The 113,819-nt window shown below is 39.6% G+C and overlaps 2 protein-coding genes across 12 annotated transcripts; both read right to left on the bottom strand.

Moving 5' to 3' along the window:
- Positions 1–207: 207 nt before the first annotated feature.
- Positions 208–39,940, bottom strand: DAPK2 (death associated protein kinase 2). 2 transcript variants are annotated; one of them, XM_082321941.1, is made up of 9 exons: positions 39,857–39,934; positions 20,804–21,025; positions 13,130–13,268; positions 9,839–9,968; positions 8,634–8,682; positions 7,919–7,945; positions 4,219–4,371; positions 2,776–2,821; positions 208–1,878 (listed from the first exon to the last, which is right to left on the bottom strand). In XM_082321941.1, the coding sequence occupies exons 1-9, from the start codon at positions 39,931–39,933 to the stop codon at positions 1,243–1,245; spliced, it is 1,479 nt and encodes a 492-aa protein (XP_082178067.1). In that variant the 5' UTR covers position 39,934; the 3' UTR covers positions 208–1,242. The 2 variants fall into 2 exon arrangements, with proteins under 2 accessions (XP_082178067.1, XP_082178068.1); XM_082321942.1 differs by lacking the exon at positions 20,804–21,025 and having other exon boundaries at positions 39,857–39,940.
- Positions 39,867–89,665, bottom strand: TBC1D2B (TBC1 domain family member 2B). Of its 10 annotated transcripts, none has more exons than XM_082321932.1 (14): positions 87,887–88,263; positions 80,691–80,844; positions 75,406–75,571; positions 70,226–70,383; positions 68,993–69,219; positions 67,490–67,882; positions 65,960–66,070; positions 64,598–64,791; positions 63,591–64,085; positions 61,595–61,712; positions 60,668–60,853; positions 59,136–59,257; positions 55,921–56,156; positions 39,867–39,954 (listed from the first exon to the last, which is right to left on the bottom strand). In XM_082321932.1, exons 1-13 carry the CDS (start codon positions 88,229–88,231, stop codon positions 55,961–55,963), a joined length of 2,865 nt encoding a protein of 954 aa, XP_082178058.1. In that variant the 5' UTR covers positions 88,232–88,263; the 3' UTR covers positions 39,867–39,954; positions 55,921–55,960. The 10 variants fall into 10 exon arrangements, 9 of the variants coding, with proteins under 9 accessions (XP_082178058.1, XP_082178059.1, XP_082178064.1 ...); XM_082321933.1 differs by lacking the exon at positions 39,867–39,954 and adding an exon at positions 52,161–55,544; XM_082321938.1 differs by lacking the exons at positions 39,867–39,954; positions 87,887–88,263 and adding an exon at positions 89,577–89,665 and having other exon boundaries at positions 52,161–56,156.
- Between the last annotated feature and the right edge of the window lie 24,154 nt (positions 89,666–113,819).

The raw sequence follows: 113,819 nt of genomic DNA, 5'->3' as shown, positions 1-113,819 counted from the left end.
GGCTACTATCTCACTGATTCTTGTGGCTGCGTAACAGTCACCTTGCAGCAAATTCATACAGCTAAGCAAAGAGGCCGTAAACTAGCTGCAGAACCTAGGCTGCCAACTCTCTTCAGTACACAGAAGCCTGACATCTCTTTTTCAGTCACTAACTACACCATCAAGGAACAATTGCCTTCTGCATAAATAACTATTTATTGTGTTCAAAACCGAGATGGGTAAATCTGTGCATATTAATACAGTATAATCAAATGACTTCTTTGAAATACAAGACAGCAGGGCATGATTCAAGTTTGGGCCAACTTTTCTTTTACTTTCTAAAACTTAAGAAAAAAAAAATCTTCACAGCAAGAACACTAGTCTCAAATCCCACACCACAGATTAAATTAGTTGTAGCTTTGTCATCTTCTTTACTGTAGAAAGCAAACCAGAGGTCTATGTTATCACTTATCACTCACAAATTAATATTTGCACTGTAAAATTACATACACAGTTACTTGATCAGTTCATTACAAGCTCCCAATTGTGTCTTTTGAATAGGATTTCTTTGGTATAGGATAGGAAACCTAGCTGAATTTTAAACTAAAGGATTAATCAACAGCTAACACCTTTGATGGTAAAAGATTTCACCCTGCATAACTGGCCTAAAAAATAATCTTGACTTTTCTTCATCAGCAGTCATTTCACAGAGAATTTCCACAGTATTAGCTAAATGTTAAATTACTACACCATTTACTTTGTTTTACAGGACAGTTTTAACCTTCGCAAATATTTCTCTCGTATGGTCTATAGAACTGCCTGCATGCAGCAGGTCTACACAACTGTTTCCTTCATCCAACCAAAGATGCTATCATAAGACTTTTATTAGTTTCCAGGCACCCAGCTTCTAGAAAGTACAGACTGACCTACTCTTTATTCCAAGTTAATTACTTAGTAATCTTCAGGAACGGTAATACATGATGAAGTATGATATAGGCAACGCAAAAGGCTATAGGGTTAGATGTGTCCGTACCACTGTGATAATCTAGTTCCTGTAAGTTCAGACACTGAACATGGGAAAAAAACTTGAACACTACAAACCACTGGGAGTTTATGGTTTTGGTCAGGATCTCATGGAACACAACAGAATTTCTATTTTAGTTCTAGGTGATGTTTTTCTGTAGAATCTATGCACCGAAAAATTTTTAAACTGCTGTACATTGAAACAGGCAGCAAACCCTGCACCTGACCTGATTTAAAACATTACTGATTTGATTCTGCTACATCAAGATTCAACCCTGCAAGGAATTCTTCACAGCGAGATCTATTTAACAGATCCATTAGTGATTCATTAATATCTTTGTTGAAAACAGAGTCAAAGTTTCCATTCACACAGGCTTCATTTTCCAGTTGAAAGCTACTCATTAAATCCTGTATCCACTTGAGTTCCTCAGAAAGTTCTTGACTGAGAGATTCATACTGACTCTGCAGATCAGCGTATTTCCCGGTTATGCCTGTAATACTAGTGCCTACAGTCTTGATATCATCTTGTAGATGTCTTTTCAGGGATTCAATTTTACGGCATTCATACTTCAGCTGAGACAGCTTGTGCCTCACACTTTCATTCTCTTCTTTATACCAAGCTTCTTTCTCATTATAAATGGAAACCAGAGCATCAATGTCCTCCTGCAAGGAATCGTGGGATGCAGCCAAAGTGCTGAAACCCCGTTCCATGAGTGAAATGTCTTCTACCACTCGGGCAAAGCGCTCAAAGTTGATGTAGGTATTATTGGGAGGCATACTTGAATGGCACTTTATGGTGTACTCTCTCAGGCGTTTTGTCTTCAGCTGTGTGTTCTCAACCTTCTTGTTTTCTTGGACTTTTGTTTCTTCTTTCAGCTGGTGAGTCGTCAGACAGAGGAACCAATATTACTGAGCGTTTACAAGACAGTGCAGTAATTCAAAAACTCTACACAAAGGATGCAGCCCGAACTTCCACAAAGCTGGGAGACTCTTTGCTCCCACAGATTTTCCTTCATGCATTTGATTAAAAGAAAAAAAAAAAAACCAAAACAAACCACACAAACGCAAAAATGAATGTGACAAGTGATGTGCATTCATTCCAGTGTGAAAAGTGTAAATAACAGGACTGCTATTTATTTTCATGTTAATTTTTAGCAGTTAACAGTCTCAAAGCTATCAATATTTGTAAGAGGAAAAACAACAATCCTGAAAACACTCCAGTTAATGTTTTGTGCAATGCAGAGCAAAAACTGAATTTCAAACATCCTCATTACTCATGCTGAGATTAGCTAAATGTATTTTCAATAAGAGGCTTATCCACAAAAGCAAGCAATGTTTATGATGAAAAAAAATATATATAGACAGACAAATCAACACACTTGGTACAGCAGTTATATCTTCAGAGAAATTATATTTTCCACATTGGCTGTAGTCAACTCTCAACTCAAGAAAGCACTAAACCCAAGGTGTAGTATATTTGCATGCAAACAGGGAAAAATGCAAAGCACAGTCTAATGTAGGATACTGTAAGTGCAAATATCAAAGCTTTGTCCCCCTCTTTTTGAAAGTTATGATAATAAAAGAAGTCATTTGCAGAAATCCAAGGATTTAGTCAGACCCAACCAATTTCTTTCCAGTGCATTTCTTCGAGACACTTAGGGTCTCTAAGTACTTAGAGGACAGTTTTCCATTTAACACATCAATAAGAGTGAGAATATTATCTCTGCTTTGCTCATAGTAAAAAGCAAGATCTGTCTCTTTATTCAGTCTTACCGTTATCCATGGATGAGACAGAGCTTCCTGAATTGTAAGCCGTTTCCTAAAAAACAACACAAAAAACCCCCACAGACTTGAATAAGAAATACCTTGTACACAAGTCCATTGACCCACACTTCTCCCAGGCTTCATATGAAGCATGTATCAAGATAATGCCATGACTAACTTGCAAATTTCAGGGTTTTGTTTCTCCATGAGGCATACTGCTTATGTGTAGTTTAGTAACTGTTCTGCTTCAGTAAGGAGCTGACCTCCCTCCACACAATTTGAGTTCTTACTTGATCAAAATCTACCTGTATTTTTGTGTACCCTTCCATAAGAAGCGATAAAACATTACCTTGTTTTGTTCATCCTACATGCTTAAAAAAAAAATCCTTTTTATACACCTTTAATACGACTGTGTCTGAATCAAGGTATACAACATGAATTATATCAAAACTGTCCTTTGGAACACAATATTACATCACTGCAGGAGCTGCCACTTCCTGAAAGCAACATTTCTGAGAGGAATACTTCAAACCTAATCAAACCTGATCAATCCTAGCTTCTTTCTGCATTGTGGCATCTTGGTGAACAGCACATTAAGAGCACTGAGAATCAAAGGTAGAAACACAGCATTGCACAGGGACTACCTCTGTATGTGGGACAAATATCAGTATCACTGACTTGTCCTTTCTTAAGAAGAGGTTGCTAGACCTGTGCAAACCTCTTGTCAAACCCCAGCTACTCTAACCTATTCTAAGGCCTGGGGATTTGCAGAAATCTTGACCGAACACCTTGCCTCTTGCTCTCTAATACCTATTTTCTCCCCTAATGAAGCCATTAGAAAGAACTGCAATGGCCTGACTTTCCTTCAGGACAAACAGTGTTACGGGGAAGGGGATGCTCCTTCTGTGTGCATGCTACTAAAAGCAAGAAAAGGGAAAAAAAAGTCTGTGGTTCCAATGCACTGGGAATAAAGATCTGCATAGCTGTCATGCAAATTCTAGGTGATTGTCACAGATGCAGAGAGACTTAAGGGACAATTCCACTAGGAGCACATGTGAAGATTTTTCTGCCCTTGCTCCACTGGGAGCATATTCTGGGATCACGTCACCTCCTTGAAAGTAGTTCATAATAGACAGAAATATTGGCGTGGTAGTTACCCAGAACTAGAGATTTTGCACACCATTTTCAGCCCTTCACCTACACCTTGCTGTACCATCTTCACTTAAGTGAGAATTCAGTCTTGAAAGTGAAATTTAACTGAGGAGATTTTGGTTCCTTTTGTTAGGGCTTCTGGGTGCAGTGATTAACTAGGAGCACAGCAGCAGAACTTTGCCTCCTGTCTGGCTCTTGAATGCCAATACACACTGCAGGAAAAGCTTTGCAGATTACTCGTCAGGCTGCATTTCACCAGGTTTATCTGAGACAAATGGATCTTCCTGAATTTTTACTTACCGTGTATCTTTCACCAGGAGTTTCTGAATAAAATCTTTTGCCAGGTCACTGGTATTGCTGAAAAATTCTTCATCAAATTCATAATTCACAGCTGTGATGTTGGCAAGGGTTTCTTGTTTAGTTTCTCCAAGGAAAGGTGATGCACCACTAAGCCTAGATAAGCCAGAAAGAAGAATCAATTGGAAAAATAAACAGCAGAGGTCCCCTAATGAAATTACAGTAACTGTGTAATATACTCTTAGGACATTTGTGGATCTCATGTTGTAGCAGCCATGCCACATGGGAAATAACAGGTCCAGCTTTGGCTCACTACACCTGTGGTTATGAGTCAGACTCATCTTGAAAGTCTCTAGTGCAGCACTAATACGTGCACACAGATAGAAATGCACAGATTCTCCTTTCCTAAGTGTCTCATTGAAGTCATTGCTAATCAAATTAGAAAAATCTTCAGCTGAAGAGAGTCTCTATCTCTGTGAACCCACAAACACTACCAGGCAGAAGCTTCTATCGCCATCAAGCAGATAGTGTTTCTATAGATATTCTTCGGGTAGGAAAAAACCTGCCCCTACTGTTTTTCTTTCTGCAAAGCTACTGACAAGTTCCTTGCACAGTGGGTTCAGCCAAGAGACCTTTCTCAGCTGGAACCAAAACACAACACGTGATTGGCAGTCAGGTGCCTGGCCTTGCCTAGGGGCCAACTGTGCCAGAGAGGTAGGGCCACGCTGCTCATTAAAATGAATCCACAAACAAAAGGACTTCAGCTGCAATAAAATTCAACTGCTTCTGAACAATGCAAAATTTCATTCTGTTGGCACTCTGCTCCAACTGCAAGGATATAATGGAGACATCATCATAATAAAATGCTATTCAACAATCTCTACTTAGACAGAAAAAGCTTTCATCCTGCTTTGCCTCTCAACTGTGACTGATGACCTTCATCTTTGATGACCATTTACCTCTGCTCCATAAAACTCAGGTGTCAGAACAGATTCAATGCAGACTCCTCCCGCCCTGCCTTCCTTCCCCTCCCCTTCCTCCCTCTCCAATCCACACGGATGCTGACTTGCAAAAGTCTGGTTTACGGGAAATGTTATTTATACCAAGGAAATTGATCTCATCCCTTTTTTTAAATCTTCTGGGCTATTACTATGCTTATCTATTATGTCTAGCTTTGATAGCATAGTTTCAGGATGCAGCAGGCTCAGAACAGGACTGCAGCAAGCTCCTGGGATCTAAATGGAGGTTTTGAATACTAAATTCCTTGCTTATATGATCCCGCTCAATAAACCTTTTACCCTGTCTGTCTTGCTACTACCATGTTGACTGGGAATTCAGGGGTAAGCAAAAAGTTAGATGGGACCACCTGGGCCATTCATCCCAGTCCCCAGCTACCACATGTGGTTTTATCCACAGAATACACATTTGAGGGCATAAAGTGTTTCCTCTCCCTCTACAATAATACAATGACACCAAAGCAGCTGACACAGCAAGGCAGCATGAGTGAGGTCCTCCAGTTGTCTTTGATGCAGTAAATTTCACCCCATAAGCCACAGTCAATCTCACTTCTTAACAGGTTTTACATACTCCCTCTTAAGCTTTTGTTCCACTTCTGTTAGCCACAAAGGCGGCTAACAGAAGCAGGCACCTCACCACGGACCACGGGCATTGTTCCAAAACTAAAGCTTGGAAACCTGCCCTAAAGCCTGGGTTTCTTTTCCTTTTCCCAAAACTGTGCCATGAAGCAGCTGTAATTCTACCTTCTGGCCCTTCACCGGATGCCAAAGCCAACAGTGCTCTATTCTCCTCTGCATTTTTTTTTCTCTTTGGGACTCAGTTTTGAGGTCTGTGAAATGGGAGAATTCTCAAATCCTAACACCTAATGCAAATGACTTTTGTCATATCCTGACTCAGTGCCTGTAAACATGTAACAGCAGACCTTTGCTTCGCCCTTACAACCCAGTGAATCACTCCAGTGGTTACTGAATTAAGGACTTGTAGGCATTTTGATCTCTACATCTGAAGATGGCATCCATTTGATTGCTGCCATGTTTGCTTAAGTAGGTGGTATCATTAAACACACCCCACTTATTCAGAATTCTTCAGAACAAAAAGGCTTTAAAATTAACAGGCAATACTAGTTAAAGGCATACAAATTTCTAGTACATAGAATATCACGCCAGCTGCCCCTAGGACAGAACTCAATGCAACAGAAAAACCTCGAGAGCACCTTGCTGTCTGTGCATCACTGTAATCACATGGTAAGTATTCCCACCTGTTTATCTTCAACTCCTAAGTTTTCCTCTCATCATTTATGAACACACATAAACGGCAATTTACAAAGTTTAATGTCCTGTCAAGTACACATGTCACTGAAGACCAGAGTGCTGAAAAAAAGCAAGGGTCTGGACAACATTTTAAACTCCTTTACCTGAGCTTGGGCTCAACCAGTATCGCTACCTTTTTCTGCACCACAGGACAGAAGGGAATTTGTTGCACTGAATCTGATTTCTCAGACCATAGCTCTTTTACAGCTTTTGGGGTCTAAGCCTTGGGTATAGCCCAAGAGTGGATTTAATTCCACTACATTTGTTTTCCACACTGAAAAGACAAACCCTCCCCTTCAATTTGTGTTGTGCAAATCCCTCTAACACTACAGTGCACCTTCTTTAAGTTTGGCAGCAAGTTAATCCTCTAAAGTGTCATAAGGAACAGCAGAAGCCCAGGGTAGGAATGTTAGGGTGAGACATTTCCAAGCATACAGTATCCACCATGCACTGCGCCCCAGCAGTCACAGGAGCTTGATTTCAATGGAAGCAGTTAGGTCCAAGGATCTCTGACCACTTCTGTAATTCTCATATCAAACCAGAGGAAAGAATTCTTGAAGCAACGAGTGCTGTCCCTCCATTGCATGCATCCATTGTCACACAAGCAGTTTCACAAATTGTCAAGCTCCATCTTAAAACTCTCTCGACTGCTTGTCCCCAGTATGCCCACGGAACCTCAATTCTTTGAGAGTCTGAGCTTTTCATAATTTCCTACTTTTGTTTATTCATCACCAGTTGACACACTTTTCTAAAAAGTGTCTTTTTTCCCCTTGTGCTTACTGACTGCAATTATATTACCAACCAGCCTTTGCTTTACTAGCTTTAACAAGCCCTTTTTTCTCCTGTAAGAAGAATTCTCAGTTCCCAGGGTCAACTTCTCTGCTCTGATCCCAGCTTAAATTAATCTTTTTGAATATGGTTGATCATATTTATGCACAGTAATCTAGACTGCTGCCTTTACAAGCAAATTAAATCTTCTCTGTTTTCACCTGAAATAACTCACCTTGTAAATGGTACTATTACACTTTCTGTTTCTATTCTCTCCACACACTGGTAGCTCATAGTCATTCTATGAGCAACCAATACACTTGAGCTTTTCCATCCTTTACCATTTGGAGCTGATGAGGTCCCATAAGAAGCAGAAATGCCCAGCGATGCTAGAGACATTTGCTCTTCATCTGCTCAGAATGCCCCTCTTCTTTTACCCCTTATTTCAAACTTAAAAAGGCTGCAGGATAATATTTGCCCGTTAGACAAACCACTGCCCACCCCATGTGTGCAGCTCCTTTCTTAAATGACTAAAGGGAAGAGCTGTTTTGTACTAGTGCAATAGAGCTTTAGGAACACTTCTACAGGAGCGAATCTATTGTACTCACAGTATGTAGGTGATGACTCCTATGCTCCTAAAAAACAAAGGAGATTAATTGCAGGGGTTGTACATGACCTGTATTCTTCTTAATGTACACAATATGAAAAAGTCAATAGTAGCTGCTATACAGGCAGGAGAGCCATCATGGCTTTAGATAACTGCTAATATCTCTTTTAAAGAACGGTGTTCCAGGAAAAATGTGAATTTAACATATAACTTCAAGTAATGTGGATATTTGAAGTCTCTTTATGTATTTCTACTTTAGCAGATATTTACTACAGTACACATCAGACATACAAAGAAATAGAAGCAAGGATGTTTTATCTGGGGTGACCTCTTTTGCCTGCCTTCTCAGCAGATCAGATTAGTACACAGGTCTCCTCTGCATGCAGTGCTCCTATAAATAAAGGTGTCACAAACGCTGCAGGGACGTGTTTTCTTTTAAGAGTGCTCCTCTGCAGTGGATAGTGGCAAACTGTTAACTCTGTAACTGACATCATTAAAGTTTTTCATGGTAATTTTGCAGAAATTAAATGCTTATCTTTTAATTAAAAAGAATGCATAAAAATGGAAAGACAGAACACAGAGTTATTAACTGCACTTAAGTTTTTTGGTTCGTTTTGGTTTTAATTTGTTCCAGTAGCATGGATTCTATTCAGAGCAAATTGGGAAAAAGTAATAGTAGAGCAACCTGAAAAAAAAAAAAAATGTTAAAAACTTACCACATATCTGCAGCAAGTCCAAGCGGTTCATAGTTTACTATTTCTGGAGCTGTAAGAAAAATTTAATCAAACATCAGCAACTGAGGTAACAAATTTTTACCAGGCTGAACTGAGTAGCAGGTCAAGAATTACCAAGAAGGAGAAAGGGGGGGGGTGGGAAAAGGAAAGGTAGTTACAGGATGCACTGTTTATAGTTTTACAGCCCTGATAGGAATTCAAGTTCACAGGTGTCCAGAAGAGATTATGTAGACTAACTTGGAGCATAATGCAACTCGCGAATAAGGGTGAAGCAAATATTATGTACTAATTACAGTGCAAATCATAACAAATAACAAATTATTTCACCTTCCAAGGATACTGTTGCCCTTAAGAATCTGAGCTTTTGTTTTGTTTTTAACTGGTGCCATTAAAGCTAGTTTCTAACAGGCAGTCAGAAAAAGCCCTCGGGCAAGAGACTGAAATTACATGCCAGACTACATTGGTATCCATGTCAAACCCTATTATCTTTATAAGAAACATCTTCTTGTTGGAAAACATCCCCATATAAGACTGCATGCAATAGAAAAGACCAAGGTGAGGTAATGAGACGAAAAAAGGTGTCTGTAACAGTTGTGTTTAACTGGAATACGAATTACAATTCTCTCCCCACCCCCCAACCCCCAAAACCAATGCCAAAACCTTTAATTGAAACTAGTGGAAAGGAGTAGGATTAACCTAAAATCCAAGCAAGACAGATTAGAATTATCATCAGTGAGCAACAAAAAGAGGATCAGGTGGAAAAGTGTAAGGGGAGGTGAAGGTTTTGTACTCAACAGGTGTACAGCGTGAGGCGGTTTTATCTAGAAAGCAATGATAGAGATACCCATGTAATTGTGTACCCTTGTACAACGCAGAGAGCTTACCTGCCCCAGGCAACAAGTAAAAATATTATGATTTGTGTTTCCAAGGTTTCACAATCTCAATCCTGAATTTACATCTCTAAATACTTATTTGGCAGCAACCTACTCTCACAGGAGAAGCACATCTGGTTTATAGAAAGCACCTTTCGGCTATTCCAGAAAAACAAAGTAAACCTCTAGATTTAGGTCACCTTGATACAAATGAGATTGAAAATACCTCTGTCCCTCACTTCTTAACTTTGAAAAGACGTCTCAACTTTCTCATGGAATTTACAACACAAGTCAAAGAACGGGTCACTTGCTCACCTACAAATTCTGGAGTTCCAAAAATATTTTTAAATTCAACTCCATCTTCTATTTTGTGAGCCAGGCCGAAGTCAATGAGTTTGATGTGTGGAATAGGGATATTCTTGTCTAGAAGCATAATGTTTTCAGGCTAAAAATAACAAAAGATAGATCTTTGTTATTAGAATATTAATATCTTGGGCAAGTAACAGTTCTCAAGTGCTTTTTTTTTTCTTCACATATACAACGCTATAGAACAAAAAACACATACCTGTGCCTGAACATTTACAATTCATTCTTTTGAGAAAGGGATGACAACTGAAATTTGACATCATTGAATGGACCAGAACTTCATAAAAGCAAATCAAATCTAATAAGAGTAATGCTTTCATTCCTTTAATTTTCTTTCATGCAAAATCTGCCTTTCCCTATCTTCCTGTCAGTACTCCTAAGCTTATTTCCTTAATGATAGCTATTGCCAGGATCAAAACAAGATACCCTTGTTTTCACAATGAGACAGAAGTTTTTCACATAACTGTATGTAGTTCCCTAATCTGACAAGATATGTCACTAGGTTATCGGCCCAGCAGCATTGTGATATAACACGAAGTGGAAGCTCAGTTTATCTTGCCCCTCTTAAAACAGAAAGTATATCCCTGGCCCACAGGGCCTCCTGGGAAGATGTCACACCCTGACCCCATGGATCTGCCTCAGTTACAACAACTGGTGCACACGTAACAGCAGCTAGCAGGTAGCTGAAGCAGTGCAGATACCTGGTGCAGAGACAGAGTGCCATTGCTTGATCCTGAGGAGAACTGCACCACTGAATATTTCAACTGACAACAATTTTACTGATCTGTTCTTGGAATTTACACTGGGAAACCTCACTATTTCTGCTCAGCTGTCCCTATACTGTATTGTAACCCACTGGAAGATGTCTTATTAAAGGCTTCTTGAGGAATTCTAGTCACATCTGAACCTACTTAGGGAAGGCAAATGCTCTTCTCTATAAGACTAAATTCACAGCTGCAACAACAAGGTCAGGAAAGATCTAGGATTTACTATCTGAACAGTCCAGAAAATTGAAAGAGTTGGGATCAGAGGTCCTAGCTCATATATGACAGCAAGCTATTAAAAGAACACATAGCATTTCTCACAGCATTGTAGGGAAAAGCCAAAGCTAGAACTGTGAAATTAAAGCTAATTTTTTCAACTACAGACTGTGACTTTCTTTACCAGATGTAACGGATATTTCATAAATTTATTTCTTCAACTAGATTTCTCAGCCTTAGCTACTCCCTACCATGGCCCTATTTCACAGGTTTCAGTGTAAACTATGGGTTCGATTTATCTCCCATGAAGACCTTTAATGTGTTAATTTGTCATAACTTAATCATAAGCTCAAGAGCAACAGTGAGGCAGTTTGATTCCCTGCTGGCAGCTGCCTGGCCTTTTCACAGCAGATCCTAACGTGGAAGCAGCTCCTGCTAACACACACTCTCAGTCAGAGCTACACTGGGAAAGACAGCATATGAATAATTTATTGTCATAGTCATTGGACCAAGAATATTTTAGCCTCAGGCTAACAAGTCTGGTTTTCTTCGATGGATCTAGGGCATATGTGTTCACCCCAGATACATGATGTAAGCTTGTTTAGAGCAGATAGACTGAAATGGCAAAAAGTCACAGTCACTACCTCTTGAACTGTTTTATTCCTTAGGTGGTGTAAGTCACTGTAGCTCCACTGCAGTCAATGGAGCCCTGTCAAGTGACGAGATAATTATGAATCATCCTCTATCTAATCAGATCACTGCTTAAAAATACATGTCTAATTTAACACTAGCAAAACTCCAAACCCAGTCCTATAAAACCCAGGAGAGTTATTCTGTGAATATGTTTTAGGTCATTTGATATTCACTATCAGTGAAATGATTCTTTACTTATCCTTTCTGATTTCTATCTTGCATTTGTTGTAACATCTTCACTGACCACCTGACATTACTGGTATTAAATATCAAGATTAGTAGCTAGAGATCAGTATAGAAAAAGTTGCACCTATATTCTCACAATAATTTCACGCCACTGGATATTACACTTTTCTAATCACAGTGAAAACTTTCAGTCTTTGGCTTCTGGATTTCTGTAGCAATTTAAAAATCAAGTGCACATCCTTTATATGTTCACACATCTCCTACGCTTTTTCACATGCACCCCATGAAGATTTGGACAGTAGTTTCCTAGCCAGTTTGTTAGGTTAGATGTGATTTGCAACATTTGCAACAACTACATATATGCCATTAAGTCTGACTCAAGACCAAGCAATTTAAGTCAGAGACAGCACACATTTAGCACAAGGAATCATCATATATATCCTGAGAATCTGGGAGGAGTCTATCTATAGCACACACATAATTAGTAATTAGTAATAAACTAACCTGGATTTAAAGTTAAGAAAAGGAACATGTAATCTAGCAGTAGAGTTTCTCCCTTTTTCCTTCATTTTAAAATAGTTCCCTTCTCTGTTTTATTCTACTTTCTCCTAGGGAATAAGTGCACTTTGAATGTATTTCTGGAAGCAGCAATGTTTGAGGCAGCCAGTTCTGTAGCTGTAAGTCTGCTACTGAGAAAGCACTTTCTTCTAGTCTCAAGAGTTTCATTCCCAAGGACAACAGACTCCTAGCTTCAGAGAAGCATGTTCACCTAGCTAGGCCACAATCAAAAGGAGAGAGAGAGACAGACAGCCTCTTCTGTATTGTCTAGGCCAGTTGTACTGATACCAAAGTCAAGGACCAAAGCTATAGATGTCACCTGATGCGGTAGGAAGAGAGCTCTGTGTGATGTGCTTTCAAGGCCCTAAACAGCTAAGAAAGCAAGAAGTCTTTCTGTTAACCAAACTGCACTGGATGACACATACCTCTCATGTAATTCTAAACACAGTGGGGAATGGAAGCAGCAACAGTTGTTTGCAGCTGGACCTGGCCCTCCTCTTCCCAAAAATGCATTTCTTCTAATTTTTTTTTTTTATTTTTTAAACAGCATGCTTTGGATGATAACACAAATGCAAACAGCTGAAGGATGAAGACTTACAATTTCTTTTTCTCAGTCAGTAAATACATAAGCCCATCCAAAAGTTACCACAGACCTGATAAAGGAGATTGTCTTCCTTGGAGCACTCAGCTGTGAAGTGCATTTAAAATGGTCTTACCTATTAGTTTAGGCATGTTATCAAATACAGATATCTAACAAATTGTAGAAGGTACAGTCCATCATTATAAAACATCAATAACAGTAAGTCTAAATCAGCATCTTTACCTTTAAATCAAAGTGAGCAATTTTCCTAGAGTGAAGGTAATTCACACCATCCAAAATCTGCTTGATGAATCTAGTTGCTTCCTCTTCACTCAAAGACTCCTTCTGTGCCAGGAAGTCAAAAAGTTCTCCTCCAGAAACTCTGCAAAACACACCAGAAAACATCCTGTTATCTACTGCATTGTAAGATATAAAATAAACGTAAGCACAGAAAACGAAACTAGCAAAAAAATCTCCATACACTTAGAAAAAGGGCACTCTTGCAGACAATCTAGAGTTTTGTGTTCTGGTTCCAGGTGTGCCAAAACTTCCTTCTGGCTTCAGCTGTCTTCCCTGTAAATTAAGGACTAGCTTTCCCTAATTCATTGATGCTGCAAGGTTTGATTCATCAAGGATTATAAAGGACCAAAACCAGGCACGTTGTTTGATGAATCTACAGACATGTACATATTTCAATAGGTAGACGTTGATGTTAACCCCTTCAACTGCTATTTTGCAACATTTTCATTTTGGATGAGAGAGAGGAAATAGAAGAAGTTGTAATAGTCAAGAACTGCTAAAGAATTACTTCTCTTATCGGTTGCCATCAGAAACATGAGGCAATAAGATCTGCCAGCGGAATCTCTTTTCTTTCCAGAACAGCCATTACATTGTTCTAATACGGATTCTTGCCTGACATAACTGACAGGAAAGCATTTATTTTGTGCTGAATTTTTAAGAAGAAAGCAGATTGTAGCAGCTTGGAAGGTACCTAAAATTGTTTTCCCAAATCAAGGAAGTGCTATTAGTTACTAGGAGTTTTCACATCAAAATTGAAATATGTTCCATGCATATTTAGTACATAAAACTTCTATTTTCATTTTTGTGCCTTGTATTGAAAGCTCCAGTGCTATTTTTCTACATATTATGAAACAGGATGATCTAGATATTGAATTGGGCATTGTTTACAGTTGTTATTCATAATGATGCTTACATTTATTGTTTCCAGTTCACACTGTCATTGATATTACTGATTTATTCTCATTCAAATTTACTGTTGGGGGCACCCACAAAGCAGTTGCTGCTCTTGGGCTCAGGTATACCACCCATCCATGCTCACCATTCAGAGTGCAAGCACAAGACTTGAAAGATCCAACAGTCATTTTGGAAAACAAGCTTTTGGCCCTGTTGTCTGATGAAATACCTGTAAAAGAACTGGCAGGTTCAAATGCTTTGAGTTTACTAAGTGCTGTGACTCACAGACAAGTTAGATCACACTGTGCACTGCAGAGGCCTTTTGGGCAATCATTCCTCTGAGCCCAGGCTCCTACACAACACTGGTGGTGACAAGATGGTGATTCCCTACTCTGCCTCTTTCAGACTAAACTATTGTGAACAGCTACAAAAACTGCAAAGAGAAGTCAACTACAAACAAGAACAATGTGTCAAAAGCCACAAAGACACTGGGCTTACTTCTTAGCTTCTACTGTTGCTGTGGGTGACAGCACACCTTGCTGTTCCAAAGGCAGATTTACACAGGGCCTATTGACTTGAGCACTGATTACGGGATATTTTTTTGCCGCTCCCACATAGTCAGGAACTTTCTAAGCAACATGAGGCAGGACACTTCACCTGAGCAGAAGTCACTTGATACTTTAATTGTTATAACTAAATGGTTGGCAAACAAAAATAAACTTATATGACTCAGGAATATGGTCCAACTGCTGTCTCTGGCTGCCGTCTTCTTCTTCCTATTAATCTCAGTTACTCAGCCTGTGAGACTCTTATGTGTCATCTAAAAAGAAAATCAGAGACCAAATACCAAAGGTGTCAGCACTACCATCAGCCTTGCTGGACAGGTTTTGTTTTACCCTATTTCAGTGCATTTCAGGAGCCTGGGAACATTGTCTCCTTTCCTTATTGTAGTAGGCATAGAGACCTTGGTTCATTAGTTTAAAAAATTATTACAGCTGACTGTGACAAGACAGTAAAGAAATCTCTAAGTAAAACCTGGTAGTCTCTTGGTGAAATCTGTGTACAGAGAGCAAGCAAGTCCCATCTCCTTAATGATTTCTATTCAAACTACACTTAAGTAATCACCTCTGGCAGGCACTATGGCCTGGTCATCAGGAAGCCAGCTGTACCAGGATACTTTTCTTGTACTTTTCTGGAATTTAGCCATGTAGGCACGCTACTCTCTCTTCCTCTTTTACCCTATAAAATCTCCTTGGCGATTGTTCCTTAAGGTGGACTCTTTAATCAGGACTAAGAATAAAAAAGTTCTCTCTCGGGCCAGACAAACAGCCCATGTAGCCCAGCCTCTGGTTCTCCAACACCAGCAAAAGAAGATACCACTTAAGGAGAGCACACAAGCTGAGCCACTTTGTGAAAGCCGTTCCCCTCACCTTCCCCTGGCACAGAGGACTGTGCTAAGGATGCTAGAGGATACCTTCCTGCCTGGAGGAGGCTGGCAACTTTCTTTTGAGGAATCTCCTTTGCTACACAAAGGAATGTCAGAAAATTGTTTAGCTGCTCAGACTAGTGGTACTTAATTCCCTTTCTCTCTTGCTGCCCCCAAGAGTGGTTACTTAAAAGAGGTGGGTTAGCTGCTCAGGACACACCAGGGATTTTGCCCCAACGGCAACCTCAGCAACATACTGGGCAACCAGCTACACCTAAGGCATCACTCAAGAAACTGTACAGCCTGCAAGAACGAGGATCACAGGAAATTTACTTGCTAGCTCCTTCCTGTATTTTCCCTCTTCTCTCTAGTTCACACTAACCTTGAATCAGGCTAGGCAGGGGGAACTTCCAAGATGCAGAATACAACATAAAAATAAAAAAGGAAACCAAAAAAAGATTCAGGGAGTCTGAAGTCCATCTGTTACTTCATCAGCAAAAGACTCCCTCTTACAACATCTACATGAGCATTTCATTTTCTGAAGGTCAGAGATCAGCACACATTACAAAGTGTACATTAATCTCCAGTCTGTTGTGGTATAGCCTAAGACATTAGCGTAAGCTGCAGAGACCTTAAAAGAGTAATCTAAAGGAAAATTCAGTAGAAGAGATGTGATGATGTCTCATTAACAAAGTTCAGGCTCTAAAACCAGGTTTGAGTAAATTGTACAAAGAGAGTGCTAAACAGTTTAGTGCAGGATCATTCTTACCCAAGTTATGCACGTGAACTCAGAGAAACCCTCAGGCAGAAGAGACTGAGCAACCTCAAAAGCCAGCCATTTTGGGATCCCAGAAAAAAAACAGTTCAGCACTAACTCCTTTGCAGTAAAACACTCATAACTGCACTAAAAGTTCCATTTGAACATCCAGGGAGGTGTGTTTTCTAAATCAGCACCACCTGTAAAAGAGCAAATGCTCCTTTCTCAAAGGACCTTATGTTACAGAAAAATTCCTTCCTCTGGTTCCATCTCTTTCCCTTTTACCATGTCACCTTATTCCCATGGCAAACAAAGAAGCAAACAAATGATGACTTTGCTCTTCCTTCAAAGTCCAATAAAAGACAAACGACAATGCTGCCCTACTTCTTGGAAACAGCTGTTTATTTTGTGTACACAACCTTAACACTTACCAGTAGAGGAGACTGGTGTATCAATCAAACCTGCCTTTACGCTGCTTTTGTTTGGGCAAAGCAGCTTCAAGGCAGGGCCCAAGAGACAGAGAAGAGCAAGGTCATAAAAGCTGTGCAGATCACATCCCTGAACAACGTGTACAAGGAAGGGCAAACTGTGTACCTGCCAAACTGCACGTAACAGCAGTGGACTTGGCAATGCTCTTCCTGCTCTTGAACAGAAGAAACAGCACCTGTAGAATCAACCCCTGTGTAAAGAGGAGATAGTCTTGCCTGTGCCAGCACAGTGAGCTTGGGAGAGGGTCAACATTTTATCCAAAGCCTCTTTTAAACACCAGGGTAGCTTCTTCAATTAATCAAGAATACTGGGGACATTCTTTTGAAGCTAAAGTCCACTGTAGCTTAACATAAAATTAGTTGGCTGGGTGCTGTAACACTTATTTTGGTAAACTGCAGGGAGTATGAGACTCTGATATCAGAGTGCCAGGAGGAGAGATCATCTGTTTACAGAGAGAATTTAATTATCTTTATTAGCAATTATCATCATCCTCACTTTGTATACAGCAGCTGAATGCAGTGGCCTTAATCAGGTCAAAACTCTGTTGCACCCAGCCTTTTAGAAGTGCAGTAAGCTACAGCCTGACAATAGGACACGCAAAATGTGTCAGGCCATGTGAGGACAGGAAAAAGCAGACGGTAATGAAATAGGAGGCTGTTTTGGCACAAAGTAGCTGCCAGTCAGAAAAAGTAAGCTCCTTTCCTGTCTTCTAGTGCATGGCTACAGAGACCAACGTTTGGCCATAGACATATACTTAAAAATTAACAGATCCTTATCATCACCCATATGCCATCTACCAGCAGTCACATTAATCTCCAGGAATGCTCTCCGGCCTAAATGCTGGCTCCTCTGGAAAGCTAGTGGTTATTTCATCTCACTCAGGGATTAAAGCTTCATTGCCTGGATTCCATACACAAGGTCAAGGCAGGTGCCCTAGGGAACATATGGTCTACATAACTTCAGCCACAGTGTCTCTGTATTTCCTGATTCATACACACAGAAATTGCATCATTTACTCATTACCTAAAAGTTGTAGTAAGCAGAAGACCTCAGGCTGTCTCCTTGCTTACAGCTTTACCTTAGTACCGTGAATTGACAGATAAAGGATATGTCATCTTCTGCACAGCTCCTGTAAGACTCAGAGCTTTGTCAACTAGATGATATTGATTCCACAAAAGAGCAGGACACAGCCCAAATAAGCTTGAATTGATGTCTGTCTTCCTTCACTGCATGACAAATTTCATCCCCTTAGGCCATCACCATACATTCTGACCAGCAAAGCTCTATTTATTAGAAGAGCTACTTCCATTCCTGGCTCTGATGAGTACAAGCACGCAATTCTACTCTCTGCTTTGTGTGACAGTGTTCAGGTTTCCCCTGGTTCTCAGTGGAGATTAGGAAGGCTGAGCCACACAAATGCACATAGATATAAATTTGCACATGCATTAAGATAATTTACATGCCTTTCAATTCCTTAAAGTAGACCAACAGCACACACTATCAGCTGTACAGAAGGCGATGCTTTGGACATAGGTCTATATGATCGTCTGTGCACACAGAGTCACTCACTTCTATTACAGTCCTGATCCTGAGCCATGAAACACCTGGAATGGCAACAAGTCAAGTGCCAAGTTTCATCCAAATTCATTCTCCCAGTGTAAGTTTGGGTATAAACAGACCCAATTACTTGGTGCCTCCCCTTTTTAATTTCTTTAAAAAGTGATATAACTTTATCATGGCAGATTTTTTTTTTTACTCAGTAATTGACATTAGGCAACTGCAAAGTTTTCAAACTAACACAATGACAGTAACACTATTAAATTTGGGGACATCCAAATGTTCTATAGCACTCAGCTGCAGGTGCACTGCAGAGGAGCAAGTGACCTTTCTGTGACCTCCCAGCGGCTACAGGTCAAATCTAATATGCATCAGAATGGCTGGCAAATAGTACTGAGAACAGAAAGCCAAACAGCAGCAGGCAACTTAGTTCCCCTCCTGGCTTCACAGCAAAGAATCTGCATCCCTGGCGCGACCAGGGAAAGGTGAAATTAATTATGTGACCTGCCTAGAGTGATGACAATTTTCTGCAGCATCTAACACTCCCGTATGTTCAGTCTATCTGATAGATCAGTTACTTAGTCTAATAACCTTTCCTTGGTATTGTACACTAGTAATCCCGAAAACTACTGCAACTGGTTTATGTCTCCTGTTCTAGCTCTGCCAAAGCAACTCTTCATCCTTTTGGGATATCACTAGTCCATTCTCACAAAACCTGTACTTTAGCCTCTCCAATATAAGCTGAAGTCACATGAACAAGAATAACTCTTCCAATGCCATTTTGACTCATATTGGGTTGCCAGGTCAGAAGGCAAAAATGCTATCCACACAGGGCAAAGCGCTCTGGCCAGGCTGGAAAGAAGTATTTCCTCTTTATAAAATCATCCTCCTATTCCTCTTTATTGTTAGGGTCCTTCTACATCACATTATGTTTTACAAAAGTGAAGAAATTCCATCACACATACATTAGTGTCAGCATTGAAGTGACTGTGTAAACTTTACCCTCCACACACATTTCAGATTAACATCACATAACCAACCCCTGCATGCAATCTCCAAAACATAATGACTTTGAAACACTGTTAAAATGATATGACAGCTTTCCAAAACATGGTCAGGCATGTCTGTCTTGAGATTTAAGAATCTCAAGCCAGGCAGTAGAAACAGGCAGAACGCGTTCAAAACAAGTTGTGTTGTAAGAGATTACATTATTAACCTGTGGTCTGCATCTGTCTCAAATGTTTCACCTCAGTTCCATCAAACATACAGGAAGGGCAACAGAGTGTAAGAAATAGCTAATGTCTTTGGGATGTAGTATTTCTAGGCTGATGAAACAACCAACCAAACAGAATTCCTGCAGGTAATTTAATAGCTATTGCAGAGACTGGCAATTTTGATACTGCTTCAAATTCTAATAAACTGGCATTCCTCTACATAGTAACACCTATTAGCCAGGTTCTCTCACTTCCTTTCAGTCAATAAGATTAAATACAGACAAAAGCATCAAAGGTGACTCCCCAAAATGCAAACTCATGTTCCAACTAAGCAAAGGCTCCTCAGCCAAGGCTTTGTTAAGATGATTCCTGACCACATCTCCAGCTTCCCTGGGCTGTGCATTTATTCTTCCAGGCAGGGACATGCACAGGTTCTGCAGAATAACCCATTGTCCCCTAAGCCTAGGCAGAGAAGCTGCTGCTAGCCGGTCTTAAATCTCTTCTTAAACAGCACAAACCAGTTTGCATTTCATAGCCAAATATGTCTGATAGTCATCCTAAACCAGTAGCCAGGCTATCCAATGGGTCACAATGCAGGGATGAGGCTACAGCAGTCCACAGATCCCCTGGTTGAGGGGTGTTCACTTGTCAGCAGGATGTAAATGGCAGGGGTTTTCCCCCATCACATGGGGGAACAAGAGAAGAGTGAGCAGCTCTCCTTCACTCCCACCCTGCTGCTATTCATCCTCAATAGTCAAAGTCTAGGGATTAAAAAAAACTCTTCCCTTGCCCTCCTCCCATCTTTTCCCCTAGGCTCCTCTAAATGAGGGAAATATGGGAGTAGTGAGAATGGCTGCAAATTTTGCAAAGGTCTTGGTGGCTTCACTTGCGTTGGAAGAGATGAAAGCAGACAGAAAAATGAAATGAGCATCCAGTGGCCATTTGTGCTTCCTCCAAGGTTTGTGTCAGGGCAGCACCAAGCAGACATGAGGTAATCCCCCTGTTAGTAAACTGTTTTCAAATTGACAACACTCCCTGGCTCAGCAACAATGGCCTCGGCTGACGTTAAGGTGCACCTGTATCCCCAGGGCACGCGGATGAAGGGGGGTGGGGGGCTGTTTACCAGCAACCTCATTCAGTTCTCCTGCCAAGATCTGCAAGGCCTGAGAACACAACAGCTCCATTTTAACAGTGCCTCTATGTTCTGGCAGCCTCTGCAGCCCTTTCCGGTTCCTATTTACCTCATCCTACCCCGGAGAATAGGAAGCCCCCTTACTCACAGCTCAAGGATGAGGACCACATCCGTCTTGTTCTCGTAGATGTCATGCAACTTGATGATGTTGGCATGCAGAACCTGCTGCAGAATAGTAACCTCCCGTTCAATTTCCTCACGTCTCACTCCACGACGGCTGGCCCGACTCTGACGTTTTTTAATGAACTTAGCAGCATACTCCATACCAGTGCTTTTTTCTCGACATTTCTTCACTATAGCAAACTGGCCACTGCAAGGACAAGAAGATAACAAAAATTCTCTTAAAGCTTTCATATAATCACAGCTTCCCAAATAAGCCATTCATATACAAAGCTTGATCCTGTAACCCCTGAGCAACACTGCTAACCATACAAGCTTGTTCTTGGTACAATAGTGAGGACTGCCAGAATTCTGCAGTTAAAATCACCAGAGCATAACAAGGTAGACTCCTGCTGTGTCTGAAATTTAGCAAAACCAAGCAATGTCTGATAAGAAGGGGGGACAAATGTTACAATCTCTAAAATTTAAACAGTTCATGTTTAAATGAGTAAGATTTGCCTCAAAAGATTCGAATTACCACTCCTTCACTGGGTAATGCTTAAGGCATTCAAGTCCGCAACACACCACTGGATGTTCTGAAAGGACACACATGCATTAAAGTATTTCCCTTAAGAATCATCTCTCAGAAAAGAACTCAAAGGATTGATAACCCTTTGGAAATGTAGAACTGACCTCCAGTAACCAATTTTCAAATAAGAGAATTGTTTATTCATATTTCTGCACTTCACTTGATAGTTTAGCTGTAAATGTAACTGGAGTAAGTGCAGCTTTCTCACTGCACTTCAAGGACAAAGAATTTCCCACTGTACCAAATAGTAAAGTGGCTGCATTAAAACCTAGAAGGCATGTAGCTGCCATTTGCCAATAAAATTTTCCTAAAGTGGCTCTTAAAGTAAGACATTCCAGTCCAACTGTAAAATTTCCCCCTTGTCTCCTAAGAGCAAAACATTTGGAGGTCAAATGATTTACTCAAATAATAGTAACCCTGCAGATTGCAGCCTTATGTCAGTGGTGGGAACCTTTCAAGGTGAGACAGTTGTTACTGACTCTTCAATAGGGAAGTATGGGACCCTGTTTTGTTCTTCTTTGTGTGAGCTTTTCTTTCTTCACCATGCCCTTGAGAGGCACTGCTTGAACTTAGAGAAGGCACCATCTCCACAGCGTTGATGTTCCCTCCTTCTCACTCGTCTTCTGAAAAAATAACTGTAATCAAGCTGAGAGATGTCTTATCAAAATTAAGAAAGACAGGTGGTCTGCAGCTGAAGCAGAATTTGAGTAATACAAATTCTACATAAGGCAAGAATGTGGAAAGAACTGATTATTCAGAGGATCCTTTTGCTCATCCCATTTGGAAGGGACAAGGACAATTGTGTTGTGTCTTAGAAATGTTTAATCACACTAAAGTCATCACAGACATACAAACAAGGAAATTAAATCATAAGCTGTTACTGTGTGTTTGCATTTAGTCTACACAGGACATGTTAAGAGAGCTACTTCTACCTTACAAAAATTAAGGGGAAGGGATGGTGTGTAGCTAAAGTACTGGAGGGATTTGAGCAATCTGAATTCTGCCACAAAAGTACTGTATACCCTTTAGCAATTCACTTTTGCCCCATCAGCAAAACAGGAAAGAGACTTACTTTCTTCCACACAGTATGCCTGTGGATATTTGTACACTGCTTAGCACGAAGGTGTCTATCTCAGTTTGCTGCTACTGTAACAGAAATACTAAGGACAAACAGTGCTGTGCCATGCAACGTAACAGGCTCTTGTCCAAAGTGACTCCAGAAAGGAGACAAAAATCACACTTTCTTTTCATGAAGGATCACTTGGCAGATTTAAACAAACACCTGCAGCTTTTTAGGTTTGATTTAAATTTGTAACACAAATTAAGCAAAGAGTGGTGGGCATATAGATTTAAATATATATAAACTCCTTAGGTTGATTAATGAAGAGACCTAAATACCTGTTAGTCTGAAGTTATGTGAAACTTATATGGCTTGAGGTTTCATCAGAAACTCTAAACTTCAACTAGTCTTTACTAAAATCAAGTTAGGATAAAGATTTCTCACAGAATTCATACAAAATTGTCTTGTTAGCACACACACACTCTCCAATTCTCAAGTTTTCCTTAGATCTTAAAAAACTGAAACTCAAAACCTCACAGGTTTTAAAAAAAGAAAACCTAGGTTAAAGCACAAAAAGTATTGATGTTAATTCTTTCCAACAAAACTGAGGCAGACTCACTGCTCTCCTAGCGCAAGCACCTCCAGCTCAAGTAACAATGAGGAGTAAGAACATTTGGTCTTGACATAAACTTAAGTCAGCCCAAACATAAATGAGGTCAGTCCATTCCATTCAGGATGAGTTTCATTCATGTACTGCTCTCTCTCATTGCTCAAAGGGGAGCCCCGTATTTTCACTGATGCAGTGAATTCAATAACTTTCATACAAAGTATTAAAATAAACTACACTAATTTTTAAAAAAATATGTATGTTCTGATGAACCTTGTTGTACCTAGTGGCACTTCAGATTTTTTTATTACTTTACCTTTCCATAACTAACTACTAGTGCAGACCTGGACAAAATGATGTGTAAAGTACATAATAAAATGGGACGCTGAATTTGAGCTGGTGGAAAACAAGGAGCTCGTGGGGAAGTGTTGTAGTGGCAAGAATAACTGTCAAGCAAAATTACTCTAGCAGCAGCATTCAGAGATTGTGTTTGGTAAGTCTGTTGCAGGCTGCTGCTGACGAGTCTTGGAGCAATATCTCTGCAATAAAAGCTACAAGAGTATAAATGGAAAGAAAAGTTGACTGCTTTTGTTTGGACACTAGCTAAAGGACCTCATACCCCAGCTGAGTACATCTGTCATTTCAAGTAAAAGAACAGTTTATTACCACCCTAAACCTCCTCTGCCAGAAAATCTAAGCTGAGGGTTACTTCTTGTTATTTATTTTTCCATTGCTAGATTACAGGAGGGATTTATCAATCTCCCTTTTGGCAGAGGGAAAGAAAAAGAAAAGACCACAGAATCTGCCTTGCAAACAGGCCATGTATATACTGTTACAAACACTACCGTGGTGGTGAAGTGCACCAGATAGCTGGAGAATTGAGCCCATGGATAAGGTCATACGCTTCAGTCTGCTTTGTTTAAGTGCACAATGCATCTTGTGATAAGAGTGAGATGGAAAAGCTAGCAAGCTGTAAAGACAGAATAGGACTTCAGTTAAACAAATTTTGGCTAAAACTATTGCTTCACGAAGGCTGCATTTTGTTGTGGTAACTTGATATCAAAATGGGGGGGCGGGTTAAGCAATATCTGCAGAATCTCAGTAATTTGAAGGCAAGGAGCCCCAGCTCAAATCCGTGCTCCACCCTTTTCATAAAAATTGGAATGAAAAACATGGAAACTTTAAGTCTACCATATGCATATCCCATATCCTACCAAGAATTCCTTAGTCAGAAAAGGCTCAGCTTTTACCAATGAATATTTGATAGAATCATACTTTTGCAAAAATCATCAAAAATATTTCACTGCATTTCCACCATGGAGCAGAAATAAATTTTAAAGTTCTAGTAACCTATATGGCCAGGAAGCCACAGTCAACTAATAAATAAGAAACCCCTTAGAATACTGCAAATAGTTACCCTTGCCTGGCATGTGTAAAGCCTAAGAGGTATGCAAGATCCTACCACCAAAAGAACTACCTTATCCGAGCCCTTGTCTCCTCAGACTCACGAGTCTCTGCTGATGTCCAACCACTTTACAAACAGACAAACCAAGACAGTGAGCTCCTTTTTATACCCAAGAGCAGCCCTGTTCTCCCCTGCCACAATACACTGTATGTCTGAGATCACACTCTGCAAAAACTGGCAGGTCTCCAGACCCCGAATACACGTTTAGTATCGGGTATTTCCTTACTCCGGGCATTATATCCAGATTCGCAAGGAAAAGACTCATCTTACAGATAACCTTAACCTTTAGCTACTGTGATTTTATCAGCCAGGATCTCCTTATAAGAAAGAATCACAGACAAACTCATTAAGTGCAGCCCCCCATGACTGCACCATAGAAGCACTGAGCTGTTATTGTTTTCAATAGTATTATATCCTTCACTGGCTTGGTAAATGAGAGATGCAAGTACAGTTGGAACTTAAATTATGCAGCATACACAACAATTATATTCAGAACCTTATAATTATATAATGTACTTAGTGCTTCATTAACACAGACGTCTGGTGGGAATCTTAATGTCTTAAACCTACAAAGGCAAAGAAATTAAAAATTAAGGCTGTCACTTGGTGCTCGATTGCTCTCAAAAGCTAACACTCCATAGCAGAGGCAGCCTCTCATTCCGAAGGGCTCAAACAATGCCAGACAGCCTGAAGTACTTCTTTTTGGTTTTCATTTTCATACCTATACTAAACACTTCTCAAGGGGGAGGTAGGAATGGATGGGATGAATGTACTTATCTGGTTCGGAATAATCAATCACAAATGGAATAGAGACTGCAGCTATTTGTCAAATCCATTAATTCATTCATATTTCTGCCTCCTGATTTTATCATTACGTCCAAACCCTAGAGAACTTAAAAGAATGAAATTCCCACTACAAATCCCCAAATTTGCCTTAAACATTCTGCTAAAAGATTTCATTCTGTGGTGTTGAGAGCTGTTTGCATAAAACATGGTGGGTTTCATGGGTTTGTTTGTTTATTTTTTGCAAGACATGCATTTTGCTTGTTCCAGACTTTCTAAAGAGACATGATACTCATGTTGCTGTGTTTGCTTCCTTGAATTCTCTCTGGGGACATAAATTTTGCCAACAAAGTTCAGGGAGAAAATATTATTTTATGAGTGCTGATTTTGGGAATGAACGGTCACTTTTGCATTTAAAAAGTCCAGTGAAACTGTGGATTTTGTACATTTTTGTTTACTTAAAAGCTTACAAAAATAATGACACAGCATAGGAATTCGTGTGTTCTCCTTTTACATACTTAAGAGTCTGGGACAATTGTTCATCACAATACCCATTCCCTTGTAATCTACTATTTCCCGCCTGCATGTGTACCCATGAACACACATTCCACCTGCTCCTGTCACAGTCTATGCCATTTCTTTTGCGCCTAAAAAACAGGCTTTTGCAGACAGTCTTTACTGAGACAGTTTGTGATTTTACAATCACAGACACGCTTTAGATTTCTTGCTAACTATAGAGCTTGTAAAGTCAAGGACCAAGACAACAGCATTTCTGCACCTCCTAATACATCTGCGTTCAGAACATAAGAATCAAACAGCATCAGCTTCCCAAAACTTTCAATCTAGGCTAGGAAAAAAAAACTCTCTGACACCTGAGTTGACAGTACTGAGAAATTAAGCCATTTACATAATTTCACATGGGGGTCTGTGGCTGATCTTTGACTTGGAACTAAATTTCACAGCTCAGATGTCCAGATTTCAGCCACATGACTTTGCCAAAACTCATGTTTTTTTAGTATATCACTGAAATGAAGATAACTTGGATCATAAACAGCAGTATTTGCAACACACACAAGATAAGCTCAGAGACTGACACTTTTTTTTTTTTTTTTAAAAGAAATGAAGTTTGTTCCCTTTCAGAAATATTTTGGACAGCTGTACAACACCCTTGTCACAGATTCAACATAGGCTGTCCTCAATTGTGGTAACAGCTCAAGAGTATGAACAATAGCAGCTGCAACCTGTCAGTTATAATATAATTAGGTACAACATCAAATCTGTCCATCATTAAAAAGGGAATTTATCCTAGCAATGAAGACAACCTATTATTCACATTGCTACCATCATCTAGATTTGTCACTGAATAAGAACACAGAGACAATATTACTGGGTGGTTTTGGAGTCTATTTTCAGAGGCATGCTTTAGAGGAGCACAAGTTCAGCTTATTTAATTGCTGTGCAGTTCAGGAGAAGATGTGGAACGGACGTGGGAAAGAGAGAAACTGGACAATCCAGAATAACAGGATAACTTCTTGCTCTTTTTTCAAAGTTTATTTTTAATACTGGTTCTGGAGAGTAATGCTCTCGGGCAGAATTTGACATGAGAGTGACAGAAGTGCCGCCTGCCAGTTTTGAATGGCTCAATGCATAACAGTGGTGTAGCTACAGAGCATTAGAATAAAGAGAGCCTTTAAGCAACTGTTTGTATACGTATGTGTTTATACGAATCTTCCTCTGATATTCCAGAAACACCACATCGCTGAGTAGCTGTTATGAAATGCTGAAAATATGTAAACAAAATACTGAGATGACAGTACAGGTTACCCGACTCCAGTCAGGCTCTCTGCGGCCAGAGCAGGGAGAAGTCAAGAAGCTGACTCTGTCTGTCATTTGAGAAGAGCAAACCATTTCTTCACCAAATACCAAACATATGTTCCCTTTCTGCATGTTCAGTCTATTTCTTTCTGCCCTGTCCATATTCATCTTAATTTCATTCATTAAAGAATTCTAAAAAAAGAGGATTTTTATTATTATTATTTTTTGGTAGTTGTTAAAACTGGAAATTCCCGTAAAATAGATGATACATTAGAACGTGTTGACAGATACACTTTACACTGAAATATGTTTTCAAGCAGTTCTTTGAAAAATTAGTGAACCTGGCAAAGGACAGTGCTCCGGCATTCTGCCAGTCAAGAGGCAACACTCAATTCCCTGGATGAGCCATGGAACAGATTTGCAAGGGATTTTAGGCAGCAACCTCCCACTGACTTTAACGGTAATTAGGTTCCTACACACTTGATGGAAAATAACACCTTAGTCTTTCTGTACTTAATTTCCCAAAGTCTGTAAAATGCAGGTAATGCTACTGGAAAAATGAAATAAAATTATAAGGGGTAAGCATACAGCTGGACCTACAAATTAATTTCATGTCTCTAGACATCATTAGAATTGCAATTATAATCATTCATATTTTTATCCACTAGGTGTTACTGTACAAGAATACATGACCAAAAAGGAAACTAAAATAAAAACTAACAGCATCTCAACCAGTCTTTTAACTGCCTAGATTCACATGCAGACTACCGCAAATGCAAGATAGTTTAACCTTTCTTTTCACAGAGCACCTGCAAACTCAGTTGGGGATCTGAGCATTTAGTTGGGATTCCTTTTGTTTGGGAGGCGTTTGCTTGAGGCTGGCGTTTGCGATGAGAAGCCGCTCAGCTCAGCAATGCCAGCAGTACATGGCCAGGCTGTTGGATGGGTGCAATCACGGCCTATGGCACAGAGCAAAACAGCAATACTTTTTCCATACAGTTTTTTTTACTTGAATGGTGCCATAGATATCTATTATTCTTTTTTGATGTTGGTTTTGACCTACAGCAGGTGTAGGGAGGTGAAAATTTCAGAAGAGGTGAAAGTTTCCTCTTTTCATTTGAGAAGAACAGAAAACAGCAATCTAAAGTACACCAAGCTACAGCAGTATGAACATGGCAATACTGAGAGCAACACATTTGGTATTGCTGCACCAGATGGAAAAATTCATTAAACTAGAGTGGACACAGGCAAATGCTTTTAAGGGAAGTGGAGATGACCTTCCATTCCCCTTGCTCTTCTCCTCCCTCACGTTTTGGTTTTGGTTATTATGTTTTAACAAGGTTACACCGAGCTCTTGCTAGCCTACTTCAGTTCTTGCTCAGATGTGCGCTTCTCTCAAGATTGAAGCTGAGCTAAAGCAACTATGGTTGGTATGCCAACCAGCTGGTTTTAACAGCATAATTACATTCCCGACAACGTAAGGGCCTTGAAGGAAACTTCTCACACCAGAAGCCTCAGAGCCATACAATGTAGGAAGACAATAAAACTCAAGCCTGATCGCAATTCAGAAATAGATTAGTTACTGAATAGATTGGTTACTGGGAAGGTAAAAGACACACTGGAGAACTTTCACATTTTTGAGTGATCCTGTTTAAACTGCTTCCTCTCCACATACTGAGGAAAACAGAAACACCTAGGTGCTGAGCTCAGCTTGGTCAGAAAGTGGGGCTGCCTCAAGCACGTCACTTCATCCATCTACCTTACGGCAATCCCTTGAAAACAGCAGTCATATCCATGGGACAGAACTAAATAGTTCTGACTCGTGTTTACATCAAATTACAAACACACAATTCTGATTTAAGATGACCTTCTATAGAAGAATAGGGTAAATGTTTCAGTCTCACAACATCCTTCCCCACTACCCAAAACATGCTCTATGTATCTAAAAGCAAGATTTGGAACACAACATACACAAGGCGCCATACCCTAAAAAACAACAGCCTACTAAAGGAAGGAGCTTACAGGAAAACTGAAAAAATGAGCTTTCACAATGTAAGATGTTCAGTTTGAATAAAACCAGGGATTTTACATTTGTCCTTTTTTCTTCACATTTAAGACATTCAGTTGTGGGAATGCAAGCCTAAAAGGGTTTATTTGCTATTACAAACCCTACCCCAAACAAAGACAAATGATGTAATTCACATATGTGGCTGCCTGTGCTTAGGAAGCCAAAACACAGCTTAGAGATCTAATTTTAGGTTTACTAGACTTTGCAAAGTTTGCCAGTCGTTGGCTCTCTTTCTCTAATTGGATGATAAATTATGTTTGGTCCCTTGACAGCAAGAAAAAAAAAAATAAATGACACCCTATCCAGTGTCATATATTCTCTGAGCTCTGAGTCAATATGATATCTTTAACCCTGAAAATAATTTTATTTATGTTTACTGAGGTTACTTTACAGTCTATGTCATAAGCCAAGTCAGCTTCACCTTCTGTTAGCACGACATTGTCTTTTCTTCAGTGAATGAGCTTTCAGCATCCTTTGCTTTGATTTTGCATAATCTACAGTTAGAGGCGAGTAAAAATCCTAAAAATATATTATGAAATCATCATGTGTACATTCTTAAGTTAATATACATAAACATAATCGCAGATAAGAGTGTCTAGCTAACCTGAATACATGACTTCAAGAGGCTGCCTTTAGAGTTCAGACACAATGGTTTATTTAGTTTCAGCAAAGAAAGGTCATTTATTCTCAGTTACAACAATTGTTTTTACGTCAACAGTTTTGTTCATCATGCCATTTCGCCACTATTAAATTCAGATTGGTTTTAACTGGCAAGCTCAAGCTTAGAAAGTCTGCATCTTATTACTTTTCCATCTTTTTCACTCCTATTTCTTTTTCTTGGAAAAGCTACACTAATAATTTTATCCTTTCATGGTTCCATTTTTGTTAACTTTCAAAGCAAAGCCCTTGAGAATTCTTGCTCAATGCCTTTCTTAAAAAAACTCAAACCCAGAAAAGCTGTTTTCCTCTCAAATTTAAGTGATCAGAGCAATTGCTCTACTGCAGGTAATTTTATCAAGCTAAATACTCTCCTCCCTCTTTCCTTACACTTCAGAGGTGACTTCTGCTAGTCATAATTGCACTGGCATGCTCTTCCCAGCAGAGAGGACAGGAGTCTGTTGGTAACTTCTACAATTCATTTGTATGCTCTCACCTTATTTATGAAACACAGCTCAACCAAAGGCCATGCAAGCTTTACAAAATATACGCATAAAAGTACTTTCAGGAAAGTTTTTTGTAGGAAGTCTGTGGTCAGGGCCATAAAGAACTGGAAGCCTTCTGTAAATGGACTATAGGAATAATTTGTAGCATGTTTTCTTTTTTATAGACCTTTTTTTTTTTTGTAGACTAAACCAGGATTTGGTACAGCAGAAATTTAATCTAAGGAGTAAATAAATAGTATGTCCGACAGCACAGTATTTACAAAGAAGCTAGAGTACGATAGCTAAAACAACAAAACGGAAATCCTAGCATGGCAAGGTCACTGAAGGGAAAGTACCTTGCTGTTTCCATAAGACTTTATGGAATGAAACTAAAAAACCCCAAAACCTTAATCTGTTAAATACTCTGTTGACACCTCTTATAACTTCATAAAGAGCTTTAAAAATAAAATTGTCACAAATGTCACTGTACTTCTCATTTAAGTTGCAAATAACAAGCGAGTTTTCATTTGTTTGTTTGTTTTTCCAAACAAAACGCAAAGTGGCAGCTACACAGAACCTGAACTGTGGCAGATGCCAGATTATGACAGAATGATCTAAAACTTTTCTTAATAGAGCATTTAACAGGAATTTTGCTTGGCTACTAAAAAGTAGATAAATTATTCATGTATGTGAAAGATACAGAAGTAAAACCAATTCACAATATACTATGGCTCTATTTTGAACCTTTTACGCAAGATTATAATAGAAATATCACTAACTTATCACAGCACTGTGATATAGACCAGAAGAAAGGTTTTATAATATGAGAAACAAGTAACACAACTTCATTTCAGGCTCACTAAGTGCTTGGGCAGTGTCAGGGTGACTTCTAACCAAACCAGTTAATGTTACAGAGAGAAGTGTGTCAATACCACTACTCTAATAATATGCTATTTTTTTAAACCTAATGAGATGCACTATTTTATATAGAAAGAGAAAAAAAAAAATCAGCTGCCACTTTTAAACACACCGGCATTTTCACTCACAACTCAAGTTTTTGCTGATTGTATAGTACTGTAGAATACAGTGACTTTACAGGGTAAGTTTCAATATTCACAACAGGGAAGTGCTGAGCACCTTTGGATGTATGCTGTGTCTGATAATGTCACTGTCTGGCACCTTTCATCCACATCTCTTTACAGCTCATGCAAAGGTAACCAACACATCCTGGCCCAAAGACGATCTCTGTGTCCACTGCCAGGGGAGAGTCAGAACAGTAGAGGAATATGGACTCAAACAGAAGGATCAAGTTTACTGGAATAAGGAGAAAATAAACCATCTGAAATTCAAAGCAAGATTTAATAAACCTTATGTTTCTGAACAACGCTATGAATTGTAACAGGCTATCAATAAAGTAACACATTCTCTGCATTACAGCCAATTAATGCCTTAAACACCATTTTGGGTCATTAGCCCTGAGTCACAAGAAACCATGCCACCTACTGAATCATCACCAGCATCTCCTGAAGCTGTTAAATAGTTCTGGAAACTTCCCAATCATGCAGCAACAAGCAATGTGGCCCTTATCAGCTCCTGAGGTTGGAGGAGCAGAGTCTGCAGTGATATAGCACAAGCCCAGCAATTCTGGCAAGTTCCTGATAGCCTGGCAAGCATTTTATGTCATCTGAAGCTCAAGAATAAAATGGACATGATAAAAATTTTTCCCCACTTATCACACTTAGCTTTTAGGTTGAATATCAGCTCTCAGAGTGGTAATGAACAGAGTCCAGAGACCTACGGAAGGTCAAAGCTGACTCATGCTCAGCAGGAATAGCTGATTTGATAAGCTGTTCCTCCTGCTACGTGGATCAACACCAGCGCATACGTAATATGCATGCAGAAGGTTAGCTCACTTTGTGTTTCAAGGTCCAAATCCAGCTAGATATGGACTGAATGTAATATACCTGGGAACAGACAAATTGTAAGAAGGTAGCAGTATTATGGTTAAATGGTTAAATGATTTTTCTCCTTCCCCACATATGAAACAGATGGAAATCATGCTGGCATTTTAATCAAGAATTTAGGAAGTTATCTGTAAGGCCAAAACCACAAAGGGTTGCTGAAACTCCCCCTTTTACTGCTCGTTGTGGATTCTTCTGGTCTGCCAAAATAAGAGGTGGAAGTTATCTCCTCATCTTATTTAATCTTTACTATTTATTTACTATATTGAAGTAAACAATCTCCTCCAGCAGCAGAACAGCACAGAAGCTACATTATTTGTTCCCTCTGCTCTTCCTAGACAGGAAACAGACAGATCAATGGCAATTCTCTCTTTGTGAGGATTATAGATCCACAGAACTCGGCTACTGAGGTTAACTACTCTTGCACAGAAGCTGTAGATTCTGTAGTAAGTAAAGATTACAAGTCCTGGCTTTAGGATACACAGTCACCCATTTATGGTGTAACTGAATCTGCATTATGGGCTGCCCAAAACAGGCCAGTGACTCTAACACAAACATGCTGGCACTAGATAGAACAAGTCTAGCTATTTCAGTGATTTTATATGTCTCTCCTCACCAAAGCATCACTGCGCGTCATGTTCAGCTATTACAACAGGTTTTCACTCTGGTTCAAAACCATTGATGTAGAGTTTTAACAATGATTAATAGATATCAGCTGAGCTAAATTAAGCTTAACCATCAGACAAGTACCTGCAAGCCCTGTTCTGCATAAGATGCTAATAATTTGTCCAATGCTTTATTATTGTTAGTCCAGTGGTGAGCTGCACTATGTTTATTTTATGTGTATTTTTACTCATAAGTAACATTTTTCATTTCAAAAGCATGGAATGAATACCATACAGAGTCTATTTTCTCAGCTGTTCAAATTTCCATCTGTTTTATACTGCAATGCAAAGTGGAAAAAATAGTTTTATTTTTACAGAAATGGCAAAGCAAAGACTGAGATTAGGCTTAATATTCAGTGGTTAAAGACATTACTGAATTTGAGCTTTCTGAGCACTACCCACTGGGGTTGCTCAGCTCTAATTATACTTTCAAAGCCAGATACAAACTGGGGAGATACACTGAGATCACTTCCATCATCAAGATGAATACTGGTAATAAGAAATTCACTTGAAAAAAAATGCATGACTGTTACTAAGTAAGGCTAAGGCTAGTTCTATATTACCAAGGCCAGTTCTTCTCAGTTACTGTAGGTAGAGCAGCTTTATTATTAGAAAAACAAACAAACAACAAAAACTCCCACTATTTTCTCTGCACTTTCTGCAACAAATCAAAGATTTTGGAAACAGTTCAAAGAACACTAAAAACTAGCAGGGAAATCTGTTTGAAAAGGAAAAAGCTAAGATCACTCACTCTGCTAGAAGGAATAAAAAATTAAAAAACCAGTGACTGTATCAGACAGCCGATTGCAATCATAGTGATGGTGATCAAGTACCAGATGCCAAAACTGTTTCAACCAAAGATTCAGTATACATCAAAACACATGGCATAGAAGATTTCTGTAACAAGAAATAGTAGTAGAGGTACTGGTTAGTGCTCAATAATTAAACTTACGTTTTGTATCAAAAGCAAAGACTTGCTTTGTGCGTGTGTTATAGGAAAAAACAATCCAAGGTTATTCTTCCAAATTTAAAGAACTAATTCAAATTATGAATTAATCTAAGAACACAGTTAAGGTTCGTCTGAGAAAGCCCAGTATTGAAAAATTTCTATAGATAGAAAAAACATTCCTGGTATGAAGATATGGTGCAACGTGTGTTAAGGGTAAATTTCCTAGCTGCAATCACACCCCTCTGTTTACCAGGGAGTCCACGTAGCTGGATGACATGACTTTTTATCATAGATTTCCAAGTTCCTCCCCTACAAAGAATACTTTTGTTATCTCAACTTTTTGTTTTCATTATGTAAATAAATATTTACTAGTTACAGTGTCAGAACAGCGATTATGTGCCAGGCCCCAAGGTCCCATTAGCACTGGTAAAATGTTGCATTTGCTGTCCTTTTAAGCTTCACCCAGAAAAAAAGGTTTCACCTGTCTCAGTGAGCAGAGCTAATCCTCCACACACAAGGCAGGGAGGAGGCAGGAACTTATACCTGGAGAGGGGGGACTACAGGAGGCACGATAGGCCATCGATGAAAGATTTAATTTGGCTTTAATTATGAAATCATTATAAAAAAAAAAAAACCAAACACACACAAGAAACATGAGGAAACAACTACGTAGTGATATTTTAGCACATACAGCAGAAAATTCTTCACAGTGAAATACAGACCATCCTAACATGCAGAGAAATGTCACAGCCTTGCTGTAAAATTAATTTGCACAGTCTAAGTCCGATCCACTCATATTTAGCTCACCTTTTGCATTCACCAGGCATTAACTAGGGCTTCTAGAAACTCTTTAGGCATAGGACTGCACAGAAAACAGCCATCTCAATACACTAGTTTCCACAACTTCAGCTTGTTTTTCTTGTCAGAAGAAAAGCTCTTACAATTTTAAAGACATGCCCAGCTGCCTTCCTCAGAGGCCACCATGCTTGTATCAGCAACAAACTGTCTTTCCCAACAGAGAGGATTTCAAACTAGCAAGTGAACAAAATGCTTTTCCTGTTTCTCATGCATACTGAAAGACTTAGTTTTGATTTCCTATGAGGATCAGTTCATCAGACTATGCATCTTGTATCCATATAAGATCTCCTACCTCTGCAGAACACAGCAAAGCCAGGCAAAAGCTGAAGAAAGTCAAGGCTAGAGATGAGCATAGCTCATAGACAGGCAAAAAACTGGAATGGCAGATGGTAAGGCTGGCACACATTGTGGAGGAAGGCAGAGCCCCTTCCCTACAGTGAAAGGACTATAATGAAAGAAAGAGGGAGACTTCCTTACCCAGAAACATCACTCCAAGGTTCGTCTCTGTTGAGCATGATCTAAGTCCTTGCATGTTGCAGAGAGCTGAGCTGCAGTGAGCAGGACACTCTCGGGACACTGCAGTGCCAGTCTCGCACCAGCCGGCAGGAACACCCTTCCTCAAGGGGCACTGTCATTAAACACTTCCGGACAAGCTCCGTGACACTTCCTACCCTCAGCCCAGCCTTGACATGTAACAGTGACACTGCCCAGAAGGCACAAATGTCAACAGCTCTCTACAGCCTGGCTGGCAACACATTTGGGTAATAGATTAATGACTCTATGGTACAACCTTTTATGAATTACACTGCGCATCTCTGAAATTCTAGCACTCTCTGTGCACCTACCCCCATCATCAGTGTTTGCTAGTACAACTGGAAAAGGCTCCTGCAGGTTTGTACAAGAACTCCTTTTGTCCAGCTAGACAGAACTACCCATCCAAATCACAAGTCCTGAGACATTTTGTTAAAAGGCTCTCCAGTGAGCTTATTGCTGCAGCTTTCCTGGGAACTACACCACTAGGCTCAGTAGGCCAGTTCCTCCTTCTCTTGGCCTGCTTTGGCCCCAATTTAAGAGCTTCCATTCTTGGTTGTCTCTCGCTGCCACCTCCCTTGTGACAAGAACCAGCGGTTATTTGACCTGCTGCATATTCCCAAGAAGTCAAGTTAGCCTTCACTCCCTCACATTTTTCAAGAAGCATTTCCACTGCTTTGGCATGCTGTTAGAGTGATCTGCTACAAACATTCCTGCAAACAGCTTAAGCCAGGATCCTCCTCGAAACAGGCAAAACTGTTAATAGGTTTCTTACAGAGTTTATCAAAAACAATTGTAAAGGATGTAGTTTGCCATTACTTGAATAAAAGCAACATTTAGCAATATAAACTCATATTTGAGGAGGGATTTTGAAAACATTCTACAGAAAATAATTTTTTAAAGTATCCATTTTTGATCAACACAGAAAGAAACTTAACCTGCCAGAAAGTCTGATGGCCTTCAAAGAGTGATAGCATTAAATGCCTGGGAAGACTGTATAAAGTCCTCCCAAATCACACAATCTACTACCCTTGAGGGAAGGGGAAAGAGAAGAGAATCTTCTAATACCTCCACAGACACGGATTACTTTATACCGCATTGCTTTCTAGCTCTTCTAGACTTCCAGACTAACTAGTGTAACTGAGGACTTTTTACATAAATATCCCTATAACATATTCATCTTCAGTTACGTTTTTCTAAACTCTCCCCTTCTCGTCATAAATTTCAAAAAATAAAAAAATGAATGTTTCAATATTCTATCAATATGCTGTATTATAGATCTTAAAAGGGTTCTTTTTTATTTTAAAATGTTGAAATTTACTAAATTTACTCTAGAGGCTCTTCCTCTTTTCAGGCTCCCTTTCAGCTATTGCTAGAGAACCTCAGTTCCCACAGACTTCACACCTGCAAACTGACTGATGTTATCTTGCAGGAAGTAACTTTAAATATACATATATGATAATTAAGTATTGTACTCATTCAGCATAGGCCATGCTAAGCTTCCCAAGTGTGGCTGCTAGAACAAACAAGCCCATCAGCAACTTCTTTTCTTTAATGCCACATGCCTGATTTCTTCCCTGTATGTACCCTTTGGAGAAGTTGAAAAACAGAGGTGTAAACCTAAGATTAATATTTGAAAGATTGAGGCAATGTTGGAGCTAGGCAGCTAGTTACAGCACACAGCTGCAGCTATGGAAAACCTGCTCCCCCTTTCTGCAAAGAGTTCTCTCTCACATCATTGCCTTGGCACAGGAGACAACTGCATCCACCATCCTTTGAGTTGCTTCTAGCTCAGCAGTAATTCTGCGAACGATCTGGTTGAGAAGTCCACAAATGCGTCGTTTGCAGGCTTTTATACAGCTGGATCTGAAGAGCCTTTGCTGCAGCTACCTTCAATGCTGCACAGTGACAGGAAGGGTCTAATTTCACCACCAGACCAGATATATCTAAGCCTTGCAAAGGAGCATTTGCAGTATACAATAGCAGCCTCCTTTCCTAAGTGCTGTGCAAAGACTTTCAGCTAAACAGGTGCTGGCTCTGTCCGTGAGATCCTGTATTTTAACTTCAGACTGAGTCCAAGCTAAAACAAGCATTAGGCCTGTATTAATTGAGAACTTTTGTTCTCAAGAAATCACAAACTCAGGATGACACAAACAGGACAGACTCTTCACAGCTGTTGTTTGAAAACCTTTGTTTTGTAAGTGACTTCTGTTGCCAGAATAATAAATGAATCCTTTTACCTGCCTGGACCTGTCAGCAACTAACAGCTTGTTGCAAACATGCTGAACTAATAAAAGGCATCTACAGGTTCTAAGGGCATCAGTCAGCACTGAAAAAGATTCTTGCATTTCAGTCACCACAACCTGTGTAGTGTGTTATTTTTCTTCTAACAAAGCAAGATATCATTTGTCACTGGCCCTCAGTAGTTACTGCTCAGAAATATAGAGGCATGATAACCCAGTGACACTCCACATATAACACACAGTTGAAACAAGGTCTGCAGAGCTCCTCACAAAATCTGAAAGTGAAAATGCACTGACAAAGACAGTGCGACATTATATTTATGGGCATGTGTAAAGTATACAGCTTGAATGCATTCAGAGTAAGGGAGCTAATTCCAATCTTGCTGCCCATTTCTCACAATTTACAATTACAGGGCTTTCCTTGAAAAATCATAACAAGCAGCAGAGGTCTGCTTGTTACAATTTGCCTATTTCCTTCAGGTCTTTCAGGGAACATTTTTGCCTACAGACCTCAGTACCAAGTGGGCTTGGGTTTCTCATCTACAAGTAGTATGACATGTAAAATGCTGGGAACTAGAACACGGTTTTGTAGTGGAGTTTAATACCCTTTTGTCATGTGAGGATGGCACCTGCTCATGTATATACCGACTCCCTTCTTCTGGCCTATCTAGGAAAGGTCTTTCTTGCAGAGAATATATCCATTAAAAAAGGTCCCAATTCCAGATTCCATGCCTGAGTGTAGTCTCCTCTAAACCCAGCCCATCACCCGACAGGACTAGCTCCATGGCATAACCCTGGGACCAGCTGTGTTTCTATGACATGCAGCCAGGAAAGGAGGAAGGCTGCTGTGACCATGCAAGCCTTTACCAGTCTGAGGCCTCTCAGGCAGATTCAAACACCAAGGGCAGCCTTTACCAGGTTGTTTCAACTACGCTGCTCCATTCAGAAGGCCTAATAACTATCCGCTTGAAGGGAAGAGTGAGGTTCATTATCTCAAAAGACACTGGATTTCCAAATCCAATTCAGGAACCAAAGTAAAAATATGCTACTCAGTTTCCAGTTTCTCATTTTAGCAGTTTGACTGTTACAGCACACACTAGGGCCTCCTAGGTTCAAAAAAGCACACCTTGTACACCCTGCATACATACACTGAATTCCTTTACTGCTCACTGTTGTCAGATTTTCACTTTCAGGCTGATGTTCTCAGGACCAGTCAGTACTCAAAAGTAAGCAGTTACAGAAAATTTAATAGTTGAGGCCTTCCAGAGAGGGAAGGGAATGAAAAAAAACAAAAACAAAATCAAAAACAAACAAAAAACCCCACAAAAACCCCCACCCAAACCTAAAAAACATCTCCCCTTAAAAGAAATCTTCTCAACAACTCTACAGATGAAGTAGCTGGGAGAGGAAAAAAATAAGATTTGGCAGGGAAACAGCTTCAACTGAAGTGTTTTAATGTAACTAAATTATCGGCCCTTGAAAAAGGGTAATTGCACATACACAGTCATTTATCAAAACCAACTGCCAGACGTTGGGAAAAAAGCCAACATGTGTATAGCCCTAATTTAGCTATTTGCATATTAAAAAGAAAATCACTGGAGGGTTGGACACTGAATGGAAACCAGCTAGCCTCACCCAGAGCACTGTATGTTGCTAAGTGACTGGGGGAGCCCTGTGTCATCCAGCTCACAAACCCAGCAGAGTGTTTAAGCAGGTGCTTATGGTTATGCATGGTAATAGTCCATTAACTCCGCCTATAATTAATACCTGCAGATAAGCCTTTGTAGATTAAAAGCTATATACAGGTATTAACCAGTCCAGCTGAAATTTTGACAGGTAAATCTTTTCAGGAATACATACACAATGTTTTGCAGGCAGATATGAACGTGTTCTGTCAGTACTCAGAGCCAGCTGAAAACAACAGTGCTGTGCAGCACTGTTCAAAACAAGCCAAATTAAAGCGCTGCGTCTATGACGACAGCACCGTGGGTTCCTGTTTCCTAGCTGGTTCAGAGAACAGACAGGTGAACTCAGTCTAAAGCACAGACACAGATAACACCTATCTACAAAAGACAATGTAAACATACCTTTTGTTGTCCCAGTTGCAAGAAAAGAATCGTGAGAAATAGTTAGCACACTTAAAAAAAAAAAAATATCCAAAGTGCAATTTTTGCATAAGGATGTGTTTCTATTGTTGTATATTGTAATTGATTTAGGCTATTATGCACAGTCATTGTTTTAAGATGTGGCAAATATCCCCATGTGTCAGCTTTTAAAATAGTGTGGTATCATCAGTACAAACTTACCTTCCTAGCTCTTCCCCAATTTCATAAACATCCTCCACCTTCTGTTGCTTGAACAAAGCCATATTTGGACTTTTCATTGATGCACAAAGATGATGCAACTAGAATATTGAGAAAGAATGACATTCGTTACGATCTTCCAACAGGCAAAGACTCACTAAAACACATTTCTGGTATAGTCGCTTTGAATCCATTGCAGATCATTCATAGCTAAAGTTACCACTGTGAAGAGGGTTCTTGCCCCTCACTGAAGTACTTGAGCATATACTTAACCAAAAGCACAGAACACACCTTAAAACATAAATGTGACGGAAGTAAAGCAACTAATTAATAACTTCACAAACTTACGGACAATAAACCATCCACACTACACTAAAGAGAGCAAGCATGAGAATCAGCATTACAGGCTTCTTCATTAAAGTGTCAGCAGGCAGACCACGAACCAAGGAGACCACAAGGCAGAGCTTCCTTTTTCTCATGTCAGGCAGTGTTTCTGAAGAACACAGGCAGGAGAGCAAATGGAAATCTGAACTACTGCTGCAAAAAGGCACTGTGATTCTGTCTACAGAGTTTTCGGTGCAACATCCTTCATCACACACGCGGTGTTTCAAAGGACAAAAACAGGAGCAGCATTTGTTGCATGCATTACTCTGTGTAACTGTGAAATCTGTTTCCTGAACACAGTCTTTTAAGTTGATAAGCTCTGTGAGGTCTGGAAAGACAAGCCTCACATTGGTGCATTTGAGGATCTGGAAGTGCATTATGCTGTACTGCTTTTGGAAGAGAAGATCAGAGATCACATTATTTCTTGGGATACACGCACAGAGCAACATACGTTATGTTAACACAATAGATTTTAACACCATAACTGGTTGACCAGTTTACAACATGTTTGGTGTTTCCTGTGTAGATAAACACTAGCATTAGCCTCAATGGCCCAAACAACATCCACTATTTAGATCAGAATGTGTAAAGTAGCTGCAAGGCTTCTAGCATCACCATAAAATCTAACTACATTGAGCCATATAGTTAATCTCACACATCTGTAGGCTTCAGCACCATATCTGTACTCCTCAATGTAATTTATATTTTCTTATGAATCCCAGATGCTGCTTGCTTCAGATGCACTGGGGGCTTCCAGGGTTCTATATTTCTATACAGCTCCTGCAAGTTTTTAAATAGCAGTCTTTGACATCTGACTGTGGCGCACTGCGAAGCATATTTCACAAGCAAACAAAGCTATATTTTGATCCTTTAGAAATAAGCTCAATTCAATGGTGCAAGACGATCCAGCTATTTTGATAAATAAGCAGACTTCTTATAAAATAGGACAAAGTACCAAAGAGCAATTGCAGCGTTCCTGCCAAGTTGAAATGCACATATTTTTTAAGATTTTTCTCTAACAAAAGCATATACCATAAGCAGCAAATACATTGTCAAAATCTAACAACTTGTCAAAAACGCACCGAGCTTTTGTCATGCGCTCACCTCAAAAAAGACTGGCTGCTTTGTTTTCCCCCTCTCTTTTTATAAATCATTAGCTTCTAACACATGGGAGGCATGTTGAGCATCAATTTAATTCCTTTCCAAATATGCTCCTTTTATTGCTTCAAAGGAACAGAAATAGTCTCATAGCTCTTCCACACATATATTTTTTGGCTGATGTTAGCAAAACCTACATGTTAGGACAAAAATTATTCGACTGCTTTATCTGAAGCAGAAAGACTACTGCATCAACACTTACACTGATATTAGCTGGGAATAACATTCACTCTTTCAAAAAACAGTAAGTAAAGGGGTATCAACAAAATCAGACGTCCCTCTATCAGGTGCTCAGCACTAGTTATACAACACACAAGCTGAGAAGGGGTACCTACTTCCATCCTCTAGCGACACAGTTTTGTGTAATTCCATGACAGCTCTCATCATATACTTAACATCTCTGAGCAGTGCATCCTTATGGATTGCCATTTCCAAAGCACAAAGAGACCCAGGGGGACTTTGTGACCATTCATTTCCCTTCGCTCCTTTGCCTTTCACAATGTACGCATTAGGTGGGGAGCTTCTCATGGCCCACACCCAGCCTACAGCCTGCTGTCCTCTACGCTCATCTTTGCTCCAAGACAGGGGAGAAGATACAGGGCACTTGCAAGCCCCACTCCCTCTCCCCAAGGAACCCACAGCTTCACTCTTATCAGATGACGGGAAATATTTCAGCTATACATCAAAATTGCATCCTCTCCTTTTTGAAGACCATATACCTGCACACCTCATGGGACAGCATGCATATTGGGATGTGACATGACTGACATGCATCTGTCACATGACCAAAACACATTCATTTCTGTCACACTTCAGAAGAAGTTACCATTTCCACTACATGACAGACATTTACAGGCACCTCATGGAGGAGAGGGAGGTGCAAGGTGTCCCTAGCAATAGCTTTCATGCCCTCAACAGCAGCCTTGCTGGAGGTCTCCACTGCAGATGTGATGGCTCTCTTAAAGGCTCTGTGGGGCCTACTGCATTTTCATTAACAAATCTGTTCAAATCCCAGTTTCAAAACTCTGTAATGGAGACAAATTTGCCTCCCATGCCTTCCTGTATAACTGTGCTCTAGCAATGATCTCTCTTATCCAGCTACCTCAGGGCAAATGACAGAAACCACACAGGCTGTGACATTAAAGAATAAAATAACCATAGCACTATTAAAGGATACTGTAGAAATCAACACTTGCATTGGTGAGTCTCGACTAGATGCATTACGATGTGGGGTTTTTTTTCACTTTCCATCCCCATACTTTCTCAGACATTTTCTGGCTGATCCTTACTTTGCCTATATTTTCAGAGTTTTTCAAAATGAAGCCAGGTGAACTGTTCTGCTGCTTCGATCATTAATTCCTTTCTCAAAGCCACGTTCATGCCTGGGACAAAAATGTCTCTTTTTCCTCTCAATGAAAATAAACAACTCAAACTCTGCTTTGTAAGCAAATTACTGTATTCCTCAAGCAGCCTTTCATAACCTCAGAGAAAGCTCATTGACCAATATTGCTCAGGGCTTGAAACTACAGTCAATAAATGCTTTAGCAGCATTTACAAGAATGAGGACATCTCTGAGCTATTGCCTCCATACTAAGTTTATATAATGTTGCTTGCAATTGTTCAGAGCAGGATTTTCTGAAGTGTTCATGCAAAACCTAGTTCAACAACCACAGACTTCAGAAAAAACAAACAAAGGACAAAGCCAAGCCTTGCTGAAAACCCCAAACCTTTTGCTCATCCTGAACTGCAAGATTAAGTTCTGAGCGCATGCAAAAGTCAAGTACAGGAAAATGCCCACATATTAAGAGATACTGCTGAGACTTTCCCAAAGACTGTAAATCCCTCAAGCTGACTACTCCCTTCATCAGAATCCAAGGTACGTGGCTATAAATAACATTAATGCAAACACACCTAGAAGAAAACCATTGTTCTGAGAGAAAGAGAGTTTGTCATTCAGAAGAGCAAGTTAAAAGCATTGCTTTGAGAATGAGGAACCCACCCAAGTTGCCTCTGGGAACATAGCCACTTTATGTTTGATTGACAAGTTTACTCATTTCCCAGCATCCTCTGAAGAACATACCTACTTCTGCAGATGCATAGAATCCATGCAATATTACCTCAGAAATAACCAGAAAATTCTCATCCTTTTTGTTGATCTTTTAACTTATACCCTTGTTCTGCAAAGGTCAAACCAGCAAGCTTACTCTCAACACCAAGGAACCATTCAAGCATCCAAGTCAGACTTAGAGCCTTGTTTCTGAAGGCTGAACACAAAACTGTTCCAAAGTGTTCAGACCCTCCAGTCATACCTCTGATGTGCTGGTGTTTCCCATGTCTATCACTTCACCTTATCTTATACTGTCTTCCACTCTCATTACTTCTGCAGATCTCTCTCACTGGCTTTCAGCCAGCAGTCATAGTTAGCAGATGCCCAAAATTGATCATACACTTAATGATCCAAGACAATGGTCATTAGCAAACACACGGCATAAGGGGGATAATAAAAGATAACCTTCATGCACTTAAAATTCATCTGAAATAAAAATGCCATTCACAAGCATAAACATAAACCTCTCCAGATACTATATACTGATCTGAGGAAACTAAGGTGACTTCACGTTCAAAGATTTAAACTACAATGTTTTTGTTGGGCTCCATTTACAAGTACAGAGCACAAGTATATCAAAGGAGGAATGAGAGCCTTAATTTTTTTCTCTAGTCAGATGGTGATTTCCTTACGCTGGTCGGTGAAAGTAGACTGAATTAGAGACGGTCACTCATCTTTGACTCATTCAGACAAAGAAGTTGTACACTCATGACCTGAGGAAATAGCCACAGTCAACTTCATTTTCTGATACACTATTTATGCTAACACTTCTGGGGCATGTGCCTAAACAGTATCACAATACAATGAGTCAGGACCATTCCAATTACTTAGGGTCTGCACCAGAATTCATTAAACCCAGGAGATGGGGAAATCTGCTGCAGTGATTTTGGGACCAGACCAGAGCTTTAAGAGCTCCAAGGCAAGCTCTGCAGAGGAGAGAGCCTTCTGTGTTCTTTCACAGAACATGCCATGTCTATTCCTCAGCCATCCCACGTTGAGGCCAACTCTTCTACATCAGCCTCTTTGCTCTAGGATTCCTAGCAGTGAGCATTTTAATACGAAGGCCAGCTTCAACTCAGCATTCATATTACTTACATGTTTTCATAACAATACTCCATAGTATAGTATATTTATAGTATATGATACTTCACCTTTTACTCCTGTATCCAGCTCCCCTTTACACATCCCAAATATCGCAAGGTGGCAAAGTATTGTTAATCCCGTGCAAATGATTTTCCTATAGACATGTAACAAAGCTGTAGCAAAACCAGAAACAGAATACAGTCCTCCAAGATTCCAGTTTCAGGCACTAGAAACATGTCCTGCCTAATCTCTTTACGTTCCTAAACTGTCATACCATAAAATCGTATCTTATTTACCCTAAGAAATCACAGTCTCCCATTGTGACCTAAGGCATACATTTAAACAGATATATTTTATGTCAGTACAAGCCCTGGATATAGATATTCTTATTCCAGTACAGAAGTGCCTTTCTAGTGCATCTTGTGCTGTATGTAAAGGAGATGAATCTAAAGAAATCCGCTCCTCTGAAGAGGGTGACAGAAGCCACCTTAAGAGGAGCAGAAGAAAATAAGTTATAGTTCTCTTTTTTTAAAGCAAGTCTTCCCTGTGTAGGTAAGTTATTAGCCTGTCATCACCAAATTATTTGACAATCAATGACTAGTCTACACATGTCAAATCCCACCACTGAACAAGAGCAGGATTATAGAAAATAGAGGTAAGAACAAAACTGTTGGATCATCTGGCTCGTCACCAGCCTTGCATTTTTCTTCCTTAGGGTATCTTCTACCCTAAGGAATTTAGGTTTCAGTTTCAAGTGACTGAGGTAACAGATGAATACTTTTACTTTCTCAAGTACACCTGACATGAGCTGAATCACTAAATCCTTTGCCAAACTCAGAAGCAACCCCTGTGGCATGTATTACAAAACAATAGTTGTATACTAAAGCAAACCCCCAAACACACATAGGAACAGATCAAAGTAACAACTTCCCTTATAAGTTTTTTTTTTTTTAATACTGAAAAATGACCAAAGCAATTTAGAATCAAAACTTGACTGTTTTAAATTAGTAATTTGAGGAAAAGAAACCCCCCAAAAAACAAACCGACCAAACAAATTCAAGTGATACTGTCTTCCAGTTTTGGTGCCTTATGCTAAAACTAAACAGATTTTTATAAGCATTTAAAGTGTTTCCCTCTTTCACCATTCTCATCCCTTTTCCTTCTCTTCTTTTTTGTCGTAGAAAAGACTAAACAATTCCAACAGCAAACACCGAGTAATTTTTACCCTCTGCTTTCAAACACACGTAATAAAAGCACAGTTAAAAGTTATATTAATTTCAGCAAACCTTTATTTTCACCTGAATATTTTCCTGCCACAAAACAACAGTAGCCTAAAAATTTTGCTGTCAGAAAACTGAGGCAGCTATTATTACCTCTGTGCCTATAAAGGACACAAAACACACCCAACATTCGAGCACTTCAGTCCCATTATAGAACCACTGCTCCTGCCACTAACTCTCAAGGGATCCCTTTCTGACCTCCCAAGTTTACTCTGCAGTAATTACATGGGTGGTGAATAACCAAAGACTGCATTCCCAAGCCTCTACTTCAAGCGTACCAAATGCGTTAGCTGTGCAGCTAATTACAGCTCCCCAGCAGACAGCTAACTGAGAGAGCTGCCGCTGTAACTGATGCCAAAGCCCTCGCATGCTTGAGCGACGAGCTTGGTGTGAAAGCCTCGACAGACAGGGCACAGGGGGAAGCCCGCAATGCCAGGCATGCTGGCGTGGCATTGCAGAGCCCCGCTCCCCGTCCCTCAGGCGCCTTCAAGGATTATTACTGCAGATAAGACACATCACTGCCCCCAAGTCAAGCGAGACCTAGCCCGTGCGATCTACATTTCTTGCACAAGATAAAGGACATAGGAGAGCCTGAAACCTACGAACGTTTCAGAACAGCCACCTCTAGAGAGGGTCAGAGTTGAGCTGTCTCCCCACACGTTAAGCAGGTGAGCATGCCAATTTAGTCCTTTTGCAGCTGGTGACCGATCAGCCACAGCAGGAGCAATTCCACACATTTCCACCCTCTCATTCACATCTTCGCTCTTGACTGCCCCCTGAAAGGATGCAGGCCAGGACAAACCAGCCCCCGCCATGCTGCACCACCCCAGGACCCCCGGCTCACTGCCCACAGCAGCAGGTGTTAAGAAACCTACCAGATCCTAAACGAACCTGTTTGAGGGAAAAGGCAGGAAGGAACTTACGGATAAATGTGACGGAGTCACACAGCACTTGCTGAATGACACCAGTAAGCTGAGGTGTGAACCCAGGACCAACTGTCCCTGATGGCTTTAGACAGCAACAACGCCAGACCGAGCGGCGTCCCTCTGAAGCACTGCGTTCCCCAGCCCTTGTGGGACCTGCTCAGGGATAAGGACACCTGCTCGCTAAGGAGATGATCCCGGGAGCTGCCTCTTCCCCCGGCTGACAGCTGCAGGACAGCTGGCACAGACAGCCTGAGGTGGAAACACCATTAAAGACGCTGTGCGGAAGGGATGACCACCACCCCCGCACCTCTGACAGAGCTGCGCCACAGCCACCGGACTGACCTGCGGGGAGGGACCCCACCGCCCGGCTGCTGACCCCGGGACTCGTCCGCAGCGCTGAGGAAGGACCGGCGGCGAGGGGCGGCCCTGCGGGATCCCCCGAGCCTGCCCCAGCCAGACGGGCTGCACAGCTGCGATGCTTCAGCCTCTGGACTCCGACGCCGGCGGGAACACTATGAAAGCGGCTCAGAAGCCAGCGGGCGGCACAGGGGAAGAGAGGGACGAAGAGAGAAACGGCGAGAGGGGGCCGACACCGAGCAAGGGAGGGGAGGGGAAGGGAAGGGAGGGGAGGGGAGGGGAGGGGAGGGGAGCCCCCGGCCCCGCGGAGGGCTCCGGGCGCCGCCGGCTGAGGGGGGCGCCCCCCACTTACCGCCGGGCGCGGCCCGTCCGCGTCCGCGGGGCTCCCTCCGACGCTGCCTCGGCGCGCAGGGCCCCCGCCGGGCCGCCCCCACCGCGTGTGCCGGGAGGAGGCTGAGGGGGCCGGGCGCCCCTGGGCGGGAGGGCGGGGCGGGCCGCCGCGCCCCCTCGCCGACCCCTGAGCGGGGCGGCCGCTTCCGGCGCTCGGGGCGGGGGCCGGGCCAGGCGCGGCTCCGGCCCGAGCCCGCGGGGCAGCTGGGGCAGGTGCGGCGGGGGAGGCGGCCGCAGCGTCGGGCCAGCGGCCCCTGCTCTGGGAAGAAAACACGAAATAAACCCGTTTCAGGGCGCGGGTGCGCCCCGGCCCCCGCGGCGGCTCCCCAAGGCCCAAACTCGGGCCTTAGACCCTGCAAAGGTGGCTGGGACCCCGCGGGGCAGAGCCCGCCCGCCGGAGCGCCGCCCGCCCTGCGGGGAGGCACGCCCTCCCCCGCCTCCCAGGAGGGACCGGGAGGGACCAGGCAGAAAACCGCGCTCCACCTCGCCCTCGTGTCCCAGGTCAGCGCCCCCTCCCCGCACCCCGCCCCGCAGGCGGTAGCGGGCTCCCGCCTCGCCCGAGTCATGGGGGGGAGGAAGGGATGAGCGCCGGCCGCCGCCGCCGAGCGCCCGCGAAACACGCGTGGCTCAGCGGGGTTTCTTCTCCAGCCGGACTGGAGCATAAATGCACCTGGGCGTCGCCACTGAACCCGCACAGGTCGCTCGCCAGGCATCGGCCCCTCCTCCTGGGTAGCAACTGGTCCAAAGTTTAGTAAAGAGCTCATGTTGTGTAGGATTGCTGCTGAAAACCGAGACAACAACATGAACTCCTTATTTATTCCAGAAATCAAAAGGCCCCGCATCTCAAAAACAAACAGTGCCTTCACTTGTTTATTCAGTTGTGCTCCATTTCATCAGTGGTCAAGCCGAGTTACTCTGCAATGGCAACAGAAAGTTTAATCAAGGACACACGGACAAATGTAATGCTGCCTGACGTGGCTTCAACAACACTACTTTGATATGAGTGTGTTGCCTGTGGGCAGCCCACAGGGCAAATAACTCTGGCACTTGGCGTCACCACAGAAGCGACAGCCCCGCATTCCCACATTTGAGACATAGACACGTGCTTGGTCATTACAAAGCCTTCCAGACCACCACGGATCTCCCAGGCCGATTAGTAAATATCTCAGAGGTATGACCCGATTTCTTCTGCTTTAGTAGATATGAAAACAATACCAAGGAAATAAGGCTGAGGAGGTGAATTCATTAAAGAGGCACTTCATTTGCATAAGCCTCATTCTATATTCTATACAAGCCTAAATACAAGCCTATATTGTTTATTCTGTGGTCTGAAACTCAACATTACCCAGTGAAATTCATTGTTGTTTCAAGAAACCACTGCAACAGAAAGAATGGCACAGGTTTCCAGTCCTCACTGTGGATCTCAAAATGCATTAATATGCGCTACCATAACAAACACTTGCAATACTGTTTTCCAAGTTGCCCTAGACCAAATGTTGGCTACCAGCAATGACATCCTTCATCTCTTCACTCTCCTGTCTTAAAGACATTCCCAAAAACCTGTAAAACTAGATTTTCTCCCTCTTTATTTGGCAAACTGTAATTGCAATAAAATACTGTTTGGTCTCCTTAAATTTCTTCTGGGCAAGTTAATATCCAACTTTTGTTAATGAGGAATGATGTGGTATTGTTCACACCTTCAAAATCAAAAGTAAATGCCAGGCTGCCTTCACTTTCAATTCTCTATCCGGTTAAGATAACACAAAACTATGGCAAATTATCATACATAAATAGGCAGGCTGTTTCCATTGCAATAAGTTGCAAAGATAGATGAATTTTAAAATAATTTTATACTAGGCAAGTGCCTAAAGGTAGTGCTTTTTATTATTACAGTTGAAGAGAAACTTGGCTTCAGACTTGGAACAAGTCAAGAGGACTGAACTGTGCCCCTGCTCACCTGCCCTGGGAGCAGTGTTCGCAGCCCAGGAGTTCCACCCAGCTCACCCAATCCAAAAAGGAAAGTGGTTGCATCTGATAGTACACAGGGTGGAGGACAGGAAAAGGGAGCAATAGTAAAGGTTTCAAAGGGCAGTGGAAGAATTCAGAACCCTTTGAAAGGGAAACAGATATTTAATTCCTCACCTTTAGTTCTACAATGTGATATGATCACGTCAAAGTCACAGCAATCCGCCTACAAAATGCTCGGAGGAAAGGGTGCACAAGGAAGGCCACCTCTTTTGTTGGCTCCTAGCTGCAAGGAAGGGGACAGAACAGCATGGTTTGCCCTGAGGGGCCACAACCACTTTTCAAATCAGGACAAGCTCTCCCTACACCCTGAATAACGCCAATTTGAATTTAATATCCACTTGCCTGCCCTGCAAGGTCTCCAAGAAGAGCAAGGGAGCAAGGGTAGATTGAATCTCATCCCTGCTGCCACGTCCATAGGGTTTGCAAGCCAAAATACAGGTTCTGCACAAGTAGGAAATTGCTCTCACATGGTTCTTCAGTTGTTCACCCTTAAAACACTAACTCAGACTTCTTTGTAGCATATTTGGCAATCGGGGCAAAAGCCTTTATGTGCATACAGGAAAAGAATGGGAAGGAAAACTCAGGGCTGAGTAGCATTTGAAGCAAGCAGCACAAGCAAACACGGCAGCATCTGCTAGCCATGCATTTACCAGTCTCCTTCAGGAAGTGAAAAAAAAGAAAGCCCATACCTTATGTTCCAAAGGGGGAGTCCCGGGCTTAAATACCAGAAAAATACCACCTGCATTTATAAAAACAGGTAAATAACTTATTTCACAGTTTAATCACGAATCATAGTACCTGACGACATCACTGAGTCAGTTCATCAGCTCAAACCTGAAGTCTTAGAGGCAGTTCACTGCAAAAAGGTAACTGTTTTGCACACACAAAAGGTACACCTCATTTGAAACACACAGGCAAGATGCAGTCATGCAACGCTAGGAGTATCTTAATTAGGGCCAAAGTCATCTTAATTTCCCAGGTATATTCTAGTGTTGAATGTTTTAATTACTTCTCTTTATAACAACCCAGACTAATTTAGGGTAGAGAATAGTTTTCTTATTTAATAACTATTTGGGTTTTTAATACCACATTCAATATATAGTCCTGAGTTTTGCTTTCTAGTCTAATCCTCTGAAAAGCTAGCATTGTAGATGGGTAAAACTGTAGAGAAGTATGGCTTCTACAGCACAGTATCATGATGAAAATACCACTCTACTAACTTCCTTGTGATTGAACCTTTTACCTTCTTTCCCAGTGGGGAAACTTCCAAGGCAGAGCACACCCTTCCTTTGCATTATCTGAGTGAATGTGCTTCATGTGTGAGAATTCTTAAAGCTTCAGCACTACATGGATTCTGCTTCCAGTGAGGTCAAGGAGCTGCAGATAAGGAAGCTATGTTTAGCACTGCTGAAAATCCCCCAGAATGAACACCTGATATATTGCAATACCAGCAGGCTTCAGTGTGTTCTCTGCCTCTCTGAGGCACTCGGAACAGGGTGAGACTCTGCAGATATTTGGTCTCAGCTCAGAGTAGAGGAGCTGCATTTATCAACATACCTCAGCTATATGCATCAGCCACACACATCCTTGTTGCAATTCTACTGAGAACAGATGTCTAACGCTCAGTCTCAAGGAGGAAACAGAAGCCTCAGCTGTTCTTTAACAGGCCCCAGCAGCTGCTAGGGCAACACGACCTACTCAAGCTAAATATGCCAAGTGTCCGAGTGAGGACATTGCTCCCTATGCACTCACTTCCCAGAATTTTCTGTTTATTCCTTTGACTTAATTTTTCAGTATACAGGACAGGAGGTCCTTAGGCCATAGTCATGTTCTGCCTCAATTGCTGCTCTCTATCCTGTTTTGCAACCCCTTTGAACAGATTTCCAACTGTGCCAATATCTGCTCTTAACAGCTTGCCATCCTGTAGCAGAACCAGAGTACAAAAAACGTGCACTATTCACCTCTTCTCAAAGATCTGCTTGGACATGCAATTAAAGTGATCTCCCAACTCTTATTTTTCCTCCCTCACAAACATTTCGCTGTTAAATTTTATATCCGACGTAGTTGAGGCACTTGATAGCCTCTTCAAAGGAATCAAGGTAACTCCAAAATGCAAAAATCATATCTGAAAGACAGACACTGAGGCTAGATTTCCAAATTAATTCAGTACTTTGTTAAATTTTCAGAGCAGCCGAAATTATGCACTTGGCTACCAAAGGCTTTAGTAGAACATCATTGCCCAAGCCTACCAAAGCAGCTTTTAATGTCAGGAGATACACAAATACATATGTTTCTTAGGAAGTCTGTTCCCTGGGAACACTCATGCAAATTTTATCTCCCCTCCCCTTCCCTCCTCTCCCAAGAAACCAAGGACACCAAACACAAGTTTACCCAGTCAGCATCACCTGCATGCAACATGTCTATAGTTCACATCTTCGTGCTTCAAAGCCAAATTTACATATATGTTCCTCTATAGAGACTCTCTCAAATCACATCATCAGACAAAAACACCAGCTCTACTACTGGTTTGTTCTGATGGTACCTGCAATTATTTCTATCTGTTATGAAAAAAGAAAAAGAACCAGAGCAAGCTGTAAAGTAATAAACAATTTATTTTTTCTTTACATTGACCTTATGAAAATAACATTGCTTATGTTTTGTGATTCAAATTTCTTGTACCGCATATTGCTGATTTCTAACATGGCACTTAAGGGAACATTCACTTAAACAGCTACACAATTTCATAAAATTGATTAATTTTCCATTTCTCAGTTAAGCATGACTGAACATACAACTCTGTCAAATTTAAGACCATTCATTCATTCCTGATGTCTTAAGGAAGAAAAAAAAAAATCTTTCCCTTTCTGCTGAAATATCTTACCATGTTTACAAAGACTGAGGGGAAGGGGAGAATCTCTCACAGAAGACACCTAAAGGGCAACAAAAAATCTTTTTTTATTGATTACATAGCTGGTAAAAAACACACCAAACAATGTGATAACACTGGATGATAACACTATCTGTACACACGTACAGGTAAAGCTGAAATACTGTGCAGTTTTAATAGCTAGAGGTGTAGTGCACCAATTTTTTGCCTATTTAACAGAAGATAATAGAACGTTTTAAACAAGTAACCAGAAGTTTCACTGGAAAGCCATGCATACATGTATGAAGATGGAGGAACATTCTGCAAGATGCAACTTAGTGGTTTGGTTTATATCACATATACTGGGAACCATGCATAATAAACTCTTTGCACATATGTGCATGACCTTGAAGTTAAAAAAATAGTCTTAGCAGTCTGTATTTGCATTAACAGGTCAATTCTAGCATAGCTGGCATGAACATTAAATCCTCATGCACTGTTTTGGAACTTTACCCCTAAATACAAACACTTGGTATCTATGAAGTTCAGCTTTTGCAGGCCACTGAGTCACACAGTATTTTTCTTGGTTTCATCGGGTTTAAATATTGCCTGTGTATCTTGCATGTCCCTAACTAGTCACTGCTCTTCAAAGTTACCAGATTAAGCACCACCAGAAAACTAATAGTCACCCAAAGACATTTGTAACAGCAAGGCAAGCTTCCCCTGATGTTGCTTCCTGCTATATGCATCTCATTTTTGTTCTGTGTAGACTTCTAGTTGTCAGAGATTAGATGCCTCTGCAATTTTTTGGCCTTTTAACTAAGGCATCAGTAACGATGCTTAACAAAATGAAGCCAACAGCTCGCTGGGAACTTGAGTATAACAGCATCAACTCGCTTCATATTTGCAAGCTAACAGGATACCCAGAGACAACATGATTTCCATAAGCTTCCTAACATTCAGGTATTAGATTCACATAGTGGCATAAGAAACAGAGCTACTTAGTTTTACTGTACAATTGGGTAACAACTTACATAATGAAACACAGCAACACACACACACACAAATTTAACCATCAGCACAACTGTAAAAAAGAAATGTAACATTGCAGGTCACGTTTTGTCAGCTAGAGAACTTCCTGAACAGTTGCCCTAAAGTTAGTTTTATCTTCACAACCTAAAGACTTCCATGAAATCAGCCCGAAAACATCTCCTAAAGTCATAGGACTAGTTCATAGTGAAGACTCAAGGCCCAGGAATAATAGACTTGTAGGAATAAGGTAGGTACATACTTATGAATTCTCCACCTTAACATTTCAACTGTTGCCACTGCAAGGAAGATCTTCAGCTTAGAAAGATTTCATTTAACACTTGAAAACAAGATTAAAACAAACAAACAAAAAAAAGTGGACATTACAGATCGATTTAGAGACCAGCTCTTTCAAAACCAAGACAGCATAACTAGAAAATTAGAAAACCTGGTCCCATTTTTATATTCAAACACTGATTGTAAGTAAAAAAAAGAATACAGTACATGCAATAATATGAAAAACCTGCCTAATAAACTCAAGTACACAACCAAGAGTAACTAGGGAATAAAAAAAACCCAAACTGCTTACGATAGACAAGGTAGGGGACATTTTAGAAGACAACATAGAATTCAAGATGATCATACCATGTGTCCCTTATTGGCAAGGATTTGTTGGCTAATTAAAAATTATATGTCATAGAAGAAGCATATATTTTCTATCAAAAGTAGTCCTGTAAGTTGCAACATTCACCACTGATTAAATATTTCCCTTCCAGATAAATTGACTGATACTATGCTTATTTAGGGAAGGCTACAAATACATTCTCAACCAACCAAAAAAAAAAAAAAAAAAAAGTGCTGTGAAACAGAAGCAGGATTTCTCCCTGCACACACTTAAGTTTTCTAAAACAATTACATGAGTATACCTGATAAAGAAGTCCTACTTTTTCTCAGAAAACCAGAAGAAAACATACAAAGTTGAAGCTTGATGTACTTGACTGTTCCCAACCACCAGTTTTGTTTTTTGCCAATTAACCACTTCCCCAGAGCTGAACAATTTGCTGCCTAGTATTTGAATGCTAGCTTTATCATGATACATCCAGACAACGTTTAAGTCAATCCAGCATTCTGAAGAGCCAACAGCTCAAGAAAGAACATTGCAAAAGTCCAGAGAATAGCCAGCAAGAAAGAAGCCCTCCTCGTCCTCAGAACCATTTAAGAGCATTGCTGGTCATCAGATGAGAAAGAATGGTGTTCAGTCACACTTCCATAGTCAGAAACACTACAGCTAAACACCCCAAATGTTTCCTCACAGCCATCTTGTAGGATGTGCATGCAACACTCACAGCAAAGCTGAGCACATTAAGAGAATATTGCATTTTTCTGCCAGAAAAGGATCTTGATTTTCTGCATGCGTGCTGTGACCTTTAGGCTCCTTTGATCGATCGATAAATATTTGTTTTAGGAATCCTAACACTACCGCTGTTGTACAACAGTTACACATTCATGCAAAAAGAATGCTATGTTTCTTCTTAAAGATCAAGACTTCCTCTTATTTTAAGCCCTAAATAGGAAGAAGCACTAAAAAAAAAAAAACCAAACAAAAAACCAAAAAAACCCTTCAACAAGTAAGACAACTAATTAGCTACCAAAACATGGTACTCCTGTGACAAGCTCCATTCTTCTTCCATAATAGCTGGGTTTTGGTTGTGGCTTTTTGAGACATTGCAATCAAAAAAAGTGAACAGAAATTAAATTTATTAAACAGGATTTATCTATAAACCCCATTGCATTAACAAGAATCTTTATCAACACAGCTGCCCAGAAAACCATAGATGATGTTTGATACCACTGTTTTAGTATACACTGAACATTCAGTGACAAATAGGTACTTATTTTACCTTTACTTTAAGAACATATATTCAAGTGTTCTGTTTGATGATCCATTTCATGTCACTTCAGGAAAAAACAAAGGAATGTAGAAGTTCTTCCTGTGCTTCACGCCATACTTTTCTAGTTTGTGACCTCAAGAATGGCTAGTTTATTCAAAGACAACATGATGAAAGCCATTTCTTGAACCAACCTGAAACCAGAAAGTATGTCCTCCCATACTGAACCTGCGCTACAAAAAACCATGATTGCATCAAAAAAAATGCAGAATAGCAATGAATGTAGTAAACAGACTGTGGAGTTTTCTTACTACCGTTTCACATATAGGTGCTAACAGCGCACTGTGGGCACACAACTGGCAATTCAGCTGATTGACTAAACTGAGACAGGTATTAAGTGCTCTACATACAATTCCATGAACATAAATGTAAACAGAAGTGTTTGGCCTCCATACAAAGCAATATTTCTGAAAGTGCTGGGGTTTGGAAATCTGTCCTGCATATTTCCAAAAGCAACTAGTTTACATTCTGTTTGACAGGATTAATAAAGTGTTTTGGAGGTTAACTCACTTTGGTCATGATCCCAAAGAAAAGTTTATGTTGAGTAGTTTCAACTATCCTCCTCATCATCACTAATAAGGTCTCTTTTTTCTACACACGTCTCTCGTTCACGCAGGAAATCCTCACGAATGGCTTCTAGTTCAGTTAGTTCAAGACGTACTTTCTCCAGGTGATAGGTCCTCCGGTTTCTGATCTGACGTAATGGAAAAGGGTTCAGGTCTCCAAAAGCAATACCAGTCAGTTTCCTGTAAGATTACACAACGTTAGAAGACAATAATTCATATTTGGTGGTTTCTAAAATCAGTTTTGAACTTCATCCATATCAATATTTAGTACATGGCAGATATCTCTCGTCTCCACATACCTGACAGGTCTCAGATGTTATCAGTATTGCAAGAAAGTTCTATAAAGCACTCAGTTTTAAAGTTATTTCAAGTGATAAAGTCCTATCAAATGCTCAAGAGTTTGCAAAGCCAGCTGCAAACTCCATATAATGCTCTAGCAATTACAGCCTTGACAACACTGAACACAAGATGTAAGCTTGGCTAATGAGAGTTTCATTGGCTAGACTGAATACTTCATACATCCAGTTACCCGATTATAGATTGGATAAACTTCCTCCATATAAACCACTGACACTCATTCAATCCCAGCACAGTCAGCTCTCAAGTTATCCAAGACAATGGAGTGGTGTAAGAGACCAGATAAAGCCTGGGATAATACAAATACAGACAAGGATAATACAAAACATGTATAAGCCAAACTTTATGACACAGTGAGAAAGCTCTGGGATTCTGCCGGCTGGAGCACAGAGATCTCTGAGCTGATGTCAACTCAAGCTCGTCAGATCACATAGCAAAGCATCACAAGAGTATCTGCCACCCTTCCAGAGTCATGCTGCATCATACTATCATTCAGTCACAGCAAAACTAGTAATTGATCTACCTAATCAGTCCAAAGACAGAGTTAACTCCATCGTTACTGTTGATCTATATCTAAAAAGTCTCTCATTATTTACTAAGGGAAAAGGAGGAACTGGAATTTAACTTATTCCGGTTTAATTATGAACCCAAATATTAAGAAAAATTATGTGGACAGTTTATTTAAGGCTAAGCTCTCTCCAGGTTTGTATTTTTGAGTGAACAAGAACGATTTCCTACTATTTATAAACAGAACGTATTCCAACAGCTTCTCTACCTGTGCACAACATGCTATGGAACACAACTTTCATCTATAGAAAAACCTAACTATGATGTCCTATAACTTGGAGTATAATTATGCACATGTCTGTAGAGACTTTTCTCCATGGAAGAGCTTAAACTTAGAAATTCTGTGCAAAATAATTTTTTAACCCATTCAGGATGTCCATGAATTCTATGAAAATAATCTTTCTAAATTTTTCCTCTACAACAAGATGACTTTTTGTCCATATCAGGAAAGACATCATTCTATATGCTTTTGTATTGTTTAAGTTTTGATGCTGTAAAACTTGTACAAATATGGTAGAATAAGAAACCAGGTGGTTTGAAACATGCCTTTATCAGTTCTAGCAGGCAAATTCATATCCCCTAGGTGGCACTACACCACTACTTCCAACTCCGACTTCTAAAATCCTAAGAAAACAAGTGATTTACAGACCAGCAGTGTATTTGGATTGTAAATATCTTTGATGCACTGAATTCTGTCCTTACCTGAACTCACCATCTGCCAAAGACACCCGATTAGCTCCTTTTGTTAAGAACAAAATGAGATCTTTTCCAGCAATATTAGAAATCTTTAAAACAGATTATTACAGTGCCAGAAAGTTTAGACAGGAGAGACAAGACTTCATTTCCGTTACATAATTGGAAAAGGAAGGGAAAGCCAAATCTGCAGCTGATTAAATATCAAAATTTTTTTCAAATTAGGTAAGAGAAAGAAGATATCCCCCCACCCCCCCTTCTTTTGCAATCTTTAGTTTCTGGTGTTACTGCTGTGGTACTACTGGTACTACATATTACACATTTGATTATAAGCTATAAAATAGCCTATTTATTGATTATAAAGTATCCACAAGTTTATTTATTGTTTTCTGTTAAAAATATGTGCACCCTCTTCCCAAAATCAAGTACGTACTTCTCTGTCACTTCCAGATTTGCAATCAGAGTCAGCATTTATTTTGGTCACAAACAGCTGAGTACAACAACTGTCCAGCATTTTTCAAATCAAAAGGGGGAATGATAAAATACAAAGCACCACGCAACTCCCCCTCAAGAGTTTTTGGAGAGGTTTCAGCAGAGGAAGCAACATCTGTTATCAAGACTTCTACCATTTAAATCAGTTGCAGAACATTGTCCCTGCATCAGTCCCAGCAACCCTTTTTAAGCAGAGTAAGATTATTCAGTTTTAACTTCTCTCCAGTCAAAACTGAAACACAGGAAGTAAAAATAACAAATAGTTCTTGCAGTAGGAGCCAAAGTAAAAGCCTAAATTCACATGGAATTTATTACAGTAAAAACAAACCCCTCAGATTCCAGTATGTGATATTGTACTAAATTCAAAATCACTGAGTTTCAATATCTGTGCAAAACATATTTTCAGACATTAAACAAACTGCAATATGACTTTTCTTTTTAAGATTAATCTGCTGCTCTACAGTCTTGAGACTAGGAACCTAAAAACATTAGACCCTAATTTACAAACTGTAATTCCTATGCAAGGACTGAAGAACAGAAAAGTCTAATGCTAAATCTAATGCTTCAAAGTATATCTTAAAATCAGCTGGAGTTATGTGGCATTAGCCTATGCATTAATGATGCATAAGAGATCTAAACCTAGTGCGTCACAGCTCACATTTTTAAAACTCGAGCCAGGATGTGTTTTTATTTATCGTAAAATATTTTACAACATAAATTGTATCTATCCGCAACGCAGGGGGAGACTTCACCTATGGTTGAAATTCTTAAGTGCTACCATGATACAACTGCTAAACAAGACCAACGTGACACATTCATCTCTATCGTACCTAAAAATTTACAATTATGCATTCATCACTTGTGCTTTTGTCTCTGTTAGATAAAACTACTAAGGAAAAATCTTAGTAGTTAGTTTCATCTCTAGTTGCTTTACATCTAAATTAAGATCTATATAAAAACAAAACAAAATAATAAAAAAAAAGACAACAATAGACTTCTTCCATGCCCTGCTACAAGTCTTTCAATTACACACAAGTTTGAGTTACCCACCTAGCATCAAGTATAGTGCGTGTGAAATATCGAAGGTACTTGAAAATGGACATTGAATCTTGCAGCTTTAAGATTTCCTCTTCTTTGTATTTAAAAAGTGCCAGGGCAAATCGGAATATTACCTGATAAAAATACATACAATGTTTGGTTCTTTATAAGAACAGAATGCACCGATTCTCATTATTATCTATTATAAACTCAAAGGAAAAGTGTTACTCTTCCTACAGGCTGCATTTGAGCTATCTAGTCCTACCTCCCTCTATCTCCCTTCCCTTTCACTCCCCGCCCCGTCCCCCATTTCCAAAAGCTGCCAAAAACTTGTGTTGTGGCCTGTAACCAAGACAAGGTGCTCTGCAGTTCTATCCAGAATACAATATTGGGTTTATAGCATACAAATTCTTTGAAGTGTTGAGTTCCTAATTCAGTTGTAGAACAACTGTTCTGTTGTATGTATTTATTATTATTTATTCTGTTGAATGTATTTATTAAGTTCCTTCAGAGCTAAAATTAAGTTTTGCTTTTAACAGATTATTTTCCAATGCCTTGAATTTTCCCACCATGTTGGGGGGCTGATGCCGAATGAATTTCTGACACCAGTTTGTCAATCAACTTTGGCATGAGCTGGAAGAAGCACTACTTCCCTTCATTCTGAAAAGGCTTCAATAAGTTCTGAACTTCATCAGTCTGTACCTGGCTGCCTTTGCAAAATACCATGATGCTTAAATCTGATTTTAATGAACACACAGCCAAAATACCACTGCATATTAGAATGCTCAGATGAGGCCAACAAGAAATCTAGCAAACACACAGTTTTTGTCTACTTATCAAATAACTCTCCTGTTCTCTTTAATTGCCTACAACATCTGCTTTAGTGTTGTTATCGTGTTTGAACCCAATCATTTTTTCCTGCACAGACTTTATTTCTCTGCAGTTCGACAAGTATGAAACACATGAAAATTCTTTCACCTCCACCCCTTAGTTTGAGATAGGAGCCCAGACAGCCACTGTTTGTCAGCTGTACTTTAAATGTCTACAGAAATAAAATAAATAGTTGCTGCAGAGACAAGCTAAACATTAGCACTTGGTTACAACTAATTTTTACATTTTTTCAATACTTCTAACTTCTGCCTCCTTCAGTTAAGCTTTCTTCTTTACAAGAGTAGCTCTCATTTTGATATAATTACTTAAAACTGATTGACAGCTGCACGTAGGAGTAAACAACACTGCCTATAGCTTTATTTTTTCTAAGGTAAAAAAAAATGGTGGGTGGTGAAAGGAAAATACTTAGCATTTAGAGTTCTTCCATGTAACTCAAGCTTTTAACTTGCAGAACACAGATAAAATGGAAAATGTTTTGACTGGTTATTTATGCGCATTTCCTCCCTTTTTTTCCTACCAGTGATTTTAACTGACAGGATTCTTGTGAAACAACCTTCTTTCACCCTGCACTCAATAACACCATAGTATTTTGTTACCAGGTAATAACTGGAAAAAAAAAAAACAAAACCACAAACTTAGCTCATTCAGTTCACCTTTGGTCCCTCGTATAGGAAGGAGTCCCAGATTTTAAAGAGGATGTCGCTAACCACACTGTCCACAAATACCACAAGAAACCAGTTGAAAGTTATAAGAGTATAGTCAACTTTGTATTGTTCAAAATGAGCATGCAGTCGTGGAAGCTTCTCACTCATTAAATCCTTGAATACTCGCTGATCAACCTAAAGAAATGACAAATACGACATTATTACTCCTAGTTTTCCAACACGTATGTCATTCAAAGTAGGGCTGTTACCAATCCGTAAGTGCACGTTTTTCAAGAGCTAATCAGAAACCTAGGATTGTCCAAGTTAACACTTCTAAGCTAGATCCACCCAAAACATCCATGGCCACCCCAATGCACACTGCCCTTGCTGACACAACCTTTTGTTTCTCAATCCATCCCCAGTCTCACAGGGCTCCTCACACGCCGATGCTGTGTTCCTACTACAGGTAGAGCTCTGCAGTGCTGCACTGGTGCAGGAGCACTGGAGCAGAGAACAAGCTGGGGAAAGACCTGGAGGGAGGAGGCAGCATGTACCAGAGCATCACCTGGAAGAAGAAGAATGCTACAGCACATACTGCTCGCAGTACTGCAAAATACCTTCTCACCCCGACTCTCCCAGAGAGCCCATAACTTCTCCCCACCCCAATTTTGAGGAAAGAAATGATAAATCAACTCAGTTAGTGTGGTGAAACTAATACCCAGAAGAAGGGTTAAGGACTGGAGCTCCAAGCAGGTCACTGAACAGTTATTTCTGTGTTATACTCAGAGTCTTTGTCCAAACAAGGGCCCCGGTGCCTGGAACTCACCTCGGACAACTCAACACATCCCCCAAAAAGGCCTATCAGACAGCTTTAGAGGAAAGTTTTTGGCTGGCTGCAGTTTACAGGACCAAGATTTATTTTGGCAGAGCACATACCTGAGATCCTAGCAGTGTCTTAGTATAATAATCGCGAGGCATGAAAACTTCCACTATTGTTACTAGGCACCAAAAAGCATCTTCCTGTTCCAAGTACAGAAGTGCAATTGCTACCAATCTGAAAATAGGGTTTATTTTGAGAAAGAGATTATTATAGTATCACAAAATGTATTAAGAACAATTACAAGAAAGCCTTTGTTTCTGTTCAGCAGAGATAAATGTATTAACAGGAGCGCACTAAACAGCAAAACTGTTAATGAAGTCTAAGACAGGGCAATGAGATGCCTTCTCAGCCAAGCCAAGTATTTTTATTCAGTTAAATAAGAAAACAGATAAAGGCAAAAGCAAAGTGATTTGCTAGAAGCCATTTTCCCAGGAACTAAGACAAAATAATTAGAAGCTTCAAAGTCTTAAATTCCCAGACCTTCATCTTTCCTTACTGAAGAGGAGAAAGAACAAATGGTTCTTGCATTTCACACAAAATTCTTGTAAATTTAGAAAAATCCTTTCTAGCATATTTATTTTATATCCATTAAGATAAATATAAGTAACACTTTTGTCTTTATCTACTATTGTCTTTTAAGAAAAAGAAAAAGCCCTGAAATTTTTCAAAGACTAGATTTGTTCTAAGAATTTCTTAAAGTAGGGGGGAAAAAAAAAAAAAAAAAAAGATTAAACAACAGCAGCAATCCTGGTTTTCCTGTTCCCAATGAGTATGATGAAAACAAACAAACAAACCCACCAGAGAATAATTTCATGTTGCTGATACTTGTTTGAATATGTAAGGTAACCTCCAATATGTTTCTCCAAGTAATTTGTTTTATTTCTGTATGCAAGAGGAGCTGTAACAACATGGACTGCTTTTGATGTTATACAGCTTAATAAGGTGATCACGCTTTAAAAGCTTAAGAGAATCAAAGCAAGGAATAAATATTTAATTTGCTTTTAACTTCTACAGAATTATTTACAGTAAAAGCAAAAATAAAACCAAAAGTGTCGCAGGAGAAAATAATGCTGCACAGAAAGATCAAATTTAGGAAAAGCATTGCTAACACCTTCTAGTCACCAGAGACGTGTTGCTCCAAGATTGCAACAGCCATGTTCTTCAGACATGTCTTTGTGACATGCCAGCAACAATATTAATACTAAAAATGTATGATTTATCTACAGAACATAACCACTAGTGATGAATACTCAGAAAAATACTTCTTACTACATTATTCACTACGTCTACTACTGCTACCACCACCACCTCACTACCTCTACTACATTATTCACTGCCTCTATTCTACTACTTCCTCAGTGCAGTTTCAAATGATAAAGCTGCTCTAGTTCAAAACTCTTTCACCGTATTCTAGTCTATAAATTAGTGCACAAACTGACATCTTTAGTATTATAGCATGGGGACAAGGGGGGTATTAGACTAACATACCTGCTTCAAATAACACCTTCCTTTGCTACAGATCTGAAAGTACCAAAACTATTTCGGCAAACACCAACTGCAATGACTTCAAATTTTCTTAGCCTTGTAACACAAGAATCATCCTTAAATTGATTACTGCAATTCTGATTGAAGACATCCTATGGGAAACACTGAAATTTGTGACTTTAACAGTACAAAAAGGTTTCAGGCATTTATTTCTGCTTGTTTAAAAAAAAGCAAAAACCTAACAAATTCTTGCACACAAAAGCAAAAAGATCCCCTACAACTGACATGAAGACAATGTAAAACTACATTTAAGTAGCCCATTTCTTATGTGAGTTAATTCCAGTTTCAGTTCTTTTGCCAAGCTGATTCTACAAGTTTCATGATCCAAGTCTTGGTTTTTTTAATTGTTTTTAAAAAATGTGATAGTTATTTGTTTATTTAAACATTCTAAATTATGAACATACAACCCATAAGACAAACGGCTGTCCAAAAGCATGTCGCTATACCTGTGGTTTGAAAGGCTCATTAAGTGTTTCACTGTGTAGTCTAAGATTTGCAAAATCTTACCTGTTGAGACCTTGGCAATATCCTATATCAGGATTTCTCCACGAAAATGCCAGCAGCACATTCCGCAGCTTCTGGATCCCTTCGGATGTTGGGGAGGAATAATGTTTGTTGTTTGGCAAAGTTCTCAAGAGATCCAACTCAATTTGTTTAGATGCAGGATTTTGTTTTTCCAGAGCATTTTGAAGCAAGGTGTGGAAGTACCCAGGAACAGTGCTGTCCTTGAATTTTTTAACATGGAGATTGACACACCATTTCCACATCTTGGAACGATGTTCATGTGGAATTCCAGATCGAATGAGATTCTTTAGTTCTATAGAGCGCATCATCTCTCTATTCATTGTGCTTGCAAGATAGTTCTCCCATTTTACCCCTGCGGAGATCTCTCGATTTTCACTGAGAGAAAGCGATCTCAGGTCCAAAGCTCGTGATTTTGCTACTAGTTTCTCCTCATCATCATCCTCTGGGACCGTCTGAAAACCATATATATCATATTCACTAAAATGGAGGGGAAAAAAGAAAAAAGGCTTTTAAAAATGTGTTCAGCAGCCCTGAAACTCTCAAGTTGCCATCCTAAAGTTACTTCAAATATCCCTCAATCCCCATAGTTTTCAAGTTTTAACAATTATTATTTAAACATTTTTATAAAGTATATCCTTTATTTAATAATTATTTTTATAATCCCATATAGAACAGACTTTGTGCCCATATCCTAATATATATTACTACACAGATTAAGCGATTTATTTAAGAACATGGTCAAGTTCAAATGAACCCATCTCTTCCGTAGCTCACCTTCAGCAGCTATACGGCAACATTTGAGTCTAAGTTTTATATTGTATGTCAAATAAAATAATAAATGTATTTATACAGCCAAAAGGATTTCATGATGGGAAATCCATTAAAAAACCCAAATCCTGCAAATATATCCTCACTGTCTGTTTTCCAGTGTTAGAACTGGGCCCACTGACCAAGATACACAAACATTTATTTTAATAGGACCAAATTACCTGACCAGGTGTGGTTTGAAAAACGCTTGTTCTGGTTGTTCACTAGTTTCTGCTTTCAAGGCATCTTCCAGTAACTGTGTGATGACCTCACGAGCAGGACTCTGCTCCTCAGAACAAACTGGAGTTTTCATTTCTTGAAGCAAGATCAAGTATTTACTTTCTATCTGACAGAGTTTGGCTTCCAAGCTAGTATACTGCAGAAAACAATATATAATACCATAAGTCTTCAGAAACTTACTTTATACTACACTTCTTTTAAAATCTGGTTCAATATTATTCTATTAGTTTATGTTGCTTAGAAACCTGTAAGTCAAGAACAGTCAGCTTTACTTTCCCATTTTTGTAGCACCGGAAAACATAAAGCAACCCTTATATGTGGAAAATAAAAATTGTACATGCATTTATTACACTACTGTAAAATTCTATATATCAAGTACTTGGGAAAGAAACCTCAGATACTTGTGGCTTTTTACGGGAGGTCTTTTAAGGCAGAATAGTAGACCAGAGACTGTCTACCACATGTATTTTCACATGCGTAAAATCCGAGCAAGCTTTAATTATCATTACATTGTATGAAGGACAACTCAACCGTCTTGTGCTTTTAAAGTAACAAACAGCTTTAGTCTATACATGTTTGAACAAAAAGAACTTAAATGGAATTCTAAAATTACAAGTTAGGTAATAACATGTAGGAATTGTAAACACACCTCCACGCCCAAAATACAGCATTTAGACCTGGCCGCTGGGTGCGCCATTTCCAAAAAATGAAAGCAAACCCTACTAAACCATAGCTACAAGTATCTTGCCTTAGCTACGGATGTGTGCATATTTTCCTAGCCTCAGGCAATGGAAACCTTCATTATTTACCCTCAATTTCTCTACACTCATATTCATCTATACAGAAACACCACTTCCAAAGTTACATTCACCATACCGTAGTCATCCTTTGGGCTCAGGAGTAAGCTCTACTCAGTGACATACCAAATCCTTACACATCCTGTCTTTTGCATACTTCAAGAAAATTATTACAGCCTTAATTCTGAGGAAGCAATGTTTTCAGAAATATACATGCCTGTGTTCATAAGTTATGAAAAAGTTCCACTGGTTAACGTGATTTTAAAGTCAATTAGTTCTTTGAAGAATCCATTCAGAAAGATTAGTCTGTAAGGACTGGGTTGGGGGAGTGTTTTGGTTTTTTTTTTTTTTTTTTTTTTTTTTTTTTTTTTTTAAGCTATCACATTTAATATATTTAAGTCATTCCATTTCCATTCCCCAGTTATGTTCCCTGAGTAGATTTACAACGGAATTTTTGAAAACTGCTTTAGACACTGCCAAAATGACAACATGCTGTGTTAGTCTGACCTTTGCCTGCCATTCTCTCTCTCTTGCTTCTGCATTTCTTCGTAGAGCAGAAAGTTCCAAAATCTCCTTATTTAAAAACTTATTCTGGGTCTTATAACCCTGAAGGTTGTCCTGTTGAGAAAAAAAAAACACAAACTGGATTTTTAATAAAAATATCTTACAAACAGCAAATGCCTATCAGAGAAAGTACACCTCAGAATACAGAACAAGCAGCTACTAATAGGACTTATCACTAAAAATATCAGGATCAAATCAAATACTATTTTTAGTCTTCATGTAAGTCAAACACACATGCCAAACGAGAGCACAGAGGGGTACAGGGTGGTGCTGTGCCTCACTTGCATCCCTTCCAGGGCTACACTCCCGGCAGAAGGCAGCTGGTCGCTGCTTGCTGCCATGAGGCAGGCCCAGCCCTGCGAGGCTGCACCACTGGGGAGCAGAACAGAAACGTACATGCTGAACACACCGGAGGTCACGGTGCTGCGCATCAGCCAGAAGCACATACCATGCAATACCAGAAGTGGGGGCAAATGCCCCTTGCGCTTTGGTTACCCTCACCAGTTCTCATTTAAAGGAGAAGTTTGACGTCTGCCTCCATACAAAAATATAAATCCTTAGCAATAAGCTTCCTTGCCTAATCCACTCAGCTCCAGGCTACAAATATTACCTCTGAAACCTGAAGCTGTGGGATGAGGGAATGTTTGTACCCTCCCAACAATTACAATACTCCCACAGTCCACAGCATCTACAAGCTTTGGTCTGCTTTCTGCCAAGACCATTGATTTCTAGTTTCAATTTTATTTTCTAAAACTTCCCAGGCTGACATATAGGAATGAAAATTATGAACGTTTATACATATTTTAAATGACTGACTTGTATTCCAAATCCCTTGAAATGTTAATCAATTTGGAATACAACATTTATCCAAAGGCAAGAAAGCATGTTTAGAGCAAAGCTGGTAACTTCAGTAACTCCATTAAGAACCTCTGACATATTCATGGAGGTAGGTTAGAGAGGGGAAAAAAAAAAAAAAAAAAGCATTGATAACACCTGGAGCAGCATTAGTAAAACAGGTTCTTATACTCCTCCTGTTTTCTCCTCAGAGCTCCCCTTTGCCATTCCACATGCTCTTTGTCTCCTCACTTTTGATATTAAAAAAAAAGAAAAAGAAAAAAAAAAAAGGCAAGCTTTCTGGTTGTTTTCCTCCATGCTTTTATTTTCCTCTTACCCTTACTTTCTCCTGCTCCTTTGATTACTTCTCACATCACTCCTCCTCCACACCAATGATTAAATTACTGAAAGTATGCAACACTGTACTATAGATGTACCGACCAGCTCAAAGCATGAAAGTCCTGTTTAGATTGCCACATAACAGTTCAAAGTGTAGATTCCAAGCAGAGAAAGCCTCAGTTGATGAGTATCTTGGAGAACTGCTGTAGTGATCTCCTCAAACAGTATAGCAGACTAGAAAGTAGTTTTTATAGGGAGCAGATATTCCCCTATCCACCAAGACAGAGACATTGCTCTTACTTTTAGTCTGTCCAGTTCCTGTAGTTCCTTATTAGTACAGGTGGCCATGGAAGAATTTACTGCTCCACTTTGAGAGGATGTATTGTCCTCACATTCGCTGAGTTGACGAGAGAGTTTCATGATCACTTCATCTTTAGCTTGAATGGTTTCCATCAACATACCCAGCTGCTCGTTGAGTTCTCCAACTTTACATTTCAGATTCTTTACTTCCTGCTGGAGACTATCTTTTTCCAAATTTAACTTTTCAAGCTGGTTGTTGAGACCCAAAATCTGGTCATCTTTTTGGTGCAACAGCTCTAATTTGTCTTTGGGAACCCCCTCACAAAGACGGCTTGCAAAATATTTATCATATTGGGAAGATCGGACTGTTTGCTGCAGAAGTCGCACAAGTTCCTGGGAATTTTAAAAAAGAAAGATTGTAATGAATTTTTAAGTTTCTAAGTTTTATAACTTAGAAATCTAATGTCAAGCAAAAGAAAGCTTTGGAATGGGTTTTGCATCTGAATCATCAGCTTATAACAGACTTCATGGTGGTGTTTTTAAGGAAAAAAGGTAACACTTACAAGACATTATTTCTAGCAGGATAACAATTTACAGTGACTGGCCTATACAGATGGCTTAAATATCTTTCACTGAGCTAAGGATCCTGCCTAGAAAGGCTACAACAGGTTTGGGAAGAGTAGTTGACAGCTGTGGCCCAGCAGTTACTTGGAAGCTAAAAAAAGGCTTACTTGTAAGAAGCCCTGCTGTGAGAAGATAAATAGGAACAGGCCTTAAGCCAAAAAAATTAAGAGGTGAACATTACAGAATGGAAAAGGGAAAGATAACTAATTGCTCTCTTCCCTAACAGATGCAGAGAAAATAAGGGGGGAAAAAAAAAAAAAAATACATGCTGCTTCACTGAAAAGGAAGTCTTTGGAGGGCTGTTCAGAAAATCTTGCCACAGAATCAGCCAAGTAATTAACTGACTTGCCACAAGGGAGAAGAGGAGTTTCTGTGGTCTTTGCAAAAAAGACAGCACCAAACGCTCTGAACTAGAAGGAGGGAGAGAGGGAGGGAGAGAAGAAGAGGGCGGGGGGGGGGGGGGAGGGGAAGGTCAGTCCCCATTCCCCCACCCTCTCCTCCAGAATTAAAAGAAACAAAAACTAAACTAAATAAAAAAGGACTTGAAAGGAAAGGCTCCTCAGGAATTACATGTACTAATGGTGAAAGAAGCTGTGATTACCTGCCAGGATCCTGGCAGACAGAGAAAGCTAGCTTCAGATAATAAGATATATAAACACACCAAGTTAATGAACACTGTCCAAATGAAAGTTTTGTTCAGGGATCTAATCTTCAACAGATGTAAAATTTGACCCTTCTTGTTTCAAGATGTTTTGTAAACAAAGGTTCATTTAGCACCATTATTTTATAACAATGCAGTTAGGTGGCCATAAAGGGTAAACTCACAATCACCTGCCAGATCTGTTTGCTTTTGTGCACTTTGCCTGAAGGCTTAATTACCTTTTGGCTCGAAAGATCTTTCTTTAGCTTTTCCAGCTCTTCTTGCTGGCTTTGACACTTCAGTTGCAGTTCAGAGACTAGTTTGTTGCCATTACCAGAATACCACTCAGTTGGAGAAGAGTCACTGCTGTTCCGGTTTTTGCTTGATCCAATCATGTCTTTTAACGGGCGCCTTGTTTTGTGTGGAATGCGGCCAAAATCGAATGGAAAAGCTGAACTAGTCAGTCCTGCATAAAACAATTTCTTCTAGTTCAGTTCACTTAGTAAAAAGGCGTTTCAAAGCATTCAGATATGCTTTTTAAAATCTGGTCATTAAAATTAGGCTCTAAGCAGCATTCAAACAGCCCAATACAATAATGTTAAACAGGCCTCATTTTCCAAGTCGCCTCCTTTGGTGGGAAAAGTATGTAGCTCAATGTCTTCTCCCCTCCCAAATAAAAGATTTAGCTTATAAATCAATACTTGTGAAATAAGACATGAAGAGAACTTTACAATTTATTACAGAAAAGGTACCCCTAACTATGGAAAAGTAAATTTTGCTTCAAATAACTAACAGCTCAGAAGTGATCAGAGCAAAAATGTCACTGATATCACAGTCTACTGTTCTTTTAAGAGGCATTCAATGTAAGATTTCATGTCTATATAATCATGGGAGTATTCTTAGAGAGAAGGATGTTTTCTAACAGATTAAATCACTTGGATGTCAGCTAAAGTGCTCTTATGGAGCTGTAAAAATGTCTTCACAAGGTTATTCCAGACACTGGTCAAATGTGAGAACCAGTTACAATGAACAGATGAGCTATCACTGCATACGCATACCTACTTTTTTCCCCCATTTCAGAAGCAAGCCAATGTAACATTTATAGACATACTTTAGAGTCTAAAGGCAATTCTGCTTCAATGCATGACACTCAACTGAGTAATCAAAAGCCTCAACATTTCCCTCTATCCTGTAACTTTGCAACTCAAGTGACAAAACTAGAGACGGTAACATGCTCAGGGGACCTGAAACCGTGGATAACAAGAGTTTATACTTATTCTATTGTATCTGAATGGCAGGGGACTCCAAACACATCATAAGGAAGTAATTTTTTTAAAAGAATTTAGAGAGTTCTGGATGTGGTTTGTGAAGAAAAGATAAGCTTCCACTTATTTCCTGGAGATACACATAACACAGTACACCATACTAAAGAAGGTAAGGCATACGCTCCCCTTCCTTCCTCCCACTTCTACCTTTACTTCCTTCTGCCAGGTGTTTCCTCTTTTCTTCCAAAGCCATCGAGTCCTCCAAGTCTTTTGGGGTTGGATCCAGCAATTCCCACTCTTCAGTGGTATAAAATACACTCTTGCGGTTTTCGTTATTTCCTTTTCTTAAAGATGACATTGAATTTCTGTGAAAAAGACAGGAGGAAAAGTGATAAAGACTTCTCTATTTTGCTTTCTGTTTATAAAGAGGTTTTCAAGACAACCACTACAGTTGAAGCAGTGCAAACTAAAAATAAGCTAAAACACAGACAAAACCAATACAAATAAAAGCTCAAAGAAAATAAAGTATATCCTACTAAATAGCACCTGCTATCAACAGTGCTATATTTCAAAACCAGAAGAATTATTTCGCTTTAACAGGATATTAATATCTAGGAGACCACTATGCTCTTTTGTGACATCCTCTGTTTTATCCTTGTTTTGGCAGTGGGGAAAACACAAAACAAAATTAAGATTTAGAAGCAGCATCTCTTTATTGATCAGTTATTGCAGCTTCGAATTTTAGGATAACTGCCAAGCATCAAACAGAACAGCATGCGGTCAAAAAGCGTGTATGTTATAGCTTCATATTCTGGATTAATGTCAAACTTGGGATCATCCAAGAGACCTGCTGCAGCTGAATCGCTGATGACAGACTCCTTAGCAGTTTTCCTTTCCTAAGGTGGAACGTTGCCAATTATCTGCAAGAACATTTCAGACGCGACCTCTAAATTCCAGCCAGATAATTCTATAGAAGAACAATACGTTTCATGAGCAGGATGAGATTACCCTACCTAGCTTCCCTCATAAACATCATGCAATCAGAAATGGTTAAGTCCACACTTATGTCCATGAGTATTAATGTAGCTCAATATTGTAAAGTCTTTGTTCAACTAGAGAAGGAGACTCTACATCAATCTGTATGAATCAGTTTAATATTTTAGCTATAAAGTTGGAAATATATTTAGTATCTCAGCATTTTCTACACAGTCTGTGTAAGATGGAGGCCCACAAAGATGCTTTCACTCTGTCAGCCACATTATCTCTTTTTACTCTTCAAACCTTAAGCTGAATGTAGCCCATATTACACCTTCAAGATCATTTGATGGTTCAACCCAGTCTTTCAGCTTCACAAAAGATTTAACATCTGATCAAAGTGAACTCTAGGCTAATCATTATGCAGTGCAAAATTCCTATAGTCTGGTGAACTGATTAATAATCAAGTACAACTTAAAAATAATAAAACTATTTCAACAATCAATTTGCAAAATTGACAAAGACTGAATTATGCTACACATTTAATCTTCTTCCAGAAAGAATCGCAATTTCTGTTGGGGGCAAGAAGCCTCATTTCATTGTTCAGACCTTCCGTTCAAATCAAATAGATCAAACTGGGTGATGAGTAACGTATTTCCTAGGGCACCCAAAATTAATGTGTCACCTGGCATCTCTACAGCTGTTCTCTGAATAGTGACTGATCTCTTACCATGCAACTCCACAACTGCTTGTTCTGTTCTTGGTCAGCCTCAGTATTTAAAGCCTGTATGAACACCACCTTTTAAAGCTTGAAAAATCACAAGGAACAAGAAGTCAAATGACTTCTAGAAAAGCTTCTTCGAAAATTGCTGTTAGGCCCATGAACAATCATAGCTGATACTGCATTTTGTAAAGCTTTTGCATAGGATTGTTAATGGCACTGACGTAGCACTGCTTCATTGTTTTTATTAGATTAAAAGTAGGTAGTTGAATTTAAAAAACAATATTTTTTTCCTACGCACAGTATGACAAGTACAATCGGACACATGACGCAAGACCTGATCATATGATCTAATAAGTCTGTATTTTTAAATGTTTTGGGGGTAAGTCTTACTCTATATAACTTAAGGTTACTATAATTCAGTACGTTTCCAACTCTATATTCCACATAAATAAGAGATACAATTAGCTGACAGCATAAAGATGAAAAAAAATTCAGGCCTAAATGTCCATATATGCCAATTACTACTTGAAAACAGATTTTTAAAAAGTGGAAAAGCATGTTTCAACTTTAGTTACTGTACATATACACATAGTTTAACTCCAAGACGTATTCTTCACTTTTTTCCAATTATTATTTCACCACTGCTACCTAGGATGCAAATGCAGCTTTTATAGCAAGAGCTTCTCTGTCAAACGCATCACAAATGCATTCAGGAGGAAGGATATGTCTTTGACTGACACATCTGTTTGTTAGTTTCTTAACAAATACACGCTCCCAGCAATGTAGAGAAAACTTTCTGAAGTTTTAGAAACACCTTGATCTATCCTCTAATATTGGGGTTAAAACTAGTCACAATCCAATGAGATACTGCATAGTGCACGCATATGCTAAAGGTGATCAGATCCCACCCCTGCCCCAAATTGCATAGAATTACAGAGAAGGGAGGAAAACAATCAACCACGACAGTACTGCTGTTTGCGTGTTTACCATAATAGAGTTTCTAACATTTTAGTGGGGCTTTTTTTGGCCACCAGCTTTTATAGTCACACTACTATGTCATTTTAATTTTCCAAGATTAATAATTAGCTTTCACTGTCACAAAAACATTAACAATCTTGTCCTGATTCCACACAGAGGTCCAACACAACTAACTAGACCTTCTTGTGATACACACTCAAAGAATGCTGTTAGCCCAGTAAAAGACGACCACTTGTCAATCAGGAAGTGACAAATGAGATTGCACATGTTAAAATACAAGACTTACATGACCACTTTTTCACAGGAATTCCGTTCAAAATGGTCTGAGTGTAACCAACGCTACGTAATGAGAAATGCTGTCGTCTGAAGGATCTTTGCACCATTACTGAATAGTTTTGCTTATTAATTGGGCATCATTCATTGCAGGATTGAATGAACAAAAGATATGGGGAGTGGAAGCATGTAATAATGATCATCTTTAATACTTACGCAAAATAAGTCCAAATTAAGATTATACATGCCCTACCCCTCTCTGGAGCAGCTGAGGATAGCCATTAGAAGGCAAATCCACTTGTCCCTAACCAAACCTATGCTGAAAAAAATTCACCTTTCTTGTGAGAACTGCTACAGACTCAAGTCTTGGAGCAAATTTAAATTACTAGATACAGGAACTTAAGTGCTCATGACCTGCTAGCTCAAAACAGGCAGAGATAATGCTAATCCATAGCTTTTAAGACATGTCACTGCAAGGCCTATGCTAACGTAAATAAATTTGTCAGAGGTTCTAGCATATTACCACACAGCTAAATAGCTTCCAACAAGGTTGTCAGACTCTTATCCCAATGATAGAATACATGGCCGGGGGTAGTGCACAACTGTCCACATCACACACACTTCAGATTTTAGCTGCTGGCTCAGTAAATCCTCTGCAAAATGACTTTTCAAAAGATCAGAAGAGGATGTTTGAGCATAACAAGCAATCCTGACAAAAACACCATTTCCCACTGGTATCAGCTTGCAGGGAGGAAGGTCTGCTTTAAAATTTAGAGCACATGGGGGCACTAGAGCACTCCATATAAAAAAACCCCACAGAATTAAAAAAAAAAAAAAAAAAATCTGTTAGTAGATACAATAAATGTTATTTTCCCAGGAATATTTTCAGAGAGATGAACCACTGCAGCTGAATATCTCCAGAAAGAGTGGAATGGGGGAGGGCAGCATTCAGCCTGAAAGAGCTTCACAGTGTGAAATGTTCTTACATGTTTATTCCCAGAGAGGTACAAGGACTCCAAGCCATTAGGACCACAGCTATACAGAGAAAGGCCAACTCTTGAATGCTGTGCTACAATATCTGCTGGGCCACTGCCACCAGAAACACTTCTCTCCAGCCAAAAGGGCTTTCCAACCCACAACTCTGTTGCCTTTCTGCTCAGTTACAAGGAAACATTAACACACACCAACCAGGCAACGCTGAGCAGCTTACTGACGCTGCCCTCCAGGCTGGACTTCCCCAAAGCATATCATCTGCCGCTGGGGGGGTAGTTTTAAAAAGCCAGAAACACTCATTTCAAGTATACAGGAATTCACCTAACAGAAAGTGTTTCATGTCGTTTTCCTTCTATTATGACCAAATTTAAGTTCTACCAAAGCAAAGTGGCTACGCAAACCCAAGAAACCATACAAGACTACCAGTTTAAACAGGACATGTAGTAACAGGATTTACATACTACTTAATCCAGCCATAAGCCATCTTTTCTAGAACATAAATGATGATCTACACAGTAGTCTTAAAAACAAACAAACAAACCACACACAACCGAAAAAAAACCCCAAACCTCTCAGATCTCTGTGCTTAACAGGAAAGCTTTAAAAGCAATCTGTTTCACTCAGCACTGCTGATGAAACTGAACAACAACATTTTACTTGCAGTTGAAGAGGGATGTGGTCTAGTTCACCAAAGCTACAGCTCTCCTTTGTGAACTGCTCTGTAATAGCACTGTAATATCCTTTGAGTAGAAGCGCAAGATCCATCTATGCGGGCAAAGTGTAAAAACATTTAGAAAGAAACTGTAACAAGAGAGCTGAAAACCCATAGGACCGCTTTCCTTAAAGCGGTTAATGCTAAAGAGTAAACTCATTAAGAGTGAGGGGATAAGATGTGGTTCTGCTGTTGTTCAGAAGGGGTCTGCCACATTTTTGCTCAGGAATTCAAACTACATCGATTTCAAATCTGTGCCATGTGCTTTTATTTTTTTAAGAAGAAAATGAAGACTAATGATTTATATTGTTTTGATTTTCATCACTAAAAATACTTCATGAGCACTAGATACTATGACTACTACAATGCTAGCAATTAGCAGCTCCATTACACAATGAAGGATAAAAAGCAGTACTAGCTGAGAATACAACTCCCAGCTCCCTGCTTGGGTTCAGAGAGCAAAGCCATCACTAGAAGTGCTTTACAGGACTTGATTCTCCCTTTCAGGTATTGGCAATACTACACAATGATGGTCAGCTATGCCCTTCAAACAACTAAGTATAATAAAGAGACAGTTTACTTGAAGAGATACAGTCCAATGTACTGATCCACCCCATCACTCCCAGTTCTTCTAAAAAGCTCCACCTACCACATACACACATCTTTCAGTAGGAAATAGTCTCTGCCAGCAACTACCAAATCTCATAACTTTCTCCCCCATCCCCAACTTACTTGATTTCGGTACTCCATTGTTTAAGTGAGAAATTGATGGCACTTGGTTGGACTGGTGCAGGTTGGGAAGCTGCTTGTTCCCCCACCAGGTCTGTAGGAGAAGTCTCCACAGCTAGAATATTTCTAGCTCTCTCTGCTGAAGCATTTTGACTTAGGATACTCAAATCTATTTAAAAAAAAAAAAAAAAAAAAAAAGAAAGAGAGAAAAAGAAAAATAGGCTAAATTCACAGTAAGTAAAAGAATAGTGGCTATATAAAGTCATATACTACTAAGCCTGCTAGTAATGTGGTTAGGGTTTTATTTTAAATTGTAACATAAGTTTATAAAACACTCCATTTAAATGAACTTTAAAAATTGCAAAGTGTTTTCCTCAGTGAGCTCTCACTGCAGCCACATACTTCCGATAACAGGACTCGTGTGATGCTCATGAAGCATTATTGCATGAGTGATTTACAATCTCAATTAGTCAGTATTGATTCATCTAGCTTAAGCAGCTATAAAGCCATAAAAATTACATTAAAAAAAAAAAACATGTAAAACAAGGTCAGGTCTATCAGAACTCCTAAGTCAGGAACAGTGTCACAAAAATATTGTGACACAGCTTTCAGGGTGTGCTTCATCCTAAGAGATTCGTCCTAAAAGTGACACTGCTGCTGCAAGTCAATGAGCTTTATGGACTCGAGCCAGCTCTGTGCAAATCCAGCCTGGGCATTCCCAGAGCCAAGAACATTAGCATGGGCACTGCAGACACATCAGAGACCTATTGGATCAGTGAGGATTTATTAGCTCTCGTTAAGCTGAATGCAGCTATACCTAAGTTCATCCACCCAAACTGTCTTGTGCACTTCAGCAAACCTACAGATGGGGCACAGGGCCATGCAGACATGCAGCACAGGCCCAGCACTGCACACATGCCAGCAAACTCATGCAGGCCCTGAATGGCTCCACAGGAACCAGCCAAGAACTGGCACTAGCCCTAAGCCAGAGCTAACAAAGTCCAGAGGATCCAAGCTGATCCAGCAGAGCTAGCCAGGTCTCCAACATACCACACTGTCCAACATGTACTGTAGAATCTGCAGTATATATGTTACCTCAGTGTTTCCATTATCCTGGATAGCTTACTTTCTCCCTCACCCCTCCTCCAGCAGGCAGAGGGAATAGGAAACACAGAGTATGGAATATACTGTGAATAGCAAAAGCATTGTAGAGAAACATAAAGTGTTCTATAGCCTTCTACAAACCCTCTGAACATGCGAGTTAAAAACAAGCTCAAATGTAATTGTCAGACTCTTCTCCATATCATTCACAAAGTACTGAAGTGAATTAAAAATTTTTGAGAACACTCTGACTTGACTCAGCAGTTGTATTACAAAGTAACACACTGGATGGGCGTCTGACTTAGATGATGCTCTGCAGGACGGGAAAACCCTGGGAAAACACAATACCCTGTTTTATCACCAGGGAGCCTTTCAGACTTTGTTCTGACGATGACTTGGCACTAGCAGCAAGACCATCTTTAAGCAAGCTGTACTCTAATTACTCAGCAGATGGTTACTTTTATTTAGCCCATATCGAAGACTAGCAGTAGAAAGAGAGAACATTTTGTGATAAAGAATACCAAATATAAAAGATCATTGACACTACAAATCTCTGAAACCCTTGAAAAATGCTATCTGAAACAGAAGTATATCATGTCATCTTTCAAATATAGGTTACAAATTATACTGCCTTGACTTATTTTATGAACAGTGCTGATAGAAACTTCTTCAGTGCCTTATCGCCCAAACTAAATTCCAAATTCTGTTGGACCTTGGCTGTTTGAGCTGAACAAAATTCAGCTAAGATAAGTTAGATAAAACTAACTTTTGATCATATTCACTGTCTAATAAAGGGGAAAGATAATACAATAGATTTCAACTAAAAAAAAAAAAAAAAAAAAAAACCAAAAAACAACAAACCACTACATACAACCATGCCTCTCCCCACACTTCTCCCCCCCCAGCCCCTCCCCCCCCCCAAAACCCCACCACACCAAAAACTTACGGGCATCCAAAACCAGGCTGGAATACTAACATTCTGCTTTCGTACTTACAGCTTGTTTCATCTTCTACCTGTATGATTTGACAAGCCTACAAAATCTCTTTATAGTATGGCCCATGTAAATGAATTGCTCAAGAGCTGAATTTCTAATAAATGCATTTTCTCTAAGAGACATGCTAATCAGCCTGGCTAAACCTTCTCTGCCTTCCTGACGTTGCTCCTTGTACATGATCCCCTGCTTACACCAGCTAGCTGACTGGTTAGAGGTATGGACTACACAGCAGATACAGCACAACAGTGTAATGTGGTTGCTAATGCTATCACCATGAAAAAAAAAAAAAAACCCAAAAAAAACACACCTTGTTTTTAAACTTACTTCAAAACATACCCATCTTATAAATACATGGCATACCATTTTTTAATGCAAATCAGGAGTTGAGGAATAGCATAACTAAGAACTGAAAGTATAAAAACTACTTTAACATTCAATCAATTAGAAGAAAAAAACAAACATATCCTATAAAGAATAAATCATTTCTTTGACTTCCATGGTAGTAAGGCAGCTCCATGACAAATCCTCCCGAATCATTTTTGTAATATTAGCTTTCCCACAGCCCACTTTGAAAAATTATTTTAAAGTGTTTTTGACTAGCTTGAAAATTCTTAAGAACTTGTCAAGCCTGATCCATAAAGCAGCACCTTAGCTTTACCCATGTTCCAGCTAGTCCAGATTTCTAAATGGAGGGGTGGAAGGACGACGGGACAAAACAGGCAAGACTACAGCGAGCAATTTTGTTTCTGGACTGCAGACGGACTACTTCCCCATTTAAAATGTTAGTGATAGCATCTGTACTCAAGTACTAGCAAAACAAACCAATTTATATGCTCCAGTATAAAGCATATCATTGAATGCACTTTTTTTTTTTTTTTAAAAAACACAAGACATATCTTAGTCATCAACATGGAATCAGAGCCTTCGAGAGTCCCCCAACTCTACAAGAAATTTTTGGAGTATTTGTTTAAAAAGAAGAAATAATCATCAATCATTCACGCTCTTTGCACTTTCCCCAGAAGAAATTCCTACTTAAACACTTTGGTTGATGATGATGAAGTCATTATTGTGACTTGTCCTCAAAAATGAGATACTCTAGATACAGTTTCAAATTATACATAATGTGGTTTAACTGCAGGCTGTCCCCGAAACGGATGGGTCTACTCAGCCCATGTATTTCATCTCGACATTCCTTGCACTGTATTTAATAATAGCAATAAAATTTAAAAAAAAAAAAAAAAAAAAAAAATCACACAAATTGGTTCAGCTTGCTGATCCAGAAACCCCCCAACAGTTTACAAGAAAGGAAAATATCAGATCTGTGATCTAAAGTGACTGGATTACGATTGCTAGATCTGATGCAAAACAGGAGTGTGGGAACAGTATCTACACAGACTGCAGGGACAGCAGGTTAATTTCACACTGTACCTAAGCTCTGAGGGAAGTAGCACAAAAAAGAAAGAAGAGAGATTTGGGGCCAAGTTACACATTATAGCTGATCTGATCCAACAATCTGCTGCCAAAAGAGGGTAGTCCTGACTACTCCTTTACTCTGCCTTCCCATACTTGGCCCCTATGCCTTGTTCCCTCCCTTCGATCAGCTCTGGAAGTCACCCGATTGCACAGTAAATATATTCCGCTCGTTAATCTAGCGAAGAAAAACCCACCCTTCCTTTTTGGCTAACTTTTGAACTCAGCACAGGGTCAGACAAACACCACAGAATGCAAAAAGGGAGACTACATAGCAGAGAATGAGAGGCTGAAGGTAGAAAGGCAAAGGTTTGAAAGAGCAAAAGCCCGTTACCCTTTCCAACACCTGCAAGCTGTTAGATCTTTGCACACCAATACGTGTTCTTGCAGCATATGGTTTGACAAGCTGCTAACCAGACTGTCTGCTGCCAGAAAGGTGGTCGCAAACCATCCCACTTGGCATTCCCAACAATTCTCTTGGCTAATCCTGGCACTCATCTATCCCTCCAGTAAACCATTTCAGGAAGCTACTTGGCCCAAAACTAACCTGGAGAAAAAGATGTTTCCTGCTAGCTGCACTCCCTGCACTAGCATACAGAAGGGTGAGACTAGCACCAGTGCCAGATCAATGGAGAGAGCTGGGCCTTTCTTTAAGTAGTGACTAGCTGTTAGATTGGTGTAGCTGAAACATCAAGCTGAGCCCCTATGAAAACACATACTCTCAAGCCAGCTGTGGTTGAGCAAGCAGCCACAAGCAGATTGCTCTCAAATGAAAGCAGTAAACTGGGTTAAAGGACAATACTGCAGCATGGGATCTGAACCAGGGGAGGGGAGAGAAGGGCGGGGAAGAAGACAGCTTAACATTTCTGGTTTTATAGTATGAGCAAATTTAAATGAACAAAATAAAATCTGTTGATGAAATATGTCAAGGCTCTGTTTAAACCCAAAAGAGCTTTACTAATGTCTAACTTGACACAGAACAGGATTTTACTCAGTCTTATTTAAGGATAACAGAAATCAGCAAGCAAGCAATTTCTGTAATGGAATAAAACAATTCAGAAGTGCCTGAGCAATGTAGTAAAAAATGCAGAACAATGTTGTATAATACACTAATACATTTTTATAACTCTGACACTAGTCTAAAATTACATTTTGCTTGGCTGAAGGTATTACGTATTACAGAGACGGAATTTCACTTATGCAGTATCAGGGCAGACTGCCTTCCAGTTTTAAAAGGCAGGAAATTTTTATCACAGTCAGACTGATCCACCACACCATACTTTTTTGGGAACAAAGTACAGTCATTCAGAATGCAAAATATACCTGTTCCCATGAAAAACTGGAGTTTACATCTCAGGATACTTAACACACTAAGCTTCTCAGATACTGGAACCACTAAAAGACAACTTACCTAACCTGAACTGTACTTTGCCACTTATTGAAACCTAGTCATAGGACTATTCCATTTTACTTCATTTTCAAAAATTTGGTTTTAAACAAATCAACGTTTCATAAGAGATATGAAATCACACATAAAGTTACATTTATGTTAAATAATTTTAGCATCATCAACATATGCAAAGCTTACACAGAGTTACTGAATAGCAAGATGTGATAAAAAACTTCCTAAGACTGTTCTTTACCCCAGTGCTGTGCCTTGTACTGATTAACTGACACTGAATAGAAACACGCATTCTGTTTTTACTCAAGTTTTTAACCTACCAGGGTTGTCTTTGGCAACAAGACCTTTGGAAAAGTCACTTGGTGTAGGGGAAGTTCGGCTGTCCCTTTTTGCTGCATCAAGGTTATTACAATATTCCCACCTCTTCTGTTGAAGTTCCTGAAGCCAGTACGTCATATCCTGACGAGTCGCAGCCTACAACACAAAGAACCAGAGCGCTGATGAGATCACTACATGTCTTTCGTATATGAATACAGTGATTCCAAGTGCAACAAAAAAAACCAACCCAGATAATTAGCAGACCAGCAAGGTATCATCACCCAAAACCAATATGATTTAAAAGAAATAACCACCAACGTACTCGGTGAATCTTGTGCACACATACACATCCCTGACTTTCATGCCAAACCCATTTTCCATTAGCAGTAGTCACATGCTTTTTTTTTCCTCCAGTTTTACACTCAAACATTAGAAAATGCAGCAGCAGCATCTTATATTTTACACACAAAGCATTGTTTAAGTATTTAACTACAAATCTGTATTATGGAAAGAAAAGGTCCTATACACACTCAGGAAGATTCCTGCTTTCTTTTTTTAACTTGCTTTATTACCAGCAGAAACCAACAAATTAATAATGCCTTGTAATGCCTCCTACTTTAATGACTAAATCTACATACTGTATTACTTGGTGATCCCATGAGCTAACGAACTTCTATAGAGAGGTCATATTTAAAATAAAAACAACACAACATGAATATTTAATCTACAAGCCTACAGTCATTAACACGAATAGGTAATAAGTGAGCAAGAATTCAAACACAACTTTAAGCTTCAGTAAGAATCACAGCAATAAGAGTAATTTCAGTGTATGTCAAATGACAATCGACAAATATCAACAAGAGACTAAGTGATGGTAACTGACATTGCAGGTGCTCACTTGAAAAAGTAATTTTTATTCCAACATACATCCTCAGCTGCCAGTCTAGAACAAGTGCCCAGCACTAGTAACATGGCATGTTCGCTAACAAAAAGTTTTGTGAACAGACACTTGCCCATCCTTCAGCGCGTGAGCACACAGAGTGCTCACCTTTTAGCCACTCTTTCTCCTACCTTCTCCTAGAGTGCTTGGTGGCATTATCAATGAAAAACCTTCATTACTTGGGCAAATGACTGTGTTTACTCTGTAAAGACAACTTAATTTCAAATAGCTTCCTGTTCCGTTTGTCACAACTGAAGAGGGTACCTGTGCAGGGCATAGCTGCAAAAGAAAGAGCAACAAACACCACAGATTTCCTTACAAAGGAAGTACAGTAAGTGCTGCATAAAGCACATACATGGCAGAGATTTGTTTTAATTTTTCATATGAGAACACTTTTGGTCTAGTCAAACTGAAGATCCGTTTACCATCTTATTCTGACCCTGAGAGCAGCTAATTACAAGACAGAGCATAAGCAATACGGCAAACAAGAACTGATGCTTCCCCAGGGCGCTCTCTCTGGCTCAGCGATCTGGCATCTTAGTGTTTCACAATCATAGAGACAGCTTTCTATTTTACGATTTGGCTTTCTGTACCCGTATGAGCTTTAACCTCCACAACATCCTACAGCAAATGGCTCCAAAGCACTGTGCAAGGAAGTTAATCAGAAAACAGACACAGTTATTCCTGGAGCTGCTGCTCCAGTTTCTCTCAGTACATCATATACACGAGAAGACATAAGATACATAAATCAAGTAAACATTCATAAATCAAATCAAGTAGTGAAATAAACCAAATAGTAACACAAGAGGACACTACAGGTTCACTTTTCTCAGTTGATAAGAAAGATATATAAGCAAGATATTTCTAATCTGAAATGGAAATTAGTTTCATGTATTTTTTCTTGCTTGCTCACAGGAAACTGGATGAAAACATTTCCCTCATAAAAAAGACACGGGAAAAGAATAGTTTAGAAGTGTCTATTAGGTTTCTGAGAAAAGTGTCAAAGAACTGGACACTGGGAAACATCAATCCACACAGCCATCACTGGCAGTTTTGGAATTACCACAGCAGTAGGCTTTATGTCTACAGCCTCCAGTCACTTTTTGCAAAGAGTCAACATCTCCCCTTCTATTTCTAGCACAAAAGTATTTTCTTTGGAGTATTATCCAGTTGCAAGTCTTCATTTCTGGTAAATTTGAGAGCCTACATTCCCTTTAGATAGACTTGCACACAGGCCTTGTAAAGCAATGTTTTACTGTGCTCCAGCAGAAAACCACCAAGAATTTAAAGAGCTTCCACTAACACAGCATGTAGTACTTAAGTGGCTCTCTTTGCTACCACAACATAGCTAATGAGGCAATTCACCTAGAGTCAACCTAAGTGATACCTACAATTAACTTCTGCCCATGACTCAACTTAATGAGCCTTTTTCACAATTTGTCCCATTATCCTCTCCCCAATAGTCTTTAGAAAACCATGAATTGATTTTATTGGAGTTGCTCCTTGTTGGTGCTTCTAAATTCCCCATTACGCTTGTTCTCTGCTGAGCAGCACGTACACATCCTCAGTTTACAAGTGATGTCATTGTTACACACTGGGTCACTTAGCAGTTACAGTTCTTCAATGTAAAACAGGATAGCAAAGCAGTACAAGTTTCTCACTCCCCTATTAAGTAATTTTCCCAAGAACTACTCTGTACCCTGCTGCTACAGTAACACCCTGCCTGTTACTTTGCCTTCCTTCCTTCACACACAGTCTTCCTTCTCTTATGGGGTTTTCCACTCCCTTTGAACTGTTTTTGCTGAGTTAATATAGACATCTTAATTATTTACTTCACAAGTAAAAGTATCCTGAGAATCTCTGTTAAGATGAGTTTTGTTTAAACAAAATTAATCTTTGAAGGTTGTTGTTTGGAATGGACTTTTAAAAAAAAAAAACAACAAACAAACAAAAACACACACATAGAATATTTTAAGTCTCCCTCTTCCCATACTCCTAAACAAAAAACAAATTTGCAAACCTTTCTTTAGTTCACTTTACCTGTCAAAGAAAGGAACACTTCCATGCTTGCCCCATTTCTCATGACTTCTCTGAGTATTTGGCTACTGCCCACCATGAGAGACAGAACATTTAAATAGGTGCAGCATCCATCAGATCTCGCAAAAAATCCTTATTTGTACTGAACTATTGCGTGGCTCTGAAGTAAGAACGAACCGTAGCTAGTCACATTTTAATGGAGGCATTTCTGTGAGAAGAAAAACCACCATAAATGTCATCTGAACTGCTGCAAGATAAGGAATTACTATTGCCAACTTACAGGCAACAGGAGAAACAAAAGACACTGTAAGTGAAGAGACATACAGTCCCATGTATTTTTCAACATAAATGATGGAAAATTATTATCATTTACTTAAAACTATTCTCCTGCATTCTCCCACTAAGGATGCTGCAGGAACTACCTTCTTCCGATGCACACATGACAAAAACAGAAGAATTATTTGGGCAAAACAACTACCCGGTGGCATCCTCTACCCGGACCCACTGGTGGAACATGTATGTGAATATTAAACACTTTCAGGAAGAGTCCAAAGAAAGGCAACAAGCAGACCTGCCATTTTGAGGAAACTCATGAAAATTCTTGCCACAATCCTTTTCTGAACACAAACTCTCCCTCAAGCTTTTTTGTAAAAGGGAACATCACCAGAAAGTTTGCATTTCTTAAGATTTACTAATTCTGCTATGCTCAAACAGCAAATCTGGAGTCAGATGGCATTTTTTTGGAGGGCAGCCCAATTTTTAATTAAAGCATTGCAACCACTAACCAGCAAAGTTAAAAAAAAAAAAAAACAAACAAACAAACCACAGCTCAGAAAACAAATCACCTTCACTGCTGAGCTACCTTCCAAGCTCGAGCACCCCATTATTAATCACTGGCACATCCTTGAAGATTATTGACAAATTAAGAGTGAGGCCTCCTAAATAATTCTGGTTTCAGCAAGTTTGGTGTCCAATACATTCAAGGATCTGGGCTCCAAAATCTGCAGTGTCTGGAATGCTTACTACTTGGCCAATAACCCAGAGAAGTTTTTTTTCTCCAAGAAGGCTGTGCAATTTCTGTTCCACTCCCCTCCCAAATCACCACTGTTCACAAAGAAGTTATCCATACATAAGTGACTAGACACACAGTCTGTCATCACTGGCCAGTGTTTCCTTGTTTCAGAAGCAAGTGAACTGTGTCACTACAAGACACTGCTTTAAAAAATAAATGAGAAATGACCCCTTTGTTCATTTCTATATATTCATAATGCTAATTCTTTTATCCCTTAATGACAGACCTCACTGTGCAAACACAGGCAAATATTCACTTGACTGTATTACCAGCATTCTGTGTTACAGCAAGTATTTGCAGGATCAAGTCCTTTCCATGAAAACATTCTCAAACATAATCTATCCATAATTCATAAAGTACACAATTTTCTCTGCTTCTTTACCTAAAGTGCTGGTACTTGTTATATATTTTAAATGGAAAAGCTTTTTACACACACTTAGCTTCTTCTAATGTACTTTAACTGTTGGAAACATACAGAAAAGCTACAATCATGCAAGTGTCAGGTTGGTTATCTACATTTCTTAATAATGAACAATTCGCCTTATTTGCTGTAAAAGCTGCAGTGTATTTTTCCTGAAATTGTTATCAAACTGAGAAACAAACCCCAAGTATGTCATACAGTCCTCAGCTCCCATTAGATGACAAAGACTGAGCAATCCAGATGATGAAATCGTTACATTAATAAAAAAACTGAGGCATTATGAAGAAATAATGCATTCCTCAACAGCACCATCATTTCAATCTGGAATTCCAGTTGCTTATTTCATTTTGCTCTTCTCAGCTTATAATACTGAATGGGAAAGACCAGATCACGAGATTTGGAAATTTTGAACAAGCAGCAAATTGAGGAAAACAAGGCATGTGAGTTACAGGGTGAAGACTACATTTGACTTGACTTTATTCCTCGTGCTCTGTGTGTAATGTTTTCTTGATAGATTAAATCACATTTGTTTTCAACAGGGGCTGGATCCATCAGTGTGCGGGCTTCTTTTGGGTTGGCTTTTTTTTTTTTTTTAATTTAACATCTTTGATTCATTCTTAATTTTACTTCTACCTAATTTAGCTGAAAGATGTTTTTAAAAGCCTTAAAGAACTATCATGATGGGTAGAAGAAAATTAATTCCAGCTGCAAAAGCCTTATCCCTTGGCAAATCACATGGCCACAAAAGGCCAGTTGGTCCTGCAGTATCCCTCAAGATTTTCATTAATTCCCAATTTATTATATAAACACCTATAAAGTAATAGCATTTTTATGGACAATCACTTGGCTGCTTTAGGGCAAGCATCATAACAATACAAGATGTAGAAGATACAAAATTATTTTTTTCTGCTAATTACGGAAATGACCTTGACTTCTTTAACTGGCACCTTTTCTCAATCCCCATAAGGGAAACATGAGGAGAGCTCCAATCCATGCAGGTTCTTTCCTAGAGAGTACAGGGAAAAAAATGAATACAAAAAGTACGGGCAGAGCAGTAACATCACTGACTAAGATATACCAAAAAACCTATAAAAAAAGGAAACTCCCCGTTCCTTATGCTTGTGCATCGGTGTTGAGTATGATTTGTATCTTTGTAACTGCAGAAGACACCCGAGGCTGCTGCTAGAGTACTGTTTGACAGACTAGTTACTTACTACACAGGTGACATATACTATTTCCCACTATAATCCTCATCATAAAATTATATGATTCTCAACAAAGGCCCTCCTATTCAAAAAGAATCCTCAAAACAAAACGTGTATTATGTATTTACCTGGAGATTTCCACATAAAAGTCACTAGATACTAATTAAAAACAAACAAAAACCCCTCAAACTATCAAAAATCAAAGCTTACACCAAGTCTACAATTTTAGCTTCTGTAACATAAACACTCAGGCTATAAAGGCAGATTTGTGGAAAGCAATAAAAACTTTGGTCACGGCTACACAAAGAAAAAGGTAGTTTTTACATGTGATAGCATGCAAAACTGCTGATTACACTGCTTTTCCTTAACCAAATATAGTCAAAATTATCATATTAGTTTTCCAGTTAAAAAACTTGCTTATTCTTTAGTAAAGTACGTTAATGATTCCTTATTTTGACAAACATTTATATTTATCAAAACAGAATACTGAAGAGCTTTATACAATCACGTTCTACAATCTCAGCATTTACTATCATTGTTTAGATCTCCACTGCTAAAGAAGTGTATAAGAAAGATCTCTTCCAATATTCAATAGGAAATTCTGCTGTTTTACTTTAATAACTTTATGGATTACAGTCTAATATTAAGGATCTTGCTAAAAAACAACACAGTTCACGTGAGAACTCACACCCAATGCACAACAACATTCCTTGTGGGAAATACATGCCGTAATAGCAATCAAAAATAACGGATACTCAGGAGAATTCATTTCTTCTTTATTGAGTGGAAATGGTTTCCTCGGGTTTTTTTTCCCTAGGCATGACAATAAAGGAAAGATACATAAAACAATCCTAACAGTTACCTCTTGTCCTATGAGAAGCCCGAGTCCTTGCAAACACAACGTGATAAGCAGCCCCTGCTACTGTCATGAAATAATTCCCCCTCCTCCTCTTCCTTCCTCCCGAAGCCGTCTGGATGAAGACTTCTGTCATGCATCATCTTTTCAAAATAAACACCCCAACAGGGAAATCCAACCACTCCCTCTCAACTTCCAAAACCACAACCCGCCAGATTTCCTTGGAAATCTTTTTTCTGCCCAGCCGTTTCCCCAGAGCCCACGCAGCCAAGCCGGCTAGCCCACCCTGCGCCGACAGGACCGCGCTCACCAGGGCATTTTCTTCCCCGCCAGAGGAGCACTTTAACAACAAAATCAAAAAGGAAAAAAAATGCAACTAACGCTAGGGATAGCCCGGTGGTGCCGATCTGCTCTGCGTCTGAGAAAGGTTACTTTTCTTCCTCTAAAAAAACCCACAAAACGCAGCGGAGGGCAGCCCCGCTCTGGAGCCGCAGCCGGCGCAGGTCCCCGCCGCGCCGTGCGGGAGGGCGCCCGAGCCCGAGGGGGAACGGCCGGGCACGGCAGCGACCTGCGCCGGCAGCGACCTGCCCCCGCCCAGCCGGCGGGGCCGCCCCGGCCACCGGGGGCCGCGGGACGCGGGAGGGGTCCCGCCCGCCCCCGGGCCTACCTTGAGCACGGCGACGGCGCCGTTGGGGCTGTGCACCTCGAAGGCGGCCGCCTCGTCCCCCGCGGCGGCGGCGCCGGCCTCGGGCTGGTGGTAGCTGAAGCAGGCGGAGGCGATGTCGAGGTGCCCGAGGGGCAGCGCCTCCTGCGGCCCCTTGAAGTAGTAGAGGTAGCAGCGGCGGGGGTCGAAGACGAACCAGCGGGTGCGGAAGCCGCGCAGGGGGCCCTTGCCCGACAGCTTCTGCAGGTACCCGCAGAGCTTGGGGGTGCCGGGGCCGGGCTGCTCCCCCGCCGGGCCGCCGCCGGGCGCCGCCGGGCCCTCCTCCCCCTCCGAGCCCGCCGCCGGCATCGTCTCGCCCCGCCGCGAACGCAGCCTCGCCCGCCGCGCAGGGAGCCGGCTCGGCCCGTGCCGCGCCGCCTCACGGGACTTGTAGTGCGGCCGCCACGGCCCGGCCCGGCCCGGCCCGGCCCGCCCTGCCCGCCCTGCCGCCGCTCCCCGCGCCCCCGCCCGCGCCCGCGGACGAAGCCGGGGGCCCGGGGCCGCCCCGCCCCGGCCGCCGAGCGCGGCGCCGCCGGCAGAGCGGGGACAGGGCCCTAAGCGGGGCTTGGGCCGCGAGCGGCCCTCTTCCAGGAAACGGGCACGGCGCCCGCCGCTGCTGACGTGGAAGCGACCTGCCTCGCGCCGGGGGGCGCTGCCCGCGCTGCTGAGGTGCCGTCCCGCGCTTTGCCGCTACCGGGCCCCGGTGCTTTCGTGGCCACGTTAAAAAGTATTTTCCAAATCGCGGTCTCGCCCACGATCAGATTAAACCCCCTCTCTTGTTGGGAACGGCGTTACTCATTTGTAGCCTCCCGTTCCCAACCTTATCTCTGCCCCAGTGCCCTGCCTGACGTCGTGGCAGCAACCGAAGGAGCGCGTGGGCCACACGATGCCTTCACAATCTCTCTGCAGTGTTTGACATTTCTTACCAACCCCTTGCTGCTCTGCCTGTTGATGGGCATTTAAAAATCGCTCCCAAATAATATTTATGGGAAAAATGGTGGAACATGCAGGCAGCAATGGGTAAAAAGCTGTAGCTCAGCGGGTTTAGACTTGTGAATGGCTACAGGCCAAACGATTTGTATTTTTATGTTTCACTGAAGTGTCTAGCACATTTTGGACTCTAGGGAACTTCTAGTGTTAATAACAGAGAACTTCTGTAACAGAAAACTTCACTGTGAAGAGACTGAGCTGCCACAGGGAGGTACACATAATTTCACGTAATTTCTCCGTGTGTTTGTAACACAGTATGTGCCTATTTCCATCAAACATGCCTAACGCTCTGGGTACAAATAGAGAAAACAGTCTGATGTGGCATAATCATCAAAAAATGGGAGGAGACAATTCCACATTTAATGGCATTCAGCTTTTCATTCTCAAATACAGCACAAAAGGTTTGCTGTCAACATAGTTGTTGCAATGGTTGGAGCTGATGTTTGCAATGGTGTTTTTATTAGGATTATGCTGTTTATGAACTATGTTCATCGGACTGAATTCTGACAGTTTGGAAGTTCAAGTTATCCAGAAATGCTAAATTCCCCAGAGCTTCTTACTCTGTCCTCATTTTTAAATGCCTTGATTAATTTCTCAATAAAAAGTCTCATCTGCCAGACAATATTTTCATTCTGTGCTAAAGGATGTAAAGGATATAAAGCACCTGAATATTCAGTGTGGTTGTCCATGGGTTCAACTTTGATGTTGACAGAAGGGATTGCAGAATTCTTCGAGTCCTCCCCTCCGGATGTCACCTACTGATAAGAAACGTGTAGAGTGAGGAAATAGCCAGTGTTCCGTTAGCAGAGAAACTTGAGTAATTCGTTACAGAAACCGAGGCGTGGAAGTTATCTATCTCCCCAGTCAACTCACATGACACGAAGTGTGATCCACTGAAAGATTAAATGTTGTAAACTAAGGCTAGAATTTTTTTTTTCCCCCCAGACTAGAATGACTGATTCTGCTCTGTCAAAATTTGAGGCTTTGTTAATAAATGTGGAAAGTAAGAAGGGTTGATCCTGCTTAAACAACAGGTCAATAATGTTTCTTCTGTATATACTGCTCAGTATCTTCTTCCCCAAATTCTTGGTCTTCTGGTAGCATCATACTCTTTCTCGGTAAGTGTCATTTGCCAGAACATGAGTTATACGGGGAAAACACGGATTGCCTTTAGAAGCTGCCAGTTCCTTATCTCAGTCATTTAGACAAGTTTAAGTGCCCCAGCACTTATCCCTGATCTGTTACATTATCTCATCAATTTAGTGAAGCTTGGCCTTGTTCTTTGTGCTGAGCACCCATGACTCCTACTGGCTATCAATAATTACATCTTGCAGCAAATCACGGAATCAATTCCTAAAGCCTCAAAACTTTTGCTGTCAGTACTTCTCTTTTTTATATTTTCTGTTCAGCTTCCTTACTCAAAGCAGGAGAATGCCCTAATTTCACAGTCAATTCATGTAAACAGAAAGTTCCCCTTCTTGGGAAATAAGTTCCTTATTTCATATATGCCCTTTTTTTCACAAACAGATCCACATATGGACTGGAAAATAACATATAACTTATTTCTAAGTTGCTGTAGTGAATAGAAATGAAGACAATGCTCTTCCCTTTGCCTGCTTCTTCCTTCCATGTTCCAAATGCACAGATGCTATAGGTGACATTCTGTTGCTAACAAGTGTCTAGAAAACAAATATAAATAGCATCTCACAAGATGAGATTTCCCTCCTGCCCAGAAGCGAGGGCCAATGAAGCTTTTGGTGTGCATGTAGCTCCTAACCATGGTGCAACAGTCAATTAGATTTTACATGTAGTGAAACAGTGGTTATACTCCTGAAAGAACAACAAAGTTTGTCAAACATGAAAATATTTGAAATTCCCTTTTTTTCTGGTGTGTTTTTCTCTCCTAAAAATTAATGAATATTTTAGTAATAGCACTTTTGGCTGAACAAGGCCATCTACTACACATAAAAAATAAAACTGTATTTACTCTGAAAAATGACAGACCAGTCTAACTCATTACAATTGTAGTGGTTTTATCTTATAATGAATATAAGCATTCACAGTTTTTGAATAAGTTGACATTTTATTCTAAAAAAAAAAAAAAAAAAAGCAAGAAAAAGTGAGAGTCTATCATTAGATATGGAGGCAGAGAGAGTACAGTTGGTGTATATGCCAGGCTCATGCTGTCATGTTTACCGAAGTGCAGAAAACACCAATAAATTACAAGCAGCACATCTGTACTGTGCTTTTGGTTAAAGTGAGATCATAGCTCCAAAATTAGAATGGCTGAGAGTGTACACTGCTTCCTTTCACAAAACAGAAAGCAAAAATGACTTTGTCTCTTGTCTGGTATCTTCTGAGATATAGGGATTCAGTTAGAGATGAAACCCAGATTTTTTCAGAGCTCACACTGAACTTCTACCGTTTTTTGTTTTCCAGAATAATGGAACTACAGACGACTGTTCCCCTCAAACCCTCTCCCACACAGTGTCAGTCCAAACCTGCATGCTGAGATACAGGCTAAACGGTTACTTCTATTCCATTTTAACAAATATTTTGCAGGTTCTTGCACAATGTTGTCTGTGACTGTCACTGCCAAGATAAATTTTGTCACTCTGCTATAGCCTGATTATGTGTAGTACTTGCAGACAGTATTGCACTCTTATTTCAAAGAGTGAAAGGTTTTGGCCTACTATTATTTAAATTCTTTGGAGATCAGGAGCCAAAAACTTTCCTAAGCTTTTTTTTTACCAACGGAGACAAACAGGCAAAAAATTTCTCCAAATTACCATTTCTGATGCAGTCTGATACGTCATTCTACATTCCGTTGCCTCTCAGACACCACAATGTCCATGAAGAACATCATATTATTACATTCCCAGAAAATTATTTCCTTATATGCAAACAAGTCAGCCAAATAATTACATGGTCTATATGTTTTAACTGATGGGCAATTTCATATACTTTTCATGCTCCAGTGTTATTCTTTAAACACTAGGGGGTGCTCCTTTCCTGTTTCACATTCGCCATTTGTGTTCCCCTCTCAAAATGGAAAAAAAGATACAAACCATGAATAAGCAGGGAAGCTTATTTGTAGTTTCCGATTCAGTAGGAAAGACCTACTTTAACTTCAGTTAACTGTCTGCTATAAAACCAATTGAATACACGACGATATTAAATGCATTGCTTTTACTTTTTGTTGCACGGCATCTTATCGAGAACTCTTCACTATGAAAAAGCAACAATTATACAATTCAGTGAATGGCAGCATTGATTTCTAGTTACACATCTGTGATCTGACTTGTAAAGATATCCAGACAAGTTGGTAGCCATGTAGAGAGTCAAATTAGACCCCTTATGAATAGAAAAGCAGGAACTACTTAACTGTAGCAACGAACTGGACAATCTGTATGCACATAATCGTTGGCTTGTCAGCATTCATGTAGATCCAGACTGGCTAGAGAACTGCTATAGAGCTTGATAGGAATGCTGAAGAGGATAAGCAGAAGAATTTAGAGTGCTGTTGTAGAGACAAAAAACATAATGGGCAAGAGATATAAACACAGATAATGACACAATTAATAAAACACAATTATTTCGGCTGCTTACAGTGGAACTTATTTCCATGTGTAGACTTGATTCCCAGTGGAGAACCTAAGAATACGTACATTCAGTGGGGACTTACAGAAGTGTCCGGTAAAAAGAAAGATCAGAGGAGATCATAGAATAGACTTGAACAAAAATCTTCACGTAATCCTTTTTGTGTAATTGTTTTATATTACACGGAAGCATTACATATAACAAGAATCAGGAAAGATCCAGTGGGATAGAATGGATCACAAAAGTTTTATATCCACTGTCTCACAGAGTGAGGAATAACTTAGTGAAGGGCTGTTTAAGGTTACCTTTATTCCCTGTGTAGCAGCTTAAGCTATGCTGGGCTAAAGAGTTTAAAGATGAACCCAGAACATTCACTCGAGGGATGCTCAAAATCACTTTTGATAATCAGTCAGATTTTCTTAGAACAGGAAAGAAGGAGACGTTGAAGAGTCACCCTGCAAAGTAAGAGCCAAGAGAGAAAGCAAAAGAGGTTAGTACAATTCATTTTGGAGTCCCTAATTCATAAATGTTCCTGCGGTCAGAAGTCTACCATTGCACTATCAGAATGGAGGAAGGGGATTTCTTTGGGATTAGATGGCCAGATCAGAGAGCTGGACTAGTAAACAGGAAGACAAACGATCCTTGAGCTGCAGGGATTCCTTGCCTTGCTTTATGCAAATTGTAATATTCTGCCCAATTCTTCATAACAGAACTAATTACAAAGTGCATAAGGGAAGTCCTCAGACTGCATACCTGGGTCATCAGATTAGCAAAGTTTGTAGTACACAAGACAAGCTACCTCACATAAAACTAAAAAGAGGAAAAGAGGTGACAGGAAACAGTCTGTCACTGCGGTACAAATCCATGGACGTTTGTGCTGGCATTTATCTACAGCATTTAGTGGAGATAGTTGTAATGTAGTGTTTTTACCATTACTTGCTCTTATTTAGTTCAGAAGGTCAATTTTAAGGTGTGGAAACATACTACAGGTCTACTGGATTATACATTTGTCTGTCAATCTAACTTTGCTGAATAAGGGTCTTCTGAAAATCTACAAATCCATGGTATTATTTACATAACCGTTCTACAGTCCATCAGTGTTTTATGACATCACATCTCATTAACGTTAGAGATTTACATTTTTTCCTGTTAAGAGTTTACAAGCCCATTTTCCCAGGTGCAGTGGCTGATATGAACATTTGCATGGTGGCACAGATGGCACGGAACTATTCTAACTCACGGCAACACTCAAAGCTTTTAACTACTTTCTAATGCAAGCTGTGCCCAAAAGTTGTTCTTGCTCTCTGCACATTTCAGAGGCCCAGCCGGTTTTCTCACCTGTCAGTCACACTGTGGCCCTTTTCCTGACTTTCTAACTAATTTCTTAGTACACCATATCCTGGCTGACACCTTTTCGTTGTATTAACTGCAACCACGAAACTGCATTTCTTCAGTAGCTCCTGAACTTCCTTCATCCCATGTACAGAAGCTGTGGATCACTTCCCTCCCTCCATTTAAATCCTAACAGAAACCTCTCTGAAGAGAGACCTGTTCATTGCTGGCTTAATGCTGGTGTCAGATAATGGCAGGCATGGGTATATTGAGAAACCGTCGCTGTCTCATTCCAGTGGACTTCCCCAGGAGCTGCAGCTAGTTACAAGCCCTGACAAGCCCTTCATCTGTGTGCCTCAGTGGATGATTCAATATTAGCTTATAGCTACAACTTACACACAAACCCGAGTGCCAACAATACCCACTGTTGTAATTCTTATCCAGACGTGCTTTTCTTATTTCTTACCATTTTATCTTCACTTTGAACGTCCATCTCTTAGAAAGCTCAGATTCATCTCCCCAGTCTTTAGATATTTAACTGAGGCTTAAAGCTGCAGTTGCAAGTTCGGTATAACCCACACATGGAATGTATGTTGCAAGTGAAAAGCCTATTCACTCCAGCTTCCATCTAGCATCAATGGCAAAACAGCAGATATTGATGGAGAGCAAATCATTTCCGTGTTTAAACTTCAGTGGGATAAATTCCAGCCTAAATGCTTTGCACAGGAACTTTTCTTTTGATGCGGACTATGAAGTGCTTACCATACTTAAAAGTATTAGTTAAAAGTTACAACAGTCACACCAGCTCTTTGCAAATAAGCTTTCTTGAAATCCTTTTAATTCCTAACTTTATCATGGGTCCATTCGCCCCTTTTCAAGAAATAAATCAAATATTCTAGTAAAGGGTAAATGTATTTGTCAAAGCTGAATGGGATCGAAAAAAACTAAAGATGGTAAACTGAAAAACACATACGTGTGTTTTAAATAAGAATCTGTAACTGATATAATCTTATCTAAAATAGGCAGATTTAGCCAGACTATTTGGTCTAGAATCCAGGCTACATTTGTCACAAGAAAATGATTTTGCAGGAAATCTCTCTTGCTATTTGTTTCTGCTCAAGACAAACATTACCAGAGAAGCTTTTCCTGTGGTTTTCTGTTTTGGATCTTCTGGCTTTGGCTTTGGATAAAGACAGGAAGCACATGGAAAACTGAGGAAATACAGACTCAGGAGTAAGTCACAACATTCAAACTTGGTGCCAAACTAACCTCAAGTCCTTTCTAAGACAGATATCAAATAATAGTATTATGTAAGAAAATGTGAGGGGAAAATTATCCCATCATATCCAGACAGCTGCTCTCCTGTACCCAATTTTGCTAGCAATATATGCCAAATTTGCAATTACATTAAACCACTGGCTTACCTGGCGGTAATAAATACTTGTTCTGACCCTGTTACATTAGTATCAATGGCAATTTTGCATAAGTCTAGAAAAAAGAGATCTCTGTCCTAGAAAAAGATTCAAAGTGTAGATGATTGAGAAGGGGGAAATGTTGCTCCTTAAAGACTAAGCTACGTTTTCATGGCATGTGTTCAGAATTGCTCCAAAAACACTTCAGTTTATTGAAGGCAAATGTTTCCCATTCTCCCCACCTCAAATCCTAACTGCCTCTTGGAGCATCATCTTTATTAATACCAACACTAGCAGATGTAAAACAGTAAGTGCTTGTGCTTCATGGAAAATACTGTAAATTGTGTATGTGGCTAGTCTGAGGACTGCCAGCTTACACTAATAATAATAATGCATTTTTATTGCCCTTTGAGGTACTTATGAACTCTTCACAAAGGTTACGGAATATATACCTTACTCAAAGCAATTAACGGCTGTAGCAATCATTTTTATTTGGAATCTTCCAAAGGCTTCGCTGAGTTAATCTTAAGCATTTACCAGATAGCTACCCAGTCACAAGACTGCTGTGACGTAACTCAGTTATTCCTGAATGTGAGATCTACACACAGAACCAGCTCTCCCAAATGTTCTTTCCTGAGTTTTCATTTAGAATTAATTTCTCCTGAGAAGTGACAGAATTTGGGGAAGTATATGACAACATCAGATTTATTAAAACAAAGGACTTAGACCCTCTTTCTTGAAATTGCTGTCTTCAGAACCTCTAATTGAAAAGGAATATCTAATGTAATGTATTCTGCAAATGTAGCAGAAAGATGAGAGGGCTAACAGAAGGGTGTTGGGAGAAGGCTAATGAAAAAACTGAGAATGAGTAAGGAGTAATGAGGACAACTAAGACGGCTTATTTACTGCCAGTGCATTAGGTGTTGATTCAGACTCTTCAGTCCCAAATGAGACACAATTCCTGAAGAAACAAGTGATAAATTTACCTGAGGAAAGAGTACAGGGGCAGGATATGGGGCAATAATTGTGACGAGCTCTAGCACCAAGTGTATTCAGATCATGAGACAAGAAACATCAGTTAAGAATAAAATTAAGGGATACACTGAAGAATGCAGCATGACACAGAACCAGAGCCAGCACTGGCCATGTTGATACAGTGTTTTGGCAGGGTAATTGCATACCTAAATACAGTCTTGTGCTGATACGACTATACTACTTCTGGGACTGAAGATACCCTCAGCACCCAAAACTACACTCTTCTGTCTGAGTGTTCAAGCTCACCTGGGGTTGCATTGCCCCATGCAGACGATTCTGTGGCAATGGGAATTGGATCCAATGAATGCTAACATGAATCTCAAGTTCCAACACTTATCATAAGAAACAAACATGATGTTTGCCAAATGTATTGGTATTTACTTTGTCGGAAAAGTGTTTAAGTTACGTGGGTGAAATTAGCACAGGAAAAAGCCCTTGGTGAAAAAGAAGAGCATACTCAGACATTTAATAACGTCATAGATAGTAATGTACAACAGTGAGCTGGCAGTCACCTTGGAGCTGTGAATTACAGAAAACAATTACTACTTTGCAGCCTGAGCTCATTGCCCTCACTCTAGAATTCACCTTACCAACAATTTTTATAGAAGCAAAGGAAAATAAAGCTCCATTTAATTACAGCGTGCAGGCATTTCCATGAATTTTGATACCCAGTACAGAAAAAAAGCAACTTGGCAAGCCCAAGCTGATGCTTGTCCTTATCAATTCCATTTTTTCTCAGTTTAACAACACTTAAGAGGTAAAAACAATAGATGATATACTCTGATCTTTACTGTGGTCAAGGTTCTCTTAGAGGAAAAGATTTAAACTGTAAAAGTAGTATAAATGATCTGCAAATAAAATTATTTTTTATCTCTGGTATTTCTTTATGATGTAGATCTACAGTGATCACTGCTTTTGTTTATTTCTTCATTCTCTTCAGTTTTACGTTAGATAAAACACAGATTGTGGGGGTTTTTCTGCAATATTGCTTGAAGATTCCTTGAATAAAGTAATTTTAATTGAGATTGCAAGGATGTCAAATGTTTCAGAAGAGAACCCTTCTCTGATGTATTTGTTAGGAATCTTAAATTACAAAAAGAAAATAAAGGATAAGGAGCAGCTAGGTGTTTTGCACGTGTAGATCTGTGTCTACATGAAGTTAATATATAATGACAGACAGAGCATCCCAGTGATCTGAATGAAAATTCCTTGCCCTTGCAAGCATTCAGGTTTCAGTCTCAAGGAATGTCACAATTCAACTACCAGTAGTTCTCAGTTCCTAAACAGTTTCCTAGTAAAACAAAAATTCAAGGTCCAACACCCTTCAGACATACAAAATAGTAAGGGAAAGGGGAAATTAACTTCTGATATTCAATAGCAAACTATTGACTATTAAAAATTTTGCAGTGGTGCTAGCTTCATCCTACCTACTTCAGATAAGATTTGCTTCTGCCTCAGTGTTTAGTTCTATAGGTGTCAAGAAGAATCTTAAAAACTATGTACATGCTGCAGAGTTTTTTTGTTTTTTTTTCCTAAAGGTGCTAGATTGTGGATATGGGTTTACATTTAAAACCAACATGATTTAGTTCATACTGCATTTCAACCACAGAAGATGTAACTATAAGAACATGCATCTACTAGACTTTGCCTTTACAAACCTGGGGCTATGAAAAGGGTTGTGGGGTTTTTTTGTTATTAATTTCAGTGACAGCAAAAAGAGGACCACAGATCAGCAAGTGATCATCTGAGGCTGGACTATGTCTTCTTGTAACTTACAGACATTGCCACAGTATCATAGTGGAAGGTGGAACAGAATGACCCTGTGCCAAGGAATTATATATATTAAAATGTTTCATAAGAAACAAAACAAAACAAGATCCATATGATTCAGTTTAAACTCCTGGGTTTGTGTTTTCAGAATGCAGAACACATGAGAAAAAATCAGTTTGATTTTGATTGTCCTAAAGAGCATGAAAAGCTGTATGTCACCATCTCAATGTTAGCTTTGCTCTAGAGTTGATATATAATTCCAGAGCTTGACATCTGAGAACCTGAGACATTATAGAAGCTTTAAATACATAGACAAACTGCCAAGGCTGGTCCTTCTAAACGTAAAACTGCCCAGGATTAGATTTTTCTTCTAGAAATACTCTGCAGGACATGAGCTAGAACTTTTGATTTGTGATGCAATGCAGAGATCTAGCAGATGACGTCGTGCACAGTGTGATTGGATTAAATTAATCACTTTTCTGTCTTCTCTTATGTGAAACTCTCTCAGCCACAGCTCAAGCTGACTTAGAGTTAACTTTCTTCTAGTGATCGGTAGCTTTGCTTGATTCATACCCTCCCCGGTTTCATTAGCAGCAAGAATGAACTGCATTAATCTTTTGCTAGACTCACAGGCAATTATAGTCCTGCTTCATGACCTACTCTTGCGGTGCTTAATAGCTGTACAAAATACACGTAAAATCCTCGTCACTCACAACAGTGTTCTTCACACCTGGCTTGATGGTTTATGCTGAGAAGACAAGATGTGTAACAACAGAAAGTTAAACATTATGAAAGCATTTGTACAGCAAGTTCCTCCAGACTTCTTGGAGGGCTTATGTATACATCTTGGCAAAACCCTCAGCACTGGATGAAGCATAGGCCAGATCTAGGTCCAGGGGAATGCACAGAGTGCAAGCTGCTGCTAGGGGGATCCTGCAACCTCCTCCCTGTGCCAGCAAGCAGCCCGGCGTTCAAGTGCACAGAAACAAACCAACCGTCTGTTCCTGGCACTCTTACGGAAGATGTTATTTCAGAGTTGGATGTTGACAAAAAGATAGTATAAACACTGCATGGCTTTGCAAAGGACGCAGATTTTGGACCGAACGGGCAGGGAAAATCTCTGACCTAAGCTGTGAGTATGGATCTTGTTTTTCTAGAATACTGTAAACCTCAAACTACTAGGCTAGTTGTGGATGCTTAAAATCTTTGAATAACCAAGAGGTAGAATGGGCATTTAAGAATTCAGTGGCCACTTCTGAATATTTTGGGCAGGCTTTTTTTTTTTTTTTTAAACTCCAATAAATCATTCAGTGATAAAAGGTGTCATAAAACTAGCTCCAAAAGGAGAACCCAAATCATTTACATTTTTTGTGAAGTGGATGCCACCGCATATTTGTCATTCTTATGTATTTTAAACCATTTGCAAATGAAAGAACAAAAGCATTTGTGCTCTTATGAAAAGTACAAAATTACTCTAGCTAAATGGAAATATTTCTATTAATCTATAAATAAGAGATTTGTTTTAAAGCAGCATGCACCAAACAACCCTCCCATTACTTTCACATGAGAATGGAAGGCTGCAGGACTAGAATGTTCAGTTTTTGTAAGACCACAAGAACTTTGACTACAAGCAGAGAGACACACGTACTTAAATCCCCTTCTCTGCTGACCTTTTGAAGGTATTCAATATTTTATGAAGAGTGGGATCAAAATGGCTTTATATGATTAAGTGCAAAAGGTTCTTTATGCTTCCCCCAGTGTGTTATGGAGGAGAAATTCCACTCCTATTTTCATGCTCCAGTGTCATACCTGTGAATTCAGATGACGGATATGCCACCTACTTCTTAGGCTCACCATGAACTCACACAGCTTTTCATCTTATAGGTCAGTGATAAACCTTAGCTGCCGCTTGCCTACCAGAATATGTTGTTAACAGTTGGCTCAGTGGCAGGTTCTTAAGGGGTGGTTTTTTTGCACACACAATGCATTTTCACTCAGGTTCATGAGGTCAAATTCAGAGGAAGCATTCAGGGGGGTGGTAACGTAATGGAAGTGAATCAGCCGAATTACAGTATAGGATGAGAGAAACAGAACAAGGTGTACGTAACTAAAAAAATATTTTTCATTTAAGAATCTCTTTTTTATAAGTATTTAAATGGTCTGATGTTTTTAAATGCAAATATGGAAGGGTAAAAAAGTCCAGACAGACAAGGTTTTCTTTATGTCTCTCAGATACATGGATTTATTAAGGCTGTGTTCCTCAGGCACGATCTAACTTCTGCAATGGTTGAAACACAGACTGACTGCAGGCCTGTAAAATAATACTGATGTGTAATTTTCCTATAGGGAGAATGGAAAAAGTACTGTAGGATGAATAAGATAGAAAGAAGCTGTAGTCTCTTTACGTAAAAGTTGTATAAAAAATGGCATAGTTTGTAATCTCAGCATAGAGAAGAAGATGCAGACTTTTGGTTTTCGTATCTGGCAATACACAGAAGTGGTGAAAAGTCTGTGGCAGACAGTGGTTCACAGAGACTACAGAACAGAAAATAATGGTCAGTGGCTAATAATGGAAAGTTAGAAAAGGCAGAATGAGAAGGCATGACCTAATTTCTTATGAGCAAGTGCTATCTCTGTTGAAATCTTGTGGTACAGGCAGACTGCCTGTAGAATCATGCTGAAATTATTAGCTTGGAGTTTTGTCCAAATGTCATTGGCTGAATTTGTTCCTCTTTCTTAAATATTACCTAAAATTCATTCAACATGTTCTGAATCATATAGGAAAAAGTGTGCTTTAGGGTTTCTACTTCCTAAGACTAAAAGGACGAAGAGTGAGCCCTGCTACAGAAATCACGGTTGAAGCTGCAGAGTGCTAATTTCCAAACTTGCTTAGAACACTACAACACTTACCATCATGACAGTGTTTCTAGATTATTGACTTTACGAAAATATAATCAGCATAGTTGATATTTTCTATATCGTGCTCGCTTCAAGATGAGACTTTTGGGTTAGTTTCTTTTTCTAACGTGTGTGTTTATGAAAAACAGTTTGGGAAGGCATGCAGAAATAGTGTTGTTTGCTCATATTAAAAAATCTTGCAATAATTATGTTGTAAAGCTACAGCACACCATCATGCCTTGGAGCAAAAGCTAACATAGGCAAGGCAGGTATTCCTACGCCAAGTATTTGTCTTGTGTGGGCCTGTGAATCTGAACAGAGCCTGGATTTGGAAGGTCAATAGGAACAGAAAGGGAGGAGCCAGGAGAGGAAATTGAAAACATGAGAGAGTGAATAAGTCTATAACCACAATATCCTAAAATTAATTTCTGCTTTTCTATACCCTTCCAGTTAGGGAAAAACCTAATTAAATATATATAAAAAATACATATTAAAAATATGTATGTATGTCTCTTCTCCTGTAACCATTCCACTCTGAGGGTAACGGCTTGCTATTGCTATTTCATTGTTTTTGCTCAAATAACAGAGATCCACATTGTGAGATGTGAAAGTCCAAATCCCGCTAATTACCAAAGTTAAAGATCAAGATGGTTTCACATGATGCCAATACTATCTCTAAAGATTTTCTAAATGTACAAAAGCAAACCAGAAAGAAAACCCAACAACTATATGCAGAAAACATTAGGCTTGTGAGCCAAGCTTTCCAAGGTTAAGTAGTTTCAAATTTGACTGTGCAAAGACAAGGGAAAAGTTTCCTATTCAAAAGTTCTTTGATTATTCAGTTTGAATGCAAGTTATGAATTTATGAAAAAATGCAGTTTGAATCCAAGTTATACTAAGTTCTGGGTTGCCAAGTTTGAAGTGAGACTGTCAATCCAAATCAGTGTGTTCCCTGCCCAAGCTAAACCATGACTTTTATTACAGAGGCAAAGATTGATGTTGGCATTTTGTCATCAACCACTTGAGTAACAGCCTCTGTTATGTCTGGGGATACCTGCACTCATGAAAGTCTTGCAGATTTGATAGACCATTACTGAACTTCTGAAACTGAGCCTTTTGGAAAAAGTCTTACAACTGCCTGTGCTAAGGTAGGTTAAGCACTCTGGAATTCACTTAGCTGCTGAGTGGGATTGAACGTACCAAAATATTTGTTCTGTTGCTTTCACTTAGGCTGAAAATTTTTGCACTGTAGAATGCTTCATTAGCATGTTTGTGGTAAATTTTAGGAAGAAAAGGTACTTAAAGCCCAACATGGGATCCTGGTGCCAAGGCAGACAAATAAATAGAATTTTGAGACAAAATACAATAAAGAATATTGCAAATATGATAAAGAATATTGCAGGCGAAGGCAAAAGAGGTTGGCCAAGCTGAAAATACGCATGTGAACTGCATGAGAAGCCTACAGTCATTTCAACAATGTATCCGTGTAACAGAATTCTGAAATAAGCATCCCTAAAAAAAGACACCATGAATCTGCACTTAATCAGTAACTTTTCATGTCCCTTCTGAAGTATTACATCCTCCTACACTACTTCTGAAGTATTATTAAAAAATACTCTGCGAAAGCACTAGCTTTCACAGAATGAACACCATAGATTTCAAACTTTATTTATATCATGTTTAAAAGACAAATGGACACAATATTTTGAGTAGAAATGCATTAAACATCAGTTCTCATAGCAGTTATTCAGGAAAGATGTTTCACAGAGAACTTTTACATAGGCAGCTGATGAAAGGGTATATAATGAGGTCATTTGGGGTCATTAGTATAAACCAAATAATAAGGCAATAGGATCCTTGTTAACAAAGACAGTATCTGGTAATTGAACAAAATCTTTGCCTGCAACATGCTAAAATTACAGTTCACCTTGTGCCAATTTCCATGTTAGCATAGCTTTGCTTGACCGGCTGTTTCAAATCCCTCCATCTGTAAAATGGGAATATCAACACTCTTAGTGGCCTAATTGCCCGGGCTCCTCTGAGGACTAATGTCTGTGAAGCTAATGTCTGTGAAGTGCTCTGTAAACTCAGCTTGCTGTCAGGTATCCAGAGGTACACAGGCCTTATTCTAATACGCTGCTGAGGAAGAAATTAAAACTTCAGGGACTTGAAAAGACCTAGCAATGATTGTGAATACAATGCCAATTAGTTTGCAACGTGATTTGTCACTGAAAAACTGTCCTTTGAAATCTTGTGCTGCTTAGATTTAGTCTTTCCACAGGATCTGGTGATTCCTAATCAAGGCTAGAATATTTTTTTCTATAGTTCTATATAATGTCTGTTTTTACTGGTTATATCCAAAATCCACTACAAATCTGCTGATAAAGCTCAGCACAAACCTAACTATTTTCAAAGCACTTTTTCCATTTCAGACATGGAGAACTGACTCCTTGTCACCAGCCTTGTTATAGGCCTCTCAAAAATAAAGCCAACAACTTCCCCATCCATATTCTCTAATATGAATGAATCCTATCCTATCCTGAATTGTTTTGGTGATCTCAGGTACCCCCTCATCAGTCAAACCAAAACCCCCAGAGACTTAGCGTGCATTTAAACTGAGAGAGGATGTAGTAAGTGTTGCAAGATTTATAAAGTTGTTAACACTTCCATACTACAAGACTTACAGGTGATACAACAGATCTCACACTAATGAAGAATTTCAGCTAATGGAACACATGAATTTGTATTCCTTCAAAAGTCTGACTGACCTTGTGTTGTTCTTCATATTCTTAGGATGTAAACTCCTCTGAGGCAGGAATTGGGATTTTGTTCTGTCTTCGTACAGGACCTAACAAAATGAAATCCTGATGGGTGGCTTGAATTTGAATGTCTGGAGAGCAATCGTTTATAGCTTTTATCAGCTTAGTAACAAATGTATCATTTATGTGAGAAATAAATTCTCATTCTATTTTTAATTTTTTAATGTATTATCTTTCTTGTATAGATCCACAGATTGTTTTCTGCAAAAAATACAAATAGTAATATCCAGGATATGCTATGACTATTCCTATGGAATTTTTTCTTAGGCATTAAAATTGATCATGTTCCTTGTCTTTTATTTCACATATATGCCAATCATAATGAGGTTTTTTTAAATGTTGTTTAGCTTTTACTTATTGTATCAGTTAGAATTCATAACCTCCAAGCCCTCCCAACTGGTATTGCTGGGAAAAGTGTAACAATCAGTGTTTTCTGAGAAGGTGTAATTGGCTTTGAATCAAAGCAGCAGGAATTTTTGCCAGCAGTGGTTTGGGTTTTTTTAATATACTCAGCCTTCCAAAGAGTTTTTACAGCTGCATATACTGCAGCATAAATTCTGTGAGTCTTCACTGAGATTTTAAACTTTTCTGTTTAACACGACATTGATTCTTCTCTGAGCTTATTGTCAGGGACCACGTCAAGAAAAGTTTTCTGAAGATCACTTGCAGAACTATGGGGAAAACAGAGAGCAACCTGCACCTGCACAGTCTTAGCATTACAGAAACCAGAACAGGTGATCACAGAAAATTTCTCCCAGTTAGAGATATCTCCAAATGGCAGAACGCTAGAGCACGCACTGGTACTCAGCAACTCCTTGTAGCCACTACCAGGCATGACCTATAGAAAAAAGGTGTACGTAGGTGTCAGTAGGTCTCACTAGTCTTCAGTGACAACATATAGATACTGGAAGTACAGGTTAGAGTAATTCTATGAGGTTGCCAATTTTTGGCAGAGGACCAGCTGACCTAACTTCACAAAACTATAATATAAAGACAGCTAAAAGTATCATGTCACACATTCCCACCTCTCTTCCAATTACATTATATGGAAAACCTAATGCACAGTATAAAAGCTATTCTCAACTTTCAAAATAAATCCAGAGCAATAAGGATTTATCTTCAACATTTTCTGCTCTAGTATTTCCTGTGTTTTGAGTTTTGCTGGTAGGATTTCAATTCAAAACAGCAAGTCGTGCATCTCATTCAACGCTTCAACTGGCCTTTTAGTAGTACCCACAACATACATTCGTGCATCTGTTTGATAGCAAATGTGAAATTTTGCACATGAAAACAGGCTGAGAATTTAGGTTATGCATTTAGTTTATAAGAAATGTAAACAGCCTCATTAAGTCTGTTTACCAGATTTATTTACCATCGACCAGGTTCTGCAGATTCATTGGTCTTCTGAGAACACTATTCCAAAATTTAATCTTTACTTGGTTGCTGTTTCCTAGTTTACAGCGGGAGAGCAAATTGAGCATGGACATACACAGAAAAAAGTGGGAGGCAAACACCTGCTGGAAAGAAATGTTCATAGGGTAGCGCACAGGATAAACAACTCTGTTGGAAGCATCCACTAGCTATTATTAATCTTGGAGTACGTAAATGGTAAGGAGGAGCAGTACTGCTGATGCTCCTCAGCCTCCAGCCTTTTAAAAAGAGAGCCACGAACGGGAAAGGGGTACCTGGCCTGCAGAGATCAATGGAGAGACGAAACAATCTGCTTCTCCTGAGTGCAGTGACAGAACTTGGCTCAGCTGATATTTCCTTTCTGTATGTGAGAACTGGACATTACACAGAGGTCATTTAAATGCAAGGTCCCTAGTACACAATGGAATGCAAACCCACTAACACATACCCTCTAGGGTTCCCTGATTTTCCTTGGTATAAAAGAGAATAGAAACTCTTAGAACAGAAAGCAGAACTGAGGAATTTACCAAGGCTTTTTGGTAGTATTTTACTCCGAGGTATGATTTGTTAATTGTTATTTCTCTGTTCAGACATCCTCAAGGTATTGTTAAAGACATTTGCAGTTACGGGTGAATAAACAAGTTTAAGTAAAAGAAGAAAATAAATAAAAGCAAAAAAAGGACCAATTTTGGGGACAAACTCAAACCCTTTGGCTCATTCTCCTCTTAATTACACTAATCTTACAGCAGACAAAATGCCAGTACTTAAAGTGGGATTACTTTTTTAATCAAGAAAAGACTTTCCCATAGTGTCTAGACACTCTCCTGTGCTTTTTGGAAGACTCTGAACACAAACTATACGTCTTGTTCCTTGTTCAATAATGGACAAAATACAGCCCTTCATAATAAAAAGACCTCTGCAACCCCACGCACGTTAAAACGAAGGCGGTGACATAGCAGTCTGGGCTCATCTTCCATAAGAATCTATCCATAATTTTGACCAAAATATCTTATATCTTCTTGTGAACTTTGGGAAAGCTCTATTAAAAAAAAAAATCTAATAGCACACTGCACTTTTGCACTTCAACTGGACTGAAGACAGAAACACAATGAAGAGGCATTTCTGTTCTCCACATCCCAAAGTAGCAGGAGTATTCCAGAAGTGCTTCTAGCTCTTTCCATTCTGTTCAGTTCACTTTCATTGACCATGTGCATTCAAAGAAGCATCAGGCCAAAATTCCATTCTCAGTGGTTATTAACATTTGATTATACCTTTTTCTGTTGTTAAACAAATTCTTTTTAGCAGCTTATTAAGCTTATAGATGAAAGATGCAAAACAGTCAAATCATAAATCCCTACCATACATCACAGACGATTATAAATCAAAGCTGACAACAACAAAACCCCAAACTTCTATCATGAGCCAACAGAAATCATTAAACTAAAACAAAAAAAGGGATCCAAATTATTTCATGAATTCAAGAAGAAAAAGAAGAAACATGTAGCCAGCAACACTACCACAGTCTCACGATTAGTACAAATATTAAAAAGAAGGATGATACTAGATAAAAAGCAAATCCCATTCACAAAAAAGAAATCACCTATGAATCTTGATTAAAAATTATTGCCACAATTGTCTTTTCTTCCTGTCCCTATAATGGATTTCTAAGCTAAAAAGGATTTTAGAAATTGGCTGCCTCAGCAGTCATAGAGATGATTGAAGGCCTTACTTGGGGGCAGAATAAATCAGTAGATGACCAGGGAAGTGTCCTTGACTCTCTTTCCTTCTGCATACACTTCTTCATTTTCCCCTTTTTTAGTGGGACATAAAAAGCAGATTAATTAAAATCAAAGACCATGAAGAATCACATTTATTTCTAAATTATTAGATTCAATAGCAGTAGATTGGCTATCAATTAAAAAAATTCCACCTGCTTTATATCTTAAGCTCAATAGGATAGGGAAAGGTAGGAGATTTGTAGGTTTCAAAACCCAGGTCACTGAATCAAGTTTCCTGGGCTTCACCACAGGATTCATAACCCCCTCAGTCTCATTTTACTACGTCAAGATTTTTTTAGACTCTTCTCACATAATAGGCTTAATTTTCCCTGCTCACCCTACCTTTTCCTGCACTGGTGTTCTCAAGGTTAATGCAACAGATGAACTGCAGAAATTCTAAGTGTTCTACCAGTTCTCTGCTGAAAATAAGCGAAAATTAAGAAATAATGAGAATATACCATAAATAGGTCACTAATTGGTATGCTTCTCTAACAGAGCTATACTTTTCAATACACTGAATGCAGTGGACTTTATTTCTACAGCTGTGTGATCAGAATAAGCCCCAAACTTCTTGGCAAACCTGGGAGACCTGAAGCGAAACCTACTGCACTGCATTAGTCCTCTGACTAGCGTATAATACATGAGAGAGATTCCTGAGTGAACCTTACACTGACATTTTCAAAGGGATATAACAAATCGCAAGTTTCTTCCCAGAAGGCGTTTGGTCAAAGTATGAAGATACTGTTCAAAATATTTACTCTGGCTTTACCAGAATTTGTTTTATCAAATGCTTACTCAGAATGTCAAGGGCAGTGGTACTTAGTGGTAAGCCGGCAGCCTCTTCGTATACACGATGTACTCATTTCGAGCAAGCAAACGAGAGGAAATGTTAGCTGAGTTCACTGTACGGTTTTACGGGAAATAACAATACAGTGCAAACTTAGATGCCTGTATCCTTTATGAGACCTCAAACATTCTTTGTTTAGCTCAATAAAGCAAGAGCATTCAAACAAAATGTGTAAGGCACAGATGAAATGGCCAAGGAAGATTTTTTGCATTTTTCAGTGGTCTCAGATTAACTACTGATGTTTTAATAAGCTCACCGAAATCAAAGGGACATGCTAGAGATAATGGTGCTGTTTAGCACAAGTAGTTTGGTACTGGATCTTTAGTTCAAAGAACTAGATGGTCTGGTGCCTGCCTCAAAACAGCAATTTAACCTGGCATGATTTAGCTAACTGCACACTTAAAGAGAAAGGTGAGGATATATAAAAACCTATACCTTTATTAAGAAAGGAATCTACTTCATTTCTTATGAAAGGAGTGGATGAAGGCTGTTCACCAAAAATGCACAAACATACCCATTCTTTGTTATCCCAAAGTGCCCCTTCTGCCTGCTCTTCACTTACCTCAGACAGGCACACTACTGGCCTCAGTTCACTGTATGATGGAAAAAGTTCCTCGCTCTGCGCGCCGTGATTTCTGCCTGTTTATTAGCTGAGCATATGAATGCAGGTCCGAAGGAAGAACTGTGGCCTGCAGTCCAGAGGTTTTGAGAAAGACTATGATGCAAAAATTCACTTCACAACCTATTAAATAATATGCTTGAATTCATAGTTACACAAAGAATTAGAGGAGAATTTCATATCAAAAAATAATTTCTTCTCCAGAAGGGAACACAATTAAGGCTGAACTGGTCATAAATAAGATACTTGCATTAGAGAAAGCTGGAGATGGACTTTTTGCAAGGGAGCATAGTGATAGGACAAGGGATAATGGCTACAAACTGAAAGAGGGTGGATTTAGATTAGATATAAGGAAGAAGTTCTTTACTATGAGGATGGTGAGGCACTGGAACAGGTTGCCCAGAGAAGCTGCGGATGCCCCCCTCCCTGGAAATGTTCAAGGCCAGGTTGGATGGGGCTTTGAAGCAACCTGGTCTAGTGAAAGGTGTCTCTGCCCATGGCAGGGGGATTGGAACCAGATGATCTTTAAGGTCCCTTCCAACCCAAACCATTCTATGATTCTCTGATTAAATTTGAAATACCTAGTACAGTGGTCCTGCAAGAGTGAAGCGTAGTTTCACAAGCTGCTCAGAAATTCTTCCCTTCCCACTTTTTATTTTACATCCAAAGGCTTGCTGCTCACAAGATTTGCTTTGACTTTTTTCTTCCTCACCAAGGTGCCTTGTGTCAAAGGGAATGTGGTTAGAAATTGCTCAGTACCGTTTCAGCTGAACCTGAAATTCCCTGTCTACAGGGGTGGAATCTGAGTCACAGAAGATTCAGCTTTGGTATTATCCAGATATGGCCTGACTTGTGAACTTTAACAGATTTCCAAATCCATTAAAAATGTTGCCAACTTGGAGAATGTTTGCTGATTATGCAGTTTGTTACATAGGCTTACTTCAGTTCTCCTGGCCACTATTATCAAACATTCCCTTTAACTTATCTGTCACACGAAGCTAGAGTATTTTCTTTCATTTTACATATTGTCTCATAAGGAATGAGACAATAAAAATACTTGCAGTAAATCTGTTTTCCATCTCTGATAGTGCCTGCTTATTAGTATTTCTTCAGAAACAGAGTAATTTATTATCCGCAGTCTTTGATTTGTTGTTTATGCATTCCACATTTGAACAAAGCAAAATATTCTTTAAGGACCTGATCTGAAGGCTGCCTACTGAAGTGAGTAGGAGTCTTCCTGTTGTTGAGATCAGGCCCTCAAGGATATCTGTCTACGACAGAATTATCACAGTGAGAAAAAGAAATACTGCATTAATAACCCAGTATTTAATTTTGTGAATTTCCTGGGAGGAAAAGACCTCAAAATACACAAAGTTCTCTGGATGCCAATTATTCCCTCCGCTTTTTCAGCTACAGGACATAACTGGAAATGGAAAAATATTGAGAATTAATCACGTGGGATTAAGCCATTCCATCAGCAACATTTGCCAGCAAATTCTGCAGAAAGCCAAAGTTTAAAGATGGCTTGTGCAACTGTAAGTTCTAGTGCTACTGTCGTTATTAGGATGTGTGAAATTACAATAGGGAATTTATCTATATTTCCTTATCATATTTGGTTATATCATTAGAGGAACATTAGTCACTAAAATCAGCAGGGATTAAACCTTTTAAACATATGAAAAGCCTCACTGAATTTCCTGGAATTTAATTTATTGCTGCAAATACACACATTAATTAACCTACTTGTTTAGGCAGAGCAAATGCAGTCATTCAGTTTCAAATTACTCCTAGAGGGAATTTGCTCTGAATCTACGATGTTTTTCTTATGCGGAATCTTATACCTGCACAAAAAAAAGTTGCATGACCATTTTCTTAAATGAAAAAGACCACTTTGGTTAAAATACCAATATTCTTTTTCCTCTCGGGGTCTACTAGGCCATAATGACAAAGTTGAACAGATTCCTAAATAGGAGATCATTTCCTCTTAACAGAGGGAAAAAATCTGGTGAATGTCAATTTATTTCTAAGTGCCATTGAAGTAACCCTGAATATTAAATTGCTAAAAAATGATTACTAATGATCAGCATGAGTTCACTATCAGTACTGCCTCCAGGGTGAAGTGAGGAGTGGCCCATAACCACTGGGGATGAAAGGCCTGTTAAAAAGCTGGATCTGACTTCCACAGCAGGAACTGGACAGATGAATACTTTCTCAGACTGAACTGAGAACCATTTCCGTCAAGTAGAGAGAGAGACACCTTGTACCTGCCTTCTCACAGAGCTTTACATGGGGGACCAGACCAAAGTATCACCCTTTCAACAATCAGCTACCATTTCATATAGCTTGTAAGCGTACAGAACAGATAGCAAGCTTTATCCGTGTTGAATTGCTCAAGCTGTGACTAAGCCCACAGCAATGAGTTGCCTTGCTCCTGGCAGGCTGCCACATCCACTGATTTCACTTGAGAAAAGTTACAGTAAAAAAGGAGGAGGCTGGACTGGTGCCCATAACCCTCTTTAGCAGAGTTAAAACACTTTGGCCTACATTTTCAGGCACACACGGCTTCAACCTATATGTGCACAGAACTGGAGAAGAGTGTACAAACCAGGGCTTGTGTTGCAGGGCTTGCGAGTGTGCACTCAACAGCGTGCATGCCAGATGAATCATGCATGTGCAAAATAGATATAACAAGAGTAATGGATTTATGTATAAAAATATTTGGATCTGAGCAAATCTTAACTGAGAAAGAACAGAGGGAACAAGTAATCTACATTGCAACAGCAAAGCACACAAGGCTGACGCAGTTGGCTTGTCATTGGGCTGGCAAATGAGAGACAGTCAAAAGAAAAGGGCAGTAGGGAATTTCATTTGGAGTTCAGACTGTAAAAGGTCTTTTACAGACAAGAATGGCAGAACTTCCAGTGAAATAAAGGCACTTTCATCTGTAATGCTGATGCTTTTAATTCTACCAAGAACAGTCTCTTCCTTTTCCCCACCAAAGAGAATTTGATAGTCACTCTGTGTCATTAACATCTCTACAAGACACCCATAACTGCAAAATGATACAGAGAAAAACGCAGAACACCTGTTCACTATGTCCTTCACTTCTGTCTCAGACACACATCTTTCTAAGGACACGAACAATTATAATTTTATTATCTTTAATGTCTTCCTCGTCAAATTTCATTCCACTGTCTGTCCCAGCTGAGGTATATTGGGCAATAACATTATAAGCTCTTTTAAATCCTGCTGTTATTTCAGCCCAAATTGATTTATTATGGATCCTGAGCTGACAAGTGTACTATTTCCCATTCCACAAATGTATTGTTACCAAAAACTCTGTCTCTACCTTACTTTATATTCTGTTATTTCAGAATATAATCTGAATCTATTCAGGTCTCTAGAATATGAGTTTTTATCGTTTCTGCAACTAAATCCCTGTTTGTTTAGTTTTTAATGGACATTTCAATTTTCAGGGATTTTAATTAAAAAACATTTTTATTTATATGCTGTTTTCATAAAAAACAACAAACACTGGAACAGATTCCACCTCTGTAAGAAGAGAGATAATGTCATATATGGTGCCTTACCTCAGTTTGACCTTAATTCAAAAAACCACTTCTACTCAGAACAGTACATTTGCCACATGTTGAACATTAGGCGTATGCCTAAGCCCCACTGAAGATGAAATACACGGGTCATCTGAGACAGAGCTGTTTCACAGCAATCATATATAAAACTTGTTAACAGAAAACATTATGGTAGATAAACTTTAATGCATCAGATAATGCACATCTAAAATAATAGAAGTTTAATTAATCCATTCTTGTCTTTTCTCATACCAAGAAAAAGATATAAATACCACAGGCCACCTCTAAAGACTTCAACTTAGTGTTCGTCACTGTTCTAAGGCAAACAAGCTAGCATAACTTATAAAGAAAATACAGAAAACTTTCTATAAATCAGCAGTTTGCTATTACCCGCAACAGCTGTGGCCACCATATTTCCAGAGAACACATGACAGATGATATGAAACAATGATTTTTACAAACAAAAATCATGAGGCACTACTATTGCATAATGAAAAAAATGAAAAGAATATCCAATGATACTGAAAGACAGCAAAACTGAACAGATGGAATTAAAAGCATATTAACTCATGAAAGAGAAAAAAATTAACCCATTATACTGATCAACATCAGATATTACTGAGAGCAACATCACACAAAAGGAAATGAGTAATTGTACGGAAAATTACAATATCTGCATTTGAGACAGTTGAAAATACTGTAAAGGAGTATTGTCATTATACTGGGTCACAATACAACTACTGTGTGTATCAAGAACAAAATTCTCATGTAAAGAAATTATTCTATAAAAACATGAAGTTTTCATGTACCTGTTTCGAAAGTATTTAGTTTTGCCTCTTATCAGATTTAACTTCATGAATTCGATCAAATACGAAATTTTCTGTGTGATTACCTACAGTTTTAAAATCAGTAATTAACCACCGTGTTCATCATTTTGTTTGTGGCATCATAGATTCTAGATAGCATCCTGTATTTCATGGAAATTTAAACAGTTAAATGAAGTCATGACCTGATACGATGTTATGGTGCCACCTTGTGATGGTACCTCAGAAGTGCCTTTAACACGTACAAGGAGACAAAAATGAGCCCAGGGGCGGGGGGGAGGAAAGGAGACTGTTTCTATGCGATTGCGAGAAATTGCAAGACATTCCAAGACTGAGCCTGGTGACAAAGAGGAGTATGTGGTTATCGACTGACAAAGGAACATTCAGCATTTTAAGATTACATTAACAGGGCATAAGAGAGCATAAAGAACTGCAGCAAAAAACAACTGCTTTCCTCAACACAGATCCAATTACAGACACATGAGTTAATTCCACTGAAGTCAGCAGAGTTACTGAAGATTAATATGGAAGTAATGAAGATCAGATTTTGGCCTGCAGGCCGTTATAAATCTCAGCTTATGGTATTCCCTTAAAACAATGATAAACTAAAGTAGTGTTGATAAATAACTTGGTTATTCTTTGCTTTTTGACACTGTTTAGTTCGCTTCCACTAGCTCCTTTTTGTCCCTAAGACGCTTCGAGTGTATATAAACTAGAGCACACACACACACACTTAGCTATTTTAATAAAGGCTTTAGGTGATAGTTTTCCTTTTTCTTTGTCCATTTTTGAAGGCAAATATAGAAATGCCCATTCATATTTAAGACCTTTTTGCAATACAAAATGTATGTCCTCTTGCTTTTAAGGCCAAATCCAAAATTGTTTTAAATCTAAATCTCTTTTACTGTTTCAGCTTCTTTCTAAATTGCCTGATAGTTCCTTTTGAATAAGTAAGCCTGGTTGAAGAAACACT

The sequence above is a fragment of the Platalea leucorodia genome, assembly GCF_965183815.1.
Source record: "Platalea leucorodia genome assembly, chromosome: 9".
NCBI lineage: Eukaryota > Metazoa > Chordata > Aves > Pelecaniformes > Threskiornithidae > Platalea > Platalea leucorodia.
This window is presented reverse-complemented; position numbering and strand designations above follow the sequence as displayed.

What these genes read in the sequence shown, in the direction of transcription:
- DAPK2 (XM_082321941.1), bottom strand. Translation starts at nt 39,933, where the DNA reads ATGAAAAGTCCAAATATGGCTTTGTTCAAGCAACAGAAGGTGGAGGAT. An exon ending in GTGGTCCTCATCCTTGAGCT is followed by an intron (nt 13,269 to 20,803) that starts GTGAGTAAGGGG and finishes TGTGTTTTGCAG; the next exon opens with AGTTTCTGGAGGAGAACTTT. An exon ending in TGGAACTCCAGAATTTGTAG is followed by an intron (nt 8,683 to 9,838) that starts GTGAGCAAGTGA and finishes TTTTTCTTACAG; the next exon opens with CTCCAGAAATAGTAAACTAT.
- TBC1D2B (XM_082321932.1), bottom strand. Translation starts at nt 88,231, where the DNA reads ATGCCGGCGGCGGGCTCGGAGGGGGAGGAGGGCCCGGCGGCGCCCGGC. An exon ending in CAATGGAGTACCGAAATCAA is followed by an intron (nt 70,384 to 75,405) that starts GTAAGTTGGGGA and finishes TCTTTTTCACAG; the next exon opens with AAATTCAATGTCATCTTTAA. An exon ending in TTCAAACCACACCTGGTCAG is followed by an intron (nt 64,086 to 64,597) that starts GTAATTTGGTCC and finishes CCTCCATTTTAG; the next exon opens with TGAATATGATATATATGGTT.